The 144,135-nt window shown below is 39.3% G+C and overlaps 4 protein-coding genes across 6 annotated transcripts in view; 2 read left to right on the top strand and 2 right to left on the bottom strand.

Moving 5' to 3' along the window:
* Window positions 1–22,892: 22,892 nt before the first annotated feature.
* On the top strand, window positions 22,893–28,041 carry LOC310876806 (uncharacterized protein; the record flags this gene model as incomplete). Its single annotated transcript, XM_083790460.1, is given in 5 exon segments — window positions 22,893–23,561; window positions 23,563–23,764; window positions 23,767–24,284; window positions 24,646–24,650; window positions 26,415–28,041. Coding segments are annotated over 5 exon segments (3,021 nt in total).
* Window positions 28,042–32,651: 4,610 nt separating this feature from the next.
* Window positions 32,652–40,447, top strand: hddc2 (HD domain containing 2; the record flags this gene model as incomplete). The annotated part of the gene is made up of 6 exons (XM_083790695.1): window positions 32,652–32,738; window positions 33,610–33,731; window positions 34,630–34,732; window positions 35,100–35,168; window positions 36,366–36,504; window positions 38,440–40,447. 6 exons carry the CDS (start codon window positions 32,652–32,654, stop codon window positions 38,589–38,591), a joined length of 672 nt encoding a protein of 223 aa, XP_083646821.1. The 3' UTR covers window positions 38,592–40,447.
* Window positions 40,448–88,707: 48,260 nt separating this feature from the next.
* tpd52l1 (tpd52 like 1) lies at window positions 88,708–129,934 on the bottom strand. 3 transcript variants are annotated; one of them, XM_083790699.1, is made up of 8 exons: window positions 129,840–129,934; window positions 108,731–108,843; window positions 107,732–107,880; window positions 97,856–97,957; window positions 95,145–95,177; window positions 93,418–93,432; window positions 90,518–90,578; window positions 88,708–89,462 (listed from the first exon to the last, which is right to left on the bottom strand). In XM_083790699.1, the coding sequence occupies exons 1-8, from the start codon at window positions 129,859–129,861 to the stop codon at window positions 89,334–89,336; spliced, it is 624 nt and encodes a 207-aa protein (XP_083646825.1). In that variant the 5' UTR covers window positions 129,862–129,934; the 3' UTR covers window positions 88,708–89,333. The 3 variants fall into 3 exon arrangements, with proteins under 3 accessions (XP_083646825.1, XP_083646826.1, XP_083646827.1); XM_083790700.1 differs by lacking the exon at window positions 95,145–95,177 and having other exon boundaries at window positions 88,709–89,462; XM_083790701.1 differs by lacking the exons at window positions 93,418–93,432; window positions 95,145–95,177 and having other exon boundaries at window positions 88,712–89,462.
* A 7,680-nt stretch (window positions 129,935–137,614) lies between these two features.
* The window catches only part of rnf217 (ring finger protein 217), a 24,750-nt gene continuing 18,229 nt past the window's right edge, over window positions 137,615–144,135 (bottom strand). The window contains exons 6-9 of the mRNA XM_083790459.1: window positions 143,710–143,807; window positions 140,871–140,974; window positions 139,381–139,452; window positions 137,615–137,727 (exon numbers count right to left, since the gene is read on the bottom strand). Coding sequence (XP_083646585.1) covers window positions 137,645–137,727; window positions 139,381–139,452; window positions 140,871–140,974; window positions 143,710–143,807 — 357 coding nt within the window. The 3' untranslated portion in view covers window positions 137,615–137,644. The remainder of the gene's footprint in view (window positions 137,728–139,380; window positions 139,453–140,870; window positions 140,975–143,709; window positions 143,808–144,135) is intronic.

The raw sequence follows: 144,135 nt of genomic DNA, 5'->3' as shown, positions 1-144,135 counted from the left end.
TTACTCACGTGTAATTATAATTACACGTGAATTCACGTGTTTATGGGAAACTGTATATTCAATAAGTATTACACTCGAGCGTTGTCATTATTGATTGTAAAGCACACCCTCTCGTTTAATATTGATTAACTAAACAAGTATTATTGTGTTCCTGGAAATATGACACCAGTTATACAATGGAATATAGAGCTTTATTGTTTGTTTTTGGCCAATAAGCAAAATAAAGAGAGCATTTGCCAGAACCAAACGTGTAGTTGACGAACACTTTTCATCATAGTATTAGTCGACGAAATTAAAACTGCACCGCGACCACACTGACACAACACAGACACCACTAAGCAACTGTTACTAGCATCAATAAAAAAAATTGTCTGCAAGATTTGTGAACTGTTGCGTTAACCATTTAGGCTTGACGTCGAAATTTAAAAAAAGTATTCTAAATCCTGACAGTTTTCTATTTCACTCAATATTTCATGTCAAGGACTCCAAAAATTATATGTAATTGGCCGCCGACCCCCATCTCAAAATATGTTGTTCCAGGGGCACCCCCAGAAGCAAAGACTTGACTTAAAATCGGTCACTCTGAGGATTGCGCCACATTTTCACAATTCTTCAAAAATAGCTGACCTACAAGCTCATAGTGCACACTCGGTGCCGCGCTATGAGCTTGTAGATCTGCTATTTTCAATAGCTAAAGTATAACTTAATGCTTCAAACACCAAAAGGGGTTCCCTTAAAATAGGTTAGCCAATACATGGATTAAAGTTCTCAGAGTCATGACTGATTTCAGTCATTTGGATTCCATAGAAGCCAGCGTGTCTGCGCACCGAAAAACAGCAGCTCTACAAACTCGCAACACGTCGGTCATGTGAGCTTATAGATTGGCTATTTTCGGTCATTAGTTATTTTAAGATGAAAGAGTATTTGAAGTGTTCAAACTAGCATTAAAATATAAGTTTAGAAGCATCTTCCAGGAACATGCATGGCCTCAAATATATTTCTACAGATGGTCAGCCTAAAACATCATAACATTTTCAGTCTTGAGGTTTTATTTTTGCTTTAATCCATGCAAATGGAATTGTTATGTGTGTTGTGTGTTGTGTTGAACAAGAGGCATTTTACTTACTTTATGAAGCTTTCAATGGTCTTGCACCTTCCTACATGACTGCCTGCCTAGATATGTGTATTATATATATTGTGGACTCATGTCACCAATCCACAAGTTTCCAGTGTCCTAAGAGGCCTTAAAGTGAAGATTACATCCTTGCATAATTCACACTATTACATGCAGTTATTTTTTATTATAATTTATGTATTACTATGTTTAACAGTACTCTGTGGAACAATGAATGTACCACACATGAGATGTGAGTGAGACAAATACACCAATTATGAAATAGGGCCACGTATTTAAAGACTTTCATTTAAGTTGCGTGAAGTCCACAATGTTCTATTCACATTTCTTTCCATTCACAGCTACAGGAGGGAATAGTGACCCAGAGACCACTGGAACCTGCTGTTGGCTCTGTCAGCTGAATGGACAACAACCACCATTCACAGTCAAAGTAAACTTCAGGGAACATTCTAGAGGAGGAAGTGTCATTGCCACAGACTGATTTAATGTATTGAGCAGAGTGTTTGTAGCTTCACTCAGAGAGAATATGGCTTCCAAGTTGTCTCATCCAGAAGAAGATTGTTCCTGTCCTGTGTGTCAAGACATCTTTAAAGATCCTGTTCTCCTGTCATGTAGCCACAGCTTCTGTAATGCCTGTGTGCAAGAATGGTGGAGACAAAAGGAAATAAAGCATGTCCGGTTTGTAAGGAAATGCATTCCACAGATCATCCACCTCGTAACCTGTCTGTGAAGAACCTGTGTGAGGCCTTCATACAGGAGAGACATCAGAGAGCCTCAAAACGTCAGAGAACGTCATCAGGGTCTGAGAAGGACCTCTGCTTTATGCATGCTGAGAAAGTAACACGGTTCTGTCTGAAATGTGAAGAGCCAGTGTGTGATAAGTGTCGAGATATTATACACGCCAGCCGCCACCACAGTTTCAGCCCCATCGATGACGCTGCTCTAGCTCACAAGGAGGACCTCCAGAAATTAAATTACTGAAGCCTTTACAGGAGAAACTGCAGATCTTTAATAATGCTAAAACGGAAAGTGACCAGACAGTAAAATACATTAAGGTCCAGGCCCAGCGCACATAGAGGCAGATGAAGGAACAGTTTAAGAAGCTTCGTCAGTTCTTACAAGAGGAAGAGGAGGGCAGCATCGCTGAACTGAGGGAGGAAGAGCAGGAGAAGAGTCGGATGATGGGCCCAGGCCGTAGCGTAACGGTCTGGGCACCGGACTGGTGATCCAGTCGCGGTGTGCCGCGGGTTCGACTCCCGGACCCGACACGGCCTTTACCGCATGTCATCCCCCCATCTCTCTTCCGTTTCCTGTCAGCCTACTTTCTATCCCTTAAAAAATCAATAAAGGCGTAAGCCGCAAAAAAATATCTTAAAAAAAAAAAAAAAAGAGTGATGATGAAGGAGAAGATTGAGCGTCTGAACAGAGACATATTAACCATTTCAAACACAATCAGAGCCACAGAGGAGGAGCTGAGAGCAGGACACGCCGCATACCTGCAGAACTCCAAGACCTCAATGGACACGGTCAAGTTCACACTGCGGCGGCAGGACCCAGAGCCGGTCTCGGGTTCACTGATAGACGTGGCCAAATACTTGGGCAACATGGTCTTCAGAGTCTGGACCGAGATGATGGACATTGTCACCTACACTCCTGTCATTCTGGACCCCAACACTGCCTATGACAGATACACCGTGTCTGATGATCTGACCAGCGTGAGACGTGTGGGATCAAGTCGGAAGATTCCTAAAAACCTAGAGAAATGTTACTCTCAGCCCTTCGTCCTGGGTTCTGAGGGCTTTGACTCAGGGACTCACAGCTGGACTGTTGAGGTTGGAGACAATACTGACTGGATGCTGGGTGCGCAAGTGGATACTTTTGTGGGCTGGGCTATAATGTTCAAAGAAGGTAAATACACAGCGCTAGACTGCGATTTAAACGGGCCATTGGTTACGCTCTTATTGAAGCAGAAACCTCAGAGGATCAGAGTCCAGCTGGACTGGGATGAAGGAAAGCTGTCATTCGCTGATCCTGACACTAACGCACACATACACACCTTCACATACACTTTCACCGGCCTGATCGTTCCATACATTTACAGTCTCCGAGTCCCTCTGAAGATCGTACCAGGCAAAGTCAGTGTTTATCTGGAATATTAGTTTTCTCTCTCTCTCTATACAGAGTATGCTTACCTTCCTTTTTGCATTGATATTTCATTATTTTTGCCTCTTTCCTGATGGGTATTAATGGTGGTTCTCCACAGGTCCAAGTGGACCCTTATGGCTCTTTAACTCTGAGTGTAAATATGGAACCAAAAGCACTCGTAAGGGTCGTTTTATTTTTCTTTAACAAATTGGGGATCTATGTGGCTAATAATGCATCAAACCGGGGGTCCTTGAAATGGAAATGGTTGATACCCTTGTAGGGCTCCATGAAAAGTATTTCTATTGAACAGGTATTGAGCGATTCTTGGCAATTTAATTTAATGCTCACTCTTGTGTTCCTCTGTTACCAGTTCAAGTATGAGGTTGCAATTTAATTTGTTTATACCTGTGTATTGTTTCTACTTTGTGCCACAGGTTAGAGTTCTATTAGTGGACAATACCCTAGTATGCCAAGACCACATTTGTATTTTTCTTTTTATAAATATTTTGAATTTGATCAGAGTGCCTTGGATTCTGTTTATTCTCCTGTGTTTTTACATTAGTAGTCCTATATAATGTGCTTGTGAGTTTAACATTCACAGAGTTTATTACAATAATAATGTTGAGGACTAATGCTGCATTACTATAAAATGTATTGGACTAATACACAAATATTGTAGTTTTCATTTAAACCATTGTAGACCATTACTTAAGGTTAAATTGAAGTTGCATTTGTTGAGGAGTGTGTGTGTGTGTGTGTGTGTGTGTGTGTGTGGGGTTCTTCAAGGAAACAAATCCAACTCTCCAATACTGCTAAAGCTTTAAATCCAACTCTCCGATACGACTAAAGCTTTAATTAGTCTATAGTTTGTCACTACAAACTATTGTCACTACAAAATCACATAACGATTAAATATTTAAGTAAGTAAGTTATTCAGGCCATACTGTATTAAAGAACACCAACTTCTATACATGTTTCCACAGTATATTACTTGTTGGTTTTGCATTTAGTTTTGCAAAACTAAATTACAAACAAAATATAGTTCAAACATTAAACTAGACCAAACTAAACCTATTTTTTTATTTATTTTTTACTAATCACTGCTTACTTGAAGCTTGATTTATTGTCTAATGTCTATGCTTATTTGTAGCGGGAGCCCATTCCAATGTGCTCTTCTTATTTTTTTTATTAACCTTTATTTAATTAGGGGAGACCCTTGAGAGCATGCTCTCTTTTTCTAGTTCTAGTTTAGGCGATTTAGCTTCATTTTGGGGTGAATTTTGTCAATGTGTTGTGAAAGGTAATTGTATATGCCTAAAATACGGTATCTTTCTACCTCTCATCTATCTTCCCTTTCGCTTTGTTTTCAATCCAGAGTTGCATCATCAGTCTGGCATCCCTGTCTTACCAGCAGTAAATAAAAAAAGAAGGTTGGCTACACCAAAACACCACTACTGTGACCAGTGTGGGAAATGCTTCACTAAGCCGTCTGCACTTCAAGCACACCAGAAAATGCACACGGGAGAGAAACCCTATAGATGTGACACATGTGGAAAACACTTCCGTACTATTTACTCTCTTAACTCACACAACAAGCGAGTTCACATGGGAGAAAGACCACACCACTGTGACCAGTGCGGTAAAAACTTTCAAACAAAAGCTCACCTCCGTGGACACCAGAGAGTTCACACGGGAGAGAAACCCTGTGGTTGTGACCAGTGTGGAAAATACTTCAGACATATTTCCACTCTTTACAAACACCAGAGGTCAGTTCACGTTGGAGAAAGACCATACTACTGTGACCAGTGTGGGAACAACTTCAAAGAAAAATCTCAGTTCCAAGCACACCAGTTAGTTCACACGGGTGAGAGACCCTCCTACAAATGTCGTCAGTGTGTGAAAAGCTATAAATCCAAATCTGGTTTAAATAGTCATATTAAGTACAAGCACACTGGAGAGATGCGCTTCCGTTGTGAACAATGTGAGAAATGTTTTGTTTCAAGAACAATTCTGAAGGAACATGTGCGCATCCATACAGGAGAGAAGCCTTACCACTGTGTTGAATGTGGACACAGTTTCAACAGCATTGGTAATATGCGTGTTCACCAGAGGCTTCACAGAGGTCACAAGCCTTTCCATTGCGATCAATGCGGGAAAAGCTTCAATTCGACAACTGGCTTAAAAAGACACCAGAAAACTCACACAGAGGAGAAGCCCTTTTTCTGTGACCAGTGCGGAAAGGCTTTTAAGCACTTAGAGGCTTTAGAACTTCACAGAATGAAGCCCTTTCACTGTGTCCAGTGCGGAAAGACTTTTACTCAATTGGATCGTTTTAAAGCGCACAGGATTAAGCATGCAGTAAGGAAACCCTTTCAGTGTCACGAGTGTGGAAAGACTTTTACTTTCTTATGCAGGTTAGAATTTCACTGTCTTATGAATACAGGAGATGTGAAACCCTTTAAATGTGGTACATGTGGAAGTATATTTACTCGGATACAGTGCCTTCATCATCATGAGCTGACACATATGAAAGAGAAAAGACGGCAGACCCACATGACCGCTGCAACATGTGTAGCATGATGCTCCATACATTGCCTACTAGTGTATTTTGTAATGATCATACATTGTATAAGGAGACTTAACTGTTTGCATTCTTGTGTTGAGTTTTGTCAAATTTGAGAAAATGTGACGCTGATTTTATTTTTTCATTGTTTTTATTTTATTTTTACATTTGGCGCAACAGTTACATTAACATGCCAAGTAGCCTACTATTAAATTAACCATACTCTATGCCATCCAAAGGCCAATTTTAGATTACTACTTTGCATGCATGTTTTAGTGCTGGATTGGCTGTGGGTGCATGTCTGTTGCCAGAGTAAATCCAACGTTGCTGCTTGATGACAAGCACTTTAACGCATTGTGAGCTTCTATTGTGTAAGCTTTCCTACACAACGGTTGAAATAAAATCACTCCATGAGAGGGACTCTTAAGTGTGACATTTTTAAATCCGGATTAGAAAACAGATATTGTGGTAAAGTGATTTATTTTCATTTGTTGTGACATGGCCAGTCAACGAATGTCAACTTTGCTACATGAGTGCATCATGCCTTCCCCTGAAGTGCTTTTAAGTTTTCTTTCTCCCTTGAACAATGATGAAATGTCGTTTGAGAAAGCAATCTAGCCGTGCTTAAACTAGCATGATGGAACGCCTAATCAAATTGTTTATGTATTGATTAGCTCTTCTGATCTCCCAGAGCGGAGCCAACTGGGTTGCTATGCTAGCGATTCTTTTGGAACATTTTTGGTCTAGTGGCTTCATCTGTCGTTAGAAAAATATGATTTATGTTTAGTGACTGTTAGTTACAATAAAATTGAGTTGACATGTTTTTTTTTAGGGTAACTGTATATTCGCAATATTACACTTGAGGGTCGTGCTTTACAGTCAATATTGACGGTAAAGCACACCCTCTCGTGTAATGTTACTTAACTAAACAATTATTATTGTGTTCATGGAAATATGACACCAGTTATACAATGAAATGTATCTGAAGCTTTAATGGGGTTTTGCATTTTATTATACACCTTCACATACACTTTCACCGGCCCGATCGTTCCATACATTTACAGTCATGGAGTCCCTCTGAAGATCTTACCAGGCAAAGTCAGTGTTAGTCTGAAATATTAGTTTTCTATCTACAGAGTATGCCTGCCTTCCTTTTTGCATTGATATTATATTTTAGCTTCTTCCCTGACAGATGGTTCACCACGGGTACAAGTGGACCATTATGGCCCTTTAACAAATTGGGGATCTATGTGGCTAATAATGCATCAAACCGAGGGTCCTTGAAATGGAAATGGTTGAGATCTCTGGGTTAGAACATTGTAGGGCTCCATGAAAAGTATTTCTATTGAACACGTATTGAGAGATTCTTGCTTTTTTAAATTGAATGCTCACTCTTGTAGTATGAGGTTACAATTTAATTTGTTTATACCAGTATATTGTTTCTACTTTGTGCCACAGGTTAGAGTTCTATTAGTGGACAATACACTAGTATGCCAAGACCACATTTGTATTTTTTTTAATAAATATTTTGAATGTGATCAGTATTCTCCTGCGTCTTTACATTAGTATACAGTATAATGTTCTTGTGAGTTTAACGTTCACAGAGTTTATTACAATATCAAGGAAACAAATCCAACTATCCAATACTGCTAAAGCTTTAATTCGAGTCTAGTTATTAGTTTGTCACTGAACAATTTAAAATTAAGCATACATGTGTTGTTTCTACCTAACATAGACCTCCAAGGCAAGCTGGAAAACTGTGTGTGTGTGTGTGTGTGTGTGTGTGTGTGTGTGTGTGTGTGTGTGTGTGTGTGTGTGTGTGTGTGTGTGTGTGTGTGTGTACGCGACTCTGATTTAATGGATTAAATAACCCCGGGCAATAAAGGTGATAATGCACAGACACTTTTCCCCTCTGTGATCAATACAGCTATATTATATTCATATCCAACGCCTTTGTTTTTGAGTGGTGCAACCACTCCTACAACCAGCAATGTCCGTGTGTATCGTGTGTGTGTGTGTGTGTGTGTGTGTGTGTGTGCACATGAGCACGAGTATGTTACTTAATGATACCAGTAGGGGGCGCCAGAAACAGAGAGAGGGGTAGTGCTGTGCCCACTGCCTGCTAATGAGAGAGAGAGAGAACAGGTGTGATTTTTTTTTCTTTGTTTACCTTTTCTTCCTATATTCAGCTAGCCTGGCTCCCTGAATTGCTAGCCACGCTCATTAATAATAATAATAATAATAATAATAAAACTTTATTTGTATAGCACCTTTCATGACATGAAATGCAGCTCAAAGTGCTTTACAGAACAATGGAGAATAAAAGAAAAGCAAGGCAATGACATTAAAAAACAAGCAGTAATGCAGTACAGTGAGGACATGAAAAATAAAAAATATAAGATCAATTAAAGGCAATGTTGTAGAAGTGGGTCTTGAGCTGAGCTTTAAAAATGTCTACAGAGGCTGCCTGACGAAGGTACAGTGGGAGCTTGTTCCATGCCGACGGCCCGTAGAAGCAAAAAGCTGCTTCCCCGTATTTTTTAGTTGCCATTTTTTGGGGCAAAGCGAGCAGGCCGGCGGTGGAAGACCTTAGGGGGGCGGTTTGGGACATATTTAGGCAGGCAGTCATGTAGGTAGGAAGGTGCGAGACCATTGAGAGCTTTATAGACAAGTAAAAGAATTTTAAAATCAATCCTAAAAACAACCGGAAGCCAGTGCAGCGATGCCAAAACTGGAGTAATATGTTCTCTCATCTTAGTTCTAGTTAAAACTCTGGCTGCTGCATTTTGGACAAGTTGTAATCTGTCAGTTGTTTTCTTAGGCAGTCCTGAAAAAAGTGCATTGCAGTAATCAAGCCGAGAAAAAACAAAGGCGTGGATTAGCGTTTTTGCATCGTCCAAGGACAAATAGGCTCTGATTCTTGCAATATTTCTAAGGTGAAAAAAGGCAATCTTGGTGACATGATTAATGTGTGAATTAAAGTTCAATTCAGAATCAATAATAACCCCCAGGTTCTTTACTGTACTGTTAGTTTCTACAGTTAGGTTGCCCAGTCTGCTTATTATTGATTCTTTCTGCTCACTAGAACCGATTATTATAAGAAAATATGTTCTGGAATAATGAAGTGAAACAAAATGAAAATTCAGTGTGTTTCAGCTATAGTTTAGAATAGATTTTTGTCCTAACACAGACAATAAATGCCTATGACAATAAATGGCAATTTTCTTTGAGTGGTGCAACCACTCCAAGGAACAGCAATGTTCGTGTTCACCTACTGTATGCTTTTGTTCACCTATGTGTGTCTGTGTTGGTTAATGAGCACCAGTATATTACTATGAGTACCAGTAGGGGCGCTGTTGTGCCAGAAACAGAGAGAGGGATAGTGCTGCACTGTTGCCTGCTATTGAGAGAGAGAGAGGGGGGGGGGGGGGGGAGTTGCACCACTCCGTTCACACGGGTGTGATTTTGGGTGCATCAAAATTTGCAAGTTTAACCTCCTGATCTGTTCTCATTTATATCCTTTGATTCTGTGAAAATGAAATCCACTAAACAAAGGTTTTATGGTCTTGATTCACCAGGATCCTGGTGATTCTAGGCTTAAAATAATTTGTAAATGTCTATGGGGGGAAAAAAATACTATTTTATTTGCTATGCCCTATAATCTGTAGTACGGCGGTGTCGCTTGCCAATAAAACAACTGCAGCTTTAGCTCGTAGATCTGTACTCCTTGTCAACTTTGTCAAGCAACACCCTTGTGTGATGGAGCCTAAATTAACTTTATTGATCTTTGTCTTACCAAATCCAACATACAAAAAGTCACACCCTTCAATATTCTGAATTCAGTCACATGATCAATACAATCATATTGATCATATAAAAGGCTAGACCAAGTTTCCTTACAAAATCACAACTATATGCAAAGTACACAGATTATGAAAGTTATATATTATATCTGATATAGGCTTTGTAGCTATTGCAAACCAATATGAGATGATTTTGCCTTGTGATAAAGCCTTATTGTCAAATAATAATAAATGTTACATTGGGATAGCTAATCCTGGGGATAGCGCTAGCCCCAGCATCAAATGCCTAAATTAAGTATAGGTCATATAAGGACACCTGTTGTGGTTGTTGCGGTATTTTTGACCCCTCATGCATTTCTGGGTCCTGATAATGTTTGATTTGTGTGATGTTTGTTTTTGCATCGGTGCGCCTGTATGATGGTCCAAAGATTACAGTGACGTGACTCCAAAGGAACCCATTTTGACAGACACTATTAACCCTATATTGTTCTGCACTATGAGACTCAAGATATTGTCTCGTTTTCTGCAGATATACAAACATCTTTTGGCTACATATGTCCCGTTCCGACACACATACTGTGCAACAACCTTGCTATTGATTCACAGCAAGGTTATACCAGTTTGGGATTTTTCATTATAGTTTGGATTTAATTTCGTTTGGAAAAAGAAAAATGTTCTAATTAAGTTTTTAACTTTTTTTCTTTGTGTGCCTTTGATAGTTTCGTTTTAACGCTTACTTTTAGTGTTTTCATACTTTGAGTTATTTGTCAGGTGCAGGATTCAAAACGGTCAAAGTAGGCCTATTGTGTAATAAACTCAACTGAAGATGCCCTTCATCTTCATCTATTATATTCTGTTACTGTTAACGAGAAACTACAGGCATTTTGCTTCATATTTTACTCATCATGGAGCTATATTTCTCCAGACTATCACGGAAGCTTTTGAAAATTTCGAGGGGCAACAGTCTGGCAGCAACACAAGACACAATCTTTATCATTGCTATCAATTGTGTGTGTGTGTGTGCACGTGCACGTAGCCTACTGTAAGCGTGTGTGCGCTAAATGGCCCCCCATGACTTGACATTTAATATAGGCTACAGATGCATCTCTGAGCTAAGATTAAAAACAATTCAGAAAATTAACAATATAGGCCAAAGTTAACATAAATATTATTATGTTATTTGTCTTGTATAAAATTGGTAATTACACCCTTTTTTTTTTTTTTTTTTTTTTTAGATATTTTTTTGCGGCTTACACCTTTTATTGATTTTTGAAGGGACAGACAGTAGGCTGACAGGAAACGGGAGAGAGATGGGGGGATGACATGCAGTAAAGGCCGTGTCGGGTCCGGGAGTCGAACCCGCGGCACACTGCGACTGGATTACCAGTCCGGTGCCCAGACCGTTACGCTACGGCCTGGGCCGGTAATTACACCCTTGACCTGAATATTATTTAATATTACATGCAAAAAGAACCGCCTTAGTGACAAACTAGCCAATCTACAATGCGTCACATTGCGATGCATTGTGAGCTTGGCTATTTTCAAATCTGTATACATTTTAATTAAAAAACACATTCTGCATAATGAGTACTTTCTACTTTTTCTACTTCAAGCACATTTTGATGCCAATACTTTTGTACTTTTTGAATTACGCACTTATACTTGTAACTTGTAAGTATTTCTATCGCAATATTGATACTTTTACTTGGGTAAAACATGTAAGTAGGCCTACTACTACTGTATTGTCCCGAATATAAGACAACTCTGATTATAAGACGACCCCCATTTTTCAAGACTCATTTGTGGAAAAATAACATTGAATGTCAAATAGTCTAGTCCCCAATTATAACACAACCCCGTTTCTTAGGATATTAACATTGGAAAAAAAACGTCTTATATTCAGGCCAATAGAGCGTCGCAGTCCTGCCCCCCTTCATGACGACGCCTGGCCCAGGAAATGAATCCCAATGCATTTTTCCCATAGGCATTTCAAAACGTATTTATTTAAAGACCTTTTAAGCGGCATACGAAGCCAACACTCGCTACAACACACACAATATTTTGGACCAAACAAATAATTACAAAGAAGAAAAACAACAAAAAAAGTGTTGTAACCTGCCGTCTTTTTTCTACTTTCTAATTATTTGTTTGGCCCGAAAAATTGTGTTTGTTGTCATGATTTGTCATGACAAGAGTTGGCTTTTTCCGCTGCGTAAACTTCTTTAAATAAATACTTTCTGAAAAGTCTATGAGGAAAATGAACGGGGATTTATTTTCCGGGTCTCTCGAGGGGGCGGGACTGCGACGCTCTATAGCGTAATTGTTTCCACCACGGTTCTACATATTTCAGTATCTCTCTTGACAGTAAACACGTGCCCGTGGGTACGTCCTCTGGAGCTCCCTGCAGGTCGGCACGCGGAACACGCCATGGCGGGTCATCAGAGCGTTCAAGTTGGAGCTGAGATCAGCAAAATAGTCCCTCAGCGCCGCGACCCAGTCGGGGTTGGAGAACATGCGCTCGACGACCGCGTCGCGGTACATAGTGCGGTACGCTGGAATGCAATCGAGGAAAAAATGAGTCTTCAATTCCAGGTGCTGAAAGTAACAGTATCCCTCCCCCGTCACGGGGATGTCTAGTCTGATGTTGGCGAGCGTATATTCCTTGTACTTGTCCAGCAGCGTGTTCAGGGTCCTCTGGTAGTCACTGACGGCGTTGTGAGCGGCGCTCCGATGCATGCCCGAGCAGACCTGGCCGCACTCGGCGTGCTTCATGTTGGCGATGTGCGCCAGGAGCAGCACGTGAAAGGCGGCACCGTTGGCCCAGCTCTTCAGGTACCTGGTGGACATCTGGTCGCCCATCATGACGTGCCGCAGCGCCACGAGCTGCAGGCTGATCTGATCCTTGGCCTGTGAGGAAGAAATCACATGTACAGTATGCTATTATTACCAGTGGTTTTTTAACCTCTTTCACAAGACCCATTATTTATTCGCCATTTGAGCCAGCACGGACCACCATCTGATGAGGTTTTTTTCCTCGCATACCCAAGAACTAAGGAATATTCAGTCATTGAATAAGATTTTGTCCACAATTCCATGCTGTATTGATGTTGGTACCATAGGAGAGATGAAAGGCCAACCAAATAACAATTACATTCTCTAATTGTGTAGACCCGCACGGTTCCATTTGTTTCATTTTACGCTCTCAAGAGTTAAAGATCTATAAGGGTCCATTTGGTTGCCAACTCTCCAACATATGGGGACCACCTGGAACCCCCTCAGGGACCACTGGTGGTCGCCGGACAACTGGCTGAGAACCAGTGCTATTATGATTGATTATATGCAACCTTATTTTCAGTACATGTTGTCCATCTAATGATGGACAACACTGCGTGGGATAGCAGTGCAGGCAGATGAACTCTGGCTGCGCGAGGCTAGTGCCCTGCTATGATACATTATGGTTATTTTATACAAGATGTAGAACAGGCCTAGGCCTAATAGCTATTGTTTGTGCTACAGACAGTGGCCTTGTGGTTAGAGTGTCTGCCCTGAAACTGGTACGTCGGGGGTTCGATCCCCGGCCGGGTCATACCAAAGACTAAAAATGGGACCCAATGCCTCCCTGCTTGTCACTCAGCATCAATGGGTTGGATTGGGGGGGTCAAATCAACCAATCGAATGATTCCCGAGCGCGGCACAGCTGCAGCTCACCGCTCCTTGGCTGTGGTTCCCCCCTCCAAGAGATGGGCCAAATGCGATGGGCCTTGTGCTCTTGGCAGAACTACTGTACCGCAGGCAGCCTTAGCGTAATACACATCCCCCCTGTGCGCTCAAGCACAGCCACCACCACCTTTTAGCTTTGAAGCAGTGCCTCTGACCTGACTTTATTTCATATTCTTGATTGACCGTTGAATTCCACCACAGACACACTGACTGACCTGTTTGGCCAGATCCCTCAGCTCGGCCTCGTCGTGGATGTGGATGCGGTGCTGCTTCATGTAATTGTCCATGGTGGAGAAGATGGCCTTGGACTTCTCGTCGTTGAAGACGCGCTGGAGCCTCGTGTACGCGTCCTCTTCCGCCGAGAGGCCCATCAGCGTTTGCAGGAACATGGAGATGACCACAGCCGCCAGCCCCACGGCGTTGGGGGCCTTGGTGAGCGGACCCAGGCCCTGGCCCAAGTCCTTGATGTACTCTGGGAGTCTGTTCACACCGTCGGCCTCGGCCAGGGTTTCTCTGAAGTACCGCTGCAGAGACACGTCCGAGTCGGCGAAGGAGAACCTCTGAAAGGACACGTCGACGCCCACGTCCTGAAGGAAGCCGTGATCCACGGACCGCGTGTACATGGAATCCAAGACCCCCGCGTCGGGTGTAGACAACTTCTCCCCCATCTTGATTCTTGCTGTTGTCACTTCTCGATGTGGAGAAGAGGCTGACTGAGCCTGACTGTTTGTTCTATCAGATAAGAGGCAGCCTGTCCTGACTTCTGATGTTTGTTTGCGTTGGTGCCAATCGATTACTAAAAGAGCACCTGATATAGTCCAAAGAGTGCAATAGCATGACTCCAAGTAACCTGTTTTCACTCGGGCACGACTATTCCAAAATACATTGCATTTTGTTTTAGGTACAGTATATGCAAACAAAACTGCATGTACTAGAGGTGTGTGCATTGGCACTGCCCTCATGATTCAACAATTCGATTCTACGATGCATTGCAATGCATCACACTTTTCTATATTACGGCACAACATGACACATACACATTCAGTCAATACAAGCAGCCAGTCAGATATACTGAACAGCATATTTAATTTCTAATTATGTTCTATAATATGATATACAGTATTATAATAAATTCAGTTTATCTTATAACACGTGGCGAAAATTACATGGGTCAATATATGAAGAAATAGGCTACTAATTGACCATAAGCTCATATAAAGGTGTGTAGAATCTTAGACCAGTCTTAGGCCTATGTGCTCAAGGTCAGGTCAAGGTCCCTCTCACACCCTCTCGTCCTAGCAGGTGTCGAAGCAGGCTACTATAAATTCCCCTCACCATTGACATGTAGCTGTTTGTTCGACCCTTGCGTGTATGCTGGAACCAGCCTGTGCATGCTATAACCTACAGCCCTACACCCTACAACATCCAGAAGGAGACCTGCACCCCTCCACCTAGTTCTGCAACACAGAGAGGGAGGGCATGAAATGGTTTCATTATCTCATTATCTCTACATGAACCCTGCAGTGTCCCTATTCTGGAGCAAACATTTGGCAAAAAAAACTGCCAATCTACAAGCCAATCTCTGTGAAGACCCTCACTGGCAAGTCCACCATCACCTTGGAGGTTAAAATCTACACGTGGCAATGCAACACTCTGTGAGCTTCAGGGCCGTGTGAACATCCGAATGGGCCCTATAGGCAAAGCCTGAGTTTTTTGAGGGGCGCTAGGTGTGCACCTACAGCCACCATGTTCAGCATCAACAGTAGTATAAGCAGTAAGACGTCCTGAGGGCGAGCAGCGCTGAAACAACGGGTCGGGCCGGGTAGGGCGTTAAATGTGTGTAAGTCCAGGTGGGGCCTCGGGCCAGCCCAGTTAGGGCCCTGTTAGGGCTCAGGTAGCGCCGGGCCTTAATTTTCAGGCCTGTAAGAACTCGGGCGTGCCCGTCTAGAGTTTGACTGGACAGGTATCAGTCAAAAGGAGACATCAAAGAGGAAGGACGGGTGGGATCAACATATGGAATGTCAGAACAGGTCTGAGATCTAAAGGCTCATACATAGTCTGGATTTTCGGTGGTTAGTTGACCACCGAACTACAACATGACGTCACAAGCCGCGGTGAAGAGCAAACCACCGCCACCGCTCCAGACCTTCTCTCAACGTTATTTCAGCTCCGGTGGTCAGCTCACCACCGAAAATCCAGACTATGAATAGGCCTTAAGGGTTTGATGAGGTCAGATCAACATGGTGTCCGTGAGGTCAGATGTAGAGTTGCTGGCCGGCTCCATATATGCAGATCTAGGTGATGATCCAGTCTCCATGTATGGCTATCCAGGGTTTGATGAGGTCAGTGTCGTGATCTACATATATGGAGACGGCCTTATATGGAGCATGTCACGAGGCGTGATGGACTACACCAAGGATAATAAAAATATGAAATGCCATTGATAATGAATGGCCAGTTTTGAGTGTTTGTTCCAACACAAACATTAAATGCCCTTGATAATGAAAGGGCCCGTTTTGAGCGTTTGTGTAAACACAAACATTACACAAACATTAGCCTCGGTACCAGGCTTTCATTTTTGTTGGTGAAAAAATTGAAAGCCTGGAGGAACGCATTGGCCGCTCTGGTCTAAAAGTGGGAGTCAACCCTTCCGGGTGGGCGTCGCTCCAAATTATGTGACGTAGCGCTGCACTAGGGGGGAGAGGAGGGGCCGGGGGTGACGGACAGATCGATGAGATCCAATCAGGGCGTGCGCAAATCTGAGCCGCGACCCGCCCCTCTAGACCAGAAACCTAACACGTTAGCTCAGGCTACACAAACATTGAAGACGAAGGTGAGGACACAAATTCTAATTGGCCGGAATGATATGATGTATGATGTATGATATTAAGAGCGCCCCTCACTTCACACGGTGTGATTTTTCCAGATTGAGGGTTCTGGTCTGATGACTACAAAATAGAAATCACACCCGTATGAAGTGAGGGGCACTCTTATCATCGTACATCATCATGCATCTCATACTGGCCAATCAGAATGCCTGTTGCCTGTGATTGGTTAGCTGATTTGCTCGTTTACATGTGGCGTACATTTTCCATTTTGAGGAGCCCCTCCTATATTCAGCTAGTGTAGATTTTTGTGTACAAACATTACATTCCCATTGACAATGAGAATCTACGACGTCATATTTAGACATGCAAATCGGCTATTTTGTCCTACACAAAAATTCCCATTGACAATGAATGGATGATGTAGCACGCCCCTCACTTCACACAGGTGTGATTCTTTTCATAGAAGTGTATATTTGTACGTCTTTAAATGTTCTAATTAATTGAAAATAGATGATCCTGACGTAAACATTATTTTCCTGGGTTTATCCCCTCAGCAGTTTTTGTATTGACCTGTACTTTCGTTTGAAATGATTATGAAATGTACCCATTCTACATACTGTGATTAAATGTTCAATCAATCATTCAGGCTTGGTCCATTCTATACGTGGTGACGTATGCATCTAACGTTATGAGCGTCTGCTGCATGCGTCATCACGTTTTAATGGCGGCGTCCTGTGGCAACGAGAACCAGGACAAGAACCTGCACAGTTTATTTTGGACAAACTGAAAGTAAGTCACTCTTAGTCTTAACACTTCATTAAACCCTCTGACAAGTGGGACAACAACCACATTGTGCAGAAATAATGCAGAATATAGTCTGTCAGTGCATGCATGAGAACAATTTGTTGCCTTTTCTTCTGACTGTGTACATAAATAAACTCGATTCACGACGGTGACGCTCCTCGAAAACATCAGATGTACAAGCCCACTGCGCGTTATATCCGCGCCCTAGCTCTGTTCCATAGCCTTCCTGCTTTGAGCTATCCGCGCCCGACGGTGAGCTTGTAGGTCTGCTACTTTCAGCGCGCGACACCGTCGGGCGACGGAGTATAAATTGCTGTTTAGTATTACTTTTACTCTAAATTATTAATAATTTAATCTTCGACAGAATGAAGAATTTATACTGCATACAGAGTTATATACTCTAAGATACGGGATGACTTAAACTAAACAAAAAAAAACAATTACAGTAAACGCAAAGAATTATGATCTATTCTATTTTTATTTTTTTATTTTGAATATCAATGCATTGCTGTAGCCTATTTTGAAAAACGTTTTAAGTCGTTCCATTGTAATTTTCGTAATGTGTATACAAATAGAGGCTACCATTAAATCATTAAAGGCAATTTTGTTATTAACACTATTATTATTTATTTGACAGTAATCAACATGAATTCCTCCATGAAACTGCATTAATGTTCTATTGTTTATTATGGCAAAGGGTTCGTTCACCAACATATTTGAACTGGAGACCCCTAAATAATCATATTTGAACTGGGGTCCCCCAAATAATCAAATTTGAACTGGGGACCCTCAAATAATCAAATTTGAACTGGGGACCCCCAAATAATCAAATTTGAACTGGGGACCCCCAAATAATCAAATTTGAACTGGGGATCCCCAAATAATCAAATTTGAACTGGGGACCCCCAAATAATCAAATTTGAACTGGGGACCCTCAAATAATCAAATTTGAACTGGGGACCCCCAAATAATCAAATTTGAACTGGGGATCCCCAAATAATCAAATTTGAACTGGGGACCCCCAAATAATCAAATTTGAACTGGGGTCCCCCAAATAATCATAACTGGGGACCCCCAAATAATCATATTTGAACTGGAGACGCCCAAATAATGCTTGAACATAGTGGGTAGCCCCCAAAATAATATTTGATCTGGACCCTCCCCCAAAAATCATATTTGAACTCAGGCATTGTTGTGAGCTTGTAGATCGACTATTTTCCACAATGTTTTCCTCTTTCTTACGTAACATTTGACAATTTAATTTAGTATTAGAAACTAAAAAGTAATTTTACTTAGAAATATGCAGATCTATACCCTGTATACACTTATAACCGCATATGAGTGTGAGAACAATGTTGCACATTAAGCTAATCATCTGGGCATGTGTGGGCACCCCTCAAAATAATATAGGGTCCCCTCGTTTGGGAACCACTGGTTTATGGGATACATGCCATGTATCAGCCATTCTACACTAGGTGGGGCCCAAGAGCAAAATGTTCTGTAGCATCATGGGAGATAGTGTAGGCTACCCGTGAATCTAGTTTGCGTCCGAGCATAGGCATGGTAACGCCCCGCCTGCCTCTGAATGGCCTACCGACACTGCCCGTCTTGACTGTCCTCCGAGATGCGAAAAGAGACCTTTTTACAGTACAATAATGTTTCACGTTTACACAATAAATTACACAACCAACACAAACACTTTATTTAGAACACACACAAATCAAACGGCATAAACAATATTAGTTTGCCTATTCTACAAAAATAAGTTCTCTTGTATCATACCTTACTTGTATTATGTCCCACCACGGAGAGTAACCTCGCATCAGACTATCCAGCATAGCTATATCCACCTCGGAGGACAGTCAAGACGGGCAGTGTCGGTAGGCCAATCAGAGGCAGGCAGGGCGTTACCATGCCTATGCTTTGACGTGAACTAGATCCACGCGTTCATTACCACTTGAATCCCAGGATCCACAGTCTGGGCCTCTGGGGGGAACATTTGCCAAAAATAGCAGAACTACAAGCTCACAACATGTCGCAACATGACCTGTCGTGAGCTTATTGGTGTGGTGTGTTAGTACTGTACTGCAGTACAAAACCAACTCGGGTCCAGTTTACTAAGTCTAGAAGTTTTAAGTGGGTGAAAGACCCCCAGAATTGTGACTTAAAACGTTGCCCCTGTATTAGAGATGTAGGTCAGTGGTTCTCAAAGTGGGGTCCCCAAAAATGGGTTAACTAAGCAATATTACATCAGAGGCTGTGCTTTACCGTGATTATTGGCAGAATTTGGCACACCAGTGATCCATTCAGGCACGAGGCAGAGCCCAGTTCTGCAAGCATCACCGAAGGCCTGTACAACTCTGACAATGACTATTGCTTGTTTTTGAAGTAAAGGTGCATAATTGGGTCTCGGGAGGGTGCTTCTCTCTTTTCGATTAAAACGAATCCTGCTGCACATTGTCGGAAAGTGTGCTCTTCGTTTGGCAGGTGTGGAGGTTCATTTGAATCCTAATACGCGTCAAAGAACTCGGGGGTTTCGCTTCACTTCCAACCGCATTTGATTTTGATTCGGTGCAAGGGGGAAATAACCTGACTCGGCAGTATTGAGTTCACCAGTTCCCTCCTCCTGCCTGCATCTGGGATCTCTCAAGCAGAAACGATGAACCCGGGAGCAGCGGGACAAACATTTGATTTCTCCATAATAATTTCGAGTTGTAGTCTTGTTATGTTGAGTTTACGTTGCGCTGTGGCAGCCCCCAGCGGGACTGTCCGACAGTCCCCCAGCGTGTTTGCTATTTCTGCAATGCAACTGAATTTGTTCACAATAATCTCAATTTCACAGGAAAGCAGTAGTGCACCTTACTTATTAGGCGGACATTGAGAAGATTAGAGTGAACATCAATCAATCAATCTTTATTTCAGACCCAGGGAGATCCATATCACAATTTCACAATACAATACAATATAACAGGGAAATAATAATAATAATATTTAGCACAGGACAGCACCCACCGATAGTGCTGTGATTGATACTCTGTGGTGTGAATGGAATAAACAGAGACTAGTCCTGTCACATATATTGTCTAACGCAATTATTTTTGCATAATCACCATAATGGAAAATTGAGAAAAAGAGCTGATCTACAAGCTCACAATGCGTCCCATTGTGACACTTGTGGATCTGCTATTTTGTTTTACATCTTGAAAGTATAAAGTTATGAAATATTGAACTATAACTCTTGAGTGTACAAATGGAACTAAAAGGACCCTTCCAGTTCCATTTGGAATCCCTCAAATGTCCTTGGCAGGACCTCACTTTGAGAACCACTACAATAATGTATGCAAACTGTATGTATGTAATTTGTTCATACATTTCTTTGAATGAAGGCTGATTTCTTTCTTTATTTTTCAAACTCGGGCATGGTTAAAGGGAACCGTTGAGACGAGAAGGAGTGGTTAAAATCCTGCAGGATCCCAACCCTACCTGAGACAACACAGTAAACACAGAGGTTGGTATTTACACTCTTCACTTGACAAATACACCAGATGTACAAGCTGACAACATCTTACCATGACAAATGAAATATCGTACGCTTTTCTTTTCTCCATCTGTGTCCATTCCTAATGCAGGAATGAATGAATCAATCAATCAATCAATTAACCATTTATTTTCCGTTAAATCAATGTACAGGGTTATTCACAACAAACAATATTTGACCTTTTTCTGAGCTACTAATACTACAGTATTATATTTAATAACGAGTATTACTCGGTTAATACTATTCAGATCTATTATTCTTATGGCTCTGTAATATAAAAATCACACCCGTGTGCAGTGAGGGGCACTCTTATTATTGTACATCATGACGTAAAATAGATACCGACGTAAAATTGTCCATTCATTGTCAATGGGAATGTAATGTTTGTGTGCGACAAAGTTTGTGCTCATACACCAAAAGCTGCTGGACATAGGAGGGGCTAGCGCCCCTCAAAAATAGAACAGTCAAGTGGATAGTGAGCATGGTTAATGCAAGGGACACCTTTCGATCAATAAAACTCTAATGCATTAAAGAAAGCAGCTTTCTAGTGTCCTCATTCACTTCATACCAAGCTGCTTTCTTCCTCTTTTTTGTCTCCACCAGGCCGAAGGCATGGGGGGAGAGTATGTTTTGCACTCCGTCCGTCCGTCCGTGTGTGTGTGTGTCCGTCCGTCCGTCCGTCCGTGTGTCCGTGAGCAGCTAATCTCGGCCACCGTTAACCCGGTCGATACCAAATTTTGCACACACACTCCCTGGATGCCAACGATGAACCTCTGCCCCAAACTTTCCAGAACTGCCTGTTATAGCGCCACCAGGAGGCCGCTTTGTGCAAAACAAGTTTTTGCACAGTACACCTACAGATTTTGTCCAAACATCACGCAAATTGGTACACAGTCTCTCTAGAGCCATTCAACGAAACCGGTCTTTCAGATTTCTCAGACTCCATCCTGATTGGTTAAGATTGGCTTCCAAAGTTCACAGGAGTGCTCAGTTTCAAACAAAATGCTGCAAATCATGAACACATCGCGTGATTTCCGTGAAATTGTGTACCCACATTCCCACTAGGCCGAGGACGAAATGCCACATGAACAATTTCAACTCAGCCTCAAGGTGGCGCTATAACTGGGCGAAAAGTGTTTTTAGCTCTAACTGCACGGATCTGTGGATAACTTTGTATGCCAACTCCCTAGTTTACTTTTGTTGCCCTTTTATCCAACCACCAGATGAAGGCAAGCTGCAATGTCCTACATTCCTATCCTGGTGGAGACCTGTGCCCAGAAGGGCACTTTTTCTAGTTTTCTTCTTTTTTTACCTCAGCAATGGTGTTCTGTAGAACAATGTTATACTGTAGGCCTATGTCTACTCTAAGGCATACAAACATAGAGCAAAGCTTTTCAGTTATTGCACTGACAGCATGGTTGACTGATAATGTCATTCATCAAACAATTCAATGTGTGTGGTGGATGCTGCACATGGATTAAAGGTGTGTGTGTACTGTGTAAACGTCCCAAAACTTAGGAAAGCATTGACTAGGTACAGACTCGGTGAACACAGCCTTGCAATAGAGAAAGGCCGCCACAGACAGACAGGGAAGGCAGACTATGCATCCACTGCACACACAATGTGGTGGAAACAGAGCTACACTTCCTAACCACCTGCCCACTGTACAAAGACATCAGAGACACATTTCAAAGCGAGTTTGAAACTATGACAAAAAAACAAAAAAAAGCCATACCTATTGGGAGAAATACAACAATGTGCAAACACAGCAGCAAGATTTGTGAACTGTTGCGACAGAAGGTTAGCTAATGGAATACAACCACCCTAAGGACTACTATCTGTACCAAGTAGACCTACTGCACATGTAAACAGAGCTGCGATCTTTACACACATCTTAAATCTGATTTTTGTATACTATTTAAATAGGTATTGAGAAAAAAATGCTGCTATTAGTGACTGCAAAAAAATGCTATTTGTTTAAAAAATGACATGTATAACGATGCAATGTGACATATCTCTGTCTACAAAATGCTGTACCCCCTCCGACTGTATATACTTTCCCCATTTTCAGTTTTTATTGTATTGTGACACTTGCTTTGGCAATGTAAACGTATGTTTTCTTATAACAATAAAGCTCCATTGTGTGTGCACAGACTGTCTTTCCACAGCTACAGGAGGGAATAGTGACCCAGACCACTGGAACCTGCTGCTGACTCTATAAGCTGAATGGACTTTAACAACAACCACCGTTCACAGTCAAAGTTACTTCAGGGAACATTCTAGAGGAGGAAGTGTTATCACCACTCATTGACTTCCTGTATTGAGCAGGGTGTTCGTATCTTCACTCACAGACAGAATGGCTTTGTCTCGTACAGAAGAAGATTATTCCTGTCCTGTGTGCCGTGACATCTTTAAAGATCCTGTTCTCCTGTCATGTAGCCACAGCTACTGTAAAGACTGTCTTCAGAATTGGTGGAGAGAAAAGAGAGTAAATGAGTGTCCAGTTTGTAAGGAAATACATTCAACAGGTAATCCACCCCGCAACCTGGCTCTGAAGAACCTCTGTGAGGCCTTCATACAGGAGAGACATCAGAGAGCTTTAAAACGTTGGAGAACTCTGCAGGAGCTCTGCAGTTTGCATGCTGAGAAACTCAAACTGTTCTGTCAGGAATGTCAACAGCCAGTGTGTGTTGTGTGTCTTCATTCAGAAGAACACTCCAACCACAGTTTCAGACCCATCGATGAAGCTGCTCTGGAGCACAAGGAGGAAGTCCAGAAATCACTGAAGCCTTTACAGGAGAAACTGAAGATTTTTAATAAAGTTAAAGCAACCTGTGACCGATCAGCAACACATATTAAGGTCCAGGCCCTGTACACAGAGAGGAAGATAAAAGGTCAGTTTAAGAAGCTTCATCAGTTTCTACAAGAGGAAGAGGAGGCCAGCATCACTGCACTGAGGGAGGAAGAGCAGCAGAAGAGTCGCATGATCAATAAGAACATTCGCGATCTGGACAGAGAAATATTAAACCCTTGAAAACATAGACAGAGACATAAAGAGGGAGCTGAGAGCTGAACACATCTCATTCCTGCAGAACTACAAGACCACAATGGAAAGAGTCCAGTTCACACTGCAGGACCCACAGCCGGTCTCAGGAACATTGATAAACGTGGCCAAACACCTGGGCAACCTGACCTTCAGAGTCTGGAACAAGATGAAGGACATTGTCTCCTCACTCCTGTCATTCTGGACCCCAACACTGCCCATCCAGGACTCCTCCTGTCTGCCGATCTGACCGTTGTTAGTTGTAGAGAAAGACTTCAACTTCTTCCTGACAACCCAGAAAGGTTTGACTCTCGGCCCTTCGTCCTGGGTTCTGAGGGCTTTAACTACTATGGGACTCGCAGCTGGACTGTTGAGGTTGGAGACAATACTGACTGGATGCTGGGTGTGTTAGCTGAGTCTTTTCAGCGAAAGGGAAAATGGAGCCAGGATCAAATGTGGGGTATACTGTTAAAGGAAGGTGAATACATAGCAGGCTCCGGGTTATCAGAGCTGTGCACTCCTCTCTTATTGAAGCAGAAACCTCAGAGGGTCAGAGTCCAGCTGTGCTGGAATGAAGGAAAGCTGTCATTCTCTGATCCTGACACGAACACACACATACACACCTTCACGCACACTTTCACTGACACGATATTTCCATACATTTCCTCTCATCTCCCTCTGAAGATGCTACCAGCCAAGGTCTGTGTAAGTCTGGAATAAACTAGTTTTCTGTATACAGAGTATGCCTTCCACATCTTTTTGTTTGTTCTCGATGGGTATTAATGGTGGTTCTCCGCAGGTCCAAGTGGACCCTTATGGCTCTTTAACTCTGAGTGTAAAATAAGGAACCAAAAGCACTCGTAAGGGTCGTTTTGTTTTTCTTTCACAAATTGGGGATCTATGTGGCTAATAATGCATCAAACCGGGGGTCCTTGAAATGGAAATGGTTGAAAATCTCAAGGTTGGACCATTGTAGGGCTCCATGAAAAGTATTTCTATTGAACACGTATTGAGTGATTCTTGGCGATTTAATTTAATGCTCACTCTTGTGTTCCTCTGTTACCAGTTCAAGTATGATGTTGCAATTTAATTTGTTTATACCTGTATATTGTTTCTACTTTGTGCCACAGGTTGGTTCTATTTGTGGTCAATACCATAGTAGTATGCCATTTGACCCGTGTGTCCCATCCCATGACCACATTTTGTATTATTTTCTAATAAATATTTTGACTTTAATCAGAGTGCCTTTGATTATTTTTATGCGCTGTCTGTCTATACTAATATGCTTGTGAGTTGAACATTCATTCATTCGAAACATGCGTTTATTACAATAATGATGTTGAGGACTAAGGGTGTGTTACCATAAAATGTAGGCCTATTAGACTAATATCGTCGTTTTCATTTCATCCATTATAGAGGAATGAAATGACACAAATATAACTTTGACCATTACTCCAAAGTTTTAGTTTAATTAGTCCATAGTTCGTCATTGAACAATTTAAAATCAAGCCCACATGTTTCTACAACATAAACCTGCAGGGCAAGCCGGAAAAACACCAAACAGACACACAAAACTTCACACAGTGCTGCTCACCGCGGCACCGCCAACCTTGATTGATAGAATCACTGATCCTCCTTATTTATATTCATCAATGTTATTTTGTTATATTTTAACTTAACCTTAACTTCTCACCATGATCATGTAAGATGACAATTGAATTTATGTGATTGGTTAGCCGATTATCTACATATGACGTAAAATTTCCTTTCATTGTCAGTGGCATTTAATGTTTGTGTTGCCACAGATTTACGTCATTTCAGGCACATATGACATAAATTCTCCTTTCATTGTCGATGGCAAATGTGAGACGTGACGAAAAGCTGTATATAGGCCCTCAAAAACGAAAGGCCTAAATCGATCTCACTGCCTAGATTCTAACCTTTGCTCAGAGAACTGAATTATCTGTTTATTTGAACAAGAAAAAAGAGATAAGCTATTGAAACGTTATAGAACGTTTCCTCCTGACAACCACTGACTAAATAATTGTGTGTCCCCAGCAGCAGCAATGCAGCATGAAATGTATTGCGTAACGGAAAGTAAGACCTGATTAAACTGCCAGGACTTGTTATTTATTTGACTGTTTATATGATTTATTTCTTGTGGAATGGTTTTTTGTTTCGTTACCACTGTGTGGAAGAGTTTGTTAACGTTGCGTAGCAACACCATCTGTCCATTCCTGATGAAGCAAAGTGGATAGTTAGCAGCATGGTTAATGCAAGGGTCTCTTTTCCCCTTGGTGATCAATGAAACGAATGCATATATCACTACAGATAGCGCCTTTCTAGTGTCCTTTTGTACTACCTTGTCTATGCTAAGACATAAAAAGACTGCCCTGGCTCTGATAAATCTCATTAAACCTATACTAATCTGAGTTCCCAGAAGTTTTATTTTTCGCCATTAGGCGGGCGAGAAAGACTATACCAATATGTGTGAAGCATTATTGCAACTGTAGGTCGCAGTTACTATGAAAACCTGCATTTCCCGTCAGTCGTGTCGTGTCACGGCATGCCTCCATATATGGTCACACCTCGTGACCTGTCACGCCTCCAATAAATGGTTATGGAGCTGACCTGTTCTGACATTCCATATGTTGATCCCACCTCATCGAACCCTGTCGTGTGTGTGTGTGTGTGTGTGTGTGTGTGTGTGTGTGTGTGTGTGTGTGTGTGTGTGTGTGTGTTGCAACAGGTGGTGTGTCAAGCTCCGACCCCAGCCAGATTCATCTGAGACGATAAGATTGACCTTCAGATCAAACCTGCAACTTCCACAGCCAGACCACTGGAACCTGCTGCTGACAGAGTCTGTCAGAGACAGGGTCACATTCCGACGCACCACCATTCCAACTCGCCGGCGTTACTAACCCTGTCCCTAACCCTTACCGCACGCGGAGGCCGCGCAGTCGAAATGGCGTTGCGTCCGGATGCCACTCTGTCCCGCAGAGACAGAATGGCTTCCAAGTCGTCTCGTCCAGAAGAAGATTATTCCTGTCCTGTGTGTCATGACATCTTCAAATGTCCTGTTCTCCTGTCATGTAGCCACAGCTTCTGTAATGCTTGTCTTCAGAACTGGTGGAGAGAAAAGAGAATAAAGGAATGTCCAGTTTGTAAGGAAATACATTCAACAGGTGATCCACCCCGTAACCTGTCTCTGAAGAAGTTGTGCGTGGCCTTCATACAGAAGAAGAGACAGAGAGCTTCAAAACGCCAGAGAACCTCATCAGGGTCTGAGGATCTCTGCGGACTGCATGCTGAGAAACTCAAACTGTTCTGTCTGGAGTGTCAACAGCCAGTGTGTGTCCTGTGCCTTCATTCAGAAAACCACACCGACCACCGTTTCAGACACATCGATAAAGCTGCTCTGGAGCACAAGGTGGAAGTCCAGAAATCACTGAAGCCTTTACGGGAGAAACGGAAGTTCTTTATTAAAGTTAAAATAAACTGTGACCAAACAGCAGAACACTTTAAGGCTCAGGCCCGGCACACAGAGACACAGATGAAGGAACAGTTTAAGAAGCTTTATCAGTTTCTACAAGAGGAAGAGGAGGCCAGCATCGCTGCACTGAGGGAGGAAGAGCAGCAGAAGAGTCAGATGATGAAGGAGAAGATTGAGGGTCTGAATAGAGACATATTAACCATTTCAAACAACATCAGAGCCATAGAGGAGGAGCTGAGAGCTGAACACATCTCATTCCTTCACAACTATACACTACTCACACTGCAGGACCCACAGCTGGTCTCAGGAATAGACATGGCCATACACTCTGGAATTGATGTGGCCAAACACCTGGGGAACCTTGCCTACAGAGTCTGGAACAAGATGAAGGACATCGTCTCCTACACTCCCGTCATTCTGGACCCCAACACTGCCCATCCAAATTATGTCCTGTCTGACGATCTGACCAGTGTGGGAGACGGAGGAAGCCAGAAGCCTCCTGACAACCCAGAGAGGTTTAACATGTTTCCCTTCGTCGTGGGTTCTGAGGGCTTCGATTCAGGGAGCCACAGCTGGGATGTTGAGGTTGGAGACAATACTAACTGGATGCTGGGTGTTTTAGCAGACTCGTTTCCCAGGAAGGGAAGGACACAGGGTAAATTCTGGAGAATAGGGTTATATGAAGGAAAATATACAGCGTGCTCGTCACTAGAGTTGGTCATTGATCTCTCATCGAAGCAGAAGCCACAGAGGATCAGAGTCCAGCTGGACTGGAATGAGGGAAAGCTGTCCTTCTCTGATGCTGACACTAACGGACACATACACACCTTCACACACACTTTCACCGACACGCTCCTTCCATACATTTGCACTTGTACTTTCCCTCTGAAAATGTTACCTGATAAGATCAGTGTAACCACTAACCGTGGAACAAAGTGCAGCAAGTCAGTAAAACAGCCGTTACTTTGAGATACAATTAAGCATAAAATCTTGCGTGAATACTCTAGAGGAGTGGTTTTCAACTCTTTTCATGTCAAGGCCCATTATTTATTCAGCATTTGAGCCACGGACCACCATTTGATGGCATGTAGCCTCTCAACTAAAATGATATCTCACAATTGCTGTATTGATGTTGGTACCATAGGAGAAGGAAACAGGCAAACGATCAAACCAATTCCTCTACATTCTCGTGTAGAATTAACTTAAGTAATACAGATGTTTAACAATAACTTAACTCTTGTGAGTTAAATTATTCTTAAGAGTGTTAAGAGTTAAAGATCTATAAGTGTCCATTTTGCTACCAACTCCATTTAGCTGGGGACCACCTGGGACCCCCTCAAGGACCACTGCTCGAGGTCTATTCGGTACAGATATTTTCTTATTATAATGTTTTTATGTTTGTATTATAATTACAAAAAACAGTTTTCTGTGTATGTACTGCTGTCTGTGCGCACGTTCGAGGCCGAGGAATGCACACGGTTAAAAAAAAGAGCACCCCCCACCACAGAAACGTCTCTGATTTTGCATGCGATGTGAACAGACAAGACATGTCATGTGAAGTCATTGACTTGGCCTGAAAGTTTTTACGGGACAATTTTCGCTCTTGGTCATTCGTCTTGTAGTGTCACGTGACACACACATGATGGAATTCCTAGCAACCATTTCCAAATTCTGTTTCTTAATTATAGTCAATTATATAATGTTTATGCAAGCACAAAAGGTCTTTCAAGACTGTGTTGAAGAGTGCAGCCTTTTTCTTTATCTTCTATATTTCTGTAAGGCCAGCAGCACCTCACCAAACTGGTGTGTGTCCTTCTCCTGTTTGTTTTCAAGGCTGTCTTACCATAATCACTTGAACTGTACAACTGTACAAGCTCACACAGATCGGCTGTTTTTGGCAAGGGCATTGGGTGTAAAAGGAAAAGCGGCCCAATTACAGTTTTAACATGTAACTGTTTTACTAAGAATTTGGGTTGTTAAAAGAAGAGAAATGCCCTCCAATGAAGGTTCAAGGTATTCTTTATTATTGTTACTAGTGTAACAATATCTAGTGTACAGGTCAGGTCAGGTGTAGAAGAGTAAAATTATGTTTTTCTTGTAAAGACATTGTAGCAGCATTAATAATAGTTAGCCTAAACTTACAGCAAGGGGAAGAAGTAATATTATATAAAAAAACGAATGTTTTTGTGCTAGGGCTTGGTGCTTGAAGGTGACAATGTGCATGGTTATTATTCCTAGGTTATAAACATTTGATTCTGTGAATGATTCAGAGAAAAGTGCAAATCAAACATAAATATGTGTGGTTACAAAAAATGTACCACCGTGTTACAAAAAACACATTAAACAAAATATCATGAATAGTGCACATGTGACACATAAATAAGTGAGCAAATGTGAAATGTAGCTTATTCTAGCAGCCATTTGTATCTAGTGAGACTTAGAATTAAATCAACTCTGCATACAAGTTAGCACGGCTTGTGTGTAACAATCGTGCGGCAACAATCCATCTCCTATAGCTGTACAGCACATTGTGAAACAGGGATAGACTCTCATGCTCTGGCTGATACCGACAATAAACCTCTCCGACCTACTTACTTACAATAAAGTCAACAATAGAAGTACTCGTTCATTCGTCTCCAAATTCCAATGTACTAAACTAGGCAATGAAAATCCTTCCAATTCGAATTCACAAAGTGTATTATTCACCTCTACCTGTCAAATATCAGGTGTTCGGGTATCCGATAGGCTTATTAGTGTGGCTAATGGCTCCTTTGTTCTAGAAAAAGGACATTCAAGTAAAAGAAACGTACTGAACTTTGTATTACGATGACAAATGTGACTCGTGTCGCGTGTCTCACAGTGAAACACTCGGGATTAAAACAGGCACACTGATGAACAAGAACTTACTGAGACCGCTCTGACATGCCTCAGATTTCTCACACACATCTGGCAAAAGAAAGAAACGAAAAATTAGTAACACAATGATCGTATATCTATCAATCAATCCACCTACTTTTGTTTTCATCAATTTCTCTCTCTCTCTCTCTCTGCCCCCCCACACACCCCTTTTTTCTTTTATTCTCTGAAAACAATGAAGACATTATGGAGATTGTATATAAACACATTTCACCCACTGATTTACACCTGTGAAACTGTTGTGACAAGACCGATGCTCATTCGGATACTAAACCTTCATAGCCTTTTTCGTCTTCAAGAACTAAGCGACACATAACGTGTGTAACGAATTCCACAAGTCCTGGACAGGTTCTTGGTTCTGGACATTGTATATGATTTATTTCACTCTTAACCCCAAATAAAAATATATCTGGAATTGGAATTGGAAATGGAATAAACTTATACTGATGAGGACACTCCATAGGCCTCGTGCAGGGCCTCGTGTATATTCAATCACCAATCTCTTAACTCCCTTTAGAATGTAGCCCCCAGTACCTTGGGGTGTTTTTTTTTGCCTGGCATCCAGACTGATTTGTCTGGTTTCCAGGCTATGCTTTTTTGACACTGTATATTTGTACATACATACGTGGTATTCCTATTATATAACTACGAGGAGTAGTGAGCGAAATGAGTCTTGATCAGGCACACATATCGGCACATTGCTCTCCTGGCCTGGAACCAACCTGGGACAACCAGGGCCTCTGGCTTCCTAGGCGGGCTCACTCAGCTTTCTATTCATTCAGAACATCATAAAAGTAGAACACTGCATTCAGACATGATACACACACGCGCACACAGAGCACAATTTCTTCCTATAGATGGCTCCTTCAGGGTAATTGAACAAACACCTGTAAAAGCATTCATCTGCCTTGGTCATGTTCCTGACCACTGGCACTATGGCAGTATTCTGCAGTCGAGTGTCTTCAAACTCCACTAGACCCTGGAAGGGAGGGTTGATCTTTGTGCCAAAGCATTTGTTACAGCTGCCAACGTCCTCCGTTCCTCCCGGTATTATCCTCTGCCATGTAACTTGAAGGACGTTTTTGGGCTGTGTGTTGGCAGGTGAGATGGGCCTCCTCTTCCACCATGGCCCTCACATGATCCACTGTTTGCATCATGTTTGATAGAGCTAGTGGAGGAGGTGACAGTTATAAGTGTGGCTTTATAATCATTGTGTACAAAGAAGCAAACAGCCAATACTTATACAAAAAGTTATGAATGACTTTTATTTTCTGTATCAATTCAGTAGCCTATACTACTTTTGTGCACTAATTTCCCTAGAAGAGGCAAATTCTATACATTTAAAAAAAGTATCATGTATATACTATATATTTCACATTTTTATAGACAGTTAGCTGGGTCTGTCCCTGTGTCCCTCCCTGTGTCCTGCTGTGTGAGCACGAAAATAGCGTTACAGTGTTTGTCCACCACCAAGTGTCACTGTTGCCTAACACAGACACACAGGCGGGAGGAGGGCTTGTACAGTACAGTACAGTACAGTACAGTACAGTACAGTAGACCTACAGCCACTTCAGACGGGTCTGATTTTTATCTTTTTATTTCATTTTTAACCTTTGGAAACCAATCTATGAACAATGATAAAAAATAAATAAATCCTTCAGCGCCTCAGGGTGTCCCTGGTCCCTTTGTCGAGATTGATTACTACTGTATACTGTAGGTAGGCCTACATTATTGGTTGCCTATCAGTACAGTATAGCCTTCAACTGAGTTTTCATTGCCAGCCCTTCAAAACACATGATCTGGCGCCATCGTCTGGCGGAACTGTGAAGAGGATTCTGACAGGGAGTTGACAGTTGACTTGACACCTGTTAAGGCTCATTCATAGTCTGGATTTTCGGTGGTGAGGTGACCACCGCTCCGGTGGTGAGGTGACCACCGGAGCTGAAATAACGTTGAGGGTGGTGAGTAAAAACAGAGAGAAGGGCACCAATCAATCAAGGGCTAAGAAAGAGTATTACGCTCAGGGAAATGCAGAAATGCAATATCACATTTTTCTATTCACACTTTAAGCCTGATGGCCTCGACTCAGTGATAACTTATCAGTGATCACCTAACACTGAAGTAGCCTAGGTAATTGGTTCAAGACTGTCATATTAGCCTATTAATAACGTCATCACATAAAGTAGTAGGCACTTTAGCCTATTATATCTAGATTTGATGGCCTTTTCCTTGTAAAAAACAAAAAAGGTCCGTAGGGCCTAGTAGGCTATGTTATGTTGAGGTATTGCTACTAATAAGTAAAACAAAAGAAAAAAAAGAATGAGGGGAAATGCAAAATAATTACAAAACTTATACTAGGAGCTCACTGTTCCAACTTCCAGTAGCCTAACTGTCTGGAATTAATTATAATGTTAACTGGAATCCCTGGGGAAATCCCCCACTTATTGTTCCAGCTGTTTGAACAGAGAACAGCTCCTCTAGCTAATCATTCATTCCTTGAATCAAACTGAAACCAGTGGGTTGATTTTGGTTTTATTTAGCCTGCAAAGTGTAGACTCCATTCAGTGAGGCCCCGCCCCCGCATGCTTCTGATTGGCTTTCAGGCCGTTGACGTTTGTGGGTGACGTAATAGACGTCTGCTGCGCGCGTCATCACGTTTCAAAATGGCGGCGTCCAGCAGCAACAACAACACATCCAGCAGCAGCATGAGCAATATGCTGCAATTTATGAAACTTATTGGACAACTCAAAGTAAGACTCCAGCACAAGTTAACACTCAACAACTTATTGGACTCTCATATTTATTGATAAAATATACTTTATGTTGTTAACTCATCATCACTCGTGTCGTGTAGCACTGGCCTGGATATCTCTCTCTCTCTCTCTCTCTCTCTCTCTCTCTCTCTCTCTCTCTTTGTGTGTGTGTGTGTGTGTGTGTGTGTGTGTGTGTGTGTGTGTGTGTGTGTGTGTGTGTGTGTGTGCATGCGTGTACTTTCATAGATGTATTTTATCTCTGACTTTTACTTTCGTATGCAAATCTCTGCTGTCAAAATTCCCAGGAAATTAAGAAAACCATCAAAGTTGGTATTGTGACTTTATCGTCAATTAATTGCATAAGAGGGAGAGAGAGTTAGCTGCTTTAGCTTAGCAGACAGTTTGAGGGTCACAATTACTTTTCATTGGTTCAATATTGTTTTAACCAACACAGACGTAACGGGTGTTCAATAGCATTGATTTATGATGAAGAAAACAAATGTAATTAGGTAGGCTAGTTTCCTCTCGAGTTGACAGCGACGGATGTCAAAATCGATAAGATACATATTTGACAATCTTGATCCAAGGCTAGACCAAGACAGATAGATCATTTTTAACCGATTCATCATCAGCCTCATTTTCATTTAGGCTACATTTACAGGTCCGACTTGTGACATTTTACATGTCAGAATTGGTCTTGATCCAAGGTAGCCATGATACATGCCTGTCATATATCTCTATGGCACTGGCTAGGGTCAGTAGGGTCAGTTATTTAACTTACTTTTCATTTTTCTGTAAAATATTTATCTGTCATTTCATTCATTCATTCATTCATGGTCTGTGTGTGTGTGTGTGATCTTCATGACAGAGGGTACCGAGGACAGGCTGGGTCTACAGGAAGGTGAAGGATCCAGAGAGTGTTTCAGACCACATGTACAGGATGGCCCTGATGTCTCTGACCATCACAGACCCCACAGTGGACAAGGACAGGTAAGCCTGATGTCTCTGACCATCACAGACCCCACAGTGGACAAGGACAGGTAAGCCTGATGTCTCTGACCATCACAGACCCCACAGTGGACAAGGACAGGTAAGCCTGATGTCTCTGACCATCACAGACCCCACAGTGGACAAGGACAGGTAAGCCTGATGTCTCTGACCATCACAGACCCCACAGTGGACAAGGACAGGTAAGGATGATGTCTCTGACCATCACAGACCCCACAGTGGACAAGGACAGGTAAGGATGATGTCTCTGACCATCACAGACCCCACAGTGGACAAGGACAGGTAAGCCTGATGTCTCTGACCATCACAGACCCCACAGTGGACAAGGACAGGTAAGCCTGATGTCTCTGACCATCACAGACCCCACAGTGGACAAGGACAGGCAAGGAGGATGCTGGCTCACTCACAACGTTGCCTAATAAGTACATCTAGTGATAATCCAAATGATAATAAATGCATAATAGAGCAACAAAGTCTTAACTTCACCTCCGTGACCCTCCTGGGTCACGTCATTTCATATCAGAACTGTGTTCCAGGTGGTCCCCAGCTAAATTAGTACCCAAATTGACCCTTATTAGATCGTTAACTCTTTAAACATCTGCATTACTTCAAACGGTGGTCCGTGGCTTATCCCATTCTGGACGGGAACCCCTTTTGGTGTTTTAAGCATTATGTTATACTTTAGCTATTGAAAAATAGCAGAGTGCCGCGCTACGAGCTTGTAGATCTGCTATTTTTGAAAAATCTTGAAAATGTGTGCAAATCTTTGAATATATATAGAATAATTAGTAGACCCTGGTAAGAAAAGTTCTGCTCTATGATAGTAATGCATGATACTAGTCTACTACTACTACTAACTAACTAACTTTGTGTTCTCCAGGTGTATGAAACTGGCTCTGGTTCATGACATGGCAGAGTGTATTGTAGGAGACATCACTCCAATAGACAATGTCAGCAAAGCAGAGAAACACCGACGGGAGCAGGTATGGGACTGAACTGTAAACGGTGTTTTCATTACCTGTCAGTGGTGGAAAAAGTACTCAAATGTTTTACCTAAGTAAAAGTATCACTACGGCAATATGGAAATACTCTGTTACAATTGGAAAAGTATGGAATTCAAACTTTACTTGAGTATAAGTACCAAGAACCAATGGGATCCATTGTAGTTAGTTCTGCAAGCTCACAAGGCGCCACTATGCAATGCTTTGTGAGTTTGTAGATTTGCTACTTTTGTGCGTCATCCTTGATGAATTATACTGGACGTTCATTCATTAAAAACAAAAACATGGAGATACAAGATTTCTGCCAGACAGCAACAAAATCCCCTCTCCTCTCCTCTCCTCTCCCCAGGAAGCAATGACACATCTAACAAGTCTGCTGCAGGATGGACTTAAGCAGGAGCTTTATGGACTGTGGGAGGTATGTGTGTGTCTGTGTGTGTTTCAGCTTGCAGTCATTCATCTATAAATGGTGCATTTATATAGTGCTTTCGTCTCAAGCGCTTTACATAGACACACACACACACACACACACACACATTCATACACCAATGGCAGAGGAAACCATGCAAGGCACCAACCTTCACATTGGGAGCAATTAGGCGTGCTCTAAGTCTTGCTCAAGGACACTTCGACACTAACTCCGGGCGAGCCCAGGATCAAACTGGGAACCTCGTGGTTGGCATCTGGCCGCTCTGCCACAGTATCTACCCATCTATATACCATTCAGTGACCACTTGTGTCCTGTAGATGGGGGTATTGTCACTCTCCCCATCAGGAAAGAAATGCTTTCCTCAAGGACAAAGACGATCACTTGGAATAACTTTGTATTGATTTGTAGTGAACCTCCCCCCTCCCCTCTAAGGAGACAAGCGTGCCCGAACCATAGCAGGACAATTCTCCCCTGCGTTTCTTTACATACTGCACTGCACTCAAGCAAATCATCGAATGTGCGCCTTCTACCACAATTTGACCTCGGATAAAGCCAACAGCCGAGTTGACAACTCATGACAATAAACAAAAAAAAAAGGGCAGAGTAACACTTTTTTTTGGTTGTTTTTCCTGCTTTCTAATTATTTGTTCGGCCCAAAAAATTGTTTATTGTCATGATTTGTCAACTCGGCTGTTGGCCTGCCTTGTCTGAGGCTTTAAATGTCTTTAAATAAATACTTTTCTATGGGGAAAATTAATGTGAAATTATTTCCTGGTGCCCTCGTCGTTCTGAAAGGGGGCGGGACTGCGATGCTCTATAGTCTTTGTGACTGAAGCTCCTGTCATCTCTGTGCCTTGTAATGACCTCTCTTTAGTCCGATAAGACCTGAGGTCAATTCTACAAAATAATGCCTTTTTAAATCTAAAAACTGTTTTCTTAAAAACGTATGTTGCTATATCAGTGGTCCCCGGAACAACATATTTTCAGATGGGGGTCGGCAAATACATAAATTTTTGGGGGTCCTTGACATGAAAATGCTGACATAGAAACTCAGGTCTAAATGGGTTAAGGCTGGGCAAATAACCGAAAATATAGTTATGTAGAAGAAAAACTACAGGAGTATGACAACCAGAGCAGCCCAGAGGCCAGGCTGGTGAAACCCTTTGATTGTGTCTCTGTCTACAGGAATATGAGAACCAGCGCAGCCCAGAGGCCAGGCTGGTCAAACAGTTTGACCTTCTAGAGATGATCCTCCAGGCCCACGAGTACGAGCAGATCGAAGGAGCACCCGGAAGACTGCAGGAGTTCTTTGATTCCACCGATGGTGGGTGAGGAGGTGTCTTCTCTTCATCTCTGGGCTGGTCGCTCTGCCATACTTGCCCCCTGGTGCCCCGCCCAGTATCACTCACATCACCTTATCTTTTTTGTCTCCCTTAAGAGATAAAATGAGGTGACCACTGAAACGGTGGTCACCTCATTTTATCTCTTTAGTCCAGGGGTTCCCAAACTGTGGTGTGTGTGAACACCCTCTAGGGGGTGCGTGACATGAAAAGGGTAATGGCGGTTTTATAGTTTTATTTAACACAAACGCCAAACTTTGGTAAAACACTGTTGTAAGGAGATGTATAGAGCAGCTGCGGGAGTATACGGGCAGCTGCATGTCTGTCAGTGCAGTGACATTCTGTGATTTTTGCCATACTCATTACTTGCGCAAGCAGAGCGCGCAAGTAATAATTTCGCCCGGTCTCTTCCGCCGTGACAGCTGTCCCGCCATTCAATGTTTATGCAGAAAAACATCAAATCTGTGCCTGTTTTGCTGGGACAAAACGACCACAAATGACCATATCTCTTACGTCATCATTTAGCGCTAGTCATACGTATACTATATACATAATCAGTAAAAATAAAATAGCAAATTGTGCCTGATCTGCTGGGACCAGAGTACGTGGTGTGTATATGTATGACTAGCTCTTAATGATGACGTAAGAAATATGGTCATTTGTGGTCGTTTGGTCCCAGCAAACCAGGCACAGATTTGCTGTTTTCTTGCATAAACATCAAATGGCGGGACAGCTGTCACGGTTCTTGGCGCAAAGTAACCACAGTATACCGCTAATCAACTTACAACTACACACTCTATTTAGTATATGTATAGTATATAGTATATGCCTATATACTATATATATACTATATATAGTATATGCCTGTTTTGCTGGGACCAAACGACCACAAATGACCATATCTCTTACGTCATCGTTTAGAGCTAGCCATACGTATACTATATACATAATCAGTAAAAATAAAATAGCAAATTGTGCCTGATCTGCTGGGACCAGAGTACGTGGTGTGTATATGTATGACTAGCTCTTAATGATGACGTAAGAAATATGGTCATTTGTGGTCGTTTGGTCGCAGCAAACCAGGCACAGATTTGCTGTGTTCTTGCATAAACATCAAATGGCGGGACAGCTGTCACGGTTTTTGGCGCAAAGTAACCACAGTATACCACTAATCAACTTACAACTACACACTCTATATAGTATATGTATATGTATACGTATGTCCTACGTCATCATTTACAGCTAGTCATACGTATACTATATACATAATCGTATACTATATACATAATCAGTATATCTACATCGATAAAACTGTATTTCTTATATAGATAGAAACTTGAACCATACTTAATAATACTAGGTGTTTATATGCATAAAGTAGGTAGGTAACAAATAGTTACACCTACAGCGGTCGAAAGTACTTGCGCGCTCTGCTTGCGCACTAGTTGGCCATTTATGGCCTACTAGTGTGCAACAAGCAAGTATGCACTCGACAGAGTGCAGTTCTAGTTAAATAATATGTTTTGTGAACATTTTTAAACTCAAACCTTTGCTTCTGGGGGTCCCTGGAACAAAACAATTTTGAGGTGTGGATCCGGGGCCAAATTCATATAATTGTGGGTGTCCTTTGATATGAGAAAGCTTGAACAGCACTGATTATAGCAACATATTTCAGTTCAGTACATTTTTATTTTTCAGCACTTTTGGAAACAAACACAATACTGGTCTGGTGTTATGCACATCAGTGCATTTAGAACAGGGCACAATCTCAAAAGTCCCAAGGCACAGGTTGTCAGACAACAGTTAGGATTTAGAAGACATTTTGTAGAATTGGCCTCAGGTCTTAATGGGTTTATAGTAATAACACTATAGTGATGATATTTTATTATTTCTTCTGATATTTTCGGTGCTCTCACCAGGTCGTTTCCAGCACCCAGACGTGGTCCAGCTGGTCAGCTGTCTGAACGACGAGAGAAGAGAGCACATGAGCAAAGCGGACGGCGCAAAGCATTCTGGGAACGTGGAGGAGGCCCCCGCCAGTACCAAGTCCGCAGAACCACACACACACTGACACACACAGCTCCTGACTGTTGCACACACACACAAACACACACACATCCCGTGACGCTTGGAGGCGATTGGAGAGAGAGCGTAGGCCTGAAAGCATCCTACGAGTCCGCCTGTTCACATCATTGGTTTAATTCAAAAACGGACTTGTGTTTCTGGGGAACAGAGTGGCTTACCGACGCACCGCCATTCCGACTATGTGGCTTCCGTGTGCGGTTAGGGTTAGTATTGAGTGAGTTGGAATGGCAGTGCGTCTGGAACTGGAACGTTTAACGCACATACTCTGTACATTAGCTGCAGCACAAGGTTGACATAAAAACCTTTCTGCGTTGCTCCAACTCATGTGGATGTTATGCGAGCGTCCGAAGTAGAAGTAGAATAGAAGCGTCCCAACAGGGGTTTGGCGCGTCCACTTAACACCTAAAGTGTGGTTACAGCCGTTGAGGGCAGTCCCAGACGTAGTGTGTTTGGTGAAACAGTCCTCTCTGTTAGAGCCTCCCATCACTGGAACTTAAAGGGCCACTTCACCCCTTTTGCAACCAGAGCTTATTTTAATGATGTTTAAGACACAAACACTTTCCTGGGGTTGCATTTGTGTAATATGGTTTGTTAGATATTTTAGTCATGACACCATGTTCATGGTCTCACTTCCTTCCTGGACTACAAAGTCACACCTCCATGCAGCCTTCCCCCCTCGCCACAAGGAGGGGAAGTGCACTAAAGCATTGTGGGCATTGTAGGAATTCAGAAATCCAGTCAAACAAAAAAGAAAATCTGGCCATAGGGTGCATTTCAAATTGTGCTACTGTTATCTACTACAAATACTTTGAGTGACTGCAGTTTCTTACAGCGGTGAAACGTCCCTTTAAGAGACTGCTTAAAGCTAACAGCTCATCAGTAATTATCAGATTTTTCACTGGTGTCGTTTTTTCATACTTGACTGTAATTGTTCGGTCTCCTGTGCTATGTTTTCTTGTATTCTAATTGTCTGTTTTTGTCATGTTCTCAGTTACTGCTCAGTTACTACAGATGGAAATGAGCTTCTGGCTAGCTCTGGCTCATTTGCATGGATGTGAAACGTCACATGTTAATTTATGTGCACTGTCCCTGGTAAACAAATCATAAATGATAATAAATACATTGTAAACAATGGGTATACAAACATACATTTGATATTGCACATGTATTGCGACACGGTCAGGATGTCAGGACCTTATGACCACTACAAATTATGATTTGGCTACAGTTCTGAAAGATGGCAGTGTTCAATGTAACCTGGGTTGAATGTCCAACCATTACTCTCTGGTCTCATGTTAGGAAAACATTTTGTATGAAATGAAAATGGTTGTAGTTCCAGTTAAGTATACGAAAGGATATAAGTAGATCAAATTAGGTTGACTGTATTAGGATTCATTTTCTCAGCAAGTCTCTGTGGGAGCCATTTGACTTGACACGGGGACAAAAAGGGACACAGTGTTGGAGCCAGGACTTGAACCTATGGCCTCCTGATTCACAGGCAAATTCTTTACCAGTAAGCCATTGCTTGCTGTGTACAAAAAGCCACATTAACCATTTGAAAGTCTAAACAACAGCACAACAGACGATAGATGAATCTCCTGTTTTGTTTTTGTATCAATGTTGTTACTCAAAGGCAAGTGCAAGTGGCTCAGTTAGTTAGGTCATTGGTGACATGATCTGGAGGTTGTGGGTTAAAACCCCACTCAAGTATTTACTTTCAAGACCGATTTCTAGAACAACAGCTTAAAAACTTTCAAAAAGCAGTGTGAATTGACTGGTACCAATGGTGCAGTGGGCTAGTCAAACGGGACACCACAGGATACCTTGACAGTTCAAACAATGTGTTGGGTTTGTAAATAAACCATTAATGTGTGATCATTAGTAGTGTGATTATTTGATGTGCCACAATCTGCCATTGACCCCTATTTTAAATATAAAATAAATATATTTCTAAAACTATGAAACATTTCAAAGATTCCTTTTCAGACAAACATGTCCACCGTAAGATGAACCTAAATAGGTTTGAATGGGTTTCTAGGTGTAAGTATGTAGGACTAGTAGCGTGCCAAAGTGTGTGCTTTTACCATTGAGAATGCATTGGGCGTTTAAGTTAAATAACTCAAACTACAAAACATTTCAAAGTAAAAAGTTCCAGCATGTGTCTCCACAGTAAGCTGAATAATACAAAGTGTGAATGGAGTTTCTAGGTGAAAGTGCTTTTTTGATGTTCCATAGTCTGCCATTGAGCCCCATTATACATTTCTCAAATTTGAAAGCACTATATTTCTAAATCTATGAATCTTTTCAAAGATTCCTTTTCAGGCAAACATGTCCACTGTAAGATGAACCTACTGTAAATAGGTCTGAATGGGGTTTCTAGGTGTAAGTATGTAGGACTAGTAGCATGCCAAAGTTTGTTCTATTGCTATTGAGAATGCATTGGGCGTTTAAGTTAAATAACTCAGAAACTACAAAACATTTCAAAGTAAAAAGTTCCAGCATGTGTCTCCACAGTAAGCTGAATAATAAAAAGTTTGAATGGAGTTTCTAGGTGAAAGTGATTTTTTGACATGACAAAATCTGCCATTGAGCCCCATGTTAAAACTCTCAAATTTGAAAGCACTATATTTTTGAGTGGTGCAACCACTCCTACAACCAGCTTGCAATGTCCTCGTACGTGTTTGTTTGTTTGTTTGTTTGTGTGTCTGTGTGTCTGTGTAAGCATGAGTATGTGACTTAATAATAGCAGTAGGGGGCGCCAGAAACAGTGAGAGGGGTAGTGACTCTAATGAGAGAGAGTGAGAGAGAGAGAGAGGGGGGGGGGGGGGGGATTGCACCACTCAGTTCACACGTGTGTGATTTTTAAAACTATGACACCTTTCAAAGATTCCTTTTCAGGCAAACATGTCCACCGTAAGATGAACCTAAGTAGGCTAGAATGGGGTTGGTAGGTTTAAGTATGTAGGACTAGTAGCATGCCAAAGTTTGTGCTATTGCCATAGAGAATGCATTGTCCGCAACATCCTCATTCTCATACACCGCTATACTTTTAAGTATGTTGCGGTAGAGAGAACGTCTGTTTCGGTAATGATAATTTAATAATGTCAGACTATATTTTTAAATAAATCATGTTTATATTTAAATAAACTATTCATTTAAATATTATTCATTAACTAGATATTTTCTTTATTTCCTGTTTCATGAAAATAAAGCTTTAGAGCAAAGACTAGGCTGTCAAAATTCAGAGAGAAATCTGCTAACGCTTTATATGAAGGAATGAAGCCCATGCCTATAATACATTATAGAAACTATAATGCACTATAATCTATTCATAATAATGGCATAATTGTATGACATGTCAAGTAACATTATACAGTACTTCATTGTTGGACACTCACTGAATTTTTTTCCCTTTTTTTTATCCTCGTTTTTCATCATTTTGGACCATGGGCTATAGCCCATATCGTACGGCATACTATAGCACGCCGTTTTTCATCATTTTTGAGGATTTGAAAAAAAAGAAAAAAAACGATGGGTTATAGCCCATCGTTTTTTGAAATTTTGGAAAAAAAAAATAACCTCGTTTTTCATCATTTTTGAACATGGGCTATAGCCCCTACCGTACGGCATACTATAGCACGCTGTTTTTCATCATTTTTGAGGATTTGAAAAAATTTCAAAATTACAAAAAACATGGGTTATAGCCCATCGTTTTTTGAAAATTTGAAAAAAAAAATTAACCTCGTTTTTCATCATTTTTGAACATGGGCTATAGCCCCTACCGTACGGCATACTATAGCACGCTGTTTTTCATCATTTTTGAGGATTTGAAAAAAATTCAAAATTTCAAAAAACATGGGTTATAGCCCATCGTTTTTTGAAATTTTGAAAAAAAAATGTAACCTCGTTTTTCATCATTTTTGAACATGGGCTATAGCCCCTACCGTACGGCATACTATAGCACGCTGTTTTTCATCATTTTTGAGGATTTGAAAAAAATTCAAAATTTCAAAAAACATGGGTTATAGCCCATCGTTTTTTGAAATTTTGAAAAAAGAAATTTAACCTCGTTTTTCAACATTTTTTAACATGGGCTATAGCCCCTAGCCTGGTTAATAAACCAGACCGAATCAGCCGTTGGCAAAAAAAAATGCCTACCGGCGCGGATCCGTGCGATATTAGTCTGGTTTATTAACCAGGCTATATAGCCCCTACCGTATGGCATACTATAGCACGCTGTTTTTCATAATTTTTGAGGATTTGAAAAAAAAGCAAAATTTCAAAGAACATGGGTTATAGCCCATCGTTTTTTGAAATTTTGAAAAAGAATTTAACCTCGTTTTTCATCATTTTTGAACATGGGCTATAGCCCCTACCGTACGGCATACTATAGCACGCTGTTTTTCATCATTTTTGAGGATTTGAAAAATTTTTAAAATTTTAAAAACATGGGTTATAGCCCATCGTTTTTTGAAATTTTGAAAAAAAAATTAACCTCGTTTTTCATCATTTTTGAACATGGGCTATAGCCCCTACCGTACGGCATACTATAGCACGCTGTTTTTCATCATTTTTCAGGATTTGAAAAAATTTCAAAATTACAAAAAACATGGGTTATAGCCCATCGTTTTTTGAAATTTTGAAAAACAAAATTTAACCTCGTTTTTCATCATTTTTGAACATGGGCTATAGCCCCTACCGTACGGCATACTATAGCACGCTGTTTTTCATCATTTTTGAGGATTTGAAAAAAATTCAAAATACAAAAAACATGGGTTATAGCCCATCGTTTTTTGAAATTTTGAAAAAAAAAATTTACCTCGTTTTTCATCATTTTTGAACATGGGCTATAGCCCCTACCGTACGGCATACTATAGCACGCTGTTTTTCATCATTTTTGAGGATTTGAAAAAAATTCAAAATTTCAAAAAACATGGGTTATAGCCCATCGTTTTTTGAAATTTTGAAAAAAAAATTTAACCTCGTTTTTCAACATTTTTTAACATGGGCTATAGCCCCTAGCCTGGTTAATAAACCAGACCGAATAAGCAGTTGGCAAAAAAAAATGCCTACCGGCGCGGATCCGTGCGATATTAGTCTGGTTTATTAACCAGGCTATATAGCCCCTACCGTATGGCATACTATAGCACGCTGTTTTTCATCATTTTTGAGGATTTGAAAAAAAAGCTAAATTTCAAAGAACATGGGTTATAGCCCATCGTTTTTTGAAATTTTGAAAAAGAATTTAACCTCGTTTTTCATCATTTTTGAACATCGGCTATAGCCCCTACCGTACGGCATACTATAGCACGCTGTTTTTCATCATTTTTTAGGATTTGAAAAAAATTCAAAATTTCAAAAAACATGGGTTATAGCCCATAGTTTTTTGAAACTTTGAAAAAAAAAAATAACCTCGTTTTTCATCATTTTTGAACATGGGCTATAGCCCCTACCATACGGCATACTATAGCACGCTGTTTTTCATCATTTTTGAGGATTTGAAAAAATTTCAAAATTTCAAAAAACATGGGTTATAGCCCATCGTTTTTTGAAATTTTGAAAAAAAAAAATTAACCTCGTTTTTCATCATTTTTGAACATGGGCTATAGCCCCTACCGTACGGCATACTATAGCACGCTGTTTTTCATCATTTTTGAGGATTTGAAAAAAATTCAAAATTTCAAAAAACATGGGTTATAGCCCATCGTTTTTTGAAATTTTGAAAAAATAAATTAACCTCGTTTTTCATCATTTTTGAACATGGGCTATAGCCCCTACCGTACGGCATACTATAGCACGCTTTTTTTCATCATTTTTGAGGATTTGAAAAAATTTAAAAAATTCAAAAAACATGGGTTATAGCCCATCGTTTTTTGAAATTTTGAAAAAAAAAATTAACCTCGTTTTTCAACATTTTTTAACATGGGCTATAGCCCCTAGCCTGGTTAATAAACCAGACCGAATCAGCCGTTGGCAAAATAAAATGCCTACCGGCGCGGATCCGTGCGATATTAGTCTGGTTTATTAACCAGGCTATATAGCCCCTACCGTATGGCATACTATAGCACGCTGTTTTTCATCATTTTTGAGGATTTGAAAAAAAAGCAAAATTTCAAAGAACATGGGTTATAGCCCATCGTTTTTTGAAATTTTGAAAGGGGCTATAGCCCCTAGCCTGGTTAATAAACCAGACCGAATCAGCCGTTGGCAAAAAAAAATGCCTACCGGCGCGGATCCGTGCGATATTAGTCTGGTTTATTAACCAGGCTATATAGCCCCTACCGTATGGCATACTATAGCACGCTGTTTTTCATAATTTTTGAGGATTTGAAAAAAAAGCAACATTTCAAAAAACATGGGTTATAGCCCATCGTTTTTTGAAATTTTGAAAAAAATAAATAACCTCGTTTTTCATCATTTTTGAACATGGGCAATAGCCCCTACCGTACGGCATACTATAGCACGCTGTTTTTCATCATTTTTGAGGATTTGACAAAAAAGCAAAATTTCAAAAAACATGGGTTATAGCCCATCGTTTTTTGAAATTTAGAAAAAAATAAATAACCTCGTTTTTCATCATTTTTGAACATGGGCAATAGCCCCTACCGTACGGCATACTATAGCACGCTGTTTTTCATCATTTTTGAGGATTTGAAAAAAAATCAAAATTTCAAAAAACATGGGTTATAGCCCATCGTTTTTTGAAATTTTGAAAAAAATAAATAACCTCGTTTTTCATCATTTTTGAACATGGGCTATAGCCCCTACCGTACGGCATACTATAGCCCGCTGTTTTTCATCATTTTTGAGGATTTGAAAAAAAATCAAAATTTCAAAAAACATGGGTTATAGCCCATCGTTTTTAGAAATTAAAAAAAAAAAAATTAACCTCGTTTTTCATCATTTTTGAACATGGGCTATAGCCCCTACCGTACGGCATACTATAGCACGCTGTTTTTCATCATTTTTGAGGATTTGAAAAAAATTCAAAATTACAAAAAACATGGGTTATAGCCCATCGTTTTTTGAAATTTTGAAAAAAAAATGTAACCTCGTTTTTCATCATTTTTGAACATGGGCTATAGCCCCTACCGTACGGCATACTATAGCACGCTGTTTTTCATCATTTTTGAGGATTTGAAACAAATTCAAAATTTCAAAAAACATGGGTTATAGCCCATCGTTTTTTGAAATTTTGAAAAAAGAAATGAACCTCGTTTTTCATCATTTTTTAACATGGGCTATAGCCCCTACCGTACGGCATACTATAGCACGCTGTTTTTCATCATTTTTGAGGATTTGAAAAAAATTCTAAATTTCAAAAAACATGGGTTATAGCCCATCGTTTTTTTAAATTTTGAAAAAAAACTTTAAACCTCGTTTTTCATCATTTTTGAACATGGGCTATAGCCCCTACCCTATGGCATACTATAGCACGCCGTTTTTCATCATTTTTGAGGATTTGAAAAAAATTCAAAATTTTAAAAAACATGGGTTATAGCCCATCGTTTTTTGAAATTTTGAAAAAAAAAATTAACCTAGTTTTTCATCATTTTTGAACATGGGATATAGCCCCTACCGTATGGCATACTATAGCACGCTGTTTTTCATCATTTTTGAGGATTTGAAAAAATTTCAACATTTCAAAAAACATGGGTTATAGCCCATCGTTTTTTGAAATTTTGAAAAAGAATTTAACCTCGTTTTTCATCATTTTTGAACATGGGCTATAGCCCCTACCGTACGGCATACTATAGCACGCTGTTTTTCATAATTTTTGAGGATTTGAAAAAAATTCTAAATTTCAAAAAACATGGGTTATAGCCCATCGTTTTTTGAAATTAAAAAAAAAAAAAAAAAACTCGTTTTTCATCATTTTTGAACATGGGCTATAGCCCCTACCGTACGGCATACTATAGCACGCTGTTTTTCATCATTTTTGAGGATTTGAAAAAAATTCAAAATTTCAAAAAACATGGGTTATAGCCCATCGTTTTTTGAAATTTTGAAAAAAAAAATTTACCTCGTTTTTCATCATTTTTTAACATGGGCTATAGCCCCTACCGTACGGCATACTATAGCACGCTGTTTTTCATCATTTTTGAGGATTTGAAAAAATTTCCAAATTTCAAAAAACATGGGTTATAGCCCATCGTTTTTTGAAATTTTGAAAAAAAATAATTAACCTCGTTTTTCATCATTTTTGAACATGGGCTATAGCCCCTACCGTACGGCATACTATAGCACGCTGTTTTTCATCATTTTTGAGGATTTGAAAAAAATTTAAAAATTCAAAAAACATGGGTTATAGCCCATCGTTTTTTGAAATTTTGAAAAAAAAATTAAACCTCGTTTTTCATCATTTTTGAACATGGGCTATAGCCCCTACCGTACGGCATACTATAGCACGCTGTTTTTCATCATTTTTGAGGATTTGAAAAAAATTCAAAATTTCAAAAAACATGGGTTATAGCCCATCGTTTTTTGAAATTTTGAAAAAAAAAATTAACCTCGTTTTTCATCATTTTTGAACATGGGCTATAGCCCCTACCGTACGGCATACTATAGCACGCTGTTTTTCATCATTTTTGAGGATTTGAAAAAAATTTAAAAATTCAAAAAACATGGGTTATAGCCCATCGTTTTTTGAAATTTTGAAAAAAAAAAAGTAACCCCTTTTTTCATCATTTTTGAACATGGGCTATAGCCCCTACCGTACGGCATACTATAGCCCGCTGTTTTTCATCATTTTTGAGGATTTGAAAAAAAAATCAAAATTTCAAAAAACATGGGTTATAGCCCATCGTTTTTAGAAATTAAAAAAAAAAAAAATTAACCTCGTTTTTCATCATTTTTGAACATGGGCTATAGCCCCTACCGTACGGCATACTATAGCACGCTGTTTTTCATCATTTTTGAGGATTTGAAAAAAATTCAAAATTACAAAAAACATGGGTTATAGCCCATCGTTTTTTGAAATTTTGAAAAAAAAATGTAACCTCGTTTTTCATCATTTTTGAACATGGGCTATAGCCCCTACCGTACGGCATACTATAGCACGCTGTTTTTCATCATTTTTGAGGATTTGAAACAAATTCAAAATTTCAAAAAACATGGGTTATAGCCCATCGTTTTTTGAAATTTTGAAAAAAAAAATGAACCTCGTTTTTCATCATTTTTTAACATGGGCTATAGCCCCTACCGTACGGCATACTATAGCACGCTGTTTTTCATCATTTTTGAGGATTTGAAAAAAATTCTAAATTTCAAAAAACATGGGTTATAGCCCATCGTTTTTTTAAATTTTGAAAAAAAACTTTAAACCTCGTTTTTCATCATTTTTGAACATGGGCTATAGCCCCTACCCTATGGCATACTATTGCACGCTGTTTTTCATCATTTTTGAGGATTTGAAAAAAATTCAAAATTTTAAAAAACATGGGTTATAGCCCATCGTTTTTTGAAATTTTGAAAAAAAAAATTAACCTAGTTTTTCATCATTTTTGAACATGGGATATAGCCCCTACCGTATGGCATACTATAGCACGCTGTTTTTCATCATTTTTGAGGATTTGAAAAAATTTCAACATTTCAAAAAACATGGGTTATAGCCCATCGTTTTTTGAAATTTTGAAAAAGAATTTAACCTCGTTTTTCATCATTTTTGAACATGGGCTATAGCCCCTACCGTACGGCATACTATAGCACGCTGTTTTTCATAATTTTTGAGGATTTGAAAAAAATTCTAAATTTCAAAAAACATGGGTTATAGCCCATCGTTTTTTTAAATTTTGAAAAAAAAAAAAAAACTCGTTTTTCATCATTTTTGAACATGGGCTATAGCCCCTACCGTACGGCATACTATAGCACGCTGTTTTTCATCATTTTTGAGGATTTGAAAAAAATTCAAAATTTCAAAAAACATGGGTTATAGCCCATCGTTTTTTGAAATTTTGAAAAAAAAAATTAACCTCGTTTTTCATCATTTTTGAACATGGGCTATAGCCCCTACCGTACGGCATACTATAGCACGCTGTTTTTCATCATTTTTGAGGATTTGAAAAAATTTCAAAATTTCAAAAAACATGGGTTATAGCCCATCGTTTTTTGAAATTTTGAAAAAAAAAATTAACCTCGTTTTTCATCATTTTTGAACATGGGCTATAGCCCCTACCGTACGGCATACTATAGCACGCTGTTTTTCATCATTTTTGAGGATTTGAAAAAAATTAAAAAAATTCAAAAAACATGGGTTATAGCCCATCGTTTTTTGAAAATTTGAAAAAAAAATTAAACCTCGTTTTTCATCATTTTTGAACATGGGCTATAGCCCCTACCGTACGGCATACTATAGCACGCTGTTTTTCATCATTTTTGAGGATTTGAAAAAAATTCAAAATTTCAAAAAACATGGGTTATAGCCCATCGTTTTTTGAAATTTTGAAAAAAAAAAGTAACCTCGTTTTTCATCATTTTTGAACATGGGCTATAGCCCCTACCGTACGGCATACTATAGCACGCTGTTTTTCATCATTTTTGAGGATTTGAAAAAAAATCTAAATTTCAAAAAACATGGGTTATAGCCCATCGTTTTTTGAAAATTTGAAAAATAATTTAACCTCGTTTTTCATCATTTTTGAACATGGGCTATAGCCCCTACCGTACGGCATACTATAGCACGCTGTTTTTCATCATTTTTGAGGATTTGAAAAAAATTCAAAATTTCAAAAAACATGGGTTATAGCCCATCATTTTTTGAAATTTTGAAAAAAAAAATTAACCTCGTTTTTCATCATTTTTGAACATGGGCTATAGCCCCTACCGTACGGCATACTATAGCACGCTGTTTTTCATCATTTTTGAGGATTTGAAAAAAATTCAAAATTTCAAAAAACATGGGTTATAGCCCATCGTTTTTTGAAATTTTGAAAAAAAAAAATAACCTCGTTTTTCATCATTTTTTAACATGGGCTATAGCCCCTACCGTACTATAGCACGCTGTTTTTCATCATTTTTGAGGATTTGAAAAAAATTCAAAATTACAAAAAACATGGGTTATAGCCCATCGTTTTTTGAAATTTTGAAAAAAAAAAAGTAACCTCGTTTTTCATCATTTTTGAACATGGGCTATAGCCCCTACCGTACGGCATACTATAGCCCGCTGTTTTTCATCATTTTTGAGGATTTGAAAAAAAATCAAAATTTAAAAAAACATGGGTTATAGCCCATCGTTTTTAGAAATTAAAAAAAAAAAAAAAAATTACCTTGTTTTTCATCATTTTTGAACATGGGCTATAGCCCCTACCGTACGGCATACTATAGCACGCTGTTTTTCATCATTTTTGAGGATTTGAAAAAAATTCAAAATTACAAAAAACATGGGTTATAGCCCATCGTTTTTTGAAATTTTGAAAAAAAAATGTAACCTCGTTTTTCATCATTTTTGAACATGGGCTATAGCCCCTACCGTACGGCATACTATAGCACGCTGTTTTTCATCATTTTTGAGGATTTGAAACAAATTCAAAATTTCAAAAAACATGGGTTATAGCCCATCGTTTTTGAAATTTTGAAAAAAAAAATGAACCTCGTTTTTCATCATTTTTTAACATGGGCTATAGCCCCTACCGTACGGCATACTATAGCACGCTGTTTTTCATCATTTTTGAGGATTTGAAAAAAATTCTAAATTTCAAAAAACATGGGTTATAGCCCATCGTTTTTTTAAATTTTGAAAAAAAACTTTAAACCTCGTTTTTCATCATTTTCTAACATGGGCTATAGCCCCTACCGTACGGCATACTATAGCACGCTGTTTTTCATCATTTTTGAGGATTTGAAAAAAATTCAAAATTTCAAAAAACATGGGTTATAGCCCATCGTTTTTTGAAATTTTGAAAAAAAGATTTAACCTCGTTTTTCATCATTTTTGAACATGGGCTATAGCCCCTACCCTATGGCATACTATAGCACGCCGTTTTTCATCATTTTTGAGGATTTGAAAAAAAATCAAAATTTAAAAAAACATGGGTTATAGCCCATCGTTTTTTGAAATTTTGAAAAAAAAAATTAACCTAGTTTTTCATCATTTTTGAACATGGGATATAGCCCCTACCGTATGGCATACTATAGCACGCTGTTTTTCATCATTTTTGAGGATTTGAAAAAAATTAAAAATTTCAAAAAACATGGGTTATAGCCCATCGTTTTTTGAAATTTTGAAAAAAAAATTAACCTCGTTTTTCATCATTTTTGAACATGGGCTATAGCCCCTACCGTACGGCATACTATAGCACGCTGTTTTTCATCATTTTTGAGGATTTGAAAAAAATTCAAAATTTCAAAAAACATGGGTTATAGCCCATCGTTTTTTGAAATTTTGAAATTATTTTTTACCTCGTTTTTCATCCTTTTTGAACATGGGTTATAGCCCCTACCGTACGGCATACTATAGCACGCCGTTTTTCATCATTTTTGAGGATTTGAAACAAATTCAAAATTTCAAAAAACATGGGTTATAGCCCATCGTTTTTTGAAATTTTGATTTTTTTTTTAAACCTCGTTTTTCATCATTTTTGAACATGGGCTATAGCCCCTACCGTACGGCATACTATAGCACGCTGTTTTTCATCATTTTTGAGGATTTGAAAAAAATTCAAAATTTCAAAAAACATGGGTTATAGCCCATCGTTTTTTGAAATTTTGAAAAAAGAATTAACCTCGTTTTTCATCATTTTTGAACATGGGCTATAGCCCCTACCGTACGGCATACTATAGCACGCTGTTTTTCATCATTTTTGAGGATTTGAAAAAAATTCAAAATTTCAAAAAACATGGGTTATAGCCCATCGTTTTTTGAAATTTTGAAAAATAATTTAACCTCGTTTTTCATCATTTTTGAACATGGGCTATAGCCCCTACCGTACGGCATACTATAGCACGCTGTTTTTCATCATTTTTGAGGATTTGAAAAAATTTCAAAATTTCAAAAAACATGGGTTATAGCCCATCGTTTTTTGAAATTTTGAAAAAAAAAATAACCTCGTTTTTCATCATTTTTGAACATGGGCTATAGCCCCTACCGTACGGCATACTATAGCACGCTGTTTTTCATCATTTTTGAGGATTTGAAAAAAATTCAAAATTTCAAAAAACATGGGTTATAGCCCATCGTTTTTTGAAATTTTGAAAAAAAAATTAAACCTCGTTTTTCATCATTTTTGAACATGGGCTATAGCCCCTACCGTACGGCATACTATAGCACGCTGTTTTTCTTCATTTTTGAGGATTTGAAAAAAATTCAAAATTTCAAAAAACATGGGTTATAGCCCATCGTTTTTTGAAATTTTGAAAAAAAAAAAAAACTCGTTTTTCATCATTTTTGAACATGGGCTATAGCCCCTACCGTACGGCATACTATAGCACGCTGTTTTTCATCATTTTTGAGGATTTGAAAAAAATTCAAAATTTCAAAAAACATGGGTTATAGCCCATCGTTTTTTGAAATTTTGAAAAATAATTTAACCTCGTTTTTCATCATTTTTGAACATGGGCTATAGCCCCTACCGTACGGCATACTATAGCACGCTGTTTTTCATCATTTTTGAGGATTTGAAAAAAATTCAAAATTTCAAAAAACATGGGTTATAGCCCATCGTTTTTTGAAATTTTGAAAAAAAAAAATTACCTCGTTTTTCATCATTTTTGAACATGGGCTATAGCCCCTACCGTACGGCATACTATAGCACGCTGTTTTTCATCATTTTTGAGGATTTGAAAAAAATTCAAAATTTCAAAAAACATGGGTTATAGCCCATCGTTTTTTGAAAATTTGAAAAAAAAAATTAACCTCGTTTTTCATCATTTTTTAACATGGGCTATAGCCCCTACCGTACGGCATACTATAGCACGCTGTTTTTCATCATTTTTGAGGATTTGAAAAAAATTCAAAATTTCAAAAAACATGGGTTATAGCCCATCGTTTTTTGAAATTTTGAAAAAGAATTTAACCTCGTTTTTCATCATTTTTGAACATGGGCTATAGCCCCTACCGTACGGCATACTATAGCACGCTGTTTTTCATAATTTTTGAGGATTTGAAAAAAATTCAAAATTTCAAAAAACATGGGTTATAGCCCATCGTTTTTTGAAATTTTGAAAAAAAATATTAACCTCGTTTTTCATCATTTTTGAACATGGGCTATAGCCCCTACCGTACGGCATACTATAGCACGCTGTTTTTCATCATTTTTGAGGATTTGAAAAAAATTCAAAATTTCAAAAACATGGGTTATAGCCCATCGTTTTTTGAAATTTTGAAAAAAAAAAATTACCTCGTTTTTCATCATTTTTTAACATGGGCTATAGCCCCTACCGTATGGCATACTATAGCACGCTGTTTTTCATCATTTTTGAGGATTTGAAAAAAAATCTAAATTTCAAAGAACATGGGTTATAGCCCATCGTTTTTTGAAATTTTGAAAAAGAATTTAACCTTGTTTTTCATCATTTTTGAACATGGGCTATAGCCCCTACCCTACGGCATACTATAGCATGCTGTTTTTCATCATTTTTGAGGATTTGAAAAAAATTCAAAATTTCAAAAAACATGGGTTATAGCCCATCGTTTTTTGAAAAAAGAAAAAAAAATTAACCTCGTTTTTCATCATTTTTGAACATGGGCTATAGCCCCTACCGTACGGCATACTATAGCACGCTGTTTTTCATCATTTTTGAGGATTTGAAAAAAATTCAAAATTTCAAAAAACATGGGTTATAGCCCATAGTTTTTTGAAATTTTGGAAAAAAAAATTACCTCGTTTTTCATCATTTTTGACCATGGGCTATAGCCCCTACCGTACGGCATACTATAGCACGCTTTTTTTCATCATTTTTGAGGATTTGAAAAAAATTCAAAATTTAAAAAAACATAGGTTATAGCCCATCGTTTTTTGAAATTTTGAAAAAAAAAATTAACCTCGTTTTTCATCATTTTTGAACATGGGCTATAGCCCCTACCGTACGGCATACTATAGCACGCTGTTTTTCATCATTTTTGAGGATTTGAAAAAATTTCAAAATTTCAAAAAACATGGGTTATAGCCCATCGTTTTTTGAAATTTTGAAAAAAAAAATTAACCTCGTTATTCATCATTTTTGAACATGGGCTATAGCCCCTACCGTACGGCATACTATAGCACGCTGTTTTTCATCATTTTTGAGGATTTGAAAAAAATTCAAAATTTCAAAAAACATGGGTTATAGCCCATCGTTTTTTGAAATTTTGAAAAAGAATTTAACCTCGTTTTTCATCATTTTTGAACATGGGCTATAGCCCCTACCGTACGGCATACTATAGCACGCTGTTTTTCATCATTTTTGAGGATTTGAAAAAAATTCAACATTTCAAAAAACATGGGTTATAGCCCATCGTTTTTTGAAATTTTGAAAAAAAAATATTAACCTCGTTTTTCATCATTTTTGAACATGGGCTATAGCCCCTACCGTACGGCATACTATAGCACGCTGTTTTTCATCATTTTTGAGGATTTGAAAAAATTTCAAAATTTCAAAAACATGGGTTATAGCCCATCGTTTTTTGAAATTTTGAAAAAAAAAATTAACCTCGTTTTTCATCATTTTTTAACATGGGCTATAGCCCCTACCGTATGGCATACTATAGCACGCTGTTTTTCATCATTTTTGAGGATTTGAAAAAAAATCAAAATTTCAAAGAACATGGGTTATAGCCCATCGTTTTTTGAAATTTTGAAAAAGAATTTAACCCCGTTTTTCATCATTTTTGAACATGGGCTATAGCCCCTACCCTACGGCATACTATAGCATGCTGTTTTTCATCATTTTTGAGGATTTGAAAAAAATTAAAATTTTCAAAAAACATGGGTTATAGCCCATCGTTTTTTGAAATTTTGAAAAAAAATATTAACCTCGTTTTTCATCATTTTTGAACATGGGCTATAGCCCCTACCGTACGGCATACTATAGCACGCTGTTTTTCATCATTTTTGAGGATTTGAAAAAATTTCAAAATTTCAAAAAACATGGGTTATAGCCCATCGTTTTTTGAAATTTTGAAAAAAAAAATTAACCTCGTTTTTCATCATTTTTTAACATGGGCTATAGCCCCTACCGTATGGCATACTATAGCACGCTGTTTTTCATCATTTTTGAGGATTTGAAAAAAAATCAAAATTTCAAAGAACATGGGTTATAGCCCATCGTTTTTTGAAATTTTGAAAAAGAATTTAACCCCGTTTTTCATCATTTTTGAACATGGGCTATAGCCCCTACCCTACGGCATACTATAGCATGCTGTTTTTCATCATTTTTGAGGATTTGAAAAAAATTAAAAATTTCAAAAAACATGGGTTATAGCCCATCGTTTAAAAAAAATAAATAATAATAACCTCGTTTTTCATCATTTTTGAACATGGGCTATAGCCCCTACCGTACGGCATACTATAGCACGCTGTTTTTCATCATTTTTGAGGATTTGAAAAAAATTCAAAATTTCAAAAAACATGGGTTATAGCCCATCGTTTTTTTAAATTTTGAAAAATAATTTAACCTCGTTTTTCATCATTTTTGAACATGGGCTATAGCCCCTACCGTACGGCATATTATAGCACGCTGTTTTTCATCATTTTTGAGGATTTGAAAAAAATTCAAAATTTCAAAAAACATGGGTTATAGCCCATCATTTTTTGAAATTTTGAAAAAAAAAAATAACCTCGTTTTTCATCATTTTTGAACATGGGCTATAGCCCCTACCGTACGGCATACTATAGCACGCTGTTTTTCATCATTTTTGAGGATTTGAAAAAAATTCAAAATTCCAAAAAACATGGGTTATAGCCCATCGTTTTTTGAAATTTTGAAAAAAAAAATTAACCTCGTTTTTCATATTTTTTTAACATGGGCTATAGCCCCTACCGTACGGCATACTATAGCACGCTGTTTTTCATCATTTTTGAGGATTTGAAAAAAAATCAAAATTTCAAAGAACATGGGTTATAGCCCCTACCGTACGGCATACTATAGCACGCTGTTTTTCATCATTTTTGAGGATTTGAAAAAAATTCAACATTTCAAAAAACATGGGTTATAGCCCATCGTTTTTTGAAATTTTGAAAAAAAAAATTAACCTCGTTTTTCATCATTTTTGAACATGGGCTATAGCCCCTACCGTACGGCATACTATAGCACGCTGTTTTTCATCATTTTTGAGGATTTGAAAAAAATTCAAAATTTCAAAAAACATGGGTTATAGCCCATCGTTTTTTGAAATTTTGAAAAAAAAATTAAACCTCGTTTTTCATCATTTTTGAACATGGGCTATAGCCCCTACCGTACGGCATACTATAGCACGCTGTTTTTCATCATTTTTGAGGATTTGAAAAAAATTCAAAATTTCAAAAAACATGGGTTATAGCCCATCGTTTTTTGAAATTTTGAAAAAAAAAGAAACCTCGTTTTTCATCATTTTTGAACATGGGCTATAGCCCCTACCGTACGGCATACTATAGCACGCTGTTTTTCATCATTTTTGAGGATTTGAAAAAATTTAAAAATTTAAAAAAACATGGGTTATAGCCCATCGTTTTTTGAAATTTTGAAAAAAAAATTAACCTCGTTTTTCATCCTTTTTGAACATGGGTTATAGCCCCTACCGTACGGCATACTATAGCACGCCGTTTTTCATCATTTTTGAGGATTTGAAACAAATTCAAAATTTCAAAAAACATGGGTTATAGCCCATCGTTTTTTGAAATTTTGATTTTTTTTTTTAACCTCGTTTTTCATCATTTTTGAACATGGGCTATAGCCCCTACCGTACGGCATACTATAGCACGCTGTTTTTCATCATTTTTGAGGATTTGAAAAAAATTCAAAATTTCTAAAAACATGGGTTATAGCCCATCGTTTTTTGAAATTTTGAAAAAAGAATTAACCTAGTTTTTCATCATTTTTGAACATGGGCTATAGCCCCTACCGTACGGCATACTATAGCACGCTGTTTTTCATCATTTTTGAGGATTTGAAAAAAAATCAAAATTTCAAAAAACATGGGTTATAGCCCATCGTTTTTTGAAATTTTGAAAAAGAATTTAACCTCGTTTTTCATCATTTTTGAACATGGGCTATAGCCCCTACCGTACGGCATACTATAGCACGCTGTTTTTCATCATTTTTGAGGATTTGAAAAAAATTCAAAATTTCAAAAAACATGGGTTATAGCCCATCGTTTTTTGAAATTTTGAAAAAAAAAATTACCTCGTTTTTCATCATTTTTGAACATGGGCTATAGCCCCTACCGTACGGCATACTATAGCACGCTGTTTTTCATCATTTTTGAGGATTTGAAAAAAATTCAAAATTTCAAAAAACATGGGTTATAGCCCATCGTTTTTTGAAATTTAGAAAAAAAAATTAAACCTCGTTTTTCATCATTTTTGAACATGGGCTATAGCCCCTACCGTACGGCATACTATAGCACGCTGTTTTTCATCATTTTTGAGGATTTGAAAAAAATTCAAAATTTCAAAAAACATGGGTTATAGCCCATCGTTTTTTGAAATTTTGAAAAAAAAGAAAACTCGTTTTTCATCATTTTTGAACATGGGCTATAGCCCCTACCGTACGGCATACTATAGCACGCTGTTTTTCATCATTTTTGAGGATTTGAAAAAAATTCAAAATTTCTAAAAACATGGGTTATAGCCCATCGTTTTTTGAAATTTTGAAAAAAGAATTAACCTAGTTTTTCATCATTTTTGAACATGGGCTATAGCCCCTACCGTACGGCATACTATAGCACGCTGTTTTTCATCATTTTTGAGGATTTGAAAAAAAATCAAAATTTCAAAAAACATGGGTTATAGCCCATCGTTTTTTGAAATTTTGAAAAAGAATTTAACCTCGTTTTTCATCATTTTTGAACATGGGCTATAGCCCCTACCGTACGGCATACTATAGCACGCTGTTTTTCATCATTTTTGAGGATTTGAAAAAAATTCAAAATTTCAAAAAACATGGGTTATAGCCCATCGTTTTTTGAAATTTTGAAAAAAAAAAATTACCTCGTTTTTCATCATTTTTGAACATGGGCTATAGCCCCTACCGTACGGCATACTATAGCACGCTGTTTTTCATCATTTTTGAGGATTTGAAAAAAATTCAAAATTTCAAAAAACATGGGTTATAGCCCATCGTTTTTTGAAATTTAGAAAAAAAAATTAAACCTCGTTTTTCATCATTTTTGAACATGGGCTATAGCCCCTACCGTACGGCATACTATAGCACGCTGTTTTTCATCATTTTTGAGGATTTGAAAAAAATTCAAAATTTCAAAAAACATGGGTTATAGCCCATCGTTTTTTGAAATTTTGAAAAAAAAGAAAACTCGTTTTTCATCATTTTTGAACATGGGCTATAGCCCCTACCGTACGGCATACTATAGCACGCTGTTTTTCATCATTTTTGAGGATTTGAAAAAAATTCAAAATTTCAAAAAACATGGGTTATAGCCCATCGTTTTTTGAAATTTTGAAAAAAAAATTAACCTCGTTTTTCATCATTTTTGACCATGGGCTATAGCCCCTACCGTACGGCATACTATAGCACGCTTTTTTTCATCATTTTTGAGGATTTGAAAAAAATTCAAAATTTCAAAAAACATGGGTTATAGCCCATCGTTTTTTGAAATTTTGAAAAAAAAAATTAACCTCGTTTTTCATCATTTTTGAACATGGGCTATAGCCCCTACCATACGGCATACTATAGCAGGCTGTTTTTCATCATTTTTGAGGATTTGAAAAAAATTCAAAATGTCAAAAAACATGGCTTATAGCCCATCGTTTTTTGAAAAAAAAAAAAAAATTAACCTCGTTTTTCATCATTTTTGAACATGGGCTATAGCCCCTACCGTACGGCATACTATAGCACGCTGTTTTTCATCATTTTTGAGGATTTGAAAAAAATTCAAAATTTCAAAAAACATGGGTTATAGCCCATCGTTTTTTGAAATTTTGAAAAAATAATTAACCTCGTTTTTCATCATTTTTGACCATGGGCTATAGCCCCTACCGTACGGCATACTATAGCACGCTTTTTTTCATCATTTTTGAGGATTTGAAAAAAATTCAAAATTTCAAAAAACATGGGTTATAGCCCATCGTTTTTTGAAATTTTGAAAAAAAAAAATTAACCTCGTTTTTCATCATTTTTGAACATGGGCTATAGCCCCTACCATACGGCATACTATAGCAGGCTGTTTTTCATCATTTTTGAGGATTTGAAAAAAATTCAAAATTTCAAAAAACATGGGTTATAGCCGAACGTTTTTTGAAATTTTGAAAAAAAAATGTAACCTCGTTTTTCATCATTTTTGAACATGGGCTATAGCCCCTACCGTACGGCATACTATAGCACGCTTTTTCTCATCATTTTTGAGGATTTGAAAAAAATTGAAAATTTCAAAAAACATGGGTTAAAGCCCATCGTGTTTTGAAATGTTGAAAAAAAAAATAACCTCGTTTTTCATCATTTTTGAACATGGGCTATAGCCCCTACCGTACGGCATACTATAGCACGCTGTTTTTCATCATTTTTGAGGATTTGAAAAAAATTCAGAATTACAAAAAACATGGGTTATAGCCCATCGTTTTTTGAAATTTTGAAAAAAAAAATTAACCTCGTTTTTCATCATTTTTGAACATGGGCTATAGCCCCTACCGTACGGCATACTATAGCACGCTGTTTTTCATCATTTTTGAGGATTTGAAAAAAAGTCAAAATTACAAAAAACATGGGTTATAGCCCATCGTTTTTTGAAATTTTGAAAAAAAAAATTAACCTCGTTTTTCATCATTTTTGAACATGGGCTATAGCCCCTACCGTACGGCATACTATAGCACGCTGTTTTTCATCATTTTTGAGGATTTGAAAACAATTTAAATAAAAAAAAACATGGGTTATAGCCCATAGTTTTTTGAAAATTTGAAAAAAAAAATTAACCTGGTTTTTCATCATTTTTGAACATGGGCTATAGCCCCTACCGTACGGCATACTATAGCACGCTTTTTTCCATCATTTTTGAGGATTTGAAAAAAAATCAAAATTTCAAAAAACATGGGTTATAGCCCATCGTTTTTTGAAATTTTGAAAAAAAAAATTAACCTCGTTTTTCATCATTTTTGAACATGGGCTATAGCCCCTACCGTACGGCATACTATAGCACGCTGTTTTTCATCATTTTTGAGGATTTGAAAAAAATTAAAAATTTCAAAAAACATGGGTTATAGCCCATCGTTTTTTGAAATTTTGAAAAAAAAAATTACCTCGTTTTTCATCATTTTTGAACATGGGCTATAGCCCCTACCGTACGGCATACTATAGCACGCTGTTTTTCATCATTTTTGAGGATTTGAAAAAAATTCAAAATTAAAAAAAACATGGGTTATAGCCCATCGTTTTTTGAAATTTTGAAAATTAATTTAACCTCGTTTTTCATCATTTTTGAACATGGGCTATAGCCCCTACCGTACGGCATACTATAGCACGCTGTTTTTCATCATTTTTGAGGATTTGAAAAAAAATTCAAAAATTCAAAAAACATTGGTTATAGCCCATCGTTTTTTGAAATTTTGAAAAAACAATTAACCTCGTTTTTCATCATTTTTGAACATGGGCTATAGCCCCTACCATACGGCATACTATAGCACGCTGTTTTTCATCATTTTTGAGGATTTGAAAAAAATTCAAAATTTCAAAAAACATGGGTTATAGCCCATCGTTTTTTGAAATTTTGAAAAAAAAAAATTACCTCGTTTTTCATCATTTTTTAACATGGGCTATAGCCCCTACCGTACGGCATACTATAGCACGCTGTTTTTCATCATTTTTGAGGATTTGAAAACATTTCAAAATTTCAAAAAACATGGGTTATAGCCCATCGTTTTTTGAAATTTTGAAAAAAAAAATTAACCTCGTTTTTCATCATTTTTTAACATGGGCTATAGCCCCTACCGTATGGCATACTATAGCACGCTGTTTTTCATCATTTTTGAGGATTTGAAAAAAAATCAAAATTTCAAAGAACATGGGTTATAGCCCATCGTTTTTTTAATTTTGAAAAAGAATTTAACCTCGTTTTTCATCATTTTTGAACATGGGCTATAGCCCCTACCGTACGGCATACTATAGCACGCTGTTTTTCATCATTTTTGAGGATTTGAAAAAAAATCAAAATTTCAAAAAACATGGGTTATAGCCCATCGTTTTTTGAAATTTTGAAAAAAAAATTAACCTCGTTTTTCATCATTTTTGAACATGGGCTATAGCCCCTACCGTACGGCATACTATAGCACGCTGTTTTTCATCATTTTTGAGGATTTGAAAAAATTTCAAAATTTCAAAAAACATGGGTTATAGCCCATCGTTTTTTGAAAATTTGAAATTATTTTTTACCTCGTTTTTCATCCTTTTTGAACATGGGTTATAGCCCCTACCGTACGGCATACTATAGCACGCCGTTTTTCATCATTTTTGAGGATTTGAAACAAATTCAAAATTTCAAAAAACATGGGTTATAGCCCATCGTTTTTTGAAATTTTGATTTTTTTTTTAAACCTCGTTTTTCATCATTTTTGAACATGGGCTATAGCCCCTACCGTACGGCATACTATAGCACGCTGTTTTTCTACATTTTTGAGGATTTGAAAAAAATTCAAAATTTCAAAAAACATGGGTTATAGCCCATCGTTTTTTGAAATTTTGAAAAAAGAATTAACCTCGTTTTTCATCATTTTTGAACATGGGCTATAGCCCCTACCGTACGGCATACTATAGCACGCAGTTTTTCATCATTTTTGAGGATTTGAAAAAAATTCAAAATTTCAAAAAACATGGGTTATAGCCCATCGTTTTTTGAAATTTTGAAAAATAATTTAACCTCGTTTTTCATCATTTTTGAACATGGGCTATAGCCCCTACCGTACGGCATACTATAGCACGCTGTTTTTCATAACTTTTGAGGATTTGAAAAAATTTCAAAATTTCAAAAAACATGGGTTATAGCCCATCGTTTTTTGAAATTTTGAAAAAAAAAAATAACCTTGTTTTTCATCATTTTTGAACATGGGCTATAGCCCCTACCGTACGGCATACTATAGCACGCTGTTTTTCATCATTTTTGAGGATTTGAAAAAAATTCAAAATTTCAAAAAACATGGGTTATAGCCCATCGTTTTTTGAAATTTTGAAAAAAAAATTAAACCTCGTTTTTCATCATTTTTGAACATGGGCTATAGCCCCTACCGTACGGCATACTATAGCATGCTGTTTTTCTTCATTTTTGAGGATTTGAAAAAAATTCAAAATTTCAAAAAACATGGGTTATAGCCCATCGTTTTTTGAAATTTTGAAAAAAAAGAAAACTCGTTTTTCATCATTTTTGAACATGGGCTATAGCCCCTACCGTACGGCATACTATAGCACGCTGTTTTTCATCATTTTTGAGGATTTGAAAAAAATTCAAAATTTCAAAAAACATGGGTTATAGCCCATCGTTTTTTGAAATTTTGAAAAAAAAAATTAACCTCGTTTTTCATCATTTTTTAACATGGGCTATAGCCCCTACCGTACGGCATACTATAGCACGCTGTTTTTCATCATTTTTGAGGATTTGAAAAAAATTCAAAATTTCAAAAAACATGGGTTATAGCCCATCGTTTTTTGAAAATTTGAAAAAAAAAATTAACCTCGTTTTTCATCATTTTTTAACATGGGCTATAGCCCCTACCGTACGGCATACTATAGCACGCTGTTTTTCATCATTTTTGAGGATTTGAAAAAAAAAATCAAAATTTCAAAGAACATGGGTTATAGCCCATCGTTTTTTGAAATTTTGAAAAAGAATTTAACCTAGTTTTTCATCATTTTTGAACATGGGCTATAGCCCCTACCGTACGGCATACTATAGCACGCTGTTTTTCATAATTTTTGAGGATTTGAAAAAAATTCAAAATTTCAAAAAACATGGGTTATAGCCCATCGTTTTTTGAAAATTTGAAAAAAAATATTAACCTCGTTTTTCATCATTTTTGAACATGGGCTATAGCCCCTACCGTACGGCATACTATAGCACGCTGTTTTTCATCATTTTTGAGGATTTGAAAAAAATTCAAAATTTCAAAAACATGGGTTATAGCCCATCGTTTTTTGAAATTTTGAAAAAAAAAAATTACCTCGTTTTTCATCATTTTTTAACATGGGCTATAGCCCCTACCGTATGGCATACTATAGCACGCTGTTTTTCATCATTTTTGAGGATTTGAAAAAAAATCAAAATTTCAAAGAACATGGGTTATAGCCCATCGTTTTTTGAAATTTTGAAAAAGAATTTAACCTTGTTTTTCATCATTTTTGAACATGGGCTATAGCCCCTACCCTACGGCATACTATAGCATGCTGTTTTTCATCATTTTTGAGGATTTGAAAAAAATTCAAAATTTCAAAAAACATGGGTTATAGCCCATCGTTTTTTGAAAAAAGAAAAAAAAATTAACCTCGTTTTTCATCATTTTTGAACATGGGCTATAGCCCCTACCGTACGGCATACTATAGCACGCTGTTTTTCATCATTTTTGAGGATTTGAAAAAAATTTAAAATTTCAAAAAACATGGGTTATAGCCCATAGTTTTTTGAAATTTTGGAAAAAAAAATTACCTCGTTTTTCATCATTTTTGACCATGGGCTATAGCCCCTACCGTACGGCATACTATAGCACGCTTTTTTTCATCATTTTTGAGGATTTGAAAAAATTTCAAAATTTCAAAAAACATAGGTTATAGCCCATCGTTTTTTGAAATTTTGAAAAAAAAAATTAACCTCGTTTTTCATCATTTTTGAACATGGGCTATAGCCCCTACCATACGGCATACTATAGCAGGCTGTTTTTCATCATTTTTGAGGATTTGAAAAAAATTCAAAATTTCAAAAAACATGGGTTATAGCCGAACGTTTTTTGAAATTTTGAAAAAAAAAATTAACCTCGTTTTTCATCATTTTTGAACATGGGCTATAGCCCCTACCGTACGGCATACTATAGCACGCTTTTTCTCATCATTTTTGAGGATTTGAAAAAAATTCAAAATTTCAAAAAACATGGGTTATAGCCCATCGTTTTTTGAAAATTTGAAAATTAATTTAACCTCGTTTTTCATCATTTTTGAACATGGGCTATAGCCCCTACCGTACGGCATACTATAGCACGCTGTTTTTCATCATTTTTGAGGATTTGAAAAAAATTCAAAATTTCAAAAAACATGGGTTATAGCCCATCGTTTTTTGAAATTTTGAAAAAAAAAATTAACCTCGTTTTTCATCATTTTTTAACATGGGCTATAGCCCCTACCGTATGGCATACTATAGCACGCTGTTTTTCATCATTTTTGAGGATTTGAAAAAAAATCTAAATTTCAAAAAACATGGGTTATAGCCCATCGTTTTTTTAAATTTTGAAAAAGAATTTAACCTCGTTTTTCATCATTTTTGAACATGGGCTATAGCCCCTACCGTACGGCATACTATAGCACGCTGTTTTTCATTATTTTTGAGGATTTGAAAAAAATTCAAAATTTCAAAAAACATGGGTTATAGCCCATCGTTTTTTGAAATTTTGAAAAAGAATTTAACCTCGTTTTTCATCATTTTTGAACATGGGCTATAGCCCCTACCGTACGGCATACTATAGCACGCTGTTTTTCATCATTTTTGAGGATTTGAAAAAAATTCAAAATTTCAAAAAACATGGGTTATAGCCCATCGTTTTTTGAAATTTTGAAAAAAAATATTAACCTCGTTTTTCATCATTTTTGAACATGGGCTATAGCCCCTACCGTACGGCATACTATAGCACGCTGTTTTTCATCATTTTTGAGGATTTGAAAAAATTTCAAAATTTCAAAAAACATGGGTTATAGCCCATCGTTTTTTGAAATTTTGAAAAAAAACATTAACCTCGTTATTCATCATTTTTGAACATGGGCTATAGCCCCTACCGTACGGCATACTATAGCACGCTGTTTTTCATCATTTTTGAGGATTTGAAAAAAATTCAAAATTTCAAAAAACATGGGTTATAGCCCATCGTTTTTTGAAATTTTGAAAAAGAATTTAACCTCGTTTTTCATCATTTTTGAACATGGGCTATAGCCCCTACCGTACGGCATACTATAGCACGCTGTTTTTCATCATTTTTGAGGATTTGAAAAAAATTCAACATTTCAAAAAACATGGGTTATAGCCCATCGTTTTTTGAAATTTTGAAAAAAAAAATTAACCTCGTTATTCATCATTTTTGAACATGGGCTATAGCCCCTACCGTACGGCATACTATAGCACGCTGTTTTTCATCATTTTTGAGGATTTGAAAAAAATTCAACATTTCAAAAAACATGGGTTATAGCCCATCGTTTTTTGAAATTTTGAAAAAAAAATATTAACCTCGTTTTTCATCATTTTTGAACATGGGCTATAGCCCCTACCGTACGGCATACTATAGCACGCTGTTTTTCATCATTTTTGAGGATTTGAAAAAATTTCAAAATTTCAAAAACATGGGTTATAGCCCATCGTTTTTTGAAATTTTGAAAAAAAAATTAACCTCGTTTTTCATCATTTTTTAACATGGGCTATAGCCCCTACCGTATGGCATACTATAGCACGCTGTTTTTCATCATTTTTGAGGATTTGAAACAAATTCAAAATTTCAAAAAACATGGGTTATAGCCCATCGTTTTTTGAAATTTTGATTTTTTTTTTAAACCTCGTTTTTCATCATTTTTGAACATGGGCTATAGCCCCTACCGTACGGCATACTATAGCACGCTGTTTTTCTACATTTTTGAGGATTTGAAAAAAATTCAAAATTTCAAAAAACATGGGTTATAGCCCATCGTTTTTTGAAATTTTGAAAAAAGAATTAACCTCGTTTTTCATCATTTTTGAACATGGGCTATAGCCCCTACCGTACGGCATACTATAGCACGCAGTTTTTCATCATTTTTGAGGATTTGAAAAAAATTCAAAATTTCAAAAAACATGGGTTATAGCCCATCGTTTTTTGAAATTTTGAAAAATAATTTAACCTCGTTTTTCATCATTTTTGAACATGGGCTATAGCCCCTACCGTACGGCATACTATAGCACGCTGTTTTTCATAATTTTTGAGGATTTGAAAAAATTTCAAAATTTCAAAAAACATGGGTTATAGCCCATCGTTTTTTGAAATTTTGAAAAAAAAAAATAACCTTGTTTTTCATCATTTTTGAACATGGGCTATAGCCCCTACCGTACGGCATACTATAGCACGCTGTTTTTCATCATTTTTGAGGATTTGAAAAAAATTCAAAATTTCAAAAAACATGGGTTATAGCCCATCGTTTTTTGAAATTTTGAAAAAAAAATTAAACCTCGTTTTTCATCATTTTTGAACATGGGCTATAGCCCCTACCGTACGGCATACTATAGCACGCTGTTTTTCTTCATTTTTGAGGATTTGAAAAAAATTCAAAATTTCAAAAAACATGGGTTATAGCCCATCGTTTTTTGAAATTTTGAAAAAAAAAAAAACTCGTTTTTCATCATTTTTGAACATGGGCTATAGCCCCTACCGTACGGCATACTATAGCACGCTGTTTTTCATCATTTTTGAGGATTTGAAAAAAATTCAAAATTTCAAAAAACATGGGTTATAGCCCATCGTTTTTTGAAATTTTGAAAAATAATTTAACCTCGTTTTTCATCATTTTTGAACATGGGCTATAGCCCCTACCGTACGGCATACTATAGCACGCTGTTTTTCATCATTTCTGAGGATTTGAAAAAAATTCAAAATTTCAAAAAACATGGGTTATAGCCCATCGTTTTTTGAAATTTTGAAAAAAAAAAATTTTTCATCATTTTTGAACATGGGCTATAGCCCCTACCGTACGGCATACTATAGCACGCTGTTTTTCATCATTTTTGAGGATTTGAAAAAAATTCAAAATTTCAAAAAACATGGGTTATAGCCCATCGTTTTTTGAAATTTTGAAAAAAAAAATTAACCTCGTTTTTCATCATTTTTTAACATGGGCTATAGCCCCTACCGTACGGCATACTATAGCACGCTGTTTTTCATCATTTTTGAGGATTTGAAAAAAATTCAAAATTTCAAAAAACATGGGTTATAGCCCATCGTTTTTTGAAAATTTGAAAAAAAAAATTAACCTCGTTTTTCATCATTTTTTAACATGGGCTATAGCCCCTACCGTACGGCATACTATAGCACGCTGTTTTTCATCATTTTTGAGGATTTGAAAAAAAAAATCAAAATTTCAAAGAACATGGGTTATAGCCCATCGTTTTTTGAAATTTTGAAAAAGAATTTAACCTAGTTTTTCATCATTTTTGAACATGGGCTATAGCCCCTACCGTACGGCATACTATAGCACGCTGTTTTTCATAATTTTTGAGGATTTGAAAAAAATTCAAAATTTCAAAAAACATGGGTTATAGCCCATCGTTTTTTGAAAATTTGAAAAAAAATATTAACCTCGTTTTTCATCATTTTTGAACATGGGCTATAGCCCCTACCGTACGGCATACTATAGCACGCTGTTTTTCATCATTTTTGAGGATTTGAAAAAAATTCAAAATTTCAAAAACATGGGTTATAGCCCATCGTTTTTTGAAATTTTGAAAAAAAAAAATTACCTCGTTTTTCATCATTTTTTAACATGGGCTATAGCCCCTACCGTATGGCATACTATAGCACGCTGTTTTTCATCATTTTTGAGGATTTGAAAAAAATCAAAATTTCAAAGAACATGGGTTATAGCCCATCGTTTTTTGAAATTTTGAAAAAGAATTTAACCTTGTTTTTCATACTATAGCACGCTGTTTTTCATAATTTTTGAGGATTTGAAAAAATTTCAAAATTTCAAAAAACATGGGTTATAGCCCATCGTTTTTTGAAATTTTGAAAAAAAAAAATAACCTTGTTTTTCATCATTTTTGAACATGGGCTATAGCCCCTACCGTACGGCATACTATAGCACGCTGTTTTTCATCATTTTTGAGGATTTGAAAAAAATTCAAAATTTCAAAAAACATGGGTTATAGCCCATCGTTTTTTGAAATTTTGAAAAAAAAATTAAACCTCGTTTTTCATCATTTTTGAACATGGGCTATAGCCCCTACCGTACGGCATACTATAGCACGCTGTTTTTCTTCATTTTTGAGGATTTGAAAAAAATTCAAAATTTCAAAAAACATGGGTTATAGCCCATCGTTTTTTGAAATTTTGAAAAAAAAAAAAACTCGTTTTTCATCATTTTTGAACATGGGCTATAGCCCCTACCGTACGGCATACTATAGCACGCTGTTTTTCATCATTTTTGAGGATTTGAAAAAAATTCAAAATTTCAAAAAACATGGGTTATAGCCCATCGTTTTTTGAAATTTTGAAAAATAATTTAACCTCGTTTTTCATCATTTTTGAACATGGGCTATAGCCCCTACCGTACGGCATACTATAGCACGCTGTTTTTCATCATTTCTGAGGATTTGAAAAAAATTCAAAATTTCAAAAAACATGGGTTATAGCCCATCGTTTTTTGAAATTTTGAAAAAAAAAAATTTTTCATCATTTTTGAACATGGGCTATAGCCCCTACCGTACGGCATACTATAGCACGCTGTTTTTCATCATTTTTGAGGATTTGAAAAAAATTCAAAATTTCAAAAAACATGGGTTATAGCCCATCGTTTTTTGAAATTTTGAAAAAAAAAATTAACCTCGTTTTTCATCATTTTTTAACATGGGCTATAGCCCCTACCGTACGGCATACTATAGCACGCTGTTTTTCATCATTTTTGAGGATTTGAAAAAAATTCAAAATTTCAAAAAACATGGGTTATAGCCCATCGTTTTTTGAAAATTTGAAAAAAAAAATTAACCTCGTTTTTCATCATTTTTTAACATGGGCTATAGCCCCTACCGTACGGCATACTATAGCACGCTGTTTTTCATCATTTTTGAGGATTTGAAAAAAAAAATCAAAATTTCAAAGAACATGGGTTATAGCCCATCGTTTTTTGAAATTTTGAAAAAGAATTTAACCTAGTTTTTCATCATTTTTGAACATGGGCTATAGCCCCTACCGTACGGCATACTATAGCACGCTGTTTTTCATAATTTTTGAGGATTTGAAAAAAATTCAAAATTTCAAAAAACATGGGTTATAGCCCATCGTTTTTTGAAAATTTGAAAAAAAATATTAACCTCGTTTTTCATCATTTTTGAACATGGGCTATAGCCCCTACCGTACGGCATACTATAGCACGCTGTTTTTCATCATTTTTGAGGATTTGAAAAAAATTCAAAATTTCAAAAACATGGGTTATAGCCCATCGTTTTTTGAAATTTTGAAAAAAAAAAATTACCTCGTTTTTCATCATTTTTTAACATGGGCTATAGCCCCTACCGTATGGCATACTATAGCACGCTGTTTTTCATCATTTTTGAGGATTTGAAAAAAATCAAAATTTCAAAGAACATGGGTTATAGCCCATCGTTTTTTGAAATTTTGAAAAAGAATTTAACCTTGTTTTTCATCATTTTTGAACATGGGCTATAGCCCCTACCCTACGGCATACTATAGCATGCTGTTTTTCATCATTTTTGAGGATTTGAAAAAAATTCAAAATTTCAAAAAACATGGGTTATAGCCCATCGTTTTTTGAAAAAAGAAAAAAAAATTAACCTCGTTTTTCATCATTTTTGAACATGGGCTATAGCCCCTACCGTACGGCATACTATAGCACGCTGTTTTTCATCATTTTTGAGGATTTGAAAAAAATTCAAAATTTAAAAAAACATGGGTTATAGCCCATCGTTTTTTGAAAATTTGAAAAAAAATATTAACCTCGTTTTTCATCATTTTTGAACATGGGCTATAGCCCCTACCGTACGGCATACTATAGCACGCTGTTTTTCATCATTTTTGAGGATTTGAAAAAAATTCAAAATTTCAAAAACATGGGTTATAGCCCATCGTTTTTTGAAATTTTGAAAAAAAAAAATTACCTCGTTTTTCATCATTTTTTAACATGGGCTATAGCCCCTACCGTATGGCATACTATAGCACGCTGTTTTTCATCATTTTTGAGGATTTGAAAAAAATTTAAAATTTCAAAAAACATGGGTTATAGCCCATAGTTTTTTGAAATTTTGGAAAAAAAAATTACCTCGTTTTTCATCATTTTTGACCATGGGCTATAGCCCCTACCGTACGGCATACTATAGCACGCTTTTTTTCATCATTTTTGAGGATTTGAAAAAAATTCAAAATTTCAAAAAACATAGGTTATAGCCCATCGTTTTTTGAAATTTAAAAAAAAAAAATTAACCTCGTTTTTCATCATTTTTGAACATGGGCTATAGCCCCTACCATACGGCATACTATAGCAGGCTGTTTTTCATCATTTTTGAGGATTTGAAAAAAATTCAAAATTTCAAAAAACATGGGTTATAGCCGAACGTTTTTTGAAATTTTGAAAAAAAAAATTAACCTCGTTTTTCATCATTTTTGAACATGGGCTATAGCCCCTACCGTACGGCATACTATAGCACGCTTTTTCTCATCATTTTTGAGGATTTGAAAAAAATTCAAAATTTCAAAAAACATGGGTTATAGCCCATCGTTTTTTGAAAATTTGAAAATTAATTTAACCTCGTTTTTCATCATTTTTGAACATGGGCTATAGCCCCTACCGTACGGCATACTATAGCACGCTGTTTTTCATCATTTTTGAGGATTTGAAAAAAATTCAAAATTTCAAAAAACATGGGTTATAGCCCATCGTTTTTTGAAATTTTGAAAAAAAAAATTAACCTCGTTTTTCATCATTTTTTAACATGGGCTATAGCCCCTACCGTATGGCATACTATAGCACGCTGTTTTTCATCATTTTTGAGGATTTGAAAAAAAATCTAAATTTCAAAAAACATGGGTTATAGCCCATCGTTTTTTTAAATTTTGAAAAAGAATTTAACCTCGTTTTTCATCATTTTTGAACATGGGCTATAGCCCCTACCGTACGGCATACTATAGCACGCTGTTTTTCATTATTTTTGAGGATTTGAAAAAAATTCAAAATTTCAAAAAACATGGGTTATAGCCCATCGTTTTTTGAAATTTTGAAAAAGAATTTAACCTCGTTTTTCATCATTTTTGAACATGGGCTATAGCCCCTACCGTACGGCATACTATAGCACGCTGTTTTTCATCATTTTTGAGGATTTGAAAAAAATTCAAAATTTCAAAAAACATGGGTTATAGCCCATCGTTTTTTGAAATTTTGAAAAAAAATATTAACCTCGTTTTTCATCATTTTTGAACATGGGCTATAGCCCCTACCGTACGGCATACTATAGCACGCTGTTTTTCATCATTTTTGAGGATTTGAAAAAATTTCAAAATTTCAAAAAACATGGGTTATAGCCCATCGTTTTTTGAAATTTTGAAAAAAAACATTAACCTCGTTATTCATCATTTTTGAACATGGGCTATAGCCCCTACCGTACGGCATACTATAGCACGCTGTTTTTCATCATTTTTGAGGATTTGAAAAAAATTCAAAATTTCAAAAAACATGGGTTATAGCCCATCGTTTTTTGAAATTTTGAAAAAGAATTTAACCTCGTTTTTCATCATTTTTGAACATGGGCTATAGCCCCTACCGTACGGCATACTATAGCACGCTGTTTTTCATCATTTTTGAGGATTTGAAAAAAATTCAACATTTCAAAAAACATGGGTTATAGCCCATCGTTTTTTGAAATTTTGAAAAAAAATATTAACCTCGTTTTTCATCATTTTTGAACATGGGCTATAGCCCCTACCGTACGGCATACTATAGCACGCTGTTTTTCATCATTTTTGAGGATTTGAAAAAATTTCAAAATTTCAAAAAACATGGGTTATAGCCCATCGTTTTTTGAAATTTTGAAAAAGAATTTAACCTCGTTATTCATCATTTTTGAACATGGGCTATAGCCCCTACCGTACGGCATACTATAGCACGCTGTTTTTCATCATTTTTGAGGATTTGAAAAAAATTCAAAATTTCAAAAAACATGGGTTATAGCCCATCGTTTTTTGAAATTTTGAAAAAAAATATTAACCTCGTTTTTCATCATTTTTGAACATGGGCTATAGCCCCTACCGTACGGCATACTATAGCACGCTGTTTTTCATCATTTTTGAGGATTTGAAAAAATTTCAAAATTTCAAAAAACATGGGTTATAGCCCATCGTTTTTTGAAATTTTGAAAAAAAACATTAACCTCGTTATTCATCATTTTTGAACATGGGCTATAGCCCCTACCGTACGGCATACTATAGCACGCTGTTTTTCATCATTTTTGAGGATTTGAAAAAAATTCAAAATTTCAAAAAACATGGGTTATAGCCCATCGTTTTTTGAAATTTTGAAAAAGAATTTAACCTCGTTTTTCATCATTTTTGAACATGGGCTATAGCCCCTACCGTACGGCATACTATAGCACGCTGTTTTTCATCATTTTTGAGGATTTGAAAAAAATTCAACATTTCAAAAAACATGGGTTATAGCCCATCGTTTTTTGAAATTTTGAAAAAAAATATTAACCTCGTTTTTCATCATTTTTGAACATGGGCTATAGCCCCTACCGTACGGCATACTATAGCACGCTGTTTTTCATCATTTTTGAGGATTTGAAAAAATTTCAAAATTTCAAAAAACATGGGTTATAGCCCATCGTTTTTTGAAATTTTGAAAAAAAACATTAACCTCGTTATTCATCATTTTTGAACATGGGCTATAGCCCCTACCGTACGGCATACTATAGCACGCTGTTTTTCATCATTTTTGAGGATTTGAAAAAAATTCAAAATTTCAAAAAACATGGGTTATAGCCCATCGTTTTTTGAAATTTTGAAAAAGAATTTAACCTCGTTTTTCATCATTTTTGAACATGGGCTATAGCCCCTACCGTACGGCATACTATAGCACGCTGTTTTTCATCATTTTTGAGGATTTGAAAAAAATTCAACATTTCAAAAAACATGGGTTATAGCCCATCGTTTTTTGAAATTTTGAAAAAAAAATATTAACCTCGTTTTTCATCATTTTTGAACATGGGCTATAGCCCCTACCGTACGGCATACTATAGCACGCTGTTTTTCATCATTTTTGAGGATTTGAAAAAATTTCAAAATTTCAAAAAACATGGGTTATAGCCCATCGTTTTTTGAAATTTTGAAAAAAAATATTAACCTCGTTTTTCATCATTTTTGAACATGGGCTATAGCCCCTACCGTACGGCATACTATAGCACGCTGTTTTTCATCATTTTTGAGGATTTGAAAAAATTTCAAAATTTCAAAAAACATGGGTTATAGCCCATCGTTTTTTGAAATTTTGAAAAAAAAATTAACCTCCTTATTCATCATTTTTGAACATGGGCTATAGCCCCTACCGTACGGCATACTATAGCACGCTGTTTTTCATCATTTTTGAGGATTTGAAAAAAATTCAAAATTTCAAAAAACATGGGTTATAGCCCATCGTTTTTTGAAATTTTGAAAAAGAATTTAACCTCGTTTTTCATCATTTTTGAACATGGGCTATAGCCCCTACCGTACGGCATACTATAGCACGCTGTTTTTCATCATTTTTGAGGATTTGAAAAAAATTCAACATTTCAAAAAACATGGGTTATAGCCCATCGTTTTTTGAAATTTTGAAAAAAAAATTAACCTCGTTTTTCATCATTTTTTAACATGGGCTATAGCCCCTACCGTATGGCATACTATAGCACGCTGTTTTTCATCATTTTTGAGGATTTGAAAAAAAATCAAAATTTCAAAAAACATGGGTTATAGCCCATCGTTTTTTGAAATTTTGAAAAAAAAAATTAACCTCGTTTTTCATCATTTTTGAACATGGGCTATAGCCCCTACCGTACGGCATACTATAGCACGCTGTTTTTCATCATTTTTGAGGATTTGAAAAAATTTCAAAATTTCAAAAACATGGGTTATAGCCCATCGTTTTTTGAAATTTTGAAAAAAAAATTAACCTCGTTTTTCATCATTTTTTAACATGGGCTATAGCCCCTACCGTATGGCATACTATAGCACGCTGTTTTTCATCATTTTTGAGGATTTGAAAAAAAATCAAAATTTCAAAAAACATGGGTTATAGCCCATCGTTTTTTGAAATTTTGAAAAAAAAAATTAACCTCGTTTTTCATCATTTTTTAACATGGGCTATAGCCCCTACCGTATGGCATACTATAGCACGCTGTTTTTCATCATTTTTGAGGATTTGAAAAAATATCAAAATTTCAAAGAACATGGGTTATAGCCCATCGTTTTTTGAAATTTTGAAAAAGAATTTAACCCCGTTTTTCATCATTTTTGAACATGGGCTATAGCCCCTACCCTACGGCATACTATAGCATGCTGTTTTTCATCATTTTTGAGGATTTGAAAAAAATTAAAAATTTCAAAAAACATGGGTTATAGCCCATCGTTTAAAAAAAAAAAATAATAATAACCTCGTTTTTCATCATTTTTGAACATGGGCTATAGCCCCTACCGTACGGCATACTATAGCACGCTGTTTTTCATCATTTTTGAGGATTTGAAAAAAATTCAAAATTTCAAAAAACATGGGTTATAGCCCATCGTTTTTTTAAATTTTGAAAAATAATTTAACCTCGTTTTTTATCATTTTTGAACATGGGCTATAGCCCCTACCGTACGGCATACTCTAGCACGCTGTTTTTCATCATTTTTGAGGATTTGAAAAAAATTCAAAATTTCAAAAAACATGGGTTATAGCCCATCATTTTTTGAAATTTTGAAAAAAAAAATTAACCTCGTTTTTCATCATTTTTGAACATGGGCTATAGCCCCTACCGTACGGCATACTATAGCACGCTGTTTTTCATCATTTTTGAGGATTTGAAAAAAATTCAAAATTCCAAAAAACATGGGTTATAGCCCATCGTTTTTTGAAATTTTGAAAAAAAAAATTAACCTCGTTTTTCATATTTTTTTAACATGGGCTATAGCCCCTACCGTACGGCATACTATAGCACGCTGTTTTTCATCATTTTTGAGGATTTGAAAAAAAATCAAAATTTCAAAGAACATGGGTTATAGCCCATCGTTTTTTTAAATTTTGAAAAAGAATTTAACCTCGTTTTTCATCATTTTTGAACATGGGCTATAGCCCCTACCGTACGGCATACTATAGCACGCTGTTTTTCATCATTTTTGAGGATTTGAAAAAAATTCAAAATTTCAAAAAACATGGGTTATAGCCCATCGTTTTTTGAAATTTTGAAAAAAAAATTAACCTCGTTTTTCATCATTTTTGAACATGGGCTATAGCCCCTACCGTACGGCATACTATAGCACGCTGTTTTTCATCATTTTTGAGGATTTGAAAAAAATTCAAAATTTCAAAAAACATGGGTTATAGCCCATCGTTTTTTGAAATTTTGAAAAAGAATTTAACCTCGTTTTTCATCATTTTTGAACATGGGCTATAGCCCCTACCGTACGGCATACTATAGCACGCTGTTTTTCATCATTTTTGAGGATTTGAAAAAAAAATCAAAATTTCAAAAAACATGGGTTATAGCCCATCGTTTTTTGAAATTTTGACAAAAAAATTAACCTCGTTTTTCATCATTTTTTAACATGGGCTATAGCCCCTACCCTACGGCATACTATAGCATGCTGTTTTTCATCATTTTTGAGGATTTGAAAAAAATTCAAAATTTCAAAAAACATGGGTTATAGCCCATCGTTTTTTGAAATTTTGAAAAAGAATTTAACCCCGTTTTTCATCATTTTTGAACATGGGCTATAGCCCCTACCCTACGGCATACTATAGCATGCTGTTTTTCATCATTTTTGAGGATTTGAAAAAATTTCAAAATTTCAAAAAACATGGGTTATAGCCCATCGTTAAAAAAAATAATAATAATAATAATAACCTCGTTTTTCATCATTTTTGAACATGGGCTATAGCCCCTACCGTACGGCATACTATAGCACGCTGTTTTTCATCATTTTTGAGGATTTGAAAAAAATTCAAAATTTCAAAAAACATGGGTTATAGCCCATCGTTTTTTGAAATTTTGAAAAATAATTTAACCTCGTTTTTCATCATTTTTGAACATGGGCTATAGCCCCTACCGTACGGCATACTATAGCACGCTGTTTTTCATCATTTTTGAGGATTTGAAAAAAATTCAAAATTTCAAAAAACATGGGTTATAGCCCATCATTTTTTTTAAATTTGAAAAAAAAAATTAACCTCGTTTTTCATCATTTTTTAACATGGGCTATAGCCCCTACCGTACGGCATACTATAGCACGCTGTTTTTCATCATTTTTGAGGATTTGAAAAAAAAATCCAAATTTCAAAGAACATGGGTTATAGCCCATCGTTTTTTGAAATTTTGAAAAATAATTTAACCTCGTTTTTCATCATTTTTGAACATGGGCTATAGCCCCTACCCTACGGCATACTATAGCATGCTGTTTTTCATCATTTTTGAGGATTTGAAAAAAATTCAAAATTTCAAAAAACATGGGTTATAGCCCATCGTTTTTTGAAAAAAAAAAAAAAAATTAACCTTGTTTTTCATCATTTTTGAACATGGGCTATAGCCCCTACCGTACGGCATACTATAGCACGCTGTTTTTCATCATTTTTGAGGATTTGAAAAAAATTCAACATTTCAAAAAACATGGGTTATAGCCCATCGTTTTTTGAAATTTTGAAAAAAAAGATTAACCTCGTTTTTCATCATTTTTGAACATGGGCTATAGCCCCTACCATACGGCATACTATAGCACGCTGTTTTTCATCATTTTTGAGGATTTGAAAAAAATTCAAAATTTCAAAAAACATGGGTTATAGCGCATCGTTTTTTGAAATTTTGAAAAAAGAAAATTAACCTCGTTTTTCATCATTTTTTAACATGGGCTATAGCCCCTACCATACGGCATACTATAGCACGCTGTTTTACATCATTTTTGAGGATTTGAAAAAAATTCTAAATTTCTAAAAACATGGGTTATAGCCCATCGTTTTTAGAAATTTTGAAAAAAAAATTAAACCTCGTTTTTCATCATTTTTGAACATGGGCTATAGCCCTACCGTACGGCATACTATAGCACGCTGTTTTTCATCATTTTTGAGGATTTGAAAAAAATTCAAAATTTCAAAAAACATGGGTTATAGCCCATCGTTTTTTGAAGTTTTGAAAAAGAAATTAACCTCGTTTTTCATCATTTTTGAACATGGGCTATAGCCCCTACCGTACGGCATACTATAGCACGCTTTTTTCCATCATTTTTGAGGATTTGAAAAAAAATCAAAATTTCAAAAAACATGGGTTATAGCCCATCGTTTTTTGAAATTTTGAAAAAAAAAAATTACCTCGTTTTTCATCATTTTTGAACATGGGCTATAGCCCCTACCGTACGGCATACTATAGCACGCTGTTTTTCATCATTTTTGAGGATTTGAAAAAAAATCAAAATTTCAAAAAACATGGGTTATAGCCCATCGTTTTTTGAAATTTTGAAAAAAAAAAAATAACCTCGTTTTTCATCATTTTTGAACATGGGCTATAGCCCCTACCGTACGGCATACTATAGCACGCTTTTTTTCATCATTTTTGAGGATTTGAAAAAAATTGAAAATTAAAAAAAACATGGGTTATAGCCCATCGTTTTTTGAAATTTTGAAAAAAAAAAATAACCTCGTTTTTCATCATTTTTGAACATGGGCTATAGCCCCTACCGTACGGCATACTATAGCACGCTGTTTTTCATCATTTTTGAGGATTTGAAAAAAATTCAAAATTTCAAAAAACATGGGTTATAGCCCATCGTTTTTTGAAATGTTGGAAAAAAAAATAACCTCGTTTTTCATCATTTTTGAACATGGGCTATAGCCCCTACCGTATGGCATACTATAGCACGCTGTTTTTCATCATTTTTGAGGATTTGAAAAAAAATCAAAATTTCAAAGAACATGGGTTATAGCCCATCGTTTTTTGAAATTTTGAAAAAGAATTTAACCTCGTTTTTCATCATTTTTGAACATGGGCTATAGCCCCTACCGTACGGCATACTATAGCACGCTGTTTTTCATCATTTTTGAGGATTTGAAAAAAATTCAAAATTTCAAAAAACATGGGTTATAGCCCATCGTTTTTTGAAATTTTGGAAAAAAAAATTAACCTCGTTTTTCATCATTTTTGAACATGGGCTATAGCCCCTACCATACGGCATACTATAGCACGCTGTTTTTCATCATTTTTGAGGATTTGAAAAAAATTCAAAATTTCAAAAAACTTGGGTTATAGCCCATCGTTTTTTGAAATTTTGAAAAAAAAAATTAACCTTGTTTTTCATCATTTTTTATCATGGGCTATAGCCCCTACCGTATGGCATACTATAGCACGCTGTTTTTCATCATTTTTGAGGATTTGAAAAAAAATCAAAATTTCAAAAAACATGGGTTATAGCCCATCATTTTTTGAAATTTTGAAAAAAAAAATTAACCTCGTTTTTCATCATTTTTTAACATGGGCTATAGCCCCTACCGTATGGCATACTATAGCACGCTGTTTTTCATCATTTTTGAGGATTTGAAAAAAAAATCAAAAATACAAAAAACATGGGTTATAGCCCATCGTTTTTTAAATCTTTGATTTTTTTTTTACCTCGTTTTTCATCATTTTTGAACATGGGCTATAGCCCATACCGTACGGCATACTATAGCATGCCGTTTTTCATCATTTTTGAGGATTTGAAAAAAAAAAAAAAAAATTAAAAACATGGGTTATAGCCCATCGTTTTTTGAATTTTAGATTTTTTTTTATCCTCGTTTTTCATCATTTTTGACCATGGGCTATAGCCCATACCGTAAGGCATACTATAGCACGCCGTTTTTCATCATTTTTGAGGATTTGAAAAAAATTCAAAAATTCAAAAAACATGGGTTATAGCCCATCGTTTTTTTAATTTTGGATTTTTTTTTAATCCTCGTTTTTCATCATCTTTGACCATGGGCTATAGCCCCTACCGTACGGCATACTATAGCACGCAGTTTTTCATCATTTTCGAGGATTTGAAAAAAATTCAAAATAAAAAAAAACATTGGTTATAGCCCATCATTTTTTTAATTTTTGATTTTTTTTTTATCCTCGTTTTTCATCATTTTTGACCATGGGCTATAGCCCATACCGTACGGCATACTATAGCACGCCGTTTTTCATCATTTTTGAGGATTTGAAAAAAATTAAAAAAACATGGGTTATAGCCCATCGTTTTTTGAATTTTAGATTTTTTTTTTATCCTCGTTTTTAATCATTTTTGACCATGGGCTATAGCCCCTACCGTACGGCATACTATAGCACGCAGTTTTTCATCATTTTTGAGGATTTGAAAAAAATTCAAAAATTCAAAAAACATGGGTTATAGCCCATCGTTTTTTTAATTTTGGATTTTTTTTTAATCCTCGTTTTTCATCATCTTTGACCATGGGCTATAGCCCCTACCGTACGGCATACTATAGCACGCCGTTTTTCATCATTTTTGAGGATTTGAAAAAAATAAAAAAAATTAAAAAACATTGGTTATAGCCCATCATTTTTTGAAATTTTGAAAAAAAAAAGTTAACCTCGTTTTTCATCATTTTTTAACATGGGCTATAGCCCCTACCGTATGGCATACTATAGCACGCTGTTTTTCATCATTTTTGAGGATTTGAAAAAAAAATCAAAAATACAAAAAACATGGGTTATAGCCCATCGTTTTTTAAATCTTTGATTTTTTTTTACCTCGTTTTTCATCATTTTTGAACATGGGCTATAGCCCATACCGTACGGCATACTATAGCATGCCGTTTTTCATCATTTTTGAGGATTTGAAAAAAAAATTTAAAATTTAAAAACATGGGTTATAGCCCATCGTTTTTTGAATTTTTGATTTTTTTTTATCCTCGTTTTTCATCATTTTTGACCATGGGCTATAGCCCATACCGTAAGGCATACTATAGCACGCCGTTTTTCATCATTTTTGAGGATTTGAAAAAAATTCAAAAATTCAAAAAACATGGGTTATAGCCCATCGTTTTTTTAATTTTGGATTTTTTTTTAATCCTCGTTTTTCATCATCTTTGACCATGGGCTATAGCCCCTACCGTACGGCATACTATAGCACGCCGTTTTTCATCATTTTTGAGGATTTGAAAAAAATAAAAAAATTCAAAAAACATGGGTTATAGCCCATCGTTTTTTGAATTTTGGATTTCTTTTAATCCTCGTTTTTCATCATTTTTGACCATGGGCTATAGCCCCTACCGTACGGCATACTATAGCACGCAGTTTTTCATCATTTTCGAGGATTTGAAAAAAATTCAAAATAAAAAAAAACATTGGTTATAGCCCATCATTTTTTGAATTTTTGATTTTTTTTTTATCCTCGTTTTTCATCATTTTTGACCATGGGCTATAGCCCATACCGTACGGCATACTATAGCACGCCGTTTTTCATCATTTTTGAGGATTTGAAAAAAATTAAAAAAACATGGGTTATAGCCCATCGTTTTTTGAATTTTAGATTTTTTTTTTATCCTCGTTTTTAATCATTTTTGACCATGGGCTATAGCCCCTACCGTACGGCATACTATAGCACGCCGTTTTTCATCATTTTTGAGGATTTGAAAAAAATTCAAAAATTCAAAAAACATGGGTTATAGCCCATCGTTTTTTTAATTTTGGATTTTTTTTTAATCCTCGTTTTTCATCATCTTTGACCATGGGCTATAGCCCCTACCGTACGGCATACTATAGCACGCCGTTTTTCATCATTTTTGAGGATTTGAAAAAAATTAAAAAAATTAAAAAACATTGGTTATAGCCCATCATTTTTTGAATTTTTGATTTTTTTTTTATCCTCGTTTTTCATCATTTTTGACCATGGGCTATAGCCCATACCGTACGGCATACTATAGCACGCCGTTTTTCATCATTTTTGAGGATTTTAATTTTTTTATTTTATTTAAAAAACATGGGTTATAGCCCATCGTTTTTTAAATTTTTGATTTTTTTTTTTATCCTTGTTTTTCATCATTTTTGACCATGGGCTATAGCCCATACCGTACGGCATACTATAGCACGCCGTTTTTCATCATTTTTGAGGATTTGAAAAAAATTAAAAAAACATGGGTTATAGCCCATCGTTTTTTGAATTTTTGAAAAAAAAAATAACCACGTTTTTCATCATTTTTGAACATGGGCTATAGCCCCTACCGTACGGCATACTATAGCACGCCGTTTTTCATCATTTTTGAGGATTTGAAAAAAATTCAAAATAAAAAAAAACATGGGTTATAGCCCATCGTTTTTTGAATTTTTGAAAAAAAAATTAACCTCGTTTTTCATCATTTTTGAACATGGGCTGTAGCCCCTACCGTACGGCATACTATAGCACGCCGTTTTTCATCATTTTTGAGGATTTGAAAAAAAATTAAAAAACATGGGTTATAGCCCATCGTTTTTTGAATTTTTGAATTTCTTTTTATCCTCGTTTTTCATCAATTTTGACCATGGGCTATAGCCCATACCGTACGGCATACTATAGCACGCCGTTTTTCATCATTTTTGAGGATTTGAAAAAAAATTAAAAAACATGGGTTATAGCCCATCTTTTCTTTTTTTTTTTTTTTTTTTTTATCCTCATTTTTTGAATTTTTGACCATGGGCTATAGCCCCTACCGTACGGCATAGGCCTACTATAGCACGCCGTTTTTCATCATTTTTGAGGATTTGAAAAAAAAAAAAAAAAAATTCAAAAACATGGGTTATATATAGCCCATCGTTTTTTGAATTTTTGAAAAAAAAAATTAACCTAGTTTTTCATCATTTTTGAACATGGGCTATAGCCCCTACCGTACGGCATACTATAGCACGCCGTTTTTCATCATTTTTGAGGATTTGAAAAAAAAAAAAAATTAAAAAAACATGGGTTATAGCCCATCGTTTTTTGAATTAAAAAAAAAAAAAAAGTTAACCTCGTTTTTCATCATTTTTGAACATGGGCTATAGCCCCTACCGTACGGCATACTATAGCACGCCGTTTTTCATCATTTTTGAGGATTTGAAAAAAATAAAAAAATTCAAAAAACATGGGTTATAGCCCATCGTTTTTTGAATTTTGGATTTCTTTTAATCCTCGTTTTTCATCATTTTTGACCATGGGCTATAGCCCCTACCGTACGGCATACTATAGCACGCAGTTTTTCATCATTTTCGAGGATTTAAAAAAAAATCAAAAATTCAAAAAACATGGGTTATAGCCCATCGTTTTTAAATTTTTGATTTTTTTTTTCACCTTGTTTTTCATCATTTTTGACCATGGGCTATAGCCTATACCGTACGGCATACTATAGCACGCCGTTTTTCATCATTTTTGAGGATTTTAAAAAAATTCAAAATTTCAAAAAACATGGGTTATAGCCCATCGTTTTTTGAATTTTGAATTTTTTTTTTTATCCTCGTTTTTCATCATTTTTGACCATGGGCTATAGCCCCTACCGTACGGTATACTATAGCACGCAGTTTTTCATCATTTTTGAGGATTTAAAAAAAATCAAAAATTCAAAAAACATGGGTTATAACCCATCGTTTTTAAATTTTTGATTTTCTTTTTTCACCTCGTTTTTCATCATTTTTGACCATGGGCTATAGCCCATACCGTAAGGCATACTATAGCACGCTGTTTTTCATCATTTTTGAGGATTTGAAAAAAATTCAAAATTTCAAAAAACATGGGTTATAGCCCATCGTTTTTTGAATTTTGGATTTTTTTAATCCTCGTTTTTCATAATTTTTGACCATGGGCTATAGCCCCTACCGTACGGCATACTATAGCACGCCGTTTTTCATCATTTTTGAGGATTTGAAAAAAATTCAAAAATTCAAAAGACATGGGTTATAGCCCATCGTTTTTTTAATTTTTAGATTTTTTTTCACCTCGTTTTTCATCATTTTTGACCATGGGCTATAGCCCATACCGTACGGCATACTATAGCACGCCGTTTTTCAAAAATTTTGAGGATTTGAAAAAAATAAAATAAATAAAAAAACATGGGTTATAGCCCATCGTTTTTTGAATTTTGGATTTTTTTTTAATCCTCGTTTTTCATCATTTTTGACCATGGGCTATAGCCCCTACCGTACGGCATACTATAGCACGCCGTTTTTTTTATCATTTTTGAGGATTTGAAAAAAAATCAAAAAACATGGGTTATAGCCCATCGTTTTTTAAATTTTTGATTTTCTTTTTCACCTCGTTTTTCATCATTTTTGACCATGGGCTATAGCCCATACCGTACGGCATACTATAGCACGCCGTTTTTCATCATTTTTGAGGATTTGAAAAAAATTCCAAATTTCAAAAAACATGGGTTATAGCCCATCTTTTTTTGAATTTTGGATTTTTTTTAATCCTCGTTTTTCATAATTTTTGACCATGGGCTATAGCCCCTACCGTACGGCATACTATAGCACGCCGTTTTTCATCATTTTTGAGGATTTGAAAAAAATTCAAAAATTCAAAAGACATGGGTTATAGCACATCGTTTTTTAAATTTTTGATTTTCTTTTTCACCTCGTTTTTCATCATTTTTGACCATGGGCTATAGCCCATACCGTACGGCATACTATAGCATGCCGTTTCTCATCATTTTTGAGGATTTGAAAAAAAAATCAAAAATTCAAAAAACATGGGTTATAGCCCATCGTTTTTTTGAATTTTGGATTTTTTTTTATTCCTCGTTTTTCATCATTTTTGACCATGGGCTATAGCCCCTACCGTACGGCATACTATAGCACGCCGTTTTTCATCATTTTTGAGGATTTTAAAAAAATTAAAAAATTAAAAAAAACATGGGTTATAGCCCATCGTTTTTTGAAATTTAGTTTTTTTTTGTTTATACTAATTTTTCATCATTTTTGACAATGGGCTATAGCCCATACCGTACGGCATACTATAGCGTTTTTCATCATTTTTGAGGATTTGAAAAAAAATCAAAAATTCAAAAAACATGGGTTATAGCCCATCGTTTTTTGAATTTTTGAATTTTTTTTTATCCTCGTTTTTCATCATTTTTGACCATGGGCTATAGCCCATACCGTACGGCATACTATAGCACGCAGTTTTTCATCATTTTTGAGGATTTGAAAAAAAAATCAAAAATCAAAAAACATGGGTTATAGCCCATCGTTTTTTGAATTTTTGATTTTTTTTAATCCTAGTTTTTCATCATTTTTGACCATGGGCTATAGCCCCTACCATACGGCATACTATAGCACGCCGTTTTTCATCATTTTTGAGGATTTGAAAAAAATTCAAAAATTCAAAAAACATCGGTTATAGCCCATCGTTTTTTGAATAATAATAAAAATTAAAAAATCCTTGTTTTTCATCATTTTTGACCATGGGCTATAGCCCATACCGTACGGCATACTATAGCACGCCGTTTTTCATTATTTTTGAGGATTTAAAAAAAATCAAAAATTCAAAAAACATGGGTTATAGCCCATCGTTTTTTGAATTTTTGAATTTTTTTTTATCCTCGTTTTTCATCATTTTTGACCATGGGCTATAGCCCATACCGTACGGCATACTATAGCACGCAGTTTTTCATCATTTTTGAGGATTTGAAAAAAAAATCAAAAATCAAAAAACATGGGTTATAGCCCATCGTTTTTTGAATTTTTGATTTTTTTTAATCCTAGTTTTTCATCATTTTTGACCATGGGCTATAGCCCCTACCATACGGCATACTATAGCACGCCGTTTTTCATCATTTTTGAGGATTTGAAAAAAATTCAAAAATTCAAAAAACATCGGTTATAGCCCATCGTTTTTTGAATAATAATAAAAATTAAAAAATCCTTGTTTTTCATCATTTTTGACCATGGGCTATAGCCCATACCGTACGGCATACTATAGCACGCCGTTTTTCATTATTTTTGAGGATTTAAAAAAAATCAAAAATTCAAAAAACATGGGTTATAACCCATCGTTTTTAAATTTTTGATTTTTTTTTTTCACCTCGTTTTTCATCATTTCTGACCATGGGCTATAGCCCATACCGTAAGGCATACTATAGCACGCCGTTTTTCATCATTTTTGAGGATTTGAAAAAAATTCAAAATTTCAAAAAACATGGGTTATAGCCCATCTTTTTTTGAATTTTGGATTTTTTTTAATCCTCGTTTTTCATAATTTTTGACCATGGGCTATAGCCCCTACCGTACGGCATACTATAGCACGCCGTTTTTCATCATTTTTGAGGATTTGAAAATTTTTTAAAAATTCAAAAGACATGGGTTATAGCCCATCGTTTTTTAAATTTTTGATTTTCTTTTTCACCTCGTTTTTCATCATTTTTGACCATGGGCTATAGCCCCTACCGTACGGCATAGCACGCCGTTTTTCATCATTTTTGAGGATTTGAAAAAAAAAAAAAAAAATTCAAAAAACATGGGTTATAGCCCATCGTTTTTTGAAATTTAGTTTTTTTTTGTTTATACTAATTTTTCATCATTATTGACAATGGGCTATAGCCCATACCGTACGGCATACTATAGCGTTTTTCATCATTTTTGAGGATTTGAAAAAAAATCAAAAATTCAAAAAACATGGGTTATAGCCCATCGTTTTTTGAATTTTTTAAAAAAAAATTATCCTCGTTTTTCATCATTTTTGACCATGGGCTATAGCCCATACCGTACGGCATACTATAGCACGCAGTTTTTCATCATTTTTGAGGATTTGAAAAAAAAATCAAAAATCAAAAAACATGGGTTATAGCCCATAGTTTTTTGAATTTTTGTTTTTTTTTAATCCTCGTTTTTCATCATTTTTGACCATGGGCTATAGCCCCTACCGTACGGCATACTATAGCACGCCGTTTTTCATCATTTTTGAGGATTTGAAAAAAATTCAAAAATTCAAAAAACATGGGTTATAGCCCATCGTTTTTTGAATAATAATAAAAATTAAAAAATCCTTGTTTTTCATCATTTTTGACCATGGGCTATAGCCCATACCGTACGGCATACTATAGCACGCCGTTTTTCATTATTTTTGAGGATTTGAAAAAAAAAAAAAAAAAAAAAAAACATGGGTTATAGCCCATCGTTTTTTTTATATCTCCCCCAGTCTAGAGGGATATCCCTTTGATCTAGTGGTTAAGATGTTGGACTTTCACGCTGGAGGCCTGAGTTCCAATCCCGGGTGTTACATTGGTGCCGTGACCCGGATCGGGTTTCCCCGTGGGAGTGTAGCAGAGTGGCTCAGAGCCTCTGCCTGATGGCCTCAAAACCCTAAATCTCCCCTGGTCTAGTGGTTCAGATGTTGAACTTTCATGCAGGAGGCCCGAGTTCAAATCCCGGGCGTTAAACATGTTGGGTTTGTAAATAAACCATCGATGTGTGATTATTTCATGTGCCAAAATCTGCCATTGACCCCCATTAAAAATAGGAAATAACTACATTTCTAAAACTATATGAAACATTTCAAAGATTCCTTTTCAGGCAAACAAGCTGAATTATAGTTTTCTAGGTGAAAGTGATTTTTCTGTGCCAAAATCTGCCATTGACTCCCATTCAAATTTTCTGAAATTTGAAAGCAGTGGGTGGGTTTCAGTGGGTCCAGAAAACCACACATGTTCTATAGGCCCTAGTCATTTACTCTTGCGCTGCACAGACATGCATGCAGATACACCTTCAGATGAGATGACCTTGTGAAAATGTTATTTGAACACTAAAACGTCAATTTATAAAATGCTGTATATCACTGGTGACCAAATAGTTATAACCTTGTAGAGTTTAGGTAACATTTTAGAGTTTAGATGGAGTGCAACATAATTTGTTCCTTAGCTGTCTTAATTGAAGCCTAAATCTTTTCACTCATCCCACAAGGCTTGGAAGATCCCTCAAAACTGGGGTTTGAACCCACAACCTTGGGCACATCTGAAGAGTGTCTTCCTTGTGCTGACATCTAGACAATAACAGAGTGAGCCACTATGGTCTCTGTTCCATCACGTACAGTACCAATTGTATCGAAATCAGTAGAGAAAACTCATAAAAGAGACTGGATAAACAAGCAATATTGTAAGATATAGTTTATCTTTATGGGGTTCTCTTTCCTGAAAATAAATGTTCTGTTTAATAAAGAGCTGGAGTCTGGACAGGGACCATTATAGTAATGATTTCAATCAGAATATACCATAGACAATTAGACATACAATTATGTATGGTGTCAAGTATTAGCCTCACGTAGCCATGCCTTCATCTGTCTTTGCAATGCATAATATCGCTCCAGGCAGATTAAGTCTGGCCCCTCTTAATTGTGGGAGGACTGGTGGTGATGAGCCAACCAGATTGGTCTGGAACCAGGTTATAACGAACCAGGGCCCAGTATGCAAATATGGGGCGGGACATTGCAGAAAAAAATCCAATACTGAGAGGGACGAGACTAATATCAACGCAGTGATAATAGTAATGCTACGCGGGTCTAGTCCAGTAGCACCATGGAAACACAAATCAAATGACTCAGTAGCTTCAACTAACACAAAACAAAAAATAATAAATACAGTATCACTAACCCTCCCTTTAAATACTCAAGTCATGACTGGATCGTCAATAATCATTGATTGTTGAATGATTCATGCAACATAAAGTTCAGTTTAAAAGAGTCTTTAATATCGATAGCTCAGCCATAAATACAGTCTATGTGTTGGAATATTATGAGAATAAGTAAAAAGAAAAGTGAAGAAAGAAAGACAGAATTTTAACTTCACAATTCCGTCTTTGGGGGTTTAATTTTGGTTTAAAACCATTTTTTTTACCATATCATGGTCATTAGAAGTAACAATTCTCCATAATGACACAAAATTAAAAAATACACGTAAATACAAATAATGTGAGATGTAACCAGGTGCCTCGTGCTAATTGGTGTTCACTGTTAACACGGAGGAACAACAATTTTTTTCAAATGAAAAGAAACAATACATTTGAACACAGATGCATGCATGCAATCTGAAAAACAAAACAAGGAAATATTTCAATGCTAAATCCGGAGGGCAATTATGTATATGTACACTATATAGGTTACATTACAGGTTTGTTATCCTACAAACATGAACCTGCTCTTATATTTTTTCAGCTAGACATAGAAAAAACGTTACAAATGAGTTGCATATAATTAAAATATACATAATGATATCCTGTGTGAATTCAGCCCCATTGTGTTGGACAGTAGATGGGTTCATAGGCCAGTCAATCTAAGGTTTGACCAAAATAAATTGCAATAGTAATCGTTAAAGATGTTTAACCAAATAACATATTCAAAATCACACCCGTGTAAAGTGAGGGGCGCTCTTGTCATCATACATCATCACATTCCGGCCAATCGCAATTTGCGTCTTCACTTTTCTGCGCTCACTTTTTATCCTCAATATGTACTTTGCTCAGCCAATCAAATCATCACTATGGGGTGAGATCAGCCAATCAAACCATCGCTATGATTCACACAAACACACAAAGCTGGGCATGCCCCTCAAACATTGTGAATACTTAGTGGATCATCATGGTACATTCAGGGGTTGAAAGTTGGGGTACCATTAACAACCTATATAAGGCAATTCAACAATTCAAAATGTCATTATGCTTGAAGTAGCATGTGACGTGTCAAACTAGGGTTTTTTCTTCTGAATCCATTGCAAGCATTCGACAAACACTCACTCCTTGGGACAAAAACGGACAAAATATGATAATATATAACCAGTAAGACGCCTGTGGGCGAGAAGCGCGTCCACGCATCCGCCTCATTGACGGCAGACTGCTGGACAAGCGCTGGCGCTTTGGAATGGGGGGGGTCAGATCAACATATCTGCCTGGGTGACAGCAGACTGCTGGGCGAGCAATGGCGCTTTGGAATGGGGGGTCAGATCTGCACAAATAACTTTGGAATGGAATGTCAGAACAGGTCAGCTCCATATATGGAGATCTAAGGGTTTGAGGTCAGATGTAGAGTTGCTGGCCAATATTGATGACATCAGGGATCTCCATATATGGAGTTAATATTGATGACATCAGGGATCTCCATATATGGAGTTAATATTGATGATCATCAACATCACGTGATGTCACATGCTCTGGAATCAGGGATGGAGCGTGATGTCACGTACTCTCTCACCTGGGGTGTAACAAACACAAACACACACACACACACACACACACACACACACACACACACACACACACACACACACACACACACACACACACACACACACACACACACACACACACACACACACACACACACACACCGACGGGAAATGCACAATTCCATAGTTAACTGCGACCTTCGGTCGCAATGGTATAGTGGATGGAGAGAGGATTTTGTTTTTGTCCAACCAAGCAACGGTGACCAATGGACATGAAGAGGGGCAGGGCCATGGGCGGGGCCTTGAATTCTCCAGCAGCATGCAGTGACTTCTAGCAGGGTCTCTCCGAGCTGTCCGTCAAGGTGCTGGTGGGCGTGTCCTGGGCACTGGCCTGTGCTGCAGAGGAGAGGACCTCCTCGAAACTGCCTCCGCCCCCTGTTCCTGTCCCGCCCACCTTTGTCTTGGACGAACCACACGCACGCGCACACACACACACACACACACACACACACACACACAATATTTTCACAAAAATATATCACTTTCAAACCCATTAATTTAACCCATTAAACCCAGCAACGCAACAGTGTCATTTTAGCGATATATTCCTGTATACAGTATAGAGCACCCAAGTCTGACGTCAATATCGGCGGAGGCTGCTGTTCCCAGGGTTTCTGTATTTTGTTTATTTGTATTAGAACCCCCATAGGATCCCCTCATATAAGAACAGTGTTTTATTTGTATTATAATCCCATAGGGCGATCTTAGATCGCCTCATATAAGAACTGTTTTATTTGTATTATAATCCCCATAGGGCGATCTTAGATCGCCTCATATAAGAACTGTGTTTTATTTGTATTATAATCCCAATAGGGCGATCTTAGATCACCTCATATTTAACTGTGTTTGAAAAATGAACAAATCATCCCGGCGGTTTCACTCATATGGATACGAAGAATCAACTGACTGAGAGAAAACGCTACTGCTGCCAAATTACTTACATTTTCCCTAGAAACAGTAACTAATTGTAAACAATACAGAGACAGTTTGTTTATTTTTGGACCACAATTCTTATATGAGATGATTTTAAGATGACCCAATGTTATTCTCCATAGAGAAAAAACATCTGCAAACCAGGGGATGAGCGAGTGACGTCAGGACTTCGGCACTCTACAGCAACATACGTTTTTCAGGAAACTCTCAGGATTTAGAACAGTTGTTCTAAAAAATAGCAGACTTACTAATAAAATGTACTGATCAAAAGTAATCATGAAAAATATACTATACAGTATATAGGCTAAACTGGTCAAACATTGGCAAATAATACAATAAAATAATACAAGAAAGATTTGGAGCAGATCTGCTATTTTCATCATATTTATCTGTCTCAGACACAAACTTCCCAAGTGTTTATCAAATATGTATTTTTGGGGGGGTCGGAGCCTAAAAACGTTGAGAACAACTGCTCTGCTATAGTGGGTGCCTCATTCTCACACAATGCATGACTGACTGTACCTTTATGTTGGTGACGGTGCTCTCCACCTTCTCCTCAAAAGACTTGAAGCTAGGAGAGTTTCTGGAAGGAAAGAAAGAAAGAAAGAAAGAAAGAAAGAAAGAAAGAAAGAAAGAAAGAAAGAAAGAAAGGAAGAAAGTTATACAAGAAAGAGAAGTAAGAGACAGTGGTAATAATGAAAAGTGGAAAAGGAGACAGAAAGATGAAAGAGATAAATTGAATGAATACGTTAATGGAATAATGGAAATAAGAGTTCAGTTAGCCTTGCCATCCTTGTCCATCCAGGACAAGTATGATTATTATCATTATAGGTCCAAAACCTTTATTTTTCAGGAAATGAAAAAACAAAACAAAATAACCCTGTGTTCCAATGGCTCCGACGTAGTTATTATTTAGTCTTTTTTAACTTTTCAGTGTTTCAATATTCATAAAACCCACACAGACACACTTAACCACTTTCAACCAGGCGTCCATATTGTGGACGTGACACACATGTTTTTCAACAAATGTTTCCAACAAAATGTATTCTAACATAGCAGATTCACAAGCTCATGTGATGCCTTGTGAGCTTGTAGATCTGAACATTTCAGCCTATATAATGAGATATGCCCAGAAGAGGGGACAGCCATGTGGTAATGTGATTAATGGCCACCAGAGGCCAGGCAGGCACCAAATAAACGATTGTACTATATTCTCATAATCAACCATGACACCACCAGTAGGGGCATGGACATAGAAAGGTAGACGCCTCGTGTGTATCTCTGGTGTATCTCGAGAGAAGGCAAGCTTTTGCGGAAGCATGAGCGGAAGTGTGCCAAGCTTCCGCGTGCATTACGGAAGGGGACGTTCGCTAGGCCAATCAGAGGCAATGTAAACATTTGTTTTCTCAATCTCATGCCAATAAAGCTCAGTTGGATTGCATTGATATAAGTCCCGGAAAGGACGCGCTGTGATTGGCCAGTAGTCACTTGAGTGGCAGCGACGGCAGCGTGCCTTCCGCACTTCCTCCATACACATGGCTCCAATGAACTGCAGCGGATATATATATATATATATATATATATATATATATATATATATATATGATCAGGGGTGTCATTTGAGGTATTTGGTGTTCACATTTAACCTTAAAATGTGTTATTTTTTGCATTGTCCTCAGTATCACCACAGTTTTGGCAGATTAATCAATCAGATTACATGGCAATCAATGCCTGTCCATCTGCATGTAACACATGTTAACACATTATATAATCATTTAGATAAGCGTTTTATAGTGCGTCTGCATCTCTTTTACAAATGGGAACTGGCCAGTGACACACAAACACACACAGACACATACACGAGTCCAATAAACAGACATTACCTCATGGTGGGCATGCTCATGCTGTGTCGGATATTATATCTGTTCCCATGAGAGCGTGTGTAGTGAGAGAGGAGTTAATGATTAGCACAGGTCACACACACACACACACACACACACACACACACACACACACACACACACACACACACACACACACACACACACACACACACACACACACACACACACACACACACACACACACACACATGGCCACATGGCAAACAACAGCATAGCAGCTATACTATGCATCATGGCTGCTTCTTCTCTAGTGAAACCTGATGCTGTCGCTACATGGCTTCGCTTGCCCAAAAGATTGCAGCTCTACAACCTCACAAAGCTTGTAGATCTGCTATCTTCAGGTTAGCCCTATTGGTTAAATGAGAGATTTGGCGTTGCTCAAAAACATTCATCTAAGTGGGGAGAGAGCGCAACCTATCAAGTGAACAGATCATATGGTTTCCAGCAAAGACAATTATGTTCCTCATTTTGCTGGGGACCCCTTGGAACCCCCTCAAGGACCCCCCCGGGACCTCTGGACCCCACTTTGAGAACCTCTCCGTTTTGCGGAGAGGTTACGCTGTATATGTATGACCATTGACCAATGTACAATGATCAAAGCAGGGCGAGTAAAAAAAAAACACGATGTAAGGTTTTAAGTAGTTAAATAGTTTAGCCGCCGTACAGAGCATTTATTCATTCACAAATCAGCTGACTGCAGCATTCCATTCCAGCCAGTCAGCGGAGTCACATGATCAGAGGGAGAGAGAGAGAGAGAGAGAGAGAGAGAGAGAGAGAGAGAGAGAGAGAGAGAGAGGGCTCCATTGATCTAACGTTCCTGCATTTAGGAATTTGGACAGACTTGAAAGAATTTGGGTTTTTTTGGGGAGGGGGGGGATGAATTAAAGAGAAAGCCAAGCATTCCGACGCGCATTCAAACTAATAAGTAAATAACTTTAATTAACTATACCATGTTTTTTTTCTAGAATGTAGAACGATGTCCTGCGTGGCTTCAAGTCTGCCAACTTTTAAACCTCTCAAGAGCTTCCATTGTGAATCTACATGAGTTTGTATACGCTTCAACCCCCCAGATGGCCCAGGCGTTATTTTTAGTTTGGGGGTGTATAACTTTATATTATCAATTATTTATTGATAAATATTTTTCATACAAGGATCCATTTCATGTACATGGGAGACCTTAGAGATGAGCAAACACAATGTTGTGTTTGTTTCTACCTCCGGTATGGGGTCTCTCGGAAACCTTTTAGCTGTTCGTCAGGAATACTTCTGATGTTGCAGAATGTGAATCCAGATGTACCTTATTTCTTGGGTTTTAGGACTGCAGCCGATATTCTCATGTGTGTTGTGTGCACATATACAAAGTGTGACATGCAATTCACTGTGATGTGACTTAGTTACTGTATTTAACAAGCATTTATCGTGAGAGCCCCTAGAACCCTGCCAAGGACCCCTAGGGGTCCCTGGACCCCACAAGGAGAACCACTGAACAGGAAGAGGAATGTGAATGGTGTTTCTTACCCTATGGAGTTGGACCTTGGAAAGCAGAAGGGAAGGTAGAAAACATGAAACATTTAAAGAAGCAGGCATACTTTACAGTATAGAATAGATCGTATAGGCCTAGACAGCAAAGTGAAAGCAACATGCACTGCAAGTGATATTTTGTGGTAAAAACAAAAAGGTTTATCGTAAAAAAAAAGTGAATGCTCTATATTCTGATAATAATAATAACCGTTGCTACGAATGTTTGTTCAAAAATAGGGGTCTCCCTGTCTCTCCAGCTCTTTAGTAAAAAAACATCACATGTGAAGTGACTTATCATCGTACATCATCATGACGTAAAGTTCACACAATTAAGTAAAATTGTCCATTCATTGTCAATGGGAATTTAAATGTTTGTTTCACACACAACCAAAAGCTGGACAAGGGAAATACAAAAAAATAATCACACTCACACAATCACACAAATAATAAATATATGACGTCTTACGTTGGCTTTACTGCCCTGGCTGGCACCATCTAACATAATTAACCCTAAACATGAAGTCCATAGACTTGGCCTGGAATGGGGAATAGACTTAACTGGCGTAATTTAACAACAAATCTTCAGGTGGGTCACCACCAATGTGTCAAACCAAATGCACCTGCCCATCTGTTTCCCTTTGTACAGTGTTAGATTGAAATTAACCCTGAGGATTTGACTGTGTACCAGGCCAACAGACAGCATGGTGTATGGATTAGTAGTTATAGAAAGTGTTAAAGAATAGACTGAATGACGTCGTGGTGGTGTCTGATATGTCACTTTCATCGGCTGAATGAACTCGAAAACAGACAATTGGATCTGTAATCCGTGAACAGAACCAAATACCACTTCAGAGATGTCATCAACCCAGAGTTTCATGAGTGATTTCACGAACACAGAGTTAAAAATCAAATGATTCTGTTCCTGAACGAGACATTGTAATATGGTTGAACTTGACAATGACTAATCCACACAGAATGTTAAAGATGGAGTGCTGTGATCCCCCCCCCCCCCCCGCCCCTAAAATATATCATCAGGTATTATGATTATACTAGGAGGAAGATTTCTTTCAAAAAAGTGTACAGAAAGTGTTAAAATGATGTTTTTATGTGGCCACACCCACCAGTTCATTAAATATGCCTGGTGTTCACCTTAGCGCCACCCAACCGAACTTAAGCCTCGCCCACAACTGTTGTTGTATGATAATGGGGAGGGGTTAGGGGAGGGGTTAGGGTTATGATGACACTAAAAGGGTGTTATTTCGATTGGGCCTTTTGGCTCAAAGGCTTTCAGCTTTCAGGAAGAAACGTATACATGGAAGACATATTTGAATATTATAACCACACCCTGGGGACTATTAGAGTAATGTTAGCCTCGATACCCAGGCTTTCATTTAGAGTAATGTTAACTCCATAGACACATACAAAACAGAAAAAGTACAACAATCACAGCACTCCATCTTTAAAAATCTAAGAAGGTTTTATGCAGGATGAGTTTTTTATATGAATTTCAGAGCCTTATCTCAAATATCTCTCTACACACTGCAAACAAAACCAACATGTCAACAGGATGATACAGTAATGTTTACACATATCAACTGCTACTTCAAATGACATGCAAACTATAATAAAGTGACACTTCAGCACCAGAAACAAACTTTTTTCCATGCATTGGTGCACACACCGCACGCACGCACACACGTATGTGCATGGACACAGTACAGTACCTTCGGGGGAAGAGTAACTCTAGACCAACCATGCTGGAATAAATGAAAGATAAAGTGTTCTTTCCTTTCAACAACCCATATTTCAGAACATACCAAACAAACCATTCCAGAAAGTCTCACAAATCTCCCCCATGTCTCATTCAGTCTATGGTCTAGCATGGCACGGGTGCCAACATTGGCACAGGGGAGGGTGATCATTGGCACACTGGCATACATGTGAGAGAGAGAGGGCTTTTTTTTCTTTTAAAATTAAGTATAAAAATGCTAGTTCATTCATTCTGGTGAGGTTATTACTCGCTAGTCTAATGATCTTTACATCCTGATGTGAAAGAAAATACATCTAAAAAAAGAAAACAATAAAGGTTGTTATGTATAGCCTATTATGGACAATAAGTTGGAAATGTTATATTTTGATGTGGTGTCATACAGTTAGAGCATAATGCCTTTCATGCGGAAGGTTGTGGGTTGGAACCCTGCCTGGGGTCGACATTCAGCGAGGACACGCGGTCGCAACGCCAAATGAAATGGGTTCAGATCTGAGGCAAGTCTCCTGAGGAGACTTAACCCATTTAGGCCTGACAGTTTTCTGAAATACCTCATGTTTCTATATCAGTGGTGCTCAATATTTCATGTCAAGGACCCCAAAAATGATATGTAATTGGCCACCGACCCCCATCTGAAAATATGTTGTTCCAGGGCACCCCTCAGAAGCAAAGAGTTGAGTTAAAAACGTTCGCTCTGAAAGAATATATATTCAAAGATTTGCGCCACACTTTCACGATTTTTCAAAAATAGCAGACTGTGCTACGAGCTTGTAGATCTACTATTTTTCAATAGCTATAACATAATCCTAAAAACACCAAAAGGGGTTCCCGCCCAGAATGGGTTGATATGGTAGGAAATTAAATCAGCTGTCATGAAAATATGGCACCACCATCCATACAGACTCATGTTTCTAATAACAATAACCTTTCAATGCTGGGAATAAACATGGTTGATCTATTTATGTTGCTTCCACAATGATAACCTGGGACGAGGGCATACACATCCTTTTAATTAAGGTAATTGCAATTCAATTATTTCCCAATTTGTACATAATAGGGAAGAGACGAAACAACGGTACTTGTTCACATACTTGTCCTCAAACATTTTCATGTGAAGGACCTCCAAGTTCATTATGTGTTCGGTCTAAAAATATTTTGTGCCAAGGAAGGAATTGTCTACATCTTTCTCTTATTTTTTCAAAAATAGCCAAAGTGTAAAACAGAGTGTGTTCCTTCCTCATTTTTGCTATAGGGAACCTCTGGAACCCACTCAAGGACCCCTGGGGGCCCTGCGGACTCCACTTTGAGAACCACTGACATACATGCGAAGTCCATACAGTAGATGATGTCTGTCTGCTATCCTAGATACTGTATAGCATCCTCTTGTTTTCTTAGCACTCTAAGCATTCAGCCGCTTAAGCTTGATTTATACGGGTATAGTGGTTCCAAAACCTTTTAGCTTGTGACCCAAACAAGAAATTAGACCTGAAAATAGCAGATCTATACAAGCTCACAATGCGTCACATTGCGACTTGTTGTGAGCTTGTAGATCGGCTGTTTTCACTTCATCTTAAACATTTGTTTTCCAATTAGAATTTCTTCGATTTTTCTTTTATCTTCATAGATAATAACAATTGAATTCACTTTGTATTTTGCGCTTGATAAGAGCATCTGTAGCTCTCTCTCTCTCTCTCTCTCTCTCTCTCTCTCTCTCTCTCTCTCTCATGTGATTATCCTCCTGCATTTTGCACATTCCTGAAGAGCTTGGAATGAAAGCAGTTTTATTTCGCAACACAGCGAGCGTATATTGAGTGATTGATTGAAAATTGCATTCACAGTATGTAGAATGGGTACAGTTCAAACAAAAGCACAAGTCAATACAAAAACTGCTATGAGGATAAGATCATAAAAAAGTCTTGTTTACATAAGGGTCCTCCATTTTCAATTCATCAGAACATTTAAAGATGTACAAAGACACACACAAGGAAATCATCATACAGTTTAAGAAAGTACAAAAAAGGGGAATAAAGTCTACAGTACGAAGAAATTGGTGGGGAGGGTGGGGGGGAGGCGTTAACCTTTTTTTTTTTTACAGGGGCCAGTTTCAAATTGCAGCCGCCCGTAAGTGGCCTTTGAGAGCGGTTTTGAAGGAGTCTAGGGATATGGAGGAGGAAAGAATTTACAAATTCCGGTTCCCACATCCATTCAGTCCCCGAGTTCCTCTCTTGCTGATAGTATAAATAAAATAGAGTACATCACAAAACAGTAGAGTATTTTGGAGTATTCTGTTTGGGGACTGTCCTTTTCTATGACACACAAAAAGCCTAGTTTACGACAAGGCTTTTTCCTGCCAAATCTATCTTTGACCTCACACATGATTTCATAAATGTGGAAATAAAGTGACCCGGCTGAATCGTCGTGAAAGGGCTAAAACTCCCCGGCCTCAAGGATGCGCAGATCAAAAATAACAATTCTACTACATTTTCTAATTGTGTAGAATTCTTGTAAATTATGTAATGTGGATGTTTAACAAAAATGTTACTCTTGAGAGCGTGACATTAAACGGGTCCATTTGGTTTAATTTCACGCTTTGGTTTAATTTTGCGCTGTTGAGAGTTAAAGATGCGTGTGTGTGTGTGTGTGTGTGTGTGTCGCGTGACGTCGTACCTCATGTCTCCGAACTTCCTGGTGATGGCGCAGCCGAGCGTGCTGAACACCTCCGTCGTTTTCTGTCCCGCTGTGGACAACGTCTCTGACGTCTTCTTATAGCTGTCGCACGCACACACACACACACACACACACACACACACACACACACACACACACACACACACACACACACACACACACACACACACACACACACACACACACACACACACGTATTACTAAACTGTATGGTGAGGATATCAACATGTTAGTACAGCAATTTCATGAATGCAATTCTTTAAAATGTATCGTTAACTCCCCCCCCCCCCCCCCCCCCCCCCCGTATAGAAGCTCACAACGTAAGTGATAGCTTTTGGTTAAGACTAAATGTTTTTTTGTTAAAAGGTTAAATCACTATATTTTGATAGTAATCATTGCTATAGAGTGTTTGTTCAGTAACGGAAGTCTCCCTGTCTCTCCAGCTCTTTAACAAACCGAAAATACATGTTCAGCTAGGTGACAAAATGTCAGCCAATAAGGAGAGAGTATAGCCATTCATCAGCTTCATTTGTAGTTAGCTGCTTTAGCAGACATTTTGAGGGTCCAATGGAGTTAAGAGGTTTTGTCCAAAGCGTTTTTTTTTGGTTCAATATTTTCTAAACAACACACAGACGAAAAGGGTGATCAATAGCACTGAATTAGGCCAAAAAATTTAACTAAAACCTCAAAAATGGAGTTAGGAGGTTTCCTCCCGACAGCAACGATATACTGTATAGTAGGCCTAGTTGTTTTCCAAAATATGTTGTGTACCGTACACAACCTGAACAACACAACCTGACCATTGAACCTTTGAATAAAACATGAAAACCCAGCTGCAGGCTATTGCTGTAATTGCATTAATTAATGCTATGCAAGTAAACACAATTAGCGCCGTAACCTAATTATACCCAGTAACCCAGTAAATGACAAATTACCGTGCATGTGAACACCACTTGCTGCTCGATTTATACTTCCATCGTACTAGGATACTTTACTTTATTTGTTTATTTTGACAATGTATACATCAATGGACATAAATGCAATGTAAAAATGCAAATTTTCATCCACACAACACATACAAATGACACAGGCAGGCATTGAAGCACATTACACTATGAGACAGAGCATAAAAACATGCATACAAGAAACCTAGTAGGTACGAGGTATAAAGTGAAAGTGCGATCTACAGTGTATGGTTTAGCAGTGTTTTTATAGGACAACATTGTAACTATACGGTAACTTGTGCATAAAGTGCAGTATTGCTTTCAAGTAATACAGGATACGCTGTCCAGGTGCAGTACTAGACTATTAGACTACACATGGTCACAGGTTTGATTGTCGAGTAACCTTATTGTTTTATTTTAGATTGAATTTATTAAAGGATGGAAATTAAGTACAGCCTCTAATGGTCACAGGTTGATCATTCCACAGATTAAACAGCCCTATGAACTGAGATGATGGCGATGTTGATGATGGCGGCTCGAAGTATTATAGCATGTATAGCGCACACCGCGCCGCGGATGCGACACGTTGTGAGCTAATATAGAGAGCATACTTTCAACACATTCGTACGATGGAGCATGAATTGAGCACCGATGTCTGATGTAATTAACGCATCCTCCCTGGGTCACCCCCCTTCCCCCCCACACACACACACTCTGAATTCCCATAGATGTGTTTAATACGTCATATGCGAACCGTGTTCCAAAATTAAACACATGAGCACGGCGGTTTGATATAGATAACGAAACATCAATGAGAAAATGATGATGTTACAGCTGCCGAATTATAAAAAACACAAAACAAAATCCCCATAAACAGACCGTGTCAAATATGAGCGACTGACCATCGTAAACCATACAGAGCCACCTCTCCGACAATATCGCCGGGACAGTTTGTTTGTTTTTGGACCGCAATTCCTATAAGAGTCGATTCTAAGATGACCCGATTATTATTTTCCATCGAGAAATTACTTCTGTGACCCCAGAAAATGAGCGAGTGACGTAAGGACTTCGGTACTCAGCATAACTTTAAAATTAGCAGTCACTCGGAACAGACTAACGACAGTCCAGCTAAAGTACCTTGCAGAGTCGAACGTAATCGACGCAAGAACACATAAGCAACGGAAGGTGAGAGAAATGTCTCCCCTTGCGTCTTACGTCAGTTACGTGATCCGTCTCGATCCGTCCGGTTGGGATTGGATCCCGAGCCAATGCAACCAAATTGCTTGCTTAAAACCCATTTTGGGCGGGAACCCATTTTGGTGTTAGCATTATGCTATGCTTTAGCTATTGAAAAATACCAGATCTACAAGCTCATAGCGCACCACTCGGTGGCGCGCTATGAGCTTGTAGATCTGGTATTTTTGAAAAATCGAAGAACGACTGACATAGACTTTTCAGAAAACTGTCAGGATGTAGAAGACATTTTTAGAATCTGATCTCAGGTCAGAATAGGTTAACTGTCGAGAGGCTTCAGTATGCAAATCAGTGGCCAGCATATCAACTCAAGCTGCTCCAAAGCTTTATCTGAATGACTGATAAACAAGCATGACTCAGTCATGAATACCAGCTGCAGCGAGCTCTCCTTTATGAACAACACAGCTTCACGCTGCAGAGTTCAGACTATGGGTTTCATGGGTAAGTCTCCCATTGGCTTAGAGGCAGCCTAGAGGCAGCCACTAGAGGCAGGGGCGGCCTTAAGGATCGGGAGGCCCCGTTCATGACGTCATAATTGTAATAATTAATATATATATTTTTTTTGTGTATTATCGGACTTCAAAGCATGAACAGCATACACAGCCAAGTAGAAAATACACAAAAGCAGCTTGCTTGATTAAACATTTTTTTACTTTAAGGTATAACTGGAAGGCAGCATAGGCTATACAATAAAGTAATCGCAACTGTCAGCGCTGCTAGTGCAGTGAGTGCACACCAGGGGGGCAGTCAGACAGATATTTTGTGAAGCCACTAAGGAAATCGTAGTTCATATAATGGCCTGTTGTGGCGCTGTCATTGGACCCAGAAAAACCCATAGCCCTATAGAAGTCCATGTATTTGGGCCCAACTTCACCTAGACTGTATTACCTTAATAAACATGGTCAAGAATACTTTCTGCTTCCAGTCACTAGTTTAAAGTCTCATTTCTAATGTCATAATATTCTTTTTGGAAAATTATGGTCCCATTAATTAAAAAAATGACCATAAAGTCGCGTATGTTCTGAGGGGCGTGGCTACCGTTACAGTCTATGATCGGGATTCCCCTCCCACTCGAGTCAAAATAAAAACCAACGGAGAAGAAGGGGGGAAGTCCCGCCTCGTTGTCTGGGCCAGCCAATGGCCAGCTGGGCCAAAACGGAGCCAGCCAATGGTGGCCAAAGATGGCGACTTACAGTGCAGGAATAACAGGCTTCATTTTACGTCCATGTTAGACCCGGGGAACGCTTTGTCCATATTTTTTACAGTCTATGATGCACACACTGGGAAGTGGGAACAATTACAACCAAACAACACACTATACTACTACTACTATTTCTTTTTTTGGGGGGAGGCCCCTGGGGACTCGAGGCCCATTTCAATTGAAATGATTGAAACATATATAAGGCCGCCACTGACTAGAGGTACGTGTAAATGTTGTCAAGCTGCTGGCAAAGAAAAGCCCAGTGTCTTTTCCTAGGAGCCCAAATCACACCGGTAGGGACCGTTTTAAGGTCAACCACACCAATGCAACTCATTGCGACTCAATGAGTTGCATTAAGGTGTGGTTGACCTTAAAAACCGCTCCGTCCCGTCTCAACCCTTTGGTGTGGTTTGGGTGTAAGGACGCCAAACGTTTAAGCAATGGTGTCCTCCATGTTTAATCTCACTGAGATCTCTGTCTCTTTGGGTCCGTGTCACATCGGCGTTACAAACGATGACAGGGATGTGTGTGTGTGTGTGTGTGTGTGTGTGTATTACTATACTTGTGAGGACCAAATGTCCCAAGAAGCATAGTAGAGAATATGTTAATATTGTGAGGAAATATTATCCTGAAAGAAATGTTTTTTTATTCTTAGGATCAGACATTTAGAGGTTAGATTTAGGGGTTGGAGACTGAGTTAAACACAAATTTAATTGAGATAAGCCGATCTATAAGCATCTGTAAGCTCACAACGCGTGGTGCTGCAACGCACTGTGAGATTGTAGATCTGCAATTTTTTCGTCGTGAAAAATGGCATTCATGAAATCGAAAAAAAATCCTCTGAAGTATAGTAATACAAACCTCTCTCTCTCTCTCTGTGTGTGTGTGTGCGTGCCGTGTGTGTGCGTGCGTGCGTGTCCGACTGTCCGTGTGCGTGCGTGTGTGCGCGCGTGTGCATGTGTGTGTGTTTACTGTAATATGAGCTGGTATGTAAAGTGAAACTGGATAACGTGCACGGCCTCTAGGGACTATGGCCTTCCGTCTCTCCTCTCTGTCACCACGCCGTCTTTCTCTGAGAAACACATCAGAGCCGAGCTGCTCATTAACCACCGATGTCCCCCAGAGGGTCTGTAAAATGCTCCGTTATAATGAATCACACTATGTATAGCCTCGTCTAAGTACTCACAGCGCTTTACAATGGTCCATTCATTCATACATTGGGAGGTGAAGCCGGCGAACAGTCGACGCCAGCTTCCTCACTTCCCCACATTCACACACCAATGGTGGCGAGCTATACCGTGCGAGGCAATGTGGGGTTCAGCGTCTTGCCCGCAAGGACACTTTAACATGTGTGACAGGAGGAGCCGGGATTCGAACCGCGGTATACATTGGACGACCTGCTGCCGTCACTCCTGAGCCACAGTCGCCCACACACACACCACACACACACACACACACACACACACACAAACACACATGTGAGCGTGTGCACTGCACTTTCTGCACCAACGGCGTGTTTACTACTGTAAACTTTACAGTAGTCACCGCTCTGTACCGTATACTCACATTTGCATAGCAGCGTCCTTGTTTGTATAGGCGGTCAGGGACTGCAGTGTGTGTCATTATTAAAACCGGTTTTAACTGGGACGAGTCTCAGATGTTGGTGTTGCACTTGTTTGGAAACCGTTTCAAAGCAATTATAGTAGCCGTGACTCTTTTTGATACAGAGACAGTCATGGCGGAAAGACTAACTGTTCTGGAGGAGATTCTGTAAAAAGAATGTAATCCAAAAGTGTTGAGTTAATAGCACAAAGTTAATTGCAAAAGTGTTGAGTTAATAGCACAGGCAGACTCTTCACATACTAGAGCATGTCTGAAATAAATGTCAGAGCTGAAATCGACATGTAAATATGACATAAATGTTTAAACACGTAGCTAGGTGTAATGTTAGAGACCACAGAAGTGAACCTTTCACGCCCGTTTTCTCAACTCGCCGTTTCTCTGCAAGACATCACTCTATAACTGTATAAGCCATATCTTCAAAACCGGTGGGTCAAACTGAACAACCAATATGTCAATATGAAGCTATGATTCCCTGACATGACATGACAAAACGAAAATTACAAAAATAAATCGGTAACTTTAGCCTCAGTCAGAACCGGTCACATTATATAGTTCACCATGCAGCAACAGCATCACATTCCAGATACCAATGTACAGCAAAGACACTACTGTGTAGGGCAGGCCTATCTATAGCCTACTTTGTTATAGGAAATGCTCTACAAAACAACACAAGTAACAGAGGTCCCACTGCTCCCGAGAACGTCAAATGTACAAATAGCTGCTCTTACGATCATGACTATTGGTGGTGGTGGCGGCAATACTAATAATTTGAGTCTGGATTTATCAAATCCTGTGTTGAGGATCACACAAGAATAGAATGCACTTTATAAAACAAAATAAGCAAACCCAAACCAGACAATTAATTAAAAGGTTTGATTATTACACGCACGCGCACACACACAGCCTCTCCCTCTCTCTTTCACACACACACACACACACACACACACACACACACACACACACACACACATGCATGTGCAAAACAAACGCGTCACGGACGCAATCACACACGCACACGCAGCAGTGACACGCACCGGCAGAAATGAAATAAACACGCAAGCACACTCAAGCACACACAAGCACGTGCGCGCGCCTTGGGACCGACACAAATCAAAACAAACACGCGTACGCACACACAGTCACGTTGACTAGCGCTAACTTTCCCCCACAATGAGAGCTCGAGACTCTTCCAATTTGATTAAACCAGCGATCATGTTTCTTAACTTAAAACTAAATGAAATCCACAATATCTTTCTTGGTTCAAGCCGTGTCTGGCTGTCTGACCCCAAAAAACAAGGATTTCAAACACGTATACAATTGTGTTGTCTTTCCTTTTCCTATTTGAATAAATATCTTAAATTAAGGACAACTTTAGTTTTTTTCAACAAAGGTTCATGTTTTAGAATGTTGATAGAGAAAGTAAAATATGACTGTTTTTCACAGAGGGGCGGGGGCATTCAAGCAAAATTGTATAGCAATTTATTTTTATTATTTTCTATAGTCCTACTAGACCCCAAAAAATTACATCTGGCCACAACAGATCACAGGATCTACTGAATATGAAGGAGGCCTACTGGGGGGAAGCCACACTGTGTCATATAGGCTCAATATGTCAGTTTGACACATTCAGTAGATCCCGTGATCTTTTGCGGCCATATGTAATTTCTTGGGGTCTAGTAGGACTATAGTAAATAGTAAAATTTAAAAAGAAAATCGGTATAAAATGTTGTAGCCTCATGCTCGAATGCCCCCGCCCCCCTGTGAAAAACAGCTAAAATCCCTAAAACAAAAGCAAGCAGCACATGAAAAGAAATTAACACTCATATTTTACTTTCTCTAATCACAACCTAAAACATAAACCTTGGTTGAAAAAAACTAAAGTTCATTTTTCTCCCCTCCACAGACATACATGGGAGAATAGTTTTCTCCCACGTCCGTTCAGAAAACAGATTATAAAGTAGCCTAAATCATAACAAAATATTTCAAATGTATCCACCCACCATTGTTAATATTTCACAAAAACAAGCCCATGTAGCACAAACAAGCAGGTGCTGTCATTGGTCAAAAGCCAGTGATCTCACGGGCCTGAGGGCGGAGCAGGCCCTTCTATAGGCTCTGGGGTGGACAAATATTAGCCCAAATGGTGAGTAAATCAACGGAGGCGTGTCATATCAGCTGTCAATCACTCAACTCAATGAAAGCCAATGGAATCAGCCCATTTTGACATATTTGGTGTTTTTCTTGTAACTATTTGATGCCGTTGCTGCTGTAGATTCTACCAGCATATAAAAGTATCTCTTCTAAAACATTTGAATTTCTCATCTTTACCCTATAAGATAGGGAGGGCTAAGCCCCACCTGCCCATTGATACCAGACATCCCTGCCACGTTATGGCGATTACCTCCGTTAGTCATGATGCTTTATCCCACATGGGTAAATTCTGAAAAATAGCAGATCTACAAGCTCATAGCGCGCGCTACGAGCTTGTAGGTCTGCTATTTTTGAGTGGTGCAACCACTCCAAGGAACAGCAATGTCCGTGTTCACCTATGTGTTGGTTCACCTATGTGTTGGTTCACCTATGTATGCGTTCATGTATGTATGTGTTCATGAGCACCAGTATGAGTACCAGTAGGGGCGCTGTTGTGCCATGCAGAAACAGAGAGAGAGAGACAGTGCTGCACTGTTGCCTGCTAATGAGAGAGAGAGAGAGAGAGAGAGAGAGAGAGAGAGGGGGGGAGAGGGGAGTTGCACCACTCGGTTCACACAGGTGTGATTTCTGAAAAATCGTTCAGTTTTCACTATACATGCTCCCCTTAGGCCCCATCGTCAGAAAACATGGCATATTCTTCTACCTCTTCGCCCCAACTGTACCTCCCACTCAAACACAGCTATAGCAACCACTCACTCAAAACCCTCCTAGACGGCCTCTCTCCGAAAAAATAAATAAACTGTGGATGTCAATCAACTTCCTCATGCTCAACGACAATGAAAAAAGAAGAAATTATCCGGCCCACCCACACAAAACAAACAACCTTGCTCGGACCACCATTTACATACAAACCATACATAAAAGACCTGGGGGGGTTCATGCTAGACTCAAACCTCAAATGTGACAGGCAGATACATGCCGTAGTAGTAGTCTCGCGTAGCCAGACAACTATTCCACAATCTCCGAGCTATATAGAGTCTGGAACTACACATCCTGAAATCAGAGCATGAAAATACTTCAGTCACATAACTCACGAATAGATTTAACCAATATTTATTATAGAATAAGAATACATATTATGTACACACATAAGTGTAAATTTTATCTTGGCGTTCGGCTCTGCTACATGTTTCCCCCTGCTCAGCACAATCAAACACCATCATAAAACAATACAATAAAACCCCCATGGAGAACATATAAAATAACAGAGCCCACCGGTGGTGCTGGGGTGGCGGTGGGAGCAAACATCACATAACAACCAGGAACCATTATAAGCAGAAGGAAGGCAGGAAGAGCGTGCCGTCTAGTGAGCTTAAGTAGCCCGCCCAATTGGTCAGCTGACTGCCACATCAGCGGTCTGTGGGTCTTGCACACACACTGAATACACCCACATAAAGCAGCATATTAACCCCTTGAGTATATGTATGTGCCCTTGAGCACGGCATGGAACCCCTCGAGTATGTCTGACTGAACTAACTACCTAACTGCCTCATCTCTCTCCAGACTACAAAATTCTAAAATTCTAAAATTATTTGACCGGCACCCGAAGACGGGACCACATCACTTCCGTCTTGGTATGCCTTCATTGGCTGCCAGTCAAACATAGAATCAATGTTAAAGTTCTAATGTCTGTTGTGTGCTCACACACATCTTTCTATGGGTTCACAAAGAGGTGCTATAGATCTGTGGTTGCTATGACAACACATTCAAACCTATCTGCCACTGCCTGCGGTGGCCGATGAATAAGTCACCATCAATCATCACTGGATCAGGGAGAGTGTGTGTGTGTGTGTGTGTGTGTGTGTGTGTGTGTGTGTGTGTGTGTGTGTGCGTGTGCGTGTGCGTGTGCATGTGCGTGCGTGTGCGTGTGCGTGTGCGTGTGCGTGTGTGTGTGCGTGTGCGTGTGTGTGTGTGTGTGTGCTCGCACGCTGCTGTAAAGGCCATTTCTGTTGACAGCAAATGCAAGAACCTGCACAGACATGATTCTTTGTTGTTCTTTCACTTTGTCACTTTGTCACTTTGGCATGCAGCACAGAGGCAGTGTTTTTACAGCTAATTTGGATTTAGTTTTAGTCATAGTCATAGTCTTTTCTATACATTTTCATTTAGTTTGAGACTTTGAGCTTAGTTTCAATTTAGTTTGAGTCAGTGCGCGACGCGCTGTGTAGATCTGCTTTTTTCAGCAAGCAACAAAGCATAAATGGCTTGTCTTTTAGTCATCTTTTCTCCACTAGTCCCCCCTTAACCTTTTAGTCAAGTTTTTATTTATTGACAAAATTGTCAATAAATAGTCATATAGTCATCGTATAGCTTATAGTTCTCATTAACCCATTCTGACCTGAGATCAGATTCAAAAAATGTCTTCTACATCCTGACAGTTTTCTGAAAAAGCTATGTTTCTATGTCAGTCGTTCTTCGATTTTTCAAAAATAGCAGACCTACAAGCTTGTAGATCTAAAGCATAACATAATGCCAACACCAAAAGGGGTCCCCGCCCAAAATGGGTTAAATGTTTATCCAGTTTTCCTCAGTGAAAAGAGAGGTAGTAAGTCGAAGAAACATTTTTCGTCACAGCGTTTTTCGACAAAATCAACACTTTTTCGGTTCCCATGCAAAGCTTACGCGGTGGAGCTCTGCATGTCGGACCAGCTCCTGGTGAAGGTGCTCCTGAACTCGCTCAGAGCCGTGATGCCCAGCTTCTGTTTGAGCTCCATGTGCTGCTTCTCCTTGGAGGTCAACACCTGTCTGAGGGTGGAGATCTCCTCCTCCAGCTGGTAGAGAGACACAGAGCGAGGGGGAGGGAGAGAGAGCATGGATTAAAGCACTAGTACACATTTCTTTCCACACAGTGTCAATTATCTAATGTAATCAGAGGTCTATAGGGCATTGTAACGGTGACAGACTCCATCTCCCAGGGGTCTATAGGGCATTTTAACGGTGACAGACTCCATCTCCCAGAGGTCTATATGGCATTTTAACGGTGACAGACTCCATCTCCCAGGGGTCTATAGGGCATTGTAACAGGGAAGGACTCCATCTCCCAGGGGTCTATAGAGCATTGTAACGGTGACAGACTCCATCTCCCAGGGGTCCATAGGGCATTGTAACGGTGACAGACTCCATCTCCCAGGGGTCTATAGGGCATTGTAACGGGGACAGACTCCATCTCCCAGGGGTCTATAGTGCATTGTAACGGTGACAGACTCCATCTCCCAGGGGTCTATAGGGCATTGTAACGGTGACAGACTCCATCTCCCAGGGGTCTATAGGGCATTGTAACGGGGACAGACTCCATCTCCCAGGGGTCTATAGGGCATTGTAACGGGGACAGACTCCATCTCCCAGGGGTCTATAGGGCATTGTAACGGTGACAGACTCCATCTCCCAGGGGTCCATAGGGCATTGTAACGGTGACAGACTCCATCTCCCAGGGGTCTATAGGGCATTGTAACGGGGACAGACTCCCGCGTTATCGGCGAATACCCCCCCTGTTTGTTACGACAAACAGGGGGGGGAGGTCCTTGAAATTCTAGGAATAAATCAAAATTCCATTCATTGTTAAAGTGCAGCTACGAGTTAATAAAACTGTACATTAAATGTGTGTGTGTGTGTGTGCCTGACCCTGGTCAGTTCCTGGTAGATCTCCTCTCTCTCCTCCTCGGTCAGCATGGTGGTGACCACATCGGACGTCATGTCCTCATCGACCTCCCTCAACGGCTGGGAGTCCAGAAAACCTTCCCCACACACACACACACACACACACACACACACACACACACACACACACACACACACACACACACACACACACACACACACACACACACACACACACACACACACACACACACACACACACACACACACACACACACACACACACACACACACACACACACACACACGATTTGAATTAGAATTTGTGCCTTTCTTTTCTTTGTTTTGTGTTTGAAAATATCTGGAGAAATTAGGGGTTCAGAGTTTTGCTCAAGGACACTTCGACACCAACTCTGGGGGAGCCCGGGTTCGAACTGGGAACCACCCGGCCACTCTAACCCTGAGCCACCGCCACGCCCTGTGTGTGTGTGTGGTGGTGGTGGGGTCCATTTATGCTAATCTGTGCTGGTTAGACTGCAGGGTCTGTAATCCGGATTAAGAGATTATGTATAGCTTAACTACACCGACAATACGAGATGACACGCACGCACGCACGCACGCACGCACCCACCCACCCCCACCCCCACACCCACCCCCACACCCACACCCACACACACACACACACACACACACACACACACACACACACACACACACACACACACACACACACACACACACACACACACACACTTTACTTGTGGCATTGGTAATTCGACCCCTAAAGTTATAAAGGCATGACTCCAACGCCCACTGCTTAACCCCCTCCACCTCTGAAGGCCTAATCCTAATATCCTCAAATGAACGTTTCCCTAATTAATCCAATTCAATTCAATCTTTATTTCAGACTCATGGCCCTCAAAAGTAGTAATACAAGTCTGTGTGAGTACCCAGGCGCACAGACACGCACGCATGCACGCACGCACGCACGCACGCACGCCTGCTGTTTCAGAGGGCAGAATTAATTTGAATGGTTTTGAAGGATTTAGTGAATAAATACATCCATATAAAACATTTAGCCACTGGGCTGGTTGGGTTCTCAGGAAAACCTTCTGTTGCCGATCGTCAGGCGGAATGTCCCAAACCATTCCTTTTCTTTTAAAGAATATATATTAATATATAATATTTATTATTATCCCATCTGTGTCACATTAGCTTTTAACCATTATTTCAACCGCCGACCCATTGATCATTGGACGACCTGCTCTACCTCCTGAGCCCCAGTACAGCCGCCGAAGACTGATATCTCGCTTGAAAGTCAGAGACAAGCAGGCGCTTCAACAGTGAACAATGAACAGTGAACAAAAACATTGTAACTGACATGACCAAATCTGGAAGCTATACTCAACAATAGGCATGCGGTCAGAAACTGAAACCAGATTTTCAAACATCATTCAACATCAAATCGAAGGACACTCTCATCACTGACAAGCTTGATGTGGCCAACTACTTAAACTACTTCTTTACCAACATAGCAACAACTCTGGTTAACAACCTGCCCTCCCACTCCGGGCATTTTGTTGTAGAGCAAACTGCCTAGGTGTATGCAAAGATGATCTTAAACTGGTAATGGTAAAAAATGATGAGGTAGGTATTTAAAAAAATGTAGTGCCCTGCAACCCCACAAGGCCACTGGCCAAGACAATATTTCCTCCAAATTTCTCAGAGACTCAGCCTTCTCCACATAGCTCCAATCGTCACCCACATAATAAACCTCTCCATCAAACAGGGACGCACGAGATCACACTCACACACGCACGCATGCACGCACACACACACACACACACACACACATGCCCGCACACACTTGCACTTATAAGTACACTAGTACAGTAGTTAAGTAAATGTACTTAGCTAATTTCCACCACTGTCGATAAGAAAGGCGACTCCCATGTATACATACCTGGCCTGGGGCGTGCTCCCTCTTCTAAACCGCAGCATGAAAGAGTTAAAGTGATGTTAGTATAGCAAGCACACACACACACACACACACACACACACACACACACACACACACACACACACACACACACACACACACACACACACACACACACACACACACACACACACACACACACACACCACGCCACGTCACGCATGCACACACACACACTAACTTTGAGAGTGTTGCTCGAGTCAGAGACACAAGAGCGATATCGGACGGACGGACATGAGTGAAAATCTGGGATATCGTCTCTGTCGGGTGGAAACCTCATATGTCCAAAAGTGCTACTTTTCAGGATTCAAATTCGGAAGCATCAAAAGTCGCACGTCTACAAGCTCAAAGCCCGTCGCTTGCAGACCCGCGAGTTTGGACGCTTTTGTGTGACGCTGTAGTATGATCAAGTATAGGGCTTTTTTAAGATATGTTTCTTGACAATGTGCAGTACACATTATCACATCGAAGTAGGGTGTTCTTTTTTTACAATAATAATACGAAAATTGAAAAACACAAATGGCGATACGAGGTTTCTGCCTGAGACAGCAGCGCTATACTGTAACAATTCAGAATAGATATAATAATAATAATACACAGCAGAGGTGACTCCAGTGCACACAGCTATACAGTCAGTCTACACAGCAGTTGTTTCAATCCCACCAGAACAGAACAGAACAGAACAGAACAGAACAGAACAGAACAGAACAGAACAGAACAGAACAGAACAGAACAGAACAGAACAGAACAGAACAGAACAGAACAGAACAGAACTGAACTGAACTGAACTGAACTGAACTGAACTGAACTGAACTGAACTGAACTGAACTGAACAGAACAGAACAGAACTGAACTGAACTGAACTGAACTGAACTGAACTGAACTGAACTGAACTGAACTGAACTGAACTGAACTGAACAGAACAGAACTGAACTGAACTGAACTGAACTGAACTGAACTGAACTGAACAGAACACTCTACAGCAGGAAGATCTTTTGCACAAGACTACAGTGTGTCACACAGGAAAGGAACAAGCTTGCGGATCTGTTTCTCGGGTCAACACAGGTCTAATGTTCATATGCGGCTGGCTATAAATAAAGTACACGTACAATTCTTTGTCTCGTTTTAACCCGGGCATTAAGGCCTGAGGCCCGATTCAACAAAATTGTTGGGGGGGGGGAATATATATGTCTCTTGGTTCTCAAAGATTTTCACGTCAAGGACCACATAGTGAAATTCTCCTTTAAGCCTCTTATAAACCATATTAAATCCACAAGCTCACAATGTGTCACATCATGACGCATTGTGAACTTACAGATCTACAAGCTCACAATGTGTCACATCATGACGCATTGTGAACTTACAGATCTACAAGCTCACAATGTGTCACATCATGACTCATTGTGAACTTACAGATCTACAAGCTCACAATGTGTCACATCATGACGCATTGTGAACATACAGATCTGCTATTTTTTGTTGTTTAAAGACAAGTTATATCTCTGCTGTTTTCCAGGAAATGAAGAAAACCTTTATTTAAAACAAAGCAATACTGCCTCATCAAAGTTGGTATTGTGACTTTATATTGTCAATCACTTGCATGAGAGGGAGAGAGGTGGTGGAGTTAGCTGCTTTAGCAGACTGTTTGAGTTTGGCCGCAGCGCTTTTTATAACTTTTCGTTGGTTGAATACCAACACACAGACGTAAAGGGTGGCGTAACGGGTGTTCAATAGCATTGATTCATGAAAAAAAAGGGGGAAAAAAAAGAATCAAAAACCTCACAAAAGGGAGTTAGGTGGTTTCCTCCCAACAGCAACGGGTACTAACTGAGGTTGAAAGTGTTGAAGCAGCCGCGAGGAAATCAGACCTGTGCTGGAATTGGATCGAATCCAGATCATTGCATTCATTCCTCTGTACCTCTAGCATGAGGGTTGAATGGAAGCAAAACGCTATAGACGCTATAATCACCCTGCAGAACACTAGAATACACATGCAAGACAGAGCAAGGTGAAAGCATGCCAAACTACTCACACCACAACACCAAACCAGCCTTAACCAAACTGAACCAGACTGTAGTATGCTGCTTAAAGCTCGGAGCCTGGGTGACTGGGCCTGTGTGCCTCACCATGCTATCACGGGATGATTCAATGAGGTACTCTAGGGACACAAGCAGCTGTGCGCTCTTTGTTAGCCACCCCTCCTTGAGAACCGTCGCTCAAACTCATGCAGCGACCCACCGCACAATCTAGTGGACCATTGTCCTTCTAATCAGTCCTTCGTTGACCGCGCCTGATGGAGGGGAAAAGGAACTGTTTGGACTTTGGAATAACGTGTTCCCTCCACGCGCTATACGTCCTGGCAGGCGAAGAGAAGCGGCTTGGTCTCCTCATGCATTGAAGGAAGCATGAGGTCAGTCCGTTGCTGAGTGTAACTCCCAGGATTACATAGACAATTGACACCGGGTGAAAAATAATGGGTTACAAAAATCGTGGGATAAAAACGTGAATAAATAAAATACTAGGCCCTTTTTACGCCCCAAATCTCTTCGCCAAAAACTGTAAATACTACAAGCTTGTGTACTGTAGATCGGCTATTTCCTGGCGGATGTTTGTACAGAAATGTTATTCTGTACAAATTATTATTATTCTATGACACGCCCAGAATAGGGATGCTAGGATTCAAGTGGCCGAAGCTACTGCATTCCTTATTGACAGCAGCAGCAACTGGAGAGGGGAATGTATTTCTCAGGGTATGAGTGACATTTTGAGAGGCAACATTAACAACAGCCTGAACAGAAACTTTTTGTAGTCCCCTTTAGTTTCTATTGTTGCAAGCAAGGCTCCCAGCCCATGGATATCTCCCTCTCCATCCAGCTGCCCTCTCCCCACCAGAATACGGCCAATAGTGATCACCGTGGTCGATTCAAAACCGTCCTAAAGTGGAACCAGTGGTGTGAATATCTCCGTGACGTGCCCATGATGTGGATCTGGCTCAGAGCTAAGGCGGCGCCCTCCTCCACCCGCCCGGTCTGGCAGTGAGTTGAAGTGTTATTTACCACCAACATTAGGACAAATCAAATGGTGAAAGTAGGGAGGTCCTCAAGGCACGTCCCACTGGGAGGAGACCCCGGGGCAGACCAAGGCACAGTTGGAGGAAACACATCGACTCACTGGCCTTGGAACGTCTCGGGATCCCCCAGGACGAATTCACTAATGTTGCTCTGGAGAGGGAAGTCTGGAGCACTCTGGTGCCCCCGCGACCCGACTACGGATAAGCGGTTGAAGATGGATGGATGAATGAATGGCGAAAGTAAGGGGGGGGTAAGGGGGGGGGTGAGCTATCACGATGATATTATACGCCACTGAGTGGAACATAAACTCTATGCTATACTCTATGGGCTCTATCTAGTCTACTGTCCCTTTGTCACCTGTAGCTTCCTGCAGCTGCATGTCCCACGTGGCGTCCGTTACCACGGAGACACGGGAAACGTACCGGGGCGGGACGTCCCGGTACGTGTGGCGGTACTCAGTGGCGGTGTCCTCCTCCTCAGCAGGGGGACAACAACCGCTACCTCCGTGCACCGCAGCCGTCGGTGACATCTTACCCTGCGCGGCGGCAGCTGAATCCTCCGCCAGGCCGTCCCCGTTTAGGGACAGGCGTCCCCCGTGCCAGCCCTCTGTACCCTCTGTACCCTCTGTGCCCTCATCCAGACCTGGGGCAAAACGACAGCCAGAGCGCATTTCAAACGCTCGCGGAGACAAACCCTCGATGCCTGACTGTTGTTCCTATCGTTGATGTCATGATTGTCAAGTGTCAACACATGAAACGTTGGGGCAAAACATATGGATTTCATGAATGAATTCAAGTGTGAGATATTTCCTATATACAGTACATTACAGTACTATTATTATAAAACTCAATGACTGCCAAGGACGTGTTTTGACGCATGTCAATCCAACACACACACACACACACACACACACACACACACCGGCAAGGACCGCCAGTGTTTACGCCAGAGGCCGCTCTTCGTAAGACCTGGAAATAACACAACAACCTACAGCCCCATCCGATTTAAGCATTTAGAAAAATTGAATTCTCTCTGGTTTCCTGTTTTTTAGCTTTATTCAAATGCCAATCACTAAAGAACAGAGGTTGGTGGCAAAGCAATGTTTTTCCTACATGTGCTGTAGGACTACATGAAACAGCGAATCGCCTGGCTTGGGGTCAATTTACGTTGACCTGATCTCTATACTGCGTCGTAGGGTGACGAAAATAGCTGATCTGTGAATAGGGGTGCAACAGATAATTTAACTAATCGACGATATCTGATGCATTCAATTTAATTGATAATAAAAAACAGCCTGAACAGAAACTTTTTGTAGTCCCCTTTAGTTTCTATTGTTGCAAGCAAGGCTCCCAGCCCATGGATATCTCCCTCTCCATCCAGCTGCCCTCTCCCCACCAGAATACGGCCAATAGTGATCACCGTGGTCGATTCAAAACCGTCCTAAAGTGGAACCAGTGGTGTGAATATCTCCGTGACGTGCCCATGATGTGGATCTGGCTCAGAGCTAAGGCGGCGCCCTCCTCCACCCGCCCGGTCTGGCAGTGAGTTGAAGTGTTATTTACCACCAACATTAGGACAAATCAAATGGTGAAAGTAGGGAGGTCCTCAAGGCACGTCCCACTGGGAGGAGACCCCGGGGCAGACCAAGGCACAGTTGGAGGAAACACATCGACTCACTGGCCTTGGAACGTCTCGGGATCCCCCAGGACGAATTCACTAATGTTGCTCTGGAGAGGGAAGTCTGGAGCACTCTGGTGCCCCCGCGACCCGACTACGGATAAGCGGTTGAAGATGGATGGATGAATGAATGGCGAAAGTAAGGGGGGGGTAAGGGGGGGGGTGAGCTATCACGATGATATTATACGCCACTGAGTGGAACATAAACTCTATGCTATACTCTATGGGCTCTATCTAGTCTACTGTCCCTTTGTCACCTGTAGCTTCCTGCAGCTGCATGTCCCACGTGGCGTCCGTTACCACGGAGACACGGGAAACGTACCGGGGCGGGACGTCCCGGTACGTGTGGCGGTACTCAGTGGCGGTGTCCTCCTCCTCAGCAGGGGGACAACAACCGCTACCTCCGTGCACCGCAGCCGTCGGTGACATCTTACCCTGCGCGGCGGCAGCTGAATCCTCCGCCAGGCCGTCCCCGTTTAGGGACAGGCGTCCCCCGTGCCAGCCCTCTGTACCCTCTGTACCCTCTGTGCCCTCATCCAGACCTGGGGCAAAACGACAGCCAGAGCGCATTTCAAACGCTCGCGGAGACAAACCCTCGATGCCTGACTGTTGTTCCTATCGTTGATGTCATGATTGTCAAGTGTCAACACATGAAACGTTGGGGCAAAACATATGGATTTCATGAATGAATTCAAGTGTGAGATATTTCCTATATACAGTACATTACAGTACTATTATTATAAAACTCAATGACTGCCAAGGACGTGTTTTGACGCATGTCAATCCAACACACACACACACACACACACACACACACACACCGGCAAGGACCGCCAGTGTTTACGCCAGAGGCCGCTCTTCGTAAGACCTGGAAATAACACAACAACCTACAGCCCCATCCGATTTAAGCATTTAGAAAAATTGAATTCTCTCTGGTTTCCTGTTTTTTAGCTTTATTCAAATGCCAATCACTAAAGAACAGAGGTTGGTGGCAAAGCAATGTTTTTCCTACATGTGCTGTAGGACTACATGAAACAGCGAATCGCCTGGCTTGGGGTCAATTTACGTTGACCTGATCTCTATACTGCGTCGTAGGGTGACGAAAATAGCTGATCTGTGAATAGGGGTGCAACAGATAATTTAACTAATCGACGATATCTGATGCATTCAATTTAATTGATAATAAAAACATTATATGTAGCTTTTAGCGAAGGTTCAATAAGGAAGCTCTTTATAGCGCTTCATTCGGGTTAACAACACTGGCCTAGTCGGCATCACTTCCGTTTTCCCACGCTGTCAAAATCCTTTCATTAAAAAATCCAAGCGTGGGCACTTTATAGCCAATGTAATGCTACTATCTATCTGCAGCAGCCAATCAGCTTGCTTGCTCCAAATTGATGTGATCTCTCCTTTTATCAGACGATGGTAATGAAATAGTCAATTGGGGGGGGGGGGGGGGGGGGGGAGTGAAATTAATTTAGTATTTTCTTTTCCTTTATTATTTTTTGTACAGCAAAGTACAGCATAAATGGCCATGTCCAGTAATCACTTAAAACAGTATACAGTAACTCACTTACAACCATGGCATTCCTATTCCTATAGTCATCATAGGCAAAACATTATCAAAAACAAGAGTTGACCTATATTTTCAACAAATAAATGAATTCCAACTCCTAAAAGCAAATTCCAATTCCCATGCCAGATTTTTCGAATTCCTTCCTATGCTAAACAAAATGCTTGCTAATTAGCAGCATTTGTTGCACTTTGGACTGACTTAATTGAAAGCGATCTGAGCGCACAGCCTTGCTCTGCACTCACAGAGAGAGAGAGAGAGAGAGAGAGACAGAGACAGAGACAGAGACAGAGACAGAGACAGAGACAGAGACAGAGACAGAGACAGAGACAGAGACAGAGACAGAGAGAGAGAGAGGTGGATTAGCCTAGCTCTCTGGGCTTAGCCTTGACTTAATGCACTCAAACAGTATAAAGCCTGCTGGTCTCCCCATTAGACCTGACATCGAAATTTAAAACATAATATGTCTTCTAAATCATGACAGTTTTCTGAAATACCTATGTTTATATATCAGTGGTGCTCAATATTTCATGTCAAGGACCCAAGAATTATATGAACCCCCATCTGAAAATATGGTTGTTCCAGGGACCTCCCAGAAGTAAGGATTTTAGTTAAAAACGTCCGCTCTGAAAGACGATATATTAAAAGATTTACGGCACATTTTCACGATTTTTCAAAAATAGCAGAGCTACAAGCTCGTAGCGCGGCACTCGGTGCCGCGTTATGAGCTTCTAGGTCTGCTATTTTTCAACAGCTAAAGCATACATAATGCTTAACGGTAAATAAGGCCAGTACATATTCCTTCCCGGAACATCTTCTGCTTCGGACATACAGTACAGTGTAGGGCTATATCTTGCTGCCACCCCTTACCCCTTATCCCTAAACTTGTATGCCATTTTTTAATATTTTGAAAAACCTTTTTAAAATATAGTTCAAATCGCTGATCTATAAGCCCACAACGTGCCTAACTATAGTTTGTTCGGAGAGAGGCATCCGAGGTAAAGTTCAGAGAAGACCTATCCGAAGCTCGGAATTATGTCAATTTGTAGTTATTCAGTGGCGGTACTAGGTACTAAAACATATTTACTCAAGTACTGTACTTTTGAGGTATAACTTTTTTTTTTACAATTATTCCAATGTTCTACTTCACTACATCTCAGAGGCAATTATTAAACTTTTATTCCACTACAATTATTCTTAGTGCCTGCAGTGAGATTAAATATTTGGGCCACATCATCTCAAATGACCTCTCTGATGACAAGTATATAGACAGCGTCTGAAGCTGTATGCTCAAGGAAACATGCTGTGTCGAAAATTCAGCATGTGCTCAGTACCGGTGAAGATATCACTTTTTAAATCCTTCTGTACACCCCTTTATCTGCCCGCCTGTGGTGTCGCTACAAACAAGCCAGTATCAGACGATTGACAGTGGCTATAAGGACTGTATGAAGGTTGCTACTGAGAGCTCCAAGAAGCTCCAGTGCAAGCCAGATGTTTGTCACTGTTGGGGTACCCAGTACCCACCTGCTCTGCTGTGCTACGCAATCTTATGTATAGGTTTATGTGTAGTAGGGCATCTGAGTCAGTAAATGACATCATTTATGTCCTTACTAACCCGATACGTAGTTCAGTGGCGTTTCCAGGAATTACATTTTGGGCAGGCAAGATGTGTTAATTGCCGCCCCCCGCACACAATCAGTAGCACTAAAGGTTTTCAAAGAGATACTGCCAGACAGTATAGGATACAAAGGCTGAAAGGCATGCATCTGCATTCGAATGGGTGATTGAGGGTCGTGCTCTATACGCGCAACGGCCAATCCGCTGTCCACTAATAGTTCTCCTCAGGTCTTGTTTTTGAGTCGAACATTGAACATGGTGGAACTCTTTCTATTGTATATTTCTTTCTATATTTTTATTTATTATATTGTTGTTTTTCCCTGTGATATGGATTCCCCTGAGTCTGAAATAAAGATTGAATTGAATTGAATGTTCGAAAACCGTTATTTATTGGATACTTTGCAGATTCACTAGACTAGATCATTATTATTACAAAACATACATTAACCGTTTCAGACATGCTTTGGTCAATTTGAAAATAGCCAATCTACAAGCTCACAATGCGTCGCATTGCAAAGCATAGTGAGCTTGTAGAATGTAGATCGTGTATATCTTCAAAAGATTTGTATACATACATTAGAAAACTCCTGACATTCTGCATAGTGGGCACGTTTTTATTTTGATAACTGTGTGTGTACCTTTTCTGCCTTTATTCGATAATGTACAGTAAGCTGACAGGAAATGGGGAGATGGGGATTGAGTGACACGCAGCAAAGGTCGGAGCCTAGGTGCCCGGACTGCTAGGGCCCGGACTGCCCGGGCCAAATACGATCATTTTGGGGGACTCCCCAGTTCAAATATGATCATTTTGGGGGACTCCCCAGTTCAAATATGATCCTTTTGGGGGACTCCCCAGTTCAAATATGATCCTTTTGGGGGGCTCCCCAGTTCAAATATGATCCTTTTGGGGGGCTCCCCAGTTAAAATATGATCCTTTTGGGGGGCTCCCCAGTTCAAATATGATCCTTTTGGGGGACTCCCCAGTTCAAATATGATCCTTTTGGGGGACTCCCCAGTTCAAATATGATCCTTTTGGGGGGCTCCCCAGTTCAAATATGATCCTTTTGGGGGCTCCCCAGTTAAAATATGATCCTTTTGGGGGGTCAAGGCCTGAATAGTTTGAGAACCCTTAGGGCCGATTCATACTCCTATTTATTGCAGAAAGAAACTGGGTTCTGGAAAGGTCCTAGGCCGACTTTAGTTGGTGTATGTGTATGTGTGTGTGTGTGTGTGTGTGTGTGTGTGTGTGTGTGTGTGTGTGTGTGTGTGTGTGTGTGTGTGTGTGTGTGTGTGTGTGTGTGTGTGTGTGTGTGTGAAATGCGGCTCATTAAAGGTAAAGTCAATTAAAGTCTTGGCCATGTTCCTTCAAATGCGTATAAAATGGTTTAACAGAAAATGTGTTGATGTGTTGGGAACGGAGGTATCTTGAGTTTAGTTTCTCATGTGAACGTGTTGTAGCCTAGTTAAGTATAGGTTTGTAAGTACAGCATTACAGTATTTGTTTAGTTGTTAAGAATGAGTGTGGGAGGAGAGGAGAGGAGAGGAGAGGAGAGGAGAGGAGAGGAGAGGAGAGGAGAGGAGAGGAGAGGAGAGGAGAGGAGAGGAGAGGAGAGGAGAGGAGAGGAGAGGAGAGGAGAGGAGCAGGTCTGACAACACTGCAGCCAGATGGCGCGGCCAGCGAGAGGAAGCTGTACTGCTGCCCGCTCTACGGAGCGCACCTCCAGGACACAAGTATTTGGAAGTCGGCTTGTGTCTCTTCCAAACTACCGGTGTTTCCTTGGCTTCACGGCCGACAAATTGAACTTGAAGCTGGGCTGAATGAATGAGGGAATATACCGCTGTATAGTGGCACCAAAGCACCGACTTTAGCCCCCCCCCCCCGAACCTCGAATGACATCACATTGTAGTCTCTACAGAACCGAACGGATGGCCGTATGAATCAGTCCTTATAGTCTACCAAGCCCCCTGCAGTGAGGCTCTCCAGCGTTGAAGCACTCGGCCCTAGTGGTTGGAGGCGTGAACTGCTGGCGGACCCGGGAATTCATGACGAGGTGCAGCTGGGCTTTAACATTGAGCACTCGGTTGCACTTCCGCATTTGACCACCAAAATGTGGTGATCAAATGCGGAAGTAGAGTGTTCTTCCGGGTGCTTCAAAACGCCACTGAGCAACTTCCACTGACATGAATAGCGGCGGGGGGGGGGGGGGGGGGGGGGGCTATCGCTCCGGTTCAGTGTCCTTTTATTACTCTATATGTAGTCTACAGGGAGGCACTGTATAGACATCCTTACCCTGCAGCGTGGCGGTGTTAACCCATTCCTCACCGGGACCCCACTCCACCACACCATCCCCCAGAACACTAGAGTACAACTCTGATGACACAACATGGCAACCCGCAAGGCAGCGTGAATGAAGGGACACAAGAGAAAACTGGTTATGCATATATGCAGCATGCACGCGGACACGCACACGCCGCACGCACACACGCGTACACACATACAAATGGAACCAAATTGGTTCCATTTGTACTTTGAACCAATTTGGAACCAAAATTAAAAGGTTTGAGGACCACTGCTATACAGTACGGAATAGATACAACTTCCACTGTATTGGTGAAGTGCAGCTCCATGTTAGTACAGTAATAATGCAAATGGTGCAGTAAGAGTGTAAAACAGTAGTGCATCAACGTCAACTGAAGCATTCAAAATATGAGTAAATTGACACATATTCGTGTGATAAATTATATAGTGGGGGAATGGCATATAGACTGGCATACTCGTCCATACGAATACTGGATGACTCGCCCCGGTGCTTGCACGTTTTTCCTCCCGGAATTTTCACCAGTGAGGGGGATAACTTTGCTGTTTGTATTTCTTTTGGAAAAATATAAAAAGATACTCCTGTGGAAAGGCTATATTATTTGACTTATATTGACCCTATAAACAATTTAGTATTATTTAGATATTTAGTATATGTAAGGTTTTGCCCACTCAAATGGTACCTCGTCAGATAATCCCCACATATCCTACAACAACTTCTGTGAACAGACTTTACTGTAGTAGCTTTTCATAAATTATATTTGTACTTAGGTCTCACACACACACACACACACACACACACACACACACACACACACACACACACACACACACACACACACACACACACACACACACACACACACACACACACACACACACACACACACACACACACACACACCATTAGGGATGTGTAAAAGCGTCCAAAATGAAAAATCGATTACTATAATATTATCGATGGAAAATATCCATGCATCCACATAAATCTAGTCTCAATCAGGCTAATGATAACACATACCATTAACACCATCATTACCAATAATGCAGGCACACGTTGGTGGGCCTGTAGCCCTGTACTCAACATTGCCCCATATACAGTATAGCAGTCCAGGACGAAGTTACTAATGTTGCTCTGGGGAGGGAACTCTGGAGCTCTCTGGTGGAGCGGTGGCCCCCGCGAACCGACTACGGATAAGCGGTTGAAGATGGATGGATGGATGGACAGTAGCAGTCAAGTCTTATATATATATATATTTATTTTTTTGTAAATAATCGATTTTGATCCTATTAGCAATTAATCAGACCCATCCCTACTTATCATAACCAACAATTGCCAACATAACCAATAAGTACACCCAACAAGTATGACATCATAAATGCGGTTAATTCCAGCCATCTGCCCCAACGAGCGAGGCTCAGGCCTGTCACAATATCATATAATCACTCAATCACAGTCGAGGTAATTGCAATTATTCTGCTGATTTATGCAAATTATAAAACTGATTCCAATCGTCTGTCTCAACTGATGCAGCTCATGATTTTCAAACATTTAAAAACAAACGTGGAATTAGCGCATTCATGCCTTTCAGGCGGAAGGTTGTGGGTTCGAACTTCGAACCCTGCCTGGGCTCGACGTCAGCATCTACAACTCCAGATCAAATGGGTTCAGAGTTTCCTGAGGAGGCGCGTCTGTCTGAAGCCTGTCCTGGACGAGGTATCCGGACGTAAAAAACAAGATCATTGATTGATTGATTGAAATATGTATTAACAGCTTGCAGAATTACAGTACATTTCAAGCACAAACTCAATACAAAGACTGTTAACTGTGAGTGGACGACCAAATTAAGCATTGCACTTGTTTACAAGAGGGTCCACCATGTTCAATTCCTCAAAACATTTAGAGACGTACAAATAGACACTTCTATATGGTCAAAGAACAGAACAGGATTTCATCATAAAGGAGGCAAAAAGGGGAAAAAAACTTATACAGTGAGGGGAAAAAGGGGGGGGGGGGGAGATTTAGATTTGACGGGGGCCACATTGTCAGTCATGTATTTGTTTTGTATCTTGTATCGTTGCTGCCGGGCAGAAACCTCTTATATATTATTTTTGTGGGGTGGTTTTTCCCGGTAAATGAGTGCCCTCTACTTAATTGATCATTATAGTCAGGGACGTGCACAGATAGATATCAAAGGGGGCTTCAGCCCCTGCCCTTTTACCCGTCGGTAAAACAAGTAACAACTGCCCTCTCCAGACCACGAATGCAGCATTTACTATAGGTGAAATAAATGCAAATGCCCTCCTCTCCTTTCCCATGCCAAACGGAAGGCAGCATTCAGGAGAATATCTCCTGAACTCATTTGTTTCGAAATCCATGTCGTACACGTGCTGCGACGCGTTGTGAGCTTGTAGATCTGCTATTTTCGCTATGTTGGGCCCTCTTATGGGATTTCAGCCCCTGCCTCTCTAACACTCTCTGCACGTGCCTGATTGATCATAGTACGGCGTCACACAAAAGCATCAGAAGTAGCAGATCCACAAGCTCCAAAAGAAGCACAAAACAACACGTTTTGCACTTGCCGATCTGCTACTTTTGCTGCTTTTGAATTTGAGTCCTGAAAAGTTTTGGACACCCGACAGAGACAATATTTATGTAATTTGTCATATCTCCACTGTAGTACAATCTTTGTGTATGCATCCTAAAAGACAAACAGAAATCTATTCCTCGCTGTCACTGTGGCAGAAAACAGCTAACTAACATTTCCTGGAAAATAATATACATTTTGGAGTTAGCTGGTTTCTGCCCGACAGCAGAGGTACAGTATATGTTCCAATATCCAATGCCAAAAACACAACTAAATCATTAATCACACTTATTTGCAATCGCAATTAATCGTCAAGTAAAATGACCTGATGGTGCCCATAGAGTAACTCCCACAATGGGCCACGATGCAAAACAGCCACTACGTTCACATTATGTCAGGGACTTTTCCACAGTAGCTTAAGGTCACACTTTCAACTCTCCCAGCCTGACCAAAGGTTCAATGCAGTGAAAGAGCATCAGAGTGGTTTTCATTTTGTTTTTAAATGCCCAGATAATGGCATAATGGCTGTGACAATTACAAATTTACGTTAACTAATTAATATTGTGATAATGCAATTTACTTGTGTTGTTTTGCATTGCACATTGGAACGTTACAGTTTGTATTTCTGTTTGCCTTTTAGGGTTCATTAATATTTGTTTTTTTCTTCCATTAAAATGGACAAAATAGCATAAATACTGTAGTTGGTCTACATGGGGGGACAACATTGTTGATGTGATCAATGGCCTGGCAGGAAAATACATGATTCCATTATCCACACGATCAACCATGACTCACACCAATGGACATCACTTTGAGTATATTTCATGTGCGGTGAAATGGACGTCACGTCTGCCTTTCATGTTCTGTTCTGTTCTGTTCTGGTCTGTCTGTCTGTGCCTGCCTGCCTTCCATTCCTCTATCCATCTGTCTGTCTGTCTGTCTGTCTCTCCATCTGTCTGTCTGTGTGTGTGTGTGTGGCTGTGGTGGAATATTTCAGGTCACAAGACAGACATTAGTGCATGCGGGGCTCAGTGGTCATGTGTTCAGGTTAAATCAGAGGCCTGGTGTTGGTCATATGGCTGCCAATCATTGGTACTGAACCTGAGTCCAACTCTGTTACTGTACCACTCTGCTCTGCTATATAACACTATACTGATTCTGAACCTGAGTCCAACTCTGTTACTGTACCACTCTGCTCTGCTATATAACACTATACTGATTCTGAAACTGGAGTCCAACTCTGTTACTGTACCACTCTGCTACACTATATACCAGTAACTCTTGTATAGGCTTTTCCATAACACTATACTGAACGTGAGTCCAACTCTGTTACTGTACCACTCTGCTCTAGACCAGTGATACTCCAAAACAAAGATTTATATATGTTAATATTTAATATTTAAAATAATGTTAAAACAAATTATCCACAGTGTAGCCTATGTGTTAAATATATGCTAAGTTTAACTTAGTGTTATCAAAGCCGCTGATCAGTTGAAAACGCTCTGAAACAAATGCACGCGGCCCACCCATCTGACCACATAAACACACGGCAGCCTTTCAGAGCACTTTCAAGATTTTCAACTGGGCCCTGATCCAGAGAAAAGTTGAAAAACCACTGCCACACTAAACCCGAGTCCAACTGCATTTCCTGTACAGCTCGCCTCAAGTCCAGCATTCCTCTGAAACACTTTCCATCCACAGAGCGTTCGTTCGACCGCAGCTATAGGGGCCAGTTGTTGTTGCACAAGCTTTACATGACAGCGTTTTAAACACTTTCATCCATAAGGGTGCTCGTCTTATACACTTTCAGAGTGACACTCTGACACTTCAGTTAGCTGAAAACGTATTGTCTGACCGTCTGTTTAATAAAGAGCTGGAGAGACATGGAGTGATGGAGTCTCCTGTTACTTGAACAAACACTCTATATAGCAATGAGTAATATGAGGATATAGAGCTATTTACCGGTAGGCCTAACACTTATTTTAACAAAACATATCACTTGCAGACTGCAGCACATTAAAGCTATATTTATGTATTTTTTGTCTGTCGCTGACACCTTCATTCGTAAATTACATTCGGCATTACATGCTTGCAAAAATGCATGGACAGACATTGTACAACTAAATACACAGACACAAAGATATATATGCAAATAGACATTGCACGCATGCACAGTAAAATATCATTGTAAGCCTCCATCCTCCTGACATTCTGAGAATGGCAACAGGTGTCTGCCCCCACTGTTGTCCTCTACACAATGCACACTGCACAGGTAGCCTATAATATATGCGTCTGTGTATGCCTTCGCCAGTTACATTCTAATGCAAGCAATTCACAGACTATATTCAAAGCAATCAAGCGAGTACAAAGCTGCCTGAACAAGCGAGTACAAAGCTGCCTGAACATTTTGGGCCTGTTTCTGTGCAGGTAGTGTATTAGTATGTGTGGACTATAGACTGGAATGACACACACTCCATTCCTCACTTTGCCCTTTAGAACCGTTTAAACCAGTTTCAACGAATTTATGGAAATAGCAGATCTACAAGCTACGCTCCACATCGGCTATATTCACAAGTTTGGATCGTGGGAAGTCTCGAGCTGAATATTTGGGAACGAGTGGTTAAAACCCTCTAGCAGAACTTGGTAAAGTGGATGTGAGTTGGTTCACTACTTGGACCGCTTTTCCCCTTACACACCAAATCTCTCTCTCGCCCCAAAATGTTGCTCTGAAAGAATATTAAAAGATTTGAGGCACATTTTCACGATTTTTCAAAAATAGCAGATCTACAAGCTCATAGCTCGAGCTTGTAGATCTGCTATTTTTCAATAGCTAAAGCATAACATAATGCTTAAAACACCAAAAGGGGTTCCCGCCCAGAATGGGTTAACCATGTTGCCGTCCACAGTAACAGTTCTTGTATTGGCTTGTGCTTTCGTTTGAAATGTACCCATTCTGCATACTGTGAATACAAATTTCAATCAATCAATCAATGTCGTCCCCGTCCCCCCCCAAGAATATGAATGCTGGGGAGTGGTTCAATGAGTGTTACTAGCTCGTCTTAAAGGGTTAGTCCAGATGTTTGGACTTATAAAGCTGTAGGAAATATACTTGCCATTAATATAGTGGTTGCAAAGGTATTCATTGATTGCCTGAGTCCCATATGGTGGGAGTTTGTCTGGTTTTGTTGGATATTACCGTACGCTTTCCGTCAATTTGGTCAAAAATAGCTGTATTGTTGACCCATTTCTACCATTATAGCCCAACTTTCGTTTAAGTTTGACCCCTCTGCCACACCGAACTACCGGTATATGTTTCGTGCTGCTGCTGGCATAGTGACACTGGACACAAAACATAGTTCCATGTAACTACCATGGGACTCAGGCAATCAATGAATACCTTTGCAACCACTATATTAATGGTAAGTATACGTACAGCTCATAGACTGTAAAAAATATGGACAAAGCGTTCCCCGGGTCTAACATGAACGTAAAATGAAGCCTGAAATCCCTTGCATGTAAATTGCCATCTTTCTAGATCCGTTTTGGACCAGCTGGCCATTGGCTGGCTCCGTTTGGGTCCAGCTGGCCATTGGCTGCCCAGACAACGAGGCGGGACTTCCCCCCTTCTTCTCCGTTGGTTTTTATTTTGACTCGAGTGGGAGGAGAAGACTCTTGAGTGGGAGGGGAATCCCGATCATAGACGGTAACGGTAGCCGCGCCCCTCAGAACATACGCGACTTTATGGTCATTATTTTAATTAATGGGACCATAATTTTCCAAAAAGAATATTATGACATTAGAAATGAGACTTTAAACTAGTGACTGGAAGAAGAAAGTATTCATGACCATGTTTATTAAGGTAATACAGTCTAGGAGCTATGGGGCTATGGGGCTTTTTGGGTCCAGTCCAGCGCCACAACAGGCCATTATATGAACTACCGATTTCAAATGAGGCTTCACGAAATATCTGGCTGACTGCCCCCCTGGTACAGCTTTAAGTCCAAAAATCTGAAGTAACCCAGTTAAGACTTGACTTCATGAATGTCAGTGCATCTTGGGGTGAATTAATTTACACACCGCCTCTAGCTTTAGGGTAAAGAAACTAAGAACCCAGATGTCTCGTCCTGTCAAGTATCAAACTAAGAACCCAGATGTCTCGTCCTGTCAAGTATCAAACTAAGAACCCAGATGTCTCCTCCTGTCAAGTATCAAACTAAGAACCCAGATGTCTCCGCCTGTCAAGTATCAAACAGAGGGCCATTTTGGGGATGTAAACCATAGCTTAAGATGTTGATAACCAAAACATATATAACTTTTTTTATATAACCGTTAAATGCTGCTCTCACTAAATCAGGACTCTGAATTAACTACAACACTGCAGCCATAGGTAGGAATTTCAGGGAGGCCAAAAAAAAGGCAATGTACGTCAGTGCCCCTCAGTTTGACCTTGTGGCCCTCAACAAATGGCATGCCCTGAGGCCACAGTGGGCTAAATTCCCCTGCTGACTGTACCACTGTATCTTTCTGTCAATATGTAGACACCAGTATCTTTCTTGTCAATATGTACTAGACACCAGTGTCTCTTTCTGTCAATATTTAGACACCAGTCTCTTTCTTGTCAATATGTAGACACCAGTCTCTTTCTTGTCAATTATGAACTAGACACCAGTGTGTCTTTCTTGTCGACAACAGTGATCTTTTGTTGAGATTCTGAATTCTTAACTCCCCATCTTTAATTAATTAATTAATTTATTGATTTCACCTCAGATTGTCTAAAATCAACCTTGACCCTTAAATTAAATTAAATTATTTCAATGCACTAACATTGTCTTTCATGTGATATGGCCTTCCACCCCTGGCATTTGGCCTTTGTGCCCTAAAACAAAAATAAAAGAACACGCACTCATGTGACGTGAGGGGCGCAGCGAGGGCAGTACTTATAGCCAGATGACGTCTTACGTTGTCATTTACTGCCCTAAACAAACATTACGGTCCATAGACTTGGCTGGCGATCGGTTATTTGAAATAAGCTCTAAACAAACATTACAAGTCCATAGACTTTTTCTGACACGTCATTTTGGAAAGCCATGCATCGGAGGGGCTATATAGCGCCCCTCAAAAATGGACAACGCTAAAGGCCTTGCCCCTAAAACGACGAAACTGCACTGCTTACAGCACTTCTTCCACTGTTACTAAAGATTAGTAAACAATGGTTACTTCTCACACTGTCTGTGACCCAGGATCATTAAAAACGGTTTATCTTCTAAAGACCCTTCATTAGCTCTGTTGAAGCAACACAGATCTGAGTTGAAACCCAAATGATATAGGCTACTGTACCACACTACTATACATTGCATCCTGGGGGGTCCTGAAATTATTGTTTGGGGCAAGAAACCACAGAACTGCTTCTAGTTCAGACAGACAGACAGGCAACATTATCCATCCAGCCTCATGCCTTTAACTTGATCTGGAAGCTCCATGTTGTCTCGTTGAATAATCAATATAGCCTTAACGTTCACAACACAGGCTGCCATCCCTGAACACTTCCCCCTCGCTACATCCACAGAGGAACGTACTGTAGCTTCAAATACATTAATTTAGCGTGTGGTTCTTTCACAACAAGTAGGGTACAATTCAGGGTTCCTCGGCTGGAAGAGGGTTCCAAATGGACCCTTTTAATACAGGTCTGTGGTGGTTAGTTGAAATCTGGCTAAACCTATTCTTAACCAGACAGGTAGCCTATATAGTCCTATACACTGACCGAGATAGATTATGTGGCATTATTTTCAACAGAATTGATGTGCAAAAAACAACGTAGGCTACCGTTAAAAGAAAGTAGCCTATAGCCATGACATTGACCACATTACTATGTCAAGTTACAAGTTAAATTATGTAAATTATGTCAAGTTACAATAGCAGCAGCTATTGAATTTGGTCGTCTGAACAAAATAGGAACAAAAACAAAAAGTGAAAGATCATCATTTATTTTAGTAGCGCTCTGCTGATGGTAGGCTATAGGCTACTGGATAGGCTGGGCCAATACAAGCACTGATTAGGTCTAAACTCACATTATCCAAATAACATGATTTATTCAATAATTATGGCACAAACGAACTGTAGGCCTACAGTGTATATAATACATAAATATACAAATCTATGGACATCCCCTATCTGCTACGATAGTGGCGTGCGCACTTTGAATTTCAACTTCACTTCATTACGAGCAGACATAGCGTATAACTTAAATATACTAAACAGAATAAAACAAAACACATTGTGTCGTGGTGGTACCTTGTTGTTGCCTGGTTTCCATAGTAACCCCCGTCAGGTAGCCTAAAAAAGATTGTTCGGCTCGTCGGTACCAACCGCACGCGCATGCAGCCTGGCCGTGTGTGTGTGTGTGTGTGTGTGTGTTGTGAGTATGTGTGTGTGTTTACCGTCTGGATGTCACGCGCCGGGCAGACTGTCACACCACCGGACCAACCCCGCAGGCGGGGCTAAGTAAGACATGGCTTTAATTACTCAAGCGTCCGTTTAATTCCCTGACTGACATATGGAAGTGGTTTTGGTTCATACACTATTATATGTGTTTTAACAACACGTGTCATCCGTGTGACTAGTCTGCATAACTGTTAAACATGTATCATCATGATGATGACAAAAACACACTATAATCCTTTGATTTGATCAGTTCAATAGAACGACCATGGCATTAATATGTTTTGGGTCTTTGTCTGACATCTAGTGGCTAAAAAGTGTAAGTGTAAAAACTACTAAATGAAAAGCTGCTTTGAATTGTGTTATATTTGTATCACCATTTGTAACTCGGGAATTGCACAAATGTAACCAACTTACAAAATGTGCAATAGAGTTATATAGTGCAGCGGAGAGAAATTAACACATTTCAGTGCTTGGCTGCACTGCAGCCAAGCACTGAAATGTGTTAATTTCTCCATGTTTGCAACAACCTGAAATTGTAACCAATTTGAGGGTCCGTTTGGTGACATTTGTACAATGTCTGAGTTAAATGAACAATGACGTAGACAGGCCTGTAGGCATAACCAATGTCACTTGATTCAAGTCATTCTTAGTGGTAACCAGGACAAGTTGGCCCTCGAGAATACTGGGCAGTGCGCACCATTATCTTTATTTTTTATTTTTTTTGTGATTTATAAATTGTTCTCTAAATACTGTTTTTTTCCCCACATTTAAGGCCTACAAGGTTCTACAATTGCTACACAATCTGTGGATAGACGTCACATAGCCAGTCATTGGCTATAAGTTTAAAGGGCCACTTCACCCCCTTTGCAACCAGAGCTTATTTTAATGATGTTTAGGACACAAGAAACACTTTCCTGGGTTTTGTATGTGTGTTTAGATATTTTATTCATGACACCATGTTCATGACCAAAGGACCTGTCGTGAAAATGTGGTCTCACTTCTTCCTGGACTACAAGTCACACCTCCCCCCTCTCCACAAGAAGGGGAAGTGCACTAAAGCATTATGGGCATTGCAGGAATTCAACAATCCAGTCAAACCCTAACCTCGGGTCACCAGGCTTTCCACCTCGGAGGAAAGCCTGGTCTGTGTTACAAAATTGCAGTGTGAAACAGTCTGCAGCGGATGATATCGTTACGTCATGTTGTAGTCATTGTTTTGTAGTCATCAGGTTCCCTAAAACCGGAAGAATACAAAACAATGACATAACAATATAATCCGCTCCCGGCCGGATCATAAACCTGAAAAAGGAATGCTGCCCAGGCTAGTCAAACACACAGACTTCATCATTTGTCTGGCCATATGGTGCAAATTTCAAACTGTGTTGCTGTTATCTACTATAAATACTATTAACATTGAGTGACTGCAGTTTCTTCCAGCGGTGAAATGTCTCTTTAAGAGTAAATATATGTCTGATAATGATGTAGGCTACTGTGCATGTTTAATATTAGGCTGTTCAAATCCTACTCTAAATTATTTCTGACCATTTTCCAAGGATACATACATCTTCAATCCATTCCAGTAACCTGGCATTCACAATAACAAGCCAGGCCAGTCAACCAGAAGATCTAGCAAAAAAAAGAAAACAAACCAAAAACACGACAACAGAACATGTACAAATGTTTTATATCAGAGGCCTGGGTCAACAAAAACACACGTTTTTGATCCATTTGAACTTTATTCTCCATCAATCAATCGACCAATCCTCCAGAAGAGCATCGGTCGCACACCAAAACAGTGCTAGTCAGCTGTAGTGTATCTGTGACAACAAGTTTAGTTTCATATCAGCATGTATTCTACCGATATGGAGATATGGACCCAACAGTCCAGCAAAAAAAACGAACTCAGGGAGTGTACAAAATGGACCGTAATACAGTTCCCTTTGGTTCCATTCTGTGCACTCTCAGAGTTAAATTAACACTCAGGATTTTAGTGAGTTAGAAAGAATGTTGTGATTAGAGTTCACAAATTCTGCCCAAACCCAACCCGGCCCGACGTTTTCGGCCCGGTCCGGGCCTAAAATGTATGCCAATTCGCCGGGCCTCTGGCTCCATTTTCAGGCCTGTTGAGAACTCTAGTCGTCGTAATGCAGCCTTTAGTAGGCTATGGGTAGGCCTGCATGATTGTCACTTCTGATTGTTTGCCTATTAGTCGTGGCTCAACTACCACTTGCGATAAATAAATACACCACAGAAGTACAGAACTATAAGCGTTCAGGTTTCTCAGAAAGAAAAAGAAAAAAAAAACATATCTTCAATTCCTTAACCTCCGTTTGGCATGTGTTTCTAAAGGATAGACCGAAGTTGGTATAGGCCAAAAATAACATGACCTTTTAAGTTGTGCAAAGCTAGCTAGTAAAAAGAGTATTTGGAATATAGCTGATATTCAAAATTATGTCACAAGTATCATTCTGGATATTATAGGTTTAGCCTTCAACTATAGCCTACAAAAAAGGACAAGTTGAGTTTCCCCCGAACACAAACTACTATTGTGTTAACTCAGTGGTTCTCAACCAGAGGTCCTTGGACCACCAGTGGTCTTAGAGGGGGTTCCAGGTAGTACCCAGCTAAATGGAGAGTTGATCTTTAACTTTTCAAAGTTTATAATGAAACCAAATTGACCCATAGGTCAATACTATAGGTATACTATAGGTATTTAAACCAAATTGACTCTTATAGATCTTTAACTCTTACAGGTCCATTTGGTTTCATTTTAAACAACTCAAGAGTAAAATGTTTGTTAAACATCTGCATTACTTAATTTACAAGAAGTCTACACGATTAGAGAACGTACAGTAAAAACATTCTTTTGATCGTTTGCCTGTTGTCTCTCCTATGGCATATATACAGCATGGAATTGTGGACAAAATCTTATCCAAGGATAACACAATATTCTTTAGTTTTGGATGAGAGGCTAAATCTCATCAAATGGCCGGGTCCGTGGCTCAAATGGCGAATAAATAATGGGCCTTGAAAAGGGTTGAAACCACTGTGTTAACTGACAATGCAACTCAACTTCATACATTCAATTGGGACTGACTGTAAGTGAATAGGCTACTACACACTTGTTGGCAATAGTTCCAAATCAAACAGGTGCAGGTACAGTATAGTTAGCAGTGTAATGTACATAAGACATTTTATGTATTAGGATAACAGGTCCTGCAAAATTGTTCTCTCATGCTCAGTCCAGAATCCTCCAAACATAGCAGATCTAAAAGATTGTGATTTGCCATTTCGGACGCACAGCACTACTAATCAGGGTTTTGTGACTAATACCCATGAGCAAATCATAACTTTTTTTCCCCCGCCATGAGTAACTGCCAATATCGCGTTTTGAGTTCTTAGTCCGTTTCTAAGGTGATGTTTCTGCACCAAACTGTTTTGGGGAGCTTGTCACTGGCATTTGAGATGTACAGTATAGAAACAAATAGCCGTTTAGATCTGCTATTGGTCAAAGGATTGTTATACATTTTGAAAACTTGTGTGAAATGGGACATTGATTCTGCACAATGAGTACTTAAAAAAAAAAAAAAACTTTCTGTACTTTAAGTACATTTTAATGCCAATACTTTTACTCAAGTCAATTTTGACTTCTGGACATTCACTTGTAACAGAGTATTATATATTTATTTATATTATATTACATTGCAGTATTGCTACTTAAAATGTGAGTATTCTTCCACCACCACTTCCTGGACCACAACAGGATGCAGTCAGTGTGGATATTTAAAGGCACCAGAACATTATCATCATCATCATCAATCATCATCATTATTATTGTTATTATTATATGGCAACATCTTCATGGCAACAGCATTGACATGGCTGGAGTTTATCAGCCAGCTGATACTCCCTAGAAATTGTCAAAAAACAAAAAAACACTTAACTTACTATTATACCAACTTGGTATAACTTACAAACGTATTGTTGACAAGAGAAGTTTGGTTTAGTGTATTGGTGGGCGGGCCGGGGTCACTAGTTCAAAATATGATTATGGGGGGGGTCTCTGCCTGACAATACCACCAATTTAGTGTACGTACGGTGTTGCCTCGCTTCGCTTTCCGGCAAAGTCTAGCGTTGCCATCGTCACGTGTCACAGACCAAGACCGCAAGGTTTAGCAACTCAGTATACAGCAGTTGTGATGATTCAACAAACTCACCTGGAACGCATCTATGTCACTTTAGCTTTTAACCACTTTCAACACTTTCAATTGTTTTATACTTTTAGCTATTTTGTCTTTGGATATAGTATATTCGTTCACGGCAAACGTTTTTTTGAACCCATTTTGGCCGGGAACCCCTTTTGGTCTTTTAAACAATATGTTATATGTTAGCTATTGAAAAATAGCTGATCTACAAGCTCATAGTGCGCCACAGAGTGGCGCGCTACGAGCTTGTAGGTCTGCTATTTTTTTTTTTATCGTAAAGATTTGGCGCAAATCTTTGAATATATATTCTTTCAAAGTGAAGAGATTGAGAACTACTGGCCTAGAGAACACCATCTCCCTGAGAAGACATTCAGAAGCAGAGTGCAGATTTGAGCTTTTTTTTTTTTTTTATATATTATGGCCGCTGACATCAGCCAGTAACAATACACCATAAATCAGTGTTCTGCTGCAGAGACCTTGCATGTAATTCCAGTTCTCTCCGGTGTGAGAACTACCGATTCATATAAGAAGGGACGGGTACCGTAATACGGTTCCACATAGGAACTATTTAAAACATGCTGGGTACCGGCGGGCATACCCATACAAATACATAATGAAATGTCGGTTCCTAAACGCGCAGTCACGCACTATTTATTTATTTATTTATTTATGTATGTATTTATTTAACAGCTACATTCTGTAAAACACAGTCGTAAGGAGCTGTATAGAGCAGCTGCCAGCTGCATATCTCTCTCTCTCTCAGTTAGCACGCCGTTGAATGGAGGAGCTGAGTGCACGTCTCTCTCAGTGCAGAGCGGTACCGTTTAGGAACCCGGAAAAATCCATGAGCAGAACTGGAATCGGACTCATACAAATCCAAAACGATAACCCATACCTATGTTTGGCTCCCGGCCATAGGCCGTCTGCTAACACCAGCTTGTGTTAGTGAGGAACTACACTGGATCCATTCGAACACAAGGATTCCACCCAGACAGCGACGATAGATCCGTTTCTGATGTTGTGTCCCTCCACTCCGTTCCACATGCCGTGTCCCTCCACTCCAAACAATGCTGTGTGACGTCTCAAGATATTCAGAGCCATTCAAAACCAACCCAGAATGCTCTCTATAGCGCTGGCGGTCGAACAGGAAGCCGTCATATACCGAACAAACCAAAGAGGACCGGAGGAACTGGCGAGGCACACGGAACGGGCGGCAGTGGCTCAGGGGGTAGAGTGGCCGGTAAGAGTGGCTGGATGGGAACCGCGGGGTTCCCATTACGATCCCGGGGCTCCCCCAGAGTTAGTGTCGAAGTGTCCCGCGAGCAAGACTCTGAACCCCAAATTCCTCCCGATGTGCAGGTTGGTTGGCCTTGCGTGGTTTCCATTGGTGTGTGAATGAATGGGAGAATGTAATGCACAATCTTGCAAAGTGCTTTGGATAAAAGCACTATATAAAAGCACGATTTATCATTTAACGCTCAAAGTCCTTGGAGCGGGCTTAGTCTTGAGACAGAGAGAGAGAGAGAGAGAGTTCTGGCCGTGGCGTGAAAAACACAGGCTAGCAGGTCGGAAAGGTCAGTCTTTTTTTCCCCACAATGTTTTATAGTTTGCCAACGAGAATGAAAGCTCCAGTGGATCAGCACCCGATTCGGAATCAAGCTTTCGGATGTATCCGAAGTCTCATCGTCTCGTCTCCACACGCCATGACAGAGTTCAGTGTTGATTAATTTATTTCGAGAGCAAACTCTTATTTTGAAGAATTTAAAAAGTAAAAAAAAAAAAAGACGGTTGTGTAACGTGTCCCGCAATCATATTTTAATTCACCTGGAACATTACTTTTGTAACCACAATCAGCGATTCAGAGCAGTGTTATGAAGCTCATGGCCTGAAACGTGTGAGGACCACCGCCTTAGTGTACAGTCACACATCTGGCTCAGAAACGTTGCGGATATGTTGTCTTTGCTGCCGGGCACGAGTGTCGGTTCTCAGGGCATGTAGAGTTCATTTGACTTAACGTTCGGAGTAGTTGGCTCACTGAAAGAACTCTGTGTCGCATGATCGCGACGCGTAGAAACGCAAATAAGCGACGGTCAGGCTTTTTTTTACGAGCAGCAGGAGAACAGTGGCACGAATCAGGACTGGTAGATGGACAGATGGACAGACGGACATAGAGACAGACGGATTGAGGGAGAGAGGGATGAGAGAGAGTGAGAGAAGAGCGACGTGAGGAACGACAAAAGGGAAGAGGGACAGAGAGCAAAGTGTGGCTGTTGCTTGGCGATAACTCATAATGCTCGAGGAAATCCTGTTGCCTGGCAGCCCTCCAGGTGTGTGTGTGTCACTGTGAGTCGGAACACTGCAAAGGTCACTCTATAAACAGGCTGACTATCGGTAACACACGTTCTACTTGAGAGTATATGCTGCAGAAACTCTGCACTAGTGTTGTTTTATTTAATGCATAGGCTTTTAAAAATGTACGGGAAAAAAGTGAAGTAGTTCTTCATCCTTTAACTATTATCATGTTAAACACCATTTCATGGAAAAAGGGCTAGCTTGTAATATATCGAATGATCTAATCCAAGGCCAACGTATCGGAAAAACATAAACCAGCTTTTGCTATATAAAGTCTCATCAAAGTAATGCTTAATACAGCACACGCGCCACGTTGTGAACTTGCATATCAGCCGTTTTGAGTGTGTAGAGGGGGCCATCCGAGCACCAGAAGGTCCCCAGGTTCAACCCCGCGGTCTGTGCGTCAAAGTGCCCATGAGCAAGACCCTTGAGCCCTAACTGCTCCTGATAGGTAGGATGCAGAGGGCACAGCGCTCAAAATAACCCTGTTCCCTTATTCTCTGAAGAGTGACAAGATAGGACCCACAAACAGGCTGATGTGTGTGCCCTTTAATGATGATGATGTAACTAGCCTGTGTGTCTGTGTGACACACACAACACACACACACACACACACACACACACACAAGCGCACACTTGCAGAGTCACAGTAATCAGCCTGTGTGTGTGCTCGCGCTTGCGTGAGTCAGCGTCGCTTTGTCATTTCCCCTCTCCCCCGACCCGCCTGCGTTTCGTTTTGGCTGCCCACTCTAGGCTAGGTGCTAAACGCTACAGCCGCAAGAGAGTCGTCCCCTCGGCTCAGTGTGAGAGGATGATGGGACGGATTTGGGGAGGGTAGGGGAGGGGGAGGGCGGAGGGTTGGAGTGTGAAGTTGACAATAACAGAGAAGAGAGAGAGAGAGAGAGACAGGAGGAGAAAATCCCTCAGTTTATATAACCGTAAAGGTTATTTAAAAAGCTACAGTCTGTTGCCGTCCGATTGTGTGTGCGTGCGTGTGTGTGTGTGTGTGTGTGTGTGCGTGCGTGCGTGCGTGCGTGTAAACGTACAAAGGCGGGTGCGTGGGAGGCATGGGGGGGGGGGGGGGGGGGGGGGGTTGCTTCAGATCCAGCGACCAGAACCCTGAGACTGTTGCTGCTTCCTCCTCCGTTTACACACATAGTACACAGGAAATACTAGCAGTCCTGGAGAGAGAGAGAGAGAGAGAGAGAGAGAGAGAGAGAGAGAGAGACTATTCAAAATAAATATTCAATTGTGTTTCATCACAGAATCCCAGAAAAAGTGGGTTAAAAGTATATACACCATGAGGACTAATCTAACAGAATGATTAAAGTACGTTATTCTCGAATTGAGTTCTGTCAGAGTTTATTTTCTATTGTTTATGTAGTACCCCCACATCGCTATTTTGAAAGAATGAAAGGGCACATAATGTGTTTCTCACAGAATTGACGTCGAGTCAACAAATGTCATCGTGTCCATTATGCATTTCGCTGTGTCAATTGGGTCCCACGTTCACACTTTTCTAGTCAATGTTCTGAATGACTTAAGCAGCTACAAAGATACAAATATGCACAGTGTAGCTGACGTTGAAACCAGCTCAAATGTTCTTGTAGCTTTCGCAGCAGATACAAACGCATCTTTTTGTCATTTTCACGTAGCTGCCAGTGTTGACGCAGCATGCATCTTTAGCTTTCGAAAGTAAATACATGGCACTGAATTCACCACTTTAAGCTGTGAAAGCTCACATAGCTCGACATAGACAGACAGAGACACTCTTTGAGTTTGTCACTGAGGAAGAAGCATTGTATATAAGTGAACTGCGTCGCTCACGCCTAGATAGAGAACAAAGAGCTCTCATGTATCTGTCGGGCCGGTATGAGTGTTTTATGTAAAACCACTGGTGGCGTACCCAAATGTTTTACTTACAGTAAGTAAAAGTCTAGCAATACAGCAATGTAGAGTACAAGTAAAAGTCCAGAACTCATTTTGTCATCAGAATGTACTTAAAGTACCAAATAGCCGATCTACAAGCGATTGCATCGCATTGTGACACATTGAGAGCTTGTAAATCGGCTATTGTCAAATGGACGAAATGTATATAGGGTTGAAGTGGTTAATATATATTTTGTAATAGCAATAATAATCAAACTTGAAAAAGTAACTAAAGATTTCAAATACATGTAGTGGAGTAAAAGTACAATATTTGCATTTGGAGTAGAAGTGAAAGTGAAAAGCATCCACTCACGCCTATAGGTACAGAACAAAGAGCTCTCATGTATCTGGCGGCCATAACGAGTTGTTTTATGTAAAACACTTCTCACCGTCCTGAGATAGCATGTTGACAGTAAAGCCATCCGGTTACCAGGCAACCCATGCTGTTCACGCCAGGGAGCCAGGTTCCAGTCCTATAGCTTCCTTCCTGGTACACACCAGAGCCATGAAGTAAGACAGAGTTACGACAACTCCATTCACTTCATGGGGCCAGTCCAATGGCGGTTGTTCTACACAATAGACTTCTATTGGCGAATAGGGACAACCGGGAGTTTACGGAATGCATTGGAGTCTATGGGCTCGTGCGAGTACATGAACCACGTTCTGCCCCCTCAATGTCGCAACTCTGGTCTATACTCTATGGCTCTGGTACACACTATATTCAACTCTGACAGCGTTGATACAATCAGATGTTTGGATGTATGGGCTGTCGAGTCTAGGATGTTTATTTGCCACTCAATAGGTGTTCCCGCATAACGTCCAGGTACGATGTCACACGCCACAACAGCTGTGTGTGTGTGTGTGTGTGTGTGTGTGTGTGTGTGTGTGTGCACGTGCGTACTTACCTATCACTAATGAGAGAGCTCCCAGCACCACGACCAGCACGATGACCACAGGAGCTATAACCAATTTACTGGCTGCACGCACACGCACACACACACACACACACACACACACACACACACACACACACACACACACACACACACATACACACACACACACACACACACACACACACACACACACACACACACACACACATCAATATCTCCCTGATATAATGGACAACTTCATCAACCCATTAAAGGGTTATTTCCCTTTTTTTGTATGTTATTTCATCATCTACTCAGGCTTATGTGGACACCCCAGACAGTTATTTAGTTGCTCAATTAAATATTTAGATATTTGATATTGATTTGAACTGCCCCGCCCCCTTCCTATACAAACCTTTAGTAACTTCAAACTCCAGATGCCTGTGTTTTTTACTTTTTTTACTTTTTAAATGTATTTTTAATAATTATTTTGGAAAATTAAAAGCAATAAGTAGTGAAAATAGACGATCCACAAGCTCACAACGCCGTGCGAAGTGAGGCATTGTGAGCTTGCAGATCTGCTATAAATCAATCAGGTCTAAGAGCCCTGCTGCTATTGGGGCTAAAATATGATCCCAAATTTCAGAGTGATACCACAGCCAGCCTCAGGTACAGATACCCATCACCAGCGCCGCATAGATGAGAGTTGTGACACCTCCGTTCACTTCGTGGGGCCAGTCCAATGGCGGTGATGGCGGCGATGTGTGACAAAGACCTGGACCGAAAGTGTGCAGAATGCACTAGACTCAGGCAATAGTTAACAGAGTTAGTGTCGAAGTGTCCTTGAGCAAGACACTGATCCCATTTTGCTCCTGATGTGCAGGTTGGTGCCTTGCAGTTGCATGGTTTCCGCCGCCATCGGCGAATGAATGCGTGTGTGAATCTATGTAAAGCGCCTTGGATAAAGGCGCTATATAAATGCACCATTTTAATGATCTTAAATCCATTTAATTCAGATTGTTTTTAAGTAATAGTACAACAAACATTACAGAGACTTATGGTAAATGGTAAATAGTGCATTTATATAGCGCCTTTATCCAAGGCGCTTTACATAGATATGTGTCACCCATTCATACACCGATGGCGGCAGAAACCATGCAAGGCATCAACCGCACATCAGGAGCAATTAGGGGTTCAGTAGGACACTTCCGACACTAACTCTGGGGGAGGCCGGGTTCGAACTGGCAACCTTGCTGTTACCATCCAGCCACTCTACCCCTGAGCCACCGCCGCCCCCTTCTGGTGTCACTGTACAATACTTTACAACAGTTGTCATGTTGCGCACCTGCCTAAAATTGCTGATATTTGATATTTTTCAAACTCCAGCTCGTCACACTCCAGGGCTGAGTGCTGTTTTCTGCCCCCTCAATGGCGCAACTCTCTTTCAATGGCTCTGCCAATCACATGCATGTATACATACGCACATGTGCACGCACGCACACACACACACACACACTCACCACAGACAGAGCCTCTAACCAGCCGTCTCAGGTGAGGTTTATCCGGTAGGTAGCGATACTTGCAGCCAAACACGCTGAGATTGGATGTGTGATCTCCGAAAAACCTGGAGACAGAAGACGGAGAAAACGGAGGGAGAGACAAATGGATTCAGAAGCAAATCGGACCTTTAGGACAGGGGTTCTCAACCCATGGGTTGACCTTTAGGACAGGGGTTCTCAACCCATGGGTTGACCTTTAGGACAGGGGTTCTCAACCCATGGGTTGACCTTTAGGACAGGGGTTCTCAACCCATGGGTTGACCTTTAGGACAGGGGTTCTCAACCCATGGGTTGACCTTTAGGACAGGGGTTCTCAACCCATGGGTTGACCTTTAGGACAGGGGTTCTCAACCCATGGGTTGACCTTTAGGACAGGGGTTCTCAACACATGGGTTGACCTTTAGGACAGGGGTTCTCAACCCATGGGTTGACCTTTAGGACAGGGGTTCTCAACCCATGGGTTGACCTTTAAGACAGGGGTTCTCAACCCATGGGTTGACCTTTAAGACAGGGGTTCTCAACCCATGGGTTGACCTTTAGGACAGGGGTTCTCAACCCATGGGTTGACCTTTAGGACAGGGGTTCTCAACCCATGGGTTGACCTTTAGGACAGGGGTTCTCAACCCATGGGTTGGTCGCCAAATTATTTCGGGGGGGTCCCCAAATTATAAAAAATAAAAAAGGGGGGTTTTGCAACTGAATGGCTGGAAAATGGAAATGAAGAGTTTACATAGTACATGCATAAACTTTCCTTAATGATTATATCTGGTATTCATTTATGATCTATTTTCTCTAATATTAAGGTTATTTTTGCAGTCAGTTTGTATCGGGGGGTGTCCCCGGGGGTCGGGTGGGGGTCGCGAGACATGGCCAAAGCATTTCCGGGGGTCCCCAGCCTGAGGCGCCGGTTGGTGCCTACAGAAAACTAACAGGCAGTGATGGTATATTATGCCTAATTTCATATCGAAAAAGTCATGGACGCGGAACTTTTCGGAACTTTTTCATGGGTCCGGGATAATCAACTTAAAAATCTCAAAATGTGTCAGAAAGACCTCACAGCCACTCAAGTGTTAGCGACTCCCCCCAATTCCTTCGGGTTCGAGAAACGGTTCCAAAATACGATGGAAACGATTGCGGTTCTTCAATCTCCGGAAACCGTGTCTGAAAAAGAAGCGGTTCCGGTTCCCGACCCTAGCCATGCTGTACCTTTAGGTGTCTGTAGCGCTCTGTACTGTACCTTTAGGTGACTGTAGTGCTCTGTACTGTACCTCAGGTGACTGTAGCGCTCTGTACTGTACCTCAGGTGTCTGTAGTGCTCTGTACTGTACCTCAGGTGTCTGTAGTGCTCTGTACTGTACCTCAGGTGACTGTAGCGCTCTGTACTGTACCTCAGGTGACTGTAGCGCTCTGTACTGTACCTCAGGTGTCTGTAGTGCTCTGTACTGTACCTCAGGTGACTGTAGCGCTCTGTACTGTACCTCAGGTGACTGTAGCGCTCTGTACTGTACCTCAGGTGTCTGTAGTGCTCTGTACTGTACCTCAGGTGTCTGTAGTGCTCTGTACTGTACCTCAGGTGTCTGTAGCGCTCTGTACTGTACCTCAGGTGTCTGTAGTGCTCTGTACTGTACCTCAGGTGTCTGTAGTGCTCTGTACTGTACCTCAGGTGTCTGTAGTGCTCTGTACTGTACCTCAGGTGTCTGTAGTGCTCTGTACTGTACCTCAGGTGTCTGTAGCGCTCTGTACTGTACCTCAGGTGTCTGTAGTGCTCTGTACTGTACCTCAGGTGTCTGTAGTGCTCTGTACTGTACCTCAGGTGTCTGTAGTGCTCTGTACTGTACCTCAGGTGTCTGTAGGGCTCTGTACTGTACCTCAGGTGTCTGTAGTGCTCTGTACTGTACCTCAGGTGTCTGTAGTGCTCTGTACTGTACCTCAGGTGTCTGTAGTGCTCTGTACTGTACCTCAGGTGTCTGTAGCGCTCTGTACTGTACCTCAGGTGTCTGTAGTGCTCTGTACTGTACCTCAGGTGTCTGTAGTGCTCTGTACTGTACCTCAGGTGTCTGTAGTGCTCTGTACTGTACCTCAGGTGTCTGTAGGGCTCTGTACTGTACCTCAGGTGTCTGTAGTGCTCTGTACTGTACCTCAGGTGTCTGTAGTGCTCTGTACTGTACCTCAGGTGTCTGTAGTGCTCTGTACTGTACCTCAGGTGTCTGTAGTGCTCTGTACTGTACCTCAGGTGTCTGTAGGGCTCTGTACTGTACCTCAGGTGTCTGTAGTGCTCTGTACTGTACCTCAGGTGTCTGTAGTGCTCTGTACTGTACCTCAGGTGTCTGTAGTGCTCTGTACTGTACCTCAGGTGTCTGTAGTGCTCTGTACTGTACCTCAGGTGTCTGTAGTGCTCTGTACTGTACCTCAGGTGTCTGTAGTGCTCTGTACTGTACCTTTAGGTGTCTGTAGTGCTCTGTACTGTACCTCAGGTGTCTGTAGTGCTCTGTACTGTACCTCAGGTGTCTGTAGTGCTCTGTACTGTACCTTTAGGTGTCTGTAGTGCTCTGTACTGTACCTCAGGTGTCTGTAGGGCTCTGTACTGTACCTCAGGTGTCTGTAGTGCTCTGTACTGTACCTCAGGTGTCTGTAGTGCTCTGTACTGTACCTCAGGTGTCTGTAGTGCTCTGTACTGTACCTCAGGTGTCTGTAGTGCTCTGTACTGTACCTCAGGTGTCTGTAGCGCTCTGTACTGTACCTCAGGTGTCTGTAGTGCTCTGTACTGTACCTCAGGTGTCTGTAGTGCTCTGTACTGTACCTCAGGTGTCTGTAGCGCTCTCCACAGCGGTAGCAGAAGTTGGTGTTACACTGCGTGCACGTCATGTGGTCACAGCCCTCCGTGCGCTGAATGTGGATCTGCACAGAGAGAGAGAGAGAGAGAGAGAGAGAGAGAGAGAGACCACAAAACATTAGCTATATATGTATATCGATATAGACTGGTGACCATTCAAATTGATTTAATAAAAACATGTGCCGCGATCCAAACAGCAGAGGGATCGCGCAATCGAGTTAGACTTGTGTAAAGCGATTTCTTTCGTTTTGCTTGCTAGTTGCTACTAAGGTTGGGCGATATGCCAATTTTTTTCAACCGCCAATCGTCTGACCAATATTCGCCGATTGACGATGTATTCGTGTCATAAAAGTAAAGTGAGAACAGCTCACTGCAGGTCGCAAAAAAGGCAGA

This window comes from Protomyctophum parallelum, assembly GCF_964188405.1.
Source record: "Protomyctophum parallelum genome assembly, chromosome: 19".
Lineage (NCBI taxonomy): Eukaryota > Metazoa > Chordata > Actinopteri > Myctophiformes > Myctophidae > Protomyctophum > Protomyctophum parallelum.
This window is presented reverse-complemented; position numbering and strand designations above follow the sequence as displayed.

Bases quoted from the DNA above. Each gene is read 5' to 3' on its own strand.
- tpd52l1 (XM_083790699.1), bottom strand. From the start codon at position 129,861: ATGGAAACCAGGCAACAACAAG. The intron at 95,178-97,855 runs GTACGACGTCAC...CATTTATTCCAG, and splicing joins AGGAAGTTCGGAGACATGAG to CATGGTTGGTCTAGAGTTAC. The intron at 89,463-90,517 runs GTACAGTCAGTC...GGTTCGTCCAAG, and splicing joins GCACCGTCACCAACATAAAG to ACAAAGGTGGGCGGGACAGG.